Source organism: Uloborus diversus, chromosome 5 (assembly GCF_026930045.1).
Source record: "Uloborus diversus isolate 005 chromosome 5, Udiv.v.3.1, whole genome shotgun sequence".
In the NCBI taxonomy this organism is placed as follows: Eukaryota; Metazoa; Arthropoda; class Arachnida; order Araneae; family Uloboridae; genus Uloborus; species Uloborus diversus.
In genome coordinates, this window is record NC_072735.1 from 177667687 (window position 1) to 177802514 (window position 134828).

A 134828-nucleotide genomic window follows, 5' to 3' on the forward strand; every position below is an offset into this window, starting at 1 on the left:
GTCCTACCAGTAAAGCTGTTAAGTTACCGGATCGAGATCAGCCTTGTCACAATAAAGCCTTTCCCTGCATGTTAAACATTACCAAAAGATATTATCAAATTATTATCATACTGTGGCGCGAGTTTCATTGTTAAAACACGCAGCTTACTCGATCATCAGCTATTGTTTATATGAGGATGTGCAGGAATTCATTATATAGCTTTAAAAAAAAGGAAATAGCTTTAATGCAGTTGCAGACTTTTAGTTAAATTTGTTGAGCAAATTTAGCGCCTAAGCTCTCAAAAAGTTTTTTTTTTTTTTTTTAATGAGGAAAGGCGTTATGAAAAGTAAGATTGTAAACTGAGACGCAAAGCTCAAAAGTTGCCAAAAGCTGGTGACGATTAACTATAAATGGAAGTAGTTCAAAATGATTTCTAAAAGATCCAAAAGGAAATCTATCACTAACTACTTTTAGCATTCGGGGGGGGGGGGGGGTTATATACTTTGAAATTTTTAACAGTTCAACAGTTATTTTCCTTATGCCCCATTTTCTATGTTCTTTATGTGTTGTTTGAAGATACCGATAAAATTTATCGTGTTTTTGACAGAATACTTCAAAGGTTTTGCCCACTAAACCACATATAAGATGCCTTTGAACAATGAGGATGCATATACAATAGTCATTATGTCTATATATTTCTACATTATATTTTTACATTCACAGCACTCCACAATTTTTCCAATCTAACAATCACTTCCATAAGTGTGTAGTATTAGAGCAAAGAGGTCTTTGTAAATGATGCAAGAAATTCCGAGTTTCAAAAAAAAAAAAAAAGGTTTTAGTGGTGAAGAAATTTTACCATCTAGGATTTTTTTTTTTTTTTTGAAACTTGTAAACACATACAATTTTTTACACCCCATTAAATTTTTCCTGAATTTTGAAGATTATTTTTTTCATTTTCCTTGTAAAAATTGGTTTACTTGGCGGATAAGAAGGCCCTTGTCCTTTGATAAAATATAAAATTGTATTTATACACTATATCATCGTTCCTCATATAAATAGCTTTACAGTTTTACCAATATTGTTAAATTTGAACCATTATTTCTTAAGGTACTGCTATTTTTAATAGAAATGCAAAACCCAAGATGATTGAAAATTGGTAAAAACCTCTTTTCAACTGTCCAAACCTCACCCAAATGACCAAAAATGCATTGCAAATTGATTTTTGAGGGTTTCACTATATCACAAGTTTTAGTGGTAGTTTTTACTCTATCACTAGGGAAAAACCAATTTTTCCAGGATGTTTGTAGATGAAATAACCGTCGACGAAATTTCAGTTCCCAAAAGAGAGTAACACATAAAAAGTTAACCCAACAGAAACAATTGTTGTTGAAAAATATGAGACTCAAGCACAAACACACACTGGGTAGTTTGAATCACGCATTTAACATTTGCATTGCTGTTTATTTTTTAAATACACACCTAAAAATGATTTTTCTCTTACAGCAACCTTTAAGAAACATTGTCAAGAATTTCATTTATTTTTTTTTTTTTTTTTTTTTTTTGGGGGGGGGGGAGAGTACCATATGTACTTTAACAAATGTTCCTTTAAAAAATAAAGCCATATGAATTGAAACCTTTTTTTAAAACTTTTTTTAAACCTGAAAGGATCAATATTTCGCTTTGAAGAAAGAAACATATGGTCACCTGAAGTATAAATTTTAAGTTGAAAAACGTTTCTTGACAAAAATGCTACCTACTACTAGGCACTTAGGCAAACAGCTACAAAAGCAATATCTTAATGAGGACTATTGACACTGTACTTATTATAATACTTTGAGATTTAAGATATCAAACAATTACCGTAAATATCTTATACATATAAAATCTGAGTATCTATCTATCTATCTATCTATGTCCAAGCTTCTTCTCCCGAACGACAGTGAACTGACCATCGAACCAGGTATCGATGGATTCGTCATCTTCCCGTCTTCATGTTTGGCTATTTAACATAATCCTCCGATAATAATTAGCGGAGATATCAATTAAAAATTATTAATTATGACTCTTAGATTTCAAAATAAAATCCATATTTTTCGAAGGCTTTCCTCCATTCAAATTATTATTCAGTGCTTCAACTCAACTTTCCGGATGAACGCTTTTATTAAAATTTACAGCGTGAAGAAAATCATTGAGATGAAACATCTGTTGCCATTTCTTTTTCTCGAATATAAAGAAATAAAATTAGGCTTTTATTTTAAGGCTTTTCCTGTAATCAGGGTGTTTAAGTTGTTTACTTTTCGATTATTTTGCCGTAATCTGCAGCAAAATTTTGCTGTTTTTTTTTTTTTTTTGTTCAAGCCTGATTGTTAAATACGCGTCACATGACATAACTTTCATTTTCGAAGAGGACCGTGCACCTCGTAAAGTAAATGAGTGATTTACATGCAGTTTATTTTTAGTTACCTAACCTTAGTTAAACCTTGCTTTACGCGCATTTATTTATTCCTTAACGCGTTCGAAACTAGTGTCAGTGTACTACAAAAGCATCAACTGGACTGCTCTTACATTTTTTAGGTAGCCCGTGCAACGCCGGGCACGCAGCTAGTAATTTAATATCATATGAAAATTATTCTGATAACAACAAACACCAGAGCCATCATACCAGTAGCGTACATAGACTTCGGTGCCGCCCCCCCCCCCCCCATAAGAGTTTTTCTCTTTAATTTTAACTTGGTGTTACTTTTTCAGAGCGTGGAAATGCTTATGTATGCCACTGCATTATACCTATTGAACATATTTATGTACCCCAAATTTTAAAAAATGCCACAGTTAAATTAAGCAATTGACTGGAAGGTTGCTTAAAAAGCTGAAAGTCAATTGTTCTCCTCCCTTCTGCTTGGTATAAATGGTATAAGACTAGTTAAGGAAATTTGGTTTAGTTAAAAATTGACTACACCTCTTACAGCACTATTAAGCTCAAATATCTCATGTGTGTGTGTTTGTGTGAAAATATATATGCATAGTTTGTGTGAAAATATATATGTGCATACTGTATGCAGAACTATTTCTGCCTGTTATAGGATATATGAGTAAATTTACTGATGAAAGTAGAATATTTGGTTATGAAGTAGAAAAAAAGCAGACTTTTTTGTAAAAATAGTTTATTCAACAAATTCATGTGACATTGTTTAATTTGTTGTTATTTTTTTTAAACCACAAAGAAAAGTTCCACATAAAGAGATATTTTTTCAGATATGAGGACATTTTTACAATTTCAATTTTCAAGAATTAAGCAAACATAGAAAACTTTAGACACTGAAATGGAACATTTTTGTGAATATTGTAGCATAGTACTATTAATTCTTTCAACCCTCCAAATAGCAGTGTTTTTAAAAAACAAAACTTACCAGCTCATCAAATGTTATATAATTTCACATAACAATACATCACATTTTTATTTCCCTTGCCGGGCTAGAATTATGAAATTGAGTTGAATTCATGAAGAATTGCCAATAAGAATTAATTAAATTAAAAGAAATTAAGTTTTCAAATGTATCTCACATTTTAAAATTAAATTTTTTGAACAATTATTTGTTTCCTTATTTTTATCACTACATCAGTGTCATTATTTTTCTTAATGTTTAATAGTTGGAGTTCAGCTTCATTGTTTTTATACTTTGTCCTAAAAATTTAAAAAAAAAATATTTTTAAAGAGTAATTTAAATGCAAAAACTATCTTCGGCTAGTAGTTGAACTTGGAAGTAAATCATTTAGATCATCTTTATTTCTCAATCTCAAATAACATAATTCTAAAAAAGTGTAATACATATCAAATTATTTTACTGAAAAATACTGATATGTTCATTTTGCCAATATAATTCTATTTGAATATTAATTAAGAAACAAACTTTTCTTTTTTTTAATTGTTTTATTAATTTTTTATTTTATTTATATATTTTTTAAATTTATTGATATTAATTATTGTTTTATTTTTGTAGATTTTTTGATGTGATTATTCTCTTTTATTAATGTTATAAGTTTGGTTCTATACTTCAGAAATTTATGTATATTAGTATTTTATTAGTCATCAATTGCTGCAATTTAGTTTTAAATAAAAAGCAAATTTAGAAAAACATTAGCAAGTACTATTTTTAAGCTGCATGAGAATAAATCTGATAGTATGCATGCTGCACTTTGGTGAATTTTTGGACTAGATTGTTATGAAAATTATAGGTATTATTTCTATGTTCTCAACAACTTAACAAGGTTGCAACTTTACAACAATGCATTAAGTTATGTAATAGTTATGACACATTTTCAAAAATTTCCAGGGTACAATTTACATTCTATTTTTTGTACTTAATAGACAATATTTGTTTGTAAAATCTTTCTTTTACTATCAAGAGTATGCTACATATAGTTTACAAAAACATACCTGAATGATAGAAACTTAAAATATGGGAAGTCACAGTAATTCAGTTTAATTGCATGTTCTAAACTGACAATTTTCTAATCTTGTAATTAAAAATAATGAAATTCCCTCTAATATTAAAATTGCCTATTATTTTTTTTCGACAATTGTCAACAAAATGTGGTAAAATTTATCAATGGCGAGAGTGTGGAATGTCTTGAAATTGATTCCAAACATGAAAGGTAAATTAACGTCAAAAATGAATTATCAGTTATATTGCAATATGACTTTTTCATGTCACAAATAAAAGCGATTACATGAAACTTCCTTTCAACACATGATATTGATTGTAATTAAACAGTACATGATTGAGAAAACTGAAAATAAAATTATTAAAAGTATCAATTTAATAACTTTGGGAGTAAAAAGCCACAAAAATACATGGAGGGGGGAGAAAATTACAACATATCACACTAACACCACTATTTAAAATTAAAATAAATATTAGAATAAGAAGAATTTTACATTAAAAAATAATAATTTGAACCTCTGAGTCATTTCAAATGAAGAAATCCATTTTGAACAAAATGGAAACAAGGATATCAAGGTTGAAATAACAAGGATATCAAGTGCTATGTTCAATTAAAAAAAAAAACAGTAACACTCTTAAATTTGCACTAGGACCAGGCAAATCACAGATTTTAAAACCTTTTTAATTTTATTGGTCATCGATTTGTTTGCAACCTATTCTTTACAGGGAGTTAACCAGCTCCAGATACATTCGAGGACTGTTCACTTAGCGTCTGGCTTTTGTTAACAACACAGGAAAGTTTTACATCGTAAAGATAAGAAAACATCATCAGGGGGCAAAAAAGGAATTTGAACCAGTCACCTCCACACTAAGCGAGAACAGGTGCTTTTGACCTTTCAACCACTTGGACCCCTGTTTACATTTTGCAAAGTTATCATTATTATTCTAAATAATACAATTATTTAAGAAAGAAACGATTATTTATCAAAGAAAAAAGAAAGATATAACGCCTAAAAAACCCATTCTGAGAAGAAAAAAAACCTTTTTTTTCCCTTCATGAATTTTAATTCACACGTTTTTTGTTGTTTTTTGTTTACTATTTTGTAATTTTTATTTTTCTGGTGTCATTAAATCAATCTAGTTCCTGACACATGACACAGAAATGATCAGATAAAATGTAAATGGCAAAATGAGTGTTTTGAATGAGGAAAAAACAATGAGACAATCAACTTGCCGTAAAAGAGCAAAACAAAACGAGTTGGACAGCTACAGCAAAGGATGGCAGAGCAAAGAAAGATTGATTAAATTATATTAGTGCAAATTAAACCTCAAAAAATTAAAATAGCAATTATTCCTTCTTTTTAAACTTTTTTATTTATAATGAAAATTCTATCTTAAACTCCTACGCAACATTTAATAGTAAATTTCATTGTATACATATTAAATGTTGTGCAGATTTAAAACAGAATTTTAGGTTGGCGGAGTTGAGAAAATTGACTGTATCTGAATTATAATTTAACAAAAGTCAAAAAATAATAATCAATTAATATTGTAAAAATGAAGTTAATGATATCAAAAAAGCATTAAGTAGATTAGAACAAAAATATACATATGTAACATTTTACAACACAAAACATGCTTCAAATTGATTGATAACTTGTCTCATAATAGCATATGAAGCACTTAATAATAATAAAAAAACGAGCAACAATAATAAAATATTTGTATTGAATATTTTGTAACAGTAAGATAGGAATCAAGTTTCTGCAGACATTAGCAAATGCAGAAATAAGTGCTTATATTTATTCTGTTGCTCAAATTTTTAATACTCACAAATATTTCATTTGTATTAAGAATTACTATCAAAGCAATCTCTGGCAGTAATAATAGTTAATTTTATGGAGCACTGAATAATTCAATAGTTAGCTGCGATCAAAAATGCAAGGGAAAAATCTTAAAAACTTCTGAAAAAAACTTATTTTAAAAGTTTAATTTGAAAAATTATTATTACCACTTCAAAACTAAAAAATACTGAAAAGTATAGTTTTTTTATCATTTACTTCCATTTCTACACACTAAAAAGGGAGTGCTTTTTATAACACAACATATTTCTGAAATTTGCTTTATTATTACTCACACTAAACTCTATGGAAAACGTTATGATTTAAAGTATTAAAAAATATTTCATAACCTACGGACAAAAGCTACATTTTTTGAAGATAAAAAGCAGTACTGCTGTGGACATGAGGCACTTGTATTAAGACACTGAAACTATTTTATGCTGACACCAATAATAAATGGGAAAATAATGTAATCACCGGTGCATCATTCACATACACACAATACAAAATATAGCTAAGAACATGCAGCAGCTAAGCCTGAAAAATGCACAGCTGTGCCGAGGAGCGAGGAGGACAAGACCAGGGGTTGACAACTACGACTATCTTACAATTGAATCCAGTGATCCTTAAACGATTTGAGGAATAATTAGAAAATTACTACGGCAGCAATTCCTGTGAGATGAACCAAACCTTAAAACTTCCATTAAGCAATTGTTTTCTTTTCCAATACAGACATGAAAAATTATATGTCCCATATTAAAGTGCAATTTTAATTTTTAAAAAGTTTAAAATTTGAAAATATGAAGATAATTGATTTTTACATCATTACTATTTCTCAAACTAAATTTAAGAAACACTGATCTCAATCACAGTAGATGCTATTACTCTAAATATAAAATACAAAACACGTCTGATTTTAAAAAGCAAATAAGCTACGCTATTAGAATAGTCACAACTAAACTAAGGGACATCACAAATATTGCAAGGGTGTCCTTCATTTATAAAAATATACAAAACAAGCTATTGAATAATAGTCAAGTGTAGTCTACCTATTAAACTAGCTAGAGAATTAGTTAATTCTCATGTGAAAATTTTACCTTTCTGAATCTTTTTCTTTAAACATTTAATATGTGTGCTACAAAATTAAATGCTGTATTAACTATGCATGTGACAGCAAGGAATTTTTTCTTTCCTGTCACAGATTAAAATGACTTGAGAATGTTTTAAATACAGTTATTAAACATTATTACTTGATTGCCGTTATTCATTATAGGAGTTCAAATTTATTATTTCATTATAATTATATGAAGTACTATGACTTTCATATACTGCAATAGCTGGAAATGACCTTGAGTTGGTTATAGGCCCCAGACATTACCTCGGGTTAGTTGGGCCTGTATGCATCAGTAGTTACTGTACACATTTGTGCATAAAGTCAAGTAATTGAAGGTTCAATGTTTGTGGGTCGAATTTCAGAATTATTCCTGAGCAAAAGAAAAAAATAGATACTGTCTTGAATTTAGACCAACTCTATTGCATAAATGCATTTTTATTTGAAATTGTAGCTAGTTTTCAAAAAACTAATGCATTAGGCTGCAAAAATTGTTTTAACGGATAAAAATTCAGTAGAAAAGCAGCAATAGAAAAAAAACCTTAATGACAAAACTGAAGTTTGCCAAAATTATGATCATAACAAAATGTTTTCATACACAAATCTGAATCCAAAAAGCAAGGCAAAACATTTTAAATTTTTCTCTAAAAGTAGGCATAATAGTCATATTGAAGTCATTCATAAAATTAAAAAGGTTTTATTTTAAAAACCAATATTTTCTTCCGCATTAAAAGAGAGAGAGGGAGGGAGAGAGAAATATCAGTGAGGTACTGATATTTGACTAAATTTAGTTTTTTACACTTAGCGAGCCTTTTTCTTCTCTTTCTGAAAGTTGGAGGATCGACGTATACACAAGTACAGTACCGTAACTAGGGGTTGGCAGGAGTGGCTCTCGCCAGGGGTGCAGCAGCCAGGGGGGCGGCATTTCGACTAATTTTTTTAAAAAATTAAGAGTTTTTTTTTTTTTTTTTTGATCATAGAATTTAAAAAATGCTTTAAATTTTTTTTTAAAAAACTCGAAAGAAAAAAGAGCTAGAGGGGGTATATATATAATAGACAAATACATAACATCTACCGAGAATGAACATTGGGCATCATTGAAAACAATTCTAAAAAAGAAAATAAGAAAAAAAAAAATACAATGCTGCCTCCTATTTGTCAAATCAATAAATCAGAATATTCTTATTTTTTTTTTTAGGTCACAATGAACTTTGGTGACTTCTTGTGTGCGCGACCCTGGAAAGGGGGGGGGGCAATTTCTTTAGTTCACCAGGGGCGCTAGACCCCATAGTTATGCTACTGCACAAGTATATACGGCATGCACCTTGTTTCAAAAAAGCAAAATGATTATTTCATGCGAGACGTGTCAGAAGTGAATAGAAATAAAGTTGGCGATAAAGAGGACACCCTACAAGCCGACAAAGGCACGCTAACATCCCATAATGCTCCCTGAGCACAACGGGGAGAAAAAGAGATGGCCGATCAGTAGTCACCGGTTGGTATCATCCCTCCGAGGGCACCTGGAGTGCCACGGTCAACGGAAATGCCACAACACTCGGATAGACAAAAAAAAAGGTATACATCCATTTGCGCATAGTTTGAGGCTGTGAATGGCTAATGAAAAGCTGAAGATATTCATTGCATTACAAACTGAAAGAACCACTTTATTTTTAATCGTTTCTACTTTCATTTCCAAATGGGATAGGTACAAATCTAAAACATGCTCATTTACTGCAAGGGTAATTGAAATCCAATATTTGAATGCCAAAATAAGTAAACAAACGAAAGTTTTTAGTTATGGAAAACTGCCTGAATATGAATAACTTTCATGGTGAATGAAAGAGAATTTTTGTTTACCGTACAGGAGGGGAGAAATATAATTTTTGGGTTTTCATGAGAAACCTTTAAAAAAATAAAATAAATAAAGACCAGTTTTTCTTATTTTCATGTCAATGTTTGCAAAATACTTCAGACAACAAAGGGTAAAAATGAGACAGACATTTGAAAAAATAAACAAATAAATAAAAATCCAATGAAGTATGAAAAATCTATATAGAAAATAACACATATTTGATCAAAATTAATTACAAAAAAGTAATTTATGTAAGTGAAAATTAATGTTAAAAGAATTTGACTGACGGTGCTGAATACATATATGCTTTATGTATTAAGTTTCAAAAGGACCACCAGAATCATTACAAGGTGGATTTGCCTCAACTAATATTTAATTGCTCTTTTGATTTTTTAAATTTGTTTTGAAGAATTTACGCCCAGCTATGAAAATTTATTTGATCATATTGTAAAAATCTTAAAGAAGTTTTACAATCATAAATCAAAATCAATATGAAAATTTTAGATTTTTACTGAGTTATTCTCATTAAACTTTACAGGAGTTGATTTGGAGTCATTCATGTGTTACTTAGAAAAAGAAAAAAGTTTCATTTTTGAAAAATACATGATAAAGTAAAAAAAAAAAACATTGGAACAACTTGGAAGAATTCTAAAGAGAAGACTAAAAAGTTGAGGTCATTTAATTAAAACATGGGTAAAATAAGGATTAATGCCAAGTTTTTGTGTTGATTATAGAGCATGATAATCCTACACTTTAACAAAAGCACTATATAAGGGGTAAAAAATAAAAATCTTCATAAAAATTAAAGGAAGTTTTAGATACTTTTTAAGAAACAATTTTAATTTCGTTATTTTAGATCTACTGAAGCACTTGGTTTTCAAAATTTTATACTGATGAAACTTCTTTTTTGAACAAAGGAAACTGGGGTAAAAGTTTCCTTAGTTTTTGTTATTTTCAAAGCATTAACAAAATATCAGTTTAGCACATTTATGGCATAAAAATCAAAAGAAAGGGGTTTCTTTTTGGCCAAGAACTCAGTCTCACAGAAATTAAAATGACTCATAACACAAATGAGGAGGACATCTTAACAAAAATATGATAATAATTTTGAGCTATAAAAATGATTCTCAAAAGAAATTTGTACGCAAACTCCGAATATCTCCAGCTCCGGTATGAAAACCTGCCTCAACAATTTTACTTCCTTCTAAAGGCTCATACACGTTGACTCATACAATGTAGGAACTTGGAATACCGTGGATGCTTAATCAAGCGAATTCCCTTAGATTTTCTAAGAGAAATATAATCAAGTTAAAATAATTCAGTTAATAAATTCTCCCATTGTTTGATTTCCATGTGTTTCAGTTTATTTTATTTTATTTTTTATTTTTGATGACAAATGTAGAATTTAGAGTGTATGCGCTGCTAACTTGAAAGAAAACAATTTATTTGGCAGACGAAATTTCAGCCAAATGAAACTTACTAATGCATCGAAACTTTATGAATAAAATAAAAGTACCACGAAAAGACAGTTAAAACTTGTTAAGTACAAAAGAACAACCAATACATAAAAGAATAAACCTTTGATTAGTCATAGAAATATTAATGTGCCCAAAACAGTGCCACAATTTATCTTACTTAAAATGTGCTTTCACATACTTACTAAGCAGTTTAAAAAGGCCTAACAAAATAGCGATTTGCATCCAAATTATAATGTTAGTAATAATAACAAGAACAAAATCAATTTAGAGAGAGAATTGTTGTTGCAAAATTGCGACCTAATTGAATAAAATAAAAAAAAAAATCCACATAAAACAATTTAAATTTAGTTAACTTTTCAGAAATACTGTTTTACAATTTAAACAATAAGATTTGAACTAAAAGTGAGATGTGAATGATCAAACCTTACTTTTTTGATGGAATAAAATTTTAATTTGACAAAAGATATTCAGCTTTATATGCACATTATGAGACAATAATTGTAGCTAGAAAAAAATAAGATACCTCGCTTACAATTTCGTAAGTTCATTCAATATGATCCTGCTTATTTATTCCAACTTAATGCTAAAAAGGATTGCAGCTAGCAAAATACATTAGACAAACATTTTATAATTTATTTACAGCATAAAGTTTTGAATCAAACACTATAACTAATATGATCAACAATTAAAATCTAGTAACACTCAAAACTTAAGAGAAATTTTTAACATGAAAATTTAATTTTAATATGAATACATACACAAAAGGTTTTTTTTTTAAAGTTTGTTAAGTGCAATTATTCCATTCATACATTAAGCATTCAGTTTTTACGTTTTAAAATTGTGGGTGTTTTTTTTTTTTTCCACTTGCCAAAAAAAAAGGGGGGGGGGGTAGTACAAACAGTGATTGAAGAATCGAAACACATATAGGAAGTACCTAAGCGAAAAATAAAATTCATTTTATCTGGAAATATACACAATTGTTTCTATCACAGGAAAATGCTTTTGAAATGATTACTTAATTATTTTTTTGAACAACAATTGCTACAAACACAAATTTTGCAAAAATATATATTTGGCCACAGAACAAATTTTATAGAATGTATATAACTTATAATACCTTACGTTTTAAGGAAACTAATTCATGTCAAACTACTTTAAGCTTTTTTTTTTTTTTCTTGCTTCCCAAGTACCTGCATTTCAACTATCAAAAAAAAAGGAAAAGGAAAAAAAAATATTTATTTTTGCAGTTTAAATCTTGTTTCAGTGAAAATTAGAGAGAAAGCTAGGTTACAATGAATTCAAACAAGTCAAGATTGAACTCGAAAACCAGGTTAAATAATGAAAGTGAACTCTGCTACTCAAGAATTTCGAATACAGAAAATAATAAGTCTCCTTAATCTAGCATAAATACCTTTTAATTCTAAGATTTTTTTTTTCATTCTACAAACGTTTGGAAGATGTAGTTCCATTCTTAACATATATTATTGAATGTTTCTGCCTCCTGACTACACAGTAAGCCACATTACTTTTTTTTAAAATAAATAACGATAATAAAGTAATAAATAATTAGTTAATTGAAAATAGGGTATGGGAGAAATCATGAAATTTTTAATTCTTAAAATTTTCACACATGATGAATTCATTAAAATACGTAAACAAGTCATTAAATATCTCTAGCTGTGAAGTTCAAAAACATTTTCAGACATTAAAAAAAATTCAAAAACTTTCAATGTCAAAGTTACATTTAAGTCATAAAAACTCTGATTTAAAAAAAAAAAAGCAATCTTTCAAAATTCACTATGGCAAGATTAGACAGCACTGCATTTTTGGACAGAAAATTATGTTTAAAAAAAGTAATTAAAAAAAATAATAATTCCAAAACATCTATTAGGAATAATCCGAGTTTAAGCTTTAAGGCATTGAGTTCAACACTATCAATTTGAATATGAAGCATGTTTCTTTTTTTTTTCCTATTTATTTTTTTTCTGTGCATGAAGAAAAGCTTTCTCAACTTATCAGATAATAAACTTTAAAATGCATATCATGTACACAGCAAGAAGAAAAGTTTAACAAATTTTTTCAGTTACAAAAACTTGTGATTTTTCAAATAATATAACACCTCAGTTTTGTGTTTGTTCCTTCGTGGAGATGAAAGATAAGTTGATTTTTCTTGTGTAATACAAATCTAAAATAAGGAGTAAAATGTTCATAGATTATAAATGGAGTTTTTTTAATAGACATGAACAATTTTTCCAATTACATTACATTATCTTTTTTAAAAAGAATTATTCAGTTACTAAACAAAGCTAGCGCTCATGGATTTAAGTTTCAAAATATAGTTGGTTCTAAGTTTCACGACTTTCAAGGGACCACAAAAAACGTCCTTAAATAGAATGCTTTTAACACTATAGTGGACCATCTGGGACCGTGAAAAGCCGTCCTTTAATAGGGCGTCGTTAAACAGAGAGCCAACTGTATATTTTTTGAAGTATAAAACTAAAAAAGATGGAACATACACGAAACGAAGCAACAAAACAATTTTTGGAATCATGCAGTACCACATGACCAGTGTTGCAGCCAGGGTTGGCTTTCTGCCGGCAGAAACTAGTTTTTGCCGTGCCAGTGGCAGAAACTGGTTATAATCGGTAAAAACCAGCAAAAACTGAAAAGCGTCTTTAATAACTAAAGTAATTGTTAAATGATATTCGTTTAAGTTAACTAAAAAATGAAACTTCATTTCATCATTTTAAAAAATAAAATCCTATGCTAGTGCCCTTGATTTAGTTCAGAAAAGGAACTTTTCCATTGCAGATGCTCGAAAAATTTGGATTAATATTACAAAGGACGAGAAATAATATGGTTGCTCAGGAAATAGGAGTGACATACAGAATTAAACAGGCATCACTGATTGTAATTTGCTTGCTTATATGCTTCGTCTAAATTGCTTGTGATTGAAATTATTGTGTGCTTCAAGAAAGTGCCAGAATTTTACTTGCCAATATTAACGTAGATTTTGTCGCTATGTCACAGCTTTATAAAAAAAAATTGGCCCTATTTCTTAAAACTTATTTTTCCAGTCAAATTTTTACCATTACCTCAGTTACTACATGGTGGACCAGTTTAGAAAAATATGCAATAGATGAAAGTTTCACAAACATTACTTGTTCTTTGATGCATTGTCTACTAGCTCTTCTGTAGCAAGAATATTCTAAAATTTCTTGTTTGTGCACATTAAATTGAGAAACTGTTTAGAGTTTAGAAAACAACTTTTCTAAGAGGCAACTGCAGTGTTAAAACAATGTCACATTTAAGTTTTAACTGTGAAGATATTGTAATTAAAGTGTGCTTTGGGGTTAAAAACTAATTATGTTTTTCCATGCATTTTCTATTGTATGTCAGTATTTTTTTTTTTTTTTTTTTTGTCATTTTGTGAGTTTTTGCCAGTTTCTGCTGCAAATACGGCAGAAAGTGGTTTTTGCCATGCCGGTTTTAACCGGTTTCTACCAGTGGTTTTAACCGCCTCGGCAGAAACTTGCCAACCCTGGTTGCAGCAGCAAAAGGTCAAATACATCACTGTAGCACTGATGAGCATTGATTTCATGACAATGAATGTATGGGTTTATTCACTGTGCTGCTTGAATGCATGCTAAAAATTTACACCTTTAATTCTTGACAAAACATACTTCTAGTTAAACCCATTTAGACCAAAAACCTAAGTCTCAAACTTATTAATTTTTCCTTTACTTTTATCGACTAATTTAAACTACTTTACTTCTGAGTTTACTCAAAAAAAAATGTTCATTTGTCAAATTCCAGATCTGTCACTTTTTGATATGACGCTCAAAAACCAGTGGAGGGAAATCTTGAGGAATAAGGGGGCGGGGAAGGTGGAAGGACACGGACAAGAGAGAATTAGTAACTGAAATCAAACAAACAATTGAAATAAGTGTGAGAAGACGCTCAAGATAAAATTAACTCTTTCTTTGCTATTACACCACTCACTCATTGTCTTCTATTTCAGGCACATAAACTCCTTTCCGCTTTTGCAATATAACGTTAAAGATAAATGTGAAAGAGAAACAAATTTTCGATAACACAAGAGAAACAAGTTCTTCAAAAGTGAAACTTTTCAAGCTAACACAGTAAAGGAGTCTGAAGTTGGAGAAATGAGGATGAGGATCATTAAGCTTTCTGAATTTCAAGGTCAAAAGATATAAATGTCCCTTTATTGCCTTCAGTAAAAATCAGCATTTCACCAGTCTTCTGAACAAGTTGTGAATGTACTTTTCTGTATTATTGTATTCAAGGGTTCTTATCCTTTGTACCAAATTCATTTTGATGCAATGGAAATAAATTCAAAAGAAAAGAATCGGCAGTCTCATGATGGCAAAAAGAAAATTTTGTTTTAAAAATAGTTTAGGGGGGAAGGGGAGTTTAAAAGTTGCTATTAAAAATTTAGAGTAAACCAATCACTAAAAAGTATGTATTAGGAATTTTAAGCTTAGAATATAGAATTAGAAAGTGCTACTCCTTAGCTTTACAAAGTTTTCAAAATTTTCATTCTACTATAATTAGGCGAGAAGTTGCAGACATTCACAGGTATATGCTTTTCGGTGTCACACATTTCGAGTCTTTTTACAGCCCTGTACTTGAAAATTTTCAAAATAGAAATCTAAAAATTGGCAAGATTACTGATCCTGTCATATGTGTCCTTCACATCAAATTGTGTCGGAATTAGAAACAAGATTAAAAATTTACTATTTTTGATTGATTTGAAATGGAATTAAAATAAGAAATAACACCGTCAAATTGCAAATTACTGGGAACATGTGTTTTGAAGTCACAGGGAATGTCTTTTTTGATGCAAAAGAATTGAGCTTATGGATGAAAATTTTTCATGCATGAGCTCATTTCTTTTGCTTTGAAAAAGGCATACCTTGAGACGCCTAAACAAGTGTCTGCAGTAATCTGCAATTATGCTATCTAAAGTTATTTCTTATTTTACTTTTTATGCACAAAGGTTTAACTGACATGAAATTGTTCAAAAGGCATGAATTATCAAAATGTTTGTAAACATTAAAAAATATGCATCAAAAAGAAAGAGAAAAACAAACACTGATATTATAAAGCTATAAATTTATACTTTAATAAAATGAAACTTTTACAATTATCACTTACTTGAATAAACCTAAGAAAACGTTTAGAGAGTTATCTTCCATTCTTCCCCAATATTAACTCCAGGCTTGCGTATAGTTAAAAGATGTTGATTTTCATCATATTTAGAAATAAGTTCTGTTTTAGAGTCTGAAAAAGATGATTAAGTAATGTCAATACAATTCAAGAGAAATCACATTCTAAACAAAATTTCTAATAGGCATCAATAAAAAAACACTTGAGAAACAAAATGATTTTTGTAAAGAACCTAATTTTGTCCAATCTGCTTTCTTAACTTAGATTAAAATTTTAAATTCTTTAAAAAATCATTTTCTGTAGTTGAAATTATTTGGCACAAACAAAGAATTTACCACAATATCAAAATTTTCATTCATGTAACAAAGAAATATGCTTAACTAAGCAAAAACTAAATTGTAAGCTAATATCCTGGCACATGTCATCTTAGAACTACGCTTATCTTAAAATTTAAATTAATCAAAAGGAGGATTTTATTGCTTTACTTCAAATGTGAGTCAAGTTTTTAGAGATTAACAAATTTTTTGAGAACTAAATTTTCTAACTTTTTAAAATTTTTCAATAAGTCTGTGCGTGCCACGGTAAATGCTCAGTTGTATGACACTGTAGCATGTGTTTCAGGTTGGTCATGCCTGTGTTATACAGCCTCCTACCTTTAAGAGTTATAGTTATGCCAATCTATTTGGCGGAATCTAACCCCTGCTGTTACAAACTCCTTTCATTTGATGGTACATATATTTTTAACTTCATAACATAGCAATATATTTCAATATGAAAAGTAAACAAGAGAAACTTACTTTTATTAAAAAGTATAATAGATTTAGGAGCTTTTTCTAGCCCCACGATGATAATTTTTTCTAGCCAAGCACTTGTCTTGAACTTGCCTTCTAAAATTCTAGTAAAAATAAAAGTGTTTATATCCTTAATAATGTAAAAATAAAATCATTTAAACAAACTAGACTAACAAAATAAATAGAATATTTTAAAACTTTGATTAAAGCCATTAGTGTTTGCCAACATGTTAAACATGTGCTGAAGTCGATACTTTTTACACAACTCATAGTTAAAAAAAATAAAGTTTTTTTTATCTTTTTCAGAGAAAATAGACAAAAATGGATGTTTTACTGAATTTTTTTAGACAACCATATTTGAAAAGGACAATTTTTATTGTAAAAAAATCAAGTCTATTTCTAATAAATAATTTATTTTTTTTAAATCTGTCTTATCTGTCTTAATGATTTTTTTTTAAATACTTTTTCATATGATGTTCCTATTTGGGAACATTAGCACTTAAAAGATTAATGATTTGTCTTCTCTACCCATACATTATTAATTTTATTCATTATGGATAGAATTTAATGACTTACGAATAATTATGAGCACTTTGATTGTTTTTACATTTTACAATTTTGCTTCCCCAGAATTAGTTCCTGGACAAAGTCAAACTTGTAATGATGAGCAACTCATTTATCTTTTAATATTATTAAGGTTAATTCATTCACAGTTGACTCCTGCTGCAACGCGATTTCACCAACGCAAAATGGCTAGAACGTAAATTTTTCACGAGTGACGAATTTTAGAGCTAGCGCAAATTTTTCGCCCAGAATACGAATTTTTCCGGAAGGAAGCATAAGCTTCGTTATTGGCTGCTAAATATTGATTTTGTGAATGTTATAACATCCCTTTAAGCATCACTAACAGTCAAAGTTCCTACACCAAACTAGCCTACTGCATTGAAGAACCACTTAGTATCTTTCATTTATTTATTTTTTTCATTCTAAATATAAAAGTTGATGAAATATAATGGTACCTTCGTGCCACCTTCATCTCAAGTTTGTGAAGATGGGAAGAAAAAGAGAGCTTCTGATAAAAAAATTTTTAAAAAGGCTAAGATTCTAGACATGCTTGAACAACTACAAAACGTCAACGGTAGCGCAACAATTAGTGTGAGTGAATCCTCCATACGTACAATATAAGTCAAAACAAAAAGATATCCGTAAAAGTTCAGAACTTAGTTTCAATATTGAAGCTTTCAGAGCAGTCTTAGCAAAGTAACTATTAAGAAAATGGAAGCTGCTCATGTATTGTGGATTAATAAAGTGATCAGGAAGAGGAGATATTGCCACAAATTGAAACGTTATAAAAAAAAAGGCAAAGCAACCGTATTTTAAAATGTATTAGATAAGAATAACGATCTGATCATGGAACATAAATCACTATCTTCATTTTTTAACTCTTAAATATTGCTACTGTACCTACTGCTATGTATTATAGTGCATTACTTTACTTTTACTACATGCTGTGCATACCGTGTTGTTTTATTTTATGTCTTCATTCCCATTGATTACTGATTTTGTACATCTGAACAGTATTTCATGTTGAATAAGTTTTTTATTTTTTAAATACAGTAAAAGTTCAGTTCTTTATGCAAGAAACTAGTGCATGGTTAAGGAATGCTTTAGAGTAGTTTGAGGGGTGTTTATAAGTGTCTAAAAGTATTTGGTATGCTTAAAAAATTTGTATGCATGTATTTTTTCACAACGCGAAATTTCGACTTAAGCGAGAGTCTTGGAAAGAATTCCTCACGTAAGTCGGGACTCGACTGTATTTTAATATTTGTTCAACTAAAAATGTGTTACTACATTAAACTAAAGACTATAATATAATTTTTTCTTGAAACTTTACTTACTCAAACTTTTACAGAAAAAATTTTTTTGCTAAGTTTTTCCATGACTAATTCTTGTTCATAACATTTGCTCACAGAAGATGAAATTTATAAAAAAAATATCCAAAGAACAATAAGAACATTAAGAGATGATCATGCAAATCATATGTAAAATTACATGTAGGAGATTTTTTTCCACTAGTCGGTCAACCTAGCTTGTGCCTTTAATATTGTTTTTTTCCAAGAAAATAAATTATTTGAAGGTTTTAAATTATCTATGAAAATGAGCACACATGAATGATTCATTCATGTGTCATGATAACATTCTACTCAAATTTTGCGCAAAAAATAATAAGTAGTATAAAAACACACAACAAATTCAAAAAAAAAAGCACTTACTTGGAACTAATTATATTTTTTTCAAAGCTAAATTTAAGTAGTAAGAAGTTTCCTTCTCTGTATTTAAATGAATTGAAGTCATCTATATACAATGTTCCATTGGCATGAGTACCCTAAAATATAAATTGTTGAATAATGAGCTTTCAATGTTGATTAAAATAGGTTAAAACTGCTACAATCGCAAATCAGAAAAATAAAATTTAGTAACAACAATAACTTGAAAATGTTAAATGCCATCCGGTTGCATGACTAGACCTTCTCTCATGTCTCAGTGGTACATGGCCTTTAACATGAAAAAATAGATTTTTTCCACAAATGGGTTGTTTATTTTGAAAGTGAGGAAAGTCCTTTTTTTTTTTGTTACTGAGAGTTGTTAAAGGTAAGATGTTTCAAAAATCAGTTTTAACAAAATAGAACTTCCATCTTCCAAATATCGGGACTCTATATTTCCCCCCTTTTTATTTCTTTATTTAGCACTTAATTGTTACACATAGTGACTTCACTTTAAGTTTTATTTAAAACTAGTGGTGCACGCACGGCTTTGCCCGTAGTAGAAAATTAAAAGGTCTTTTGGTTCAATTTGGTTTATGTTTACAAATAATATATGGTCAATTTCTCGCCGATTGGCTTGCTCATGTTACGGTTCCACATTATGAAAACTTGGTAATTTACTCGTCCATCTTATGACAATTTTGCTTGGGAAAATGTTCTTAAAATTGGAATTGAAAAAGAGCAAAATCGAATTGTCAAAAAATCGCTTCTAGGTGCACATCTCCATGCTACAAACTAATTTTGTAGCAAATTTCATGCAAATCGGTCTAGGCGCTATGCGCATCAAAGACCCTGACAGAGACAGATCCAGACTTTTAGCTTTTTTATTAGTAAAGAAGATGAGGATACAATTCCTAAGAAAGCAATAAATGTTATGCTTGTTCCAGAGAAGCCTTGATTTAAAATTTTCATTCTGATTACTATTAGTATTGCTGTTGTTAGGCAACGAATTTTTGTAACAATGAGTTTTATATTAATTCATTTAATGGGGAAATTGCATGAAATTTACTGTTATCCATCATAACTTTTTTAAACTGAGTTTCTTAGAAATACATTATAGCCTATGTTGCTTCCTAATAATGTAGCTATCTATGGTGAAAAAATTGTTAATACCGGTCCAGTAGTTTTGAAGCTTACCCCAGACATACATACAGAAGTAGCCATTTATGTATAGATTATTATTATCTCCCTATTATTAATAAATGGATTTGTCGCACTTTAAAAAAAATGGCTCAAATCCATGTACAAATTGATAGAGTACCAATTTCTCTTTCCACCCCCCCCCCCTAAAAACTATTAAAGTTCCACTGTAAATTATTCAATCAAACTATTGTTACTTACTGACTTATCCAATGCTATGACTAATGTATATGGATCATTGTATGTGAGTGATGAACTTCTTCTTATTCTTCCCTTTTTAGGAATTATCGTTCCACCTCGTTGATAAACAGGAATCTAAAAACAGTTTTAAAAATTAGAACCTTGCAAAAGAAGCCATAAAAATTGCATAAAAACAAGAGAAATGAAATATTAAGCATGTACTAACTTTACTTAATGGAGCCGAGACTGAAACAGATTGACCTCCGTCATATTTTTCGTGGGTGATGATATCATACCAAACCTAAAACAATGTAGAAGCTTTTAATACAAAGAAACGAAAGAAAGTATTCTATGAAATATGTAATTATTTAATACATGTTTCTGTGCATAAACAAGAAATGCAGAATAAATTGGAACATTTTAGCAATACATTTTAACTAAAATTTATTACTAAATTCTTTGGATAACAAAAAAAAAAAAAATGCGGAACAATCAACATTAAAAAAAATTGCTATAAAATTTCAGCTTTACGTTAGGTGAAGATAACAGGGCTTAAAATACAAGATATTAAAATTAATAGCAGGCTTTTTCTTTTCCTTTATTCAACAGGCAAATTTAGATACTTTAAAACTAATACTAACACAATAATTTATCCCACTATACAAAACTATCTTTTAAGAATTTTTAAATTCGAAACTCAAATGTCACAGATTCAGTAATTCAAAATATGAGCAGCATAGTAACATGGGAAATTCCTTGCCAGGGGGGAAAACAATGAAAACCTACTTTATGTAATGAAGGGAAGATCCAAAGTTTTGCAACAAAAGTCTTTAGATATATTCTGTTAAAAACTTATGGATTTTGTGAAATTCGGTTTCAAGAAGAGTTTCTAATACTTACAATCTAAGCCCCAAAGAAACAAATATTGATATATTCAGCCACATTTTACACCATCTGGCTACTAAATGATTTTAATTTATTTTGATGCAGAAAAAAATTTCTTTGGAACAACATAAAATGTTAAGGGATATATATCGGAAACTTTTCATCCCTTTAATATGCAATTTAAGTGAAATTTCGGCTTAAAAAATTTATTAAGAAAAAACTAATTCAAAATTTTAAATAAAAAACCCCAGGTGCAAATCTCCGGGGTTCGATGTAATTTTGTACATGATTTCAAGGCTGTAAGTGTTATGGGATCTCCTGGACGCAGGCGTACCACAGACGTCCTTTCACAATTTATTTGATGTTACTTTTTTATATATAGAGAAACTATTTTAGCTAAACCCCAAAGAAATAAATATTGACAGATTATGCAAGAATTTTACACCATTTGACTACTAAATGATTTTAATTATAGAAAAAGCTTAACCACTGGGGAAAATACGGGAACCTCAACAGTTGGGAAGTGAATTTTCTAAAGAACTGACAGCAAGAAAATCATACAAAAACACTTATAGTGTAGTATACAAAGCAGAATGCAATCCATTTGGAATGAAAACAATAGTTAGCCAAAATTGAAATAGCAAAGTCGCAAAACTAAGATTGCAAAAAGTTTTTTTTTGAAAAAATATATAAATTGTACATTTTTCATTATTTTCAAAACTTTTAATTTCAAAAAATGTATCAAAACACTTCTAATTTTGCTCCAAAAAGAAAAATAACCTTATATGCAGGGGTTTTTTTTTCTCCTCCTGAAAATTGGAGAATTATAACTAATCTGCCTATGGGCAAAACCATTGGATATCACTACAGTTATACAGGTTTTGGCATCATATAGGTCATTTCACAAATTTTGAAACTAATGTTCAGAATATATATAAATTAGCACTTCAGAATTAGTTCTATCTGCAATGAGTATTAAAACACTAATTATACAACTAATCTTTCACAAATAAATATGTTTTACAATTAAAAGAAAGTGAATTATCCTGCACTTCTGCCAGCTTCATGGTTTGCATAACAGCTGCATTTTTAAGAGCCATCGGATATTTTCTCTTTACTGTGAATATTAATTTTCATTTTAAAGCTTTGAAGTAAGCTGGAAAGATGAAAAACTGTTTCACAATTTAATTTTCCTAACAATTTTTATGTTAGCAAGGCAAAACAAAGGGATTTTTTAAACTTAAAAACCTATTGTTTACTTCTGAAAAGTTGTGCGAGAGAATTGCATTATAAAGGTATTCTACTGTATATTCAATTTTGGACTTCAAAAATTTTTGAACGTTTCAATGTTACAACTATGAAATTTTGTGGTCGTTTTTAGAACTTCAGAGCTTAGTGAAAAGTCCACAATTGGAAACAATCTTCACTGAAATGAGCCTTTCATAACTATACTCTATGTTTGAATAAAGTAAATATATTTAAGTAGCTTTCTAATTAAACAACAAACCTCATTTGTTCCAGGGAAATAGACGTTCACATTGACAACTGATTCTTCCAAAACAGGCCTAACAAGAAGACATGATCCTGCATAAGAAAGTAGAGATTTTTTTAGTTATAGAATCAGCATATATTACCTTCGCTAGGTTCAAAGCTAACTTGACAATATTTGAAAGACTACCAAATACAGACAGCTTTAGATAAGTTGTCGACTTATAACTTGAACATTTCTTTTGAAAAGGCTTTGGGAACTTTTCATAACTCAAACTATCAATATCTCGAAGGTTTCAACCAGTTCCTTAAGACTTCAAGTTGTCAAAAGTTGACCATGTGAACTTGCATGTGGTGTTATAGTTTCAAACATAATTAAAAAAAAATTTGGGGGAAAATAACATTTTTACTTTTTTTTTTTAATCAAGAAAAATATCTGGTACATTTTCTCTACCAGTGCTGATAAGAGTTCTACTATCAGTAGTCGCCTTGAAATATTATGACACACACACATTGCCAGATGTCTCGCTATTTTTCCAGTTTACTTTCACTCATATTAATTTGTCACTCTATTTCTATCACCTCTTGTCATACACTTGATCTTTTTTAATAATTTATATTTTGCCCTTTTGATGATTAACTGAAAGTTTGGCTCTGTTGAAACTTCCACAATTGTTTTTTAAAGTTAATCTTAAAATTAAGCAGGATAACTAATGACAGTGCTGCAAAAATTACGATGAATATCATACATAAATAGTGAAAACAAAAACATAATCAAAAGTAGATATTAAAGCAACGGCAATGACAAATTTTACCAGTGCTTCAAATGCCCTCAAAATTAAAAAAAAAATGAATTTGGATTATTTTTTTTTTTTTTTGATAAATGTGTTCAAGATTTTAAAATTTCTAAAGAGAAAATTTAATTCAAGAGAAACAGCAAGTAAATATTGTATGAAATCCACCATCACATTAGTTATTAATTGACAAGCAAAGGGGGGGAAATCATAAAAATATATCACAATTAAAACAAAATTTGACATTTTTTCCCTGCAGTTATTAAAACTAGATCACCAACTGCAAACTAGTGTCGAAATTGATGCATCATTTTCGGTCACAGGAGCGTATGCTTACTAAGTTTTTACTTTCCAGAAATATTACTTCGCTTCAAAGTAAGATTTTACTTAATTGAAGTCTAAAACCTTCAAGTTCTGACAAAGAAAAGTAGTATGTTGTGGCCATCACGAAACTTCCTTCTATATTTTTCTTTTTTTTTTTCTGATCCCTCCCCACGCTTGACGAGGAAGCAATATTCCCAACAAAAACAAAATTACACATGCAAAAACTTGACGACCATCCCAATGTCTGAATTATTGCAAAAGCAAAGCAAAGAGCAAAAATTGAAAGTTATTTTAAAAGCCTTGCTTGAATTAATTACAAATATTTTATTTGTTAACAAACATAAGATGGCAACAGTTAAAAATTTTAAATCATTGAGATAATATTTCCGATCATTTCCATACAATTAAAATCACGAGAAATACGCAGACGACAATCTATTACGATTTATCTTTCTTATTGTTGCATTAATAAAACTTTTTATTCGCTAAAAAATAATGACAATAAAAATAAATCAGCACCTCTTGGCGCAATTGGCGCCAAAGTTGAACCAAAGCCTGTTTACATATAGATTCCCATATATTCCAAATTTCAACCAGAACGTAGCATTACTTCTTGAGATAGGGCACTCACAATGGAAAAAAAGAACGGGCGATTGCGCTACCCCCTTTTTAGCTGTTGACACCAAAATAAAATCAGCTCTTATACCCACTAAGGGGTACTTGCCGATAAATTTTTCTTTCATTCCGTTCATTATTTCTTGAGATACAGCAGGCACAATTGACGACGAAAAACGTTCTATAGCTCAACCCCCGTTTGAGTTATTGACACCAAAATTGAATCAGCACCTGTTCTTGTTAATGGCAACATATGGACCAAATTTTGTTTGATTCCGCCAGTTACTTCCTGAGGAATAGCAAGCACGCGTAACTCGAAAAACGTCCCATTGCTCCACCCCCCTTGGAGGAATTCGCGCCAAAAACCAATGGGCTCAAGTTCACATAGGGGCACATATGTGTACCAAATTTCGTTCGATTTCATGCGGTAGTTTTTGCTGTAGAGCGGCCACAAAAAACTGGTCACACACAGACGTGACACACACACACACATACACACACACACATACATACACACACACATACATACACACACACACACATACATACACAGACAGACAGACATTTTCCAAAAATAGTCGAAATTGACTCAGCACACCTCAAAACGTTCGAATCCGTCAAAATTTGAAATTCGAAAATTTGCACGAATCCAATACTTTCTTCTATATATTAGATATAGAAGAAAGTAAAAATAATTTTCCCAAATCAGTTTATATGAGTGATAATGCAGAAACTGTTGCTCAAAAGTATTGAATGGTATAAACAAATGTGTTCACAGTTTTAAAGAAACACAGGGGACAGTAAGTACAAAACACTATTTTTGACCTAGCACATGAAAAGCCATTTCCGTTTTCCACTTTGTATTTTTTAAATGCATTGCAAGAATTTGTAAAAATTATAACCTTTTCACTTTCCTGCATTCTCTTGGAAAGCAATCAAAAGGGAGGTATTTTTCTGAATTAGTTACCCACTGAATTTCATAGCTGAAATTATTTTCAGACACGAGAAAAAAATTGTACTGCTATTAAATTTTGCAGTATAATTGACAGAGAATTCTTCTTGAACTTATTTTTATAGCCATAAACAACATTTATAACTTTTTATTGACTTTTTTATGGGGCAGTAATTAAAAAAGGAATTATAGGCACATAGATTACAAAATTTTGCATTAGACTTAATATTCAACGAATATTGAAGATAATTAACATAGGACACTGTCGTATATTACACTATTGAAGCTTTTATTTCTATTTTACTTTGATAGGAGCAGCAAATAATATTGTGAAATGGCAAAAAGCAGGGACTGAAATAACATTTAACCACATTTTATTTTTAAAATAATTTACAGTTAATATATGATTTATATATAATTTCATAACTTGAGTAAAAAATATTAAATAAACAGGGTAAATAATTATACGGTGCAACAAAAATGATATTTGTGAAAAAAAAAAACATTAATAACAATCAGGGCATCCCGTTTTGAATGATAAACAAATGGTTTTAGTTCAAATGGAAATAATTAGTACTTCTTTCCCCAAAAAAGGGAGGAGAGGGAGGATATTTTTTTGACTAGCAAAAATGAATGCAATATTATCATAATTTTAAAAAAAATAATTTATAAAAATTAAAATTAAAAACACACCTATAATGTATTCATCATTCATATCAAAAGTGATTGTTTCTGTTGGAAATTCCATCCAAACTGGTCTCATCGGGGGTACTCCAGTTCTTTCATTTTCATAGAAAAGCGTATACCACAAGGGCAGCAATGGATACCGCGCTCGAATGGCATCTCGAATAGCAGTTCGGTATTCCCCTTCAAAGAGCCAAGGTTCTCGTCTCTTTGTTTCGTGGTGAGAATGAGCACGGAAGAAAGGTTGGTAAGCACCAGCCTAGAAATAAAATGTTTCTACATCAGATGATTTTCTGAGCTATTTCTTTCAATACAATTGTATCTTGTAGAAATCCATCAATTCGGCTCCACTGCAGTGCAAAAAAAAAAAAAAAAAAAATCCAAAATCTCAATTGAAAATGCATTAAAACAGTTACAACACTGATCAGAAAAAGTAACAGGCAGGGGTGAAAGTTACAAAAATTTGTAAAACTGACCATTTTTAAAGACAAAGACGGCTTGTCCCACATTTAGGTTTTGAGTAAATAAAAGTATCAAATATGAGTAAATAAAAAATAAAAGATTTGAGAAAAGAGTTCAAAAATAGAACACATAAACATATACAGGATGTTCCGTTTAAACCTGCAAAACCTTTATTTTTGCGACCATTAGTCCTAGTTTACTCCTAATTGCAAAAATGTTCAAAATCAGATGCAGAGTTAAGATAATGAAAGCTTGAAGCAAAAATAAAAATGAGTCAAAAAAATTCAAATTTTAACTTTTTATATGGGCTCTAGATCCACTAATATTTAGAGAAATAATCTCCACTGAAAACTATTAAGACACAAAAAACTTGACATTTGTGTGACCAAAACTCAAGCAGATATTCCGGTTCAAAGTTTTAAGGGACTATACAGAAGATGAGATTGGAACTTATCGCACTTTCAAAGAATGACAGGTCGTCAAAATAAGAAAAACAAGGCATTTGTGTTTTTCATTGCTATTCAGAAATAAATGCAAATGATATGCCCTGATAAGCAAAAACGCACAACAAAACCACAAATAATTTGAAAAACCACTCTATGCACACATATAATTTTAAACACTTTTTAAATGCTATATTTTCCCCCAGAAGGTGTTATTGACAGCTAGTGAAAAGGATACGTTTCATATCTTGGTGAATAATGATCATACTTTACTCAAACTTTTTGAGTTGGAATTATTTTTCAATGGAGATTATTTCCCTAAATATAAGTGAGGGAACCTGGGGCCCATACAGAAAGTTCAATTTTGTATTTTTTTTTATTCATTTTTATTTTACTCCAAACTTTCAATGTCTTAACTCTGCATCTGATTTTGAACATTTTTGCAATTGGAAGTATACATCTAGGACTAACGGTTGCGAAAATAAAGGTCTTGCAGTTTAAAAAGGAACATACTGTATATAGAACAATTATGAAGATTGCTAAAGCAATGAAATAGGGAAGTTGCAACCTATTAAATATTCCAATTTTGACTATTGTGTATTATTAATTGACCCTCAAAACTCAAAAAGTCCCCATCGCCAAATTTTAAAACACAATTGATTTTTAATGAATTTTTAAAAACCCACGAGTGCGCTCTTCTGAAGTGTTACGAGCTCACGTCACAGAGCTCTAGGGAGCAGCCTTCCGCGGAAGATTCCCTGTTGTCGCTATGGACATTTTGAGTGCGTCAATATTTTTATTTTTAAGAAATTTAATAATCCTCTTCAACACACTATGAAGGCCGGATTCGTTAAAGCACTGTCTAATAATCCTCCTCAAGTAACATCAATGATGGTGTTCGAATATTTCCGAGAGGATGAGAGATTTAATGTTTCAGAAACGCGATGCCAAGTGCTTATCAAACAAAGACAACTGCACTTTCGTCGGCTTCTCCTTGTCCGTTGGAGCGGATGACATCACTTCCTGAGCCATTTGACGTCACATTAGCTTGAATTTTAAAAATTATTTTCAAAAAAACTACTTATTGTATCGCAAAAATCTTTTCACTGATGATGTTCATACATGTTATTCTATCATATAAAAATAAAATTGAAAAATCGAAAACTTCCCTATTGCAACAATCTTCATCACTTCATTTAAGAACAGTTTACTTTTTGAAATTATTTAATGAGTAATCATTTTCTCTTTAATATGATAGTATAATTTAAATTAAAAGCTAACTTATACAAAAAAAAATCCAGATTAAACTCATTTACTGATTATTTCTGTTGAATTGTTACCATGTTTTGCCTTACTTCATCTCCATATGTTTTTTAAAAGACAGAAGTTTACTTAGAGAAAGAAAACTTTCACTCCTGATTACATGGAAGAAACTAAAATGCTGTAAAAAAAGGAGATTTGTCATTTCATCAGTTCAAATGAATGAATTTTCTTAATTAACATGGCTGAATGTAGTTTTGCAAGCACTTTCAGCAGGCCATATGTTCAGAAATTGAGTTGCTGAAGAGCTTTTGAGATCAATAAGGTCTTTGCAACTTTTGATAACAATAAAAGATCACTGTCAAGAACATTTTCTAAAAATAAGTTTAAACTAAGCTTTGTAAGTACCTAAATTATAATTGCAGATACAGGAATAAACAGTCTAGTCTACACTTCAAAGTCCTGATTCAGATAAAAGTTTTTACAGTTTAAACAGAAACATTTATTTTTGCCAATTTTGTTAATCAATAATTTTTCTCTTGGATTAATTTGATATATTTCAACTTCTAAAGTTACCAGTATTCTTTTGAATAACATTTAATTTTCAACAGAATAATATGATTGAAATTTTACTCTTGGGGAAAAAGGCATTTCCTTCAGAAGAAGAAAAAAAAAACAGCACTGCAGAAAAAAAAGCTATAACTTGCCAGCAACAGACAGCTTTGGAGTGCAAGTCTCCTGCATTTTATCACACTATGACAAATATTTGTTTTTGACCACAAAATATAATTATTATCTTTAATACCAAAATTAAATATCTTTGTTAATTTGTTGACATGAAATGGAAACTCTGAATATAAAACTTATGCAATGGAAAATCTGTGCGAAATGGCACAAGTTCAATACAGATGCTGGTTTTAAAATACCTAACATACCTGATACCACCGAAGCATTAGTTCAGGTGTAGGATTTCTGAAGAAACCACCAACATCAGCTCCTGAAAATGACATGCCAGCAATGCTCAGACTCAAAATCATTGGCACTGATATTTGCAGATGATTCCAGTCCGCAATATTATCTCCAGTCCAAACAGCTCCTGAAAACATTAATTTTATATGAAAGATATTTAATAACACATATCATTGGTTGAAAACTACAAGTAGGTAACTACAAGTTTAGAACAAAATAAATAAAATGTTTCACTTTTGTTGAAAATATTTGCTCAAAAGAAGACATAATAATAATTGAATACAATTTAGAAATGGTAGTTTAATAACATTCATTTGTTAAGTGTTCCTTGAAGCAACATGGGGGAAAAAAAAAACATAAATGTAGTTATCTACTTGTAGCATTCACCCCTAAGTATGTAAAAAGCAAGAAAGCTCATATATCCTTATATATATAATAATCAAAATCACTGATCAAGTAATGCTCTGATGTCACCAACAATGAAACTTGCCACATAGCGCATAGTGGCATTATTTTATTGTCAAAGCATCAAAAATTCAGTAAGTTATTTATAATTTGATAATATGTTTTGGAAATGTTTGACATACAGGGAAATGCTTCATTTTGAAAAGGCTGAACTGAATTTGGTAACTTAACTGCTTTACTGGTAAGACTGTAATTTTAGGGGAATGAAGATAAAAAAAAAGTGATCAACAATGAATGCTATGTACTAGAGTTTAGGATTAAAATTTCAACTATCAAAGCATCACCAAACAGGCAATAGCTTTGTTCAAGCGTAGAAACAATTTTCAACCATCATTAATTGACAGGCGATTTTCTAGTATATAGATAAAATAGAAATGACCAACATTTGTGAAAAATTTATCTTTTGAACAAAACCCCAGAGACAAAAGTCTTTAAAAATTATTAAACAAACTAGATATGTGTAAGTAATTGAGCAGCAAAAAGAATGTAGGAAAGAAAAATAATGACTAAGTATTAGCTGCAGTAAATTTTTCTAGTACCTATACATCTTAAATTCCCAAATCCAGTTCTTACTGCTTAATAACATACATGTAAACCTGCTACTTGAACTTAAAATTTAGTAATTACATCACTTTCAAAATCACATTAAACATTTGTGATTCTCTTAAACAGAATCTCAATAATTTTATCAATATCCTTCATGACAAAATACATGAATTTCACTAACCAGTGAATATGCCAAACAGCAATCACGACACTAAAAGCATACTAAACTTGTATTGAAAAATTACCAACATACCATATCTTTGAGATCCAGCAAACACAGATCTTGAAAGAATAAATGGCCTTTGAGCTCCACCACTTCGCATTAAATGACCTTTATATGTTGCCATTACCTGGAGAAAAATTGTAATTATATAAAACCCTATCATTAAACATAAATTAAATACTAAAATAAGAAGTGCAAAATTTCAAATGCAAAAAGCAAAAATTATAACAAAGGAATCTGAAAAAAAAAATAAAAGCAGGGAACCTTCCAGAATGAACAAAAATCTTTCTTGATTAAAAATTGGATCAGGTGTTGACATGACAGTGTACCAGCATTTTTAAAAAATTGTATAAATTAAATTCCTTTTTAAAAACAATTGTAGCTAAGTCAAAAAACAATTAGAGAAGAGTTTAGCTTTTCAAGTCAAGTTATTTTTTATTTGCGATGAGATACACTCAAATTAAAGAAATGAACTTGAATTTGAGAAAGGTCACTAACACTGATGCCAAATCAAATTTATGGCGGAAAAATTATAAAATTACTCAATAACAATTTCACTAATAAAAAAAACATACAATTGGGTAAGGCGATAAAAAAAAAGCAAGCAATATATTTTTGAAGGTGATTATCTCAGAATCACATCTATCTTGCACTAAGTTTTAAATTCTTATCAATTATTAGTCAAAACTGAAAGAAGTTTTAACATAATGCAAAATGTCAAGCTCTAAGATCTTACCATCAGAAAACCATACATGTTGTGAATATCTCTGTGCTCCCAGCCTCCAACATGCTTACAGTCCTTAGGCATTGTAACCTCAGGCTCACTGAACACTGAGGGTTCATTCATGTCATTCCAAGTATACAAGGACAGGGTAGATCCCTGGTACTGGTCCAAGGCATACTTTGATGACCACCAGTCCCTGACTTCAGGACTCAGAAAGTCTAGATATCCAGAGGCCCCAGGCCAGCACCAGCCTTCGTAATCTTGATTCTCTTTGTTTTTGACATAGAATCCTCTGTCCGTGGCTTCCTTGTGAATGTAATAGTTGTTATCTCGTTTGATGTGGGGATCAACTAGAGTGACCATCTTACGACCTTTGGCAGTCAAGTTGGTTTGCATTGCTATGGGATCAGGGAACTTGTAGGGATCCCATGTGAAATACCTATCAACATAGAAATGTTTGAAATCAAAATTGAAAGAAAAAAGTAATCTTTTCAATACAGAACACAAACCATCACACACAATGTTCTCAAATTTCATGGTTTTAATATCCACAAGTCAACAAATCATTAATACATACAAGAGGCAAATATGTGTATTTGCAAGGTACCCAGTCTTTTCATTTATTTTGTGTTCATGAGATTTAATGCAAATATTATTAATTTTCAATTTGTTATTCCATAAATACTAACTTTTTCCCGGAAATAAACCAAGCTCTTATAAAGAATGCTTTTTCTATCACATTTTCTCTATTCCCTCCAATTAGAGAATATTTCACTTTGTCAAAAATACTTTTATTACATACCAACTAGGGTGGTGCAAGATTTCAAAGGTGAAAGATTTTTTAGTCTTACCCTACGATTTGGTTCCAATACATTAGGAAATGAAGAGGGACAAAACTTTATAACATTTGAATGATATTTATATGTAGCTCAAAGCAGATAAAGTTTGCATCATTACCTAAATAAGTGTATTGACAAAGGACCAAACTAATCACAAATGTAATTGCTTTTTCCATTCACAGAAATTATTTACATTGTTCAACATTAGTTTCAACAATAGATTAGCCATGAAAAATAGTCTGTAAATAAACAAATGTTTTTTGTAAGATGTTACAAATAATACAGTTCTGCCCAATTCTTTGTAAGTTGAACTGAAGAAGCATCAATACTGGCAAAAGCAATAGCACATGTTTTACTGGTACAAAAAAAATTACAATTTAATTATTTTTGGAATGTCAACACCACATTATGGAATTGATTATTAGTGCCATTTTTAATAAATGCATAAGGTTGTCTTTCACACCAAAAGTACTTCTTTGTAACAGATTCTAGGCCTGCTGTGAGTTCATTGTCTTTACTAATAATAAAGTTGAAAATCTTTCTGTCTGGATCTCTTACTGTCAGGATCTCTGTGACACACGTAGCGCCTAGACCGTTCATCAGATTTTCATGAAATTTGGTACAAAATTAGTTTGTAGCATGGGGGTGTACACCTCGATACGATTTTTCGAAAATTCGATTTTGTTTTTTCTATTCCAATTTTAAGAAACTTTTACCAAGCAAATTATCACAATGTGGACCAATAAATTACCAAATTATCATAACGTGGAACCGTAACATGGGCAAGCAAATGAATATAGCAAATTAGCAAGAAATTCATCATCCGTTATTTGTAAATATACAGGCGAACCAAATGATCTTTTAATTTTCTACTACAGGCAAAGCCGTACGTTTACACTAGTTAAGAATAAATGCATTACAAGATTCAATATTAAGGGAAAGTGTCTGATGTAATAAAGGACTATAGAATACAATCTGTTAAAAAATTGCTGTAAGACTCCTACTTAAGAGGTGATTATCGAGACTTTTTTAAATTGATTTTAATGGTTCAGCATAAAACCCTTTCTCTTGGATTCAGATTTGTCGTACCTAGAGCTATGCAACATACTGAATGAACATTAAAAATCTTTACTCGTCACACTTGAGTAGAAGACAATTGGTAAAGCTTTTCAAGAATTGAATGAAAAATAAATGCTGCAAAGTACCTGTGATTATGCCCAAATATATCATGTAATTACTGGATTTTCAGCCCGGTTGACAGTTAATTGTATTCTTTTTTAACACACTTTTATTAGCTTCACTTGTATGTTTGTGAGTAACTCTCCTTTGGACTAAGAGCTAGTGGCTTATTTTTGTTAGTACATTCCACCACTTTATAAGCGTTCAAGGCCGAGCGGTCTAAGGCGCGGGTCTTTGCTGACGTCCACCTCCGGGAATCATTGGGCGTGCATTCTAATCCCGTCTACACCCATATTAAATTTATATAATCTTGCAACTCAATTTTCGTCCACTTTTTGAGATCGGATTCTTTTAAAATGTGGAATGCAACCTCAGACCTGATGACAATGCAATATTCTACAATCAAATTAATTTATTAATGATAAGTAATTAGTTTATTCTAATTAACACGTTTTTATTAGCTTAACTTGTATGTTTGTTGGTCCAACTTTCCTTTGGACAAATAGTGGCTTATTAGAATTACTTACAACGTACAAATCAGAGCTGCAGAGTGAAACAATGTTTGCACATGAATTTACCAGAAAGCATTCAAAATGTCTGATGCAAATAATGCAATAGAATACTAAGATACATTCCATTATAAAAATCGAACACACCCTAAAATATTTCATTTAAGAGTTACAAGTGTTAGCAATATTTAGTAAATATCTAAATCTTATTTGAGAAAAATAATAGTTTAAAAAACTTAAACATGCTTTTGTAGCAAAATGAACTAAAACGTTAAAAATAATCTTTGGATGACAAGTATATAAGGTAATTGACCAAACACTTACTTTTACTGTAATAGAAAAGAAGCGTGGGGGGAGGGAGCTTCTTATCAGTTGTCCTAAATTTCTTCCACTTGTTATCCATGCAAAAATGTAAATAGGCAGCCCAATGAGCGTTATTTTTACTACAGTAAAATTAAGTGTTTAGTCAATTACTTTATATACTTATCATCCAAAGATTTTTTTAAACTTTTTAGTTCCTTTTGCTACTAAAGCATGTTTTTTTCGTTTTTTAATCACATTGATTTTTTCTCTAAAAAAATGCTTGAACAAATTTCAAACAAACGGATCGAATGATATGATTATTATACCTGACGTTTGCGAGAATAAAAAATTAAAGAAATATTTTCCTCTTACTTTCTGTCATGGGTGTGATCTAAATCCAGCCATAGAACATCATAGGGAATATCATTTTCATCAAAACCAGCATCCACATTCCTCACATCATCTTGGTCTCTGTAGTTCCATCGACACTGGTGATAACCCAAAGAAAATAGCTGCCAAAAAATGGAGGGAGAAAATGAACTTTGTAATACAATAGCATGGAGTATGTTAAAAAAGTCAAGGGCATTTCTGAGAGTAAAATATAAAATATTTAAAACAAAAAAAAAATTTGCAGCAGAACCTCTTTTATCTGGATCTTAGATTAGTTGGATCCCTATCCAACATTTAGCTTTAAAAAAAATGTTCAGGTAGGTAACTGTAAAAAATGACAGCAAGAAATAACTAGAAGTACGCTGAACATTCGCTTTTTGTGTTAATGAAATGTACAGCTCCCGTATAGATTGTGCAGTAATCTAACAAACACCAATAGCTGACATTGACCTCACTTTATTGCTTTATTCAAAGAATCGACTGTATTATTAACAATACAATAAAGATTAAAGTTTACTAGATTATGTCTTGTTACATTTTGATTGCATTTTCTGCGTTGTGAGACATTTACTAAACAAATGTTTATAATTGTAGTAATTTTGTTAAAACCATCATGTGGCAGAAGTCAATCTGTAAATGTGAACATGTTTAAAGCTGTAAAGTTATGTTTCTGCTGTCTCCTGAGAGTCGTTTTTAAATGGCTTTTTTTTTCTGGAATTTTGGATTAACCAAGGGGGGTCTAGTCCCAACCACTTTGGTTAATTAAGGTTCTGCTGTATATACAAGGGCAGATTCAGGGGAGGGTCAATGGGTCAGCTGACCCCCCTGTGACAAGAACTTCATTATGATTATTATTTTAATTAAATTTTTTAGATCCGAAAAATAGTCCATGGAATCATTGCTAACCTTACTTTGCTTGATTCTGTAAGGAATTTTCCTCAGCACATCATAATTCAAAAGATTGACTGGGTTCTTTTACTGGGCTATTGCTTTTTTGAGCTTTTTGTTCATTTTCAACAAAACAATCATCTCTAATAAGCTTAACATTTTTTCAGAGCACTCTTCCACCTTTAACCACACGTCGTTTATGTCTGCAGGGACGCCGTTTGGGTGGGGATACTGGACCTATAGTACCCGGGCCCGGAGCTGTGAGGGGCCCGTTAGGTCATAAAACTGTTTTTCCAATAATTCGACACATCTCCTTGCACCGTCCTGGATTATTGAAAGCACTCGATCATTTGTGTACAGTCAGTGAAGATCTAGATCAGCAAATGGACAAGGCAGACTAAATTCTCTAGCTATTCTTGACATTTCGGGACGGTTCCATGGACACTTTCGACCCCGGAAAAAGCCTGCTTTTCACAGCATTCCTCTTATTTGAGGGGAATATGTGGAAAATTTCTCCTCCTGCTTCCCTTCTGGTGTGAAAGCGGATTTTTTACCTAGAATGCAATACGGGAAACAGGTTCGTCTACTTGCCGCTAAGGATGCTGTGTAAAAACCGCTTTCTCTGGTACAATGTAAAACTTCTTTTTACATAGAAACAGGGAATTTTGCAATCGTTTTTTTTTCCGGAGCCTGAGCGGAGATTTACAGGGTCGAAAAGTGTGTTGTGAATGCGGTGAGCATCAACTCGCAGCATGAGTGGATTTTCACTCAGTCATAAGTTTGCAACAAAGAAATTACGTAGGATAAAAATATGTTAGTGAATGTTACAGACAAAAGAAGAACTAAATGTGCTTTTATAATCCAGACAAGTATAACTGTATTCATTGAAGTAATGGAAATTTATGTAAATTAATCCCTGGAAACTGAATAATTCCTCCTGAACTGCTTTAATTTTTGCACATGTAACTTTTAATTTCGAAATTCAGAATTTTTTCCTTTGTCCATCCGAGTTCACCTTACTCAAAATTCATAATATAAACATATTACCTTACTAATCTCAGACATGATAAATTACCCAATTTTTACTGTACAAAGATACTGTATTTAAAAACACATTTTTATGCAAACTTCAAATTAAAGTTATTAAATTTACATTAAAAGTCAAAAATAAAAAAGCTACTAGAGACTGCAACATCACATGTGAATGCAATTTTAAATTATTTATTTTGGAGTGTGTGAGTAAGAGTAAATGAAGCGACTGTATAATAAATGCAATGGTGGGGGGTGTCATGGGGGGCTCAGAATTAAAATTGGTACCAGGCCACATTGCTGCACACCTGAGAAAGTTTCCCTCTTATTATTTTTCTTGCTTAGTCACATGAAAAACATTAAATGAGGGTACTTCTGTACGTACAAAAAAGAGGTTGTTAATAGAAATTTAAAGACTATGAGAATAAACTAGCTTCTTTAAAATTTTGTTCTACTCGCAGGTTTTCATTTTGTGTCTGAATTTTTGGATTAATAGATTGATTTTTGAAATTTTCAGAACATAAACACACAAATTACCTGAAGTTTTAGTTTAGTAAAAATGCTGGAAAATGCATTAAAATATCTAATAATATTTGTGTAACTTTAAATCATCAGTCACCAAAATATTACAAATGAGCAATGGAATTCATGATGCTGTAATATTATGATAGTACTATTAAAAATATTTCACTTAATTAACAAAACGTATTGAAATTATTAGCCCAGACAGAATTTTACTAGAGGGATCACAAGAGTCAGTACTTGGCAATATCAATTTTAAAAAAACAAGGGTTCTAGGGATGTTCAGTTCACCATTAACACTTCTTTCACTGTACTATGGATTGAAAAATCAGGGGTGATAATGGACTCAAGTAAAATTTTCTGAAGACTGAAATTTTTGAAAACTATGGGGAAGTTCAACCCTACCCCCCTCTCCGGTAAAAATTCTTCACACATGCATACAAATATCATTGGGGGGAAAAAACATTTTAAAGGTTTTTTTTTTTTTTTTTTCGTTTTTTTAACACTAGAATTATGGCGATCTTTTTATACTTAGAAATACGGTGAAAGTCATTTTGACCCCAGAGAAAAAATCTGCATAGTTTCCCATGTAATGTTAAATATTTTTAAAAATTAGTTGAAAATAAACATATTAATAAGAAATGCAGTTTAATTAAAGAACACAGAGATTTTCAGGGTACATAATAAATATTTAAAAAAGTTTAGAATGCTCTTCAAAAAACCAGCGCTGTTTCAGTTGCATTTCAGAAGCTAGCAACTTATGGTTCCTTTTATGTACAAAAACATTATAAATGCTTCAGGTTCTTAAAATGATATGCTCTAAGAGACATTGAGTTTCTGCTCTGTTTCAGCATCAGTAAATGTATTTGCAGTTCTTTTTTTCTCAAAAGGGTCAAAATGACACCTACCTGCAATTTTAGTTGTAACCCTTTAGTTTGAGTTTAAAAGAATTACAATTTTCTTGAAAACTTTTTATTATTACACAGCACGGTTATCTAGAAAAAGTCAAGGAAGGATTAGGGTTTTTATGAAAATACAGAGGAGTAGTTAGCAAAAAAAGTTTGATTGGGGTCAAAATGACCCCTCCCGTAATTCTAGTGTTAAAAAAAATTTTCAGTTTTAGAATGTGTTGTCAGCCCGAAATTTTTGGAAAGGGCAATTCAAAATTTTCGGAAATTTTAGATCAAACACCTCTGATTGAAATATACTAGCAGTAGACAAAGATGTATCAATATCTACTAAAATTGACTAGCTTTTACAGAACAAGTATCTTTCAGAAGCTATATTCAGGGTTCATACTCATTTTTAAAAGTAAAAATTAAGGACTTTTTAAGGACTCTCTCAAAAAGGACTTATCGGGAAAATGATTAGATAGCTTTACGTATACCATTTTAAAGTTTTCCGAAGGGGGGGGGGGGCCGGGGGCAAAGTACATGATACATATTATACATATACACATGCACAAATGCGTCAGTTTCCAAAAATCAGGGAGAGGCGCAATCGACCGGGATGTCCCATTATCAGTGAATAAAATTTTAAAATTTCACATCATAGGGATGAGAGTGATCAAAGAGCAAAAAGGAGGAACCCCCCCCCCCCAAACAATGAGTTCTTAAAATCAAGCAGAAAAGAGATGAGATCAAAGTGCCCTTTGAGTCCATGACATTCCAAAATTCAACAAAAAATGGCGAATTAACCAGTTTCAAACATAATACGAAAGTTTTTCCCTATTAATTAATTATGCTTGAAATGATTGGGTAGTAATTAATACAATAGATGGCACATATTGTTCTTAAAACATAGCATTTAATTCTCAAATTTCAGTCATTAAAAAAGATTAGGAAAATAGGGATAGCTGTTGAAAATTAGTTGTATATTAAAGCATTATTATTTAGCATACATGATTGGAGTAAGATGCAAATTGAAGGAAAATAACTAAAATCTCTTTTCTTCAAGATATTTAAACTATTGTTTTGTTATTATTGCTTTTGATCTGTTATTGTTACTAAAATCCTATTTCGAACAAATTTGCTATATCGTACTATTTCTCGCAAGTTTGTTTATTTCTATATAAATTTAAATTTTGAAAGACAGAAAGCAATTTCTAACTCTTGAGTCCTTGAATAAAGCGATTGATGGAGCCAGAGTTCAATCTTGGCTGTATCTCTCAATAATATCAATATTATATATATATATATATATATATATATATATATATATATATATATATATATATATATATATATATATATATATTTTTTTTTTTTTTTTTTTTTTTTTTTGAGGGGGGGTGAATATTTCTTTTACAAAAAAACATTTGAAAATAAATATATGTAATTAATTATCCTTGTTCCTTGCAATGGAACTCATAGTTTGGTTTTAAAAACTTCATAATATTATTTCACGATTTAAAAAAAAAAAAACTGAAGTTGCTTTATTTAATCTTCAAATTCCAAAAAATTTTACAGGCAGTAAAGCCTAACCAAAACCTTTAGAGAGTCACCATAAATGTATTGAAAGCTTTTTTAAATACATAAAAAATAGTAACCATGACGAGTTTAAATACAATCAGAGACTGTGGGAGTTGGACCATATTTTTTCGATAGTCTTTTGCATTTTTTCTAAAATAAATTTAAGAAATAAAAATATTATTGAAATAATGAAAAAAATAAACAGATATAAAGTAGCATATTGTAAAAAACCTTCCAACATTTAAAAAGATTGAAATATTTGCAGGATGCAAAAAGATTGCAATCTCAAACAAGGCAAGCAATTTTCGGCGAAGCACGTGTTTAACGCGGTTGGCATGTCTCCAAAACATACGTTTTCGGCAGATATCGCGGATTATAAAGATTTGAAGGGGTAAAAAAGAAAAAACTAAGAAAAAGGGGACCAAACTTGATACAGTGGTTAAAATATTAAGGAAATTTTCAGAAAATTAAGGACTTTTTAAGGGTTTTTTAAGGACCTTAATTTTGCTTGATGAAATTAAGGGTTTCTTAAGGGTTTTTTAAGGAAGTACGAACCCTGATATTGCACTGAACTCGCATATAAACTCTGAAAAGTAATCTTTCTGGAATCAAATTTTTTTCTTGCTCCAAAGAATTTACAGTTTAGGTCTGTCTCTGTACTGCATATATAGAGAGAAAGAAATATACTTACAGGAGGCAAGGGTGTAACTCCTGTTAATTTAGCATACTGGAACATGACATCTTTAGGTCCTGGGCCGAGCAGGAAGAATACATCAATTATGCCACTCTCCGAAATCCAGTGAGAATCTTGCTGCGGGATTTGGGTATTGCCCTTCACAAAGTCCACAATAGAGGATACAACACCCTCGAAGGAAAAAGGTTTTGAATTTGCGAATGATTAATTTATCACACTAATGATGTAAGTAAACAAAATTTCAAGAATATACTGTATGGGTTTTGAGCATGATCAAGTTTTAAGTAGTAATATTTCAAGGAGAAGCTTCGGTGAAGGATCTCATTGGCAATATTCTGTACTGGTGACTTTTTTCTCATCAATAAACAAAAAATATCTCCAATGAAAATATGAAGCAAAATATCTCCAATGGGGTCCTACATTAAAGCAGAAGCTATTCCTGTAGACTAGTAGAACTAATAGAAGGAGTGAAAAAACATGTCTGGCTCAACTGTTAAATTGTCTTACCTCCATTTTTGTTTAAAATTAGATTTACTTTCGAAAAAAAAATAATTAACAAACAAATGGGTTTTGCTTACTAATGTTTCATGTCATAAGCAAAGCAAATAATTTCAGGATTAAAGAGCAAAACACTTGCTTTTGTACAGAAACAAAAAATAAAACACCAGCACTAGTAACGAATTAATTTGAAAAATATTATAAAAATGAAACAGTCAAATTCCGATATAACGAAGTCTGTTGCAGGGAAAATGTCATAGAAGAATTTGGTAATACTCAACTCAAATTACAAGGTAACTTTGAAAATTGGTAAAATTGGTGCAACAAAACTTAATTACAACGATATGATTTTCCTAAACCCTTGGACTTTGTTAAAACAGAATCTGACTGTATACACAAATTATACATCCAGCATTACATACAACAGAATTAGCATGTTGCCCATGCAATCAACATTTTTTTAAAAATCTGGTTGTATAAGATTAGATTATGCTATTCAATTTCGGCAGCTTCAAGAAACTTTTAGGAAGGTATTTTTTTATTCCAAAGGGTTTCCTAGAGATCTTCAAGGTAACATACTTAAAATTAAACATATAGTGTTGAGCAAATGCGATTCAACAGGGAATTATTTAAGAAACCAAGTTTTTAACTTAATTAAAATGGTCGGAAATGTTTTAATTTTTGGACAAAAAGACAAGTTGTAGACTTTGTTTATGTTTTTTTAAAACTCAGGAAAAATAATTTCATAACCATTGTTAACAGATACAACAATTTGCTTGAAATGATTCATACTTGGTGAACGATTTCAAAAGCGCAGTTTTGAATGCACTTTACTTAAGGTATTACTACGATTTGACAGGTAACAATAGAAAAGTTTTGCTCACAGGCTTGAAAAAAAAACACTTGAGAACAGCAAAAAGATAAAAATTTTAAAAATGATAAAAACACCAGATATGAATTTTAACTTTCAAACTTTTATTTTTAGATGTCCTAATAATTGCATTTGTATCAGTTGTAGTATCAATTGAAAGCAATTTGCTTTTATACAGTAGTCAATTTTAACAGTCATATTTAAAGATTTTTAAAGACCACAAAGCCTAAAAACCAACCCTTATACCTAGAAAATATGTTACAAGAGGCTCTTTGAGAATGGAATTGCTTGCTAAATCGTAATAAGTAATTGAAAGCTTTTTTTTAATCCAGACATAACTATATTATCCATTAATCTTTACTAATAATAAAGCTCAAAGTTTCTCTTTCTGGATCTATGTGATGCGCACAGAGTCTAAGCCGTTTGGCCGATTTTCATGAAATTTGACACAAAATTAGTTTGTAGCATTAGGGTGTCACCTAAAAGCGATTTTTCGATAATTCCGATTTTGTTCTTTTTATATTCTAATTTAAAGAACATTTTACTGGGCAAATTACCATAACGTGGATGATAAAATTACCAAATTATCATAACGTGGAACCGTAACATGGGTGAGCAAATAGCCAAAGCGAATTGCTGAGAAATTCATCATCCATTATTTGTGAATATACAGGCAAACCAAATGACAATCCAAATGACAAACCAAATACATCCTTTTAGTTTTCTACTAGGGGCAAAGCTGTGCGGGTACGACAGTCATTTATGAAAAAAAGGACGTCTTGAGAATGATTGATTTTTAATCAAAGCCAATTTCATCATTTTCATTAGTTGTAGTTGCTTGAAAACTAAACTAAAATTTAAAAAGTGGTAGATTTGCTTTAGGGCTAAAATATCAAGAAATAAAATGAATGGAAAAAGTTGGAATTTTTAGGTAACTCACCTGGTTTGAAGATGCTTCAACATCAACCCAGGTTTCTGCTGCATTCAGCCATAGTAATCCCACAGTCTGAGTTTCACTGCGCAAAAAAAAAAAAAAAAAAAAAATTCATTTTAAACATAGATATAAAAGTTGAAAAGTAAAAAATGATTCAAGAGAAATTGAATGATGCCGATTTAATTTCTGACAATCAGGTATGTCTTATGAAATGGAAACTTTACAAATTAAATACCTGTGAGCCACCATAAATGGTATTGAGCCATAAATAGCCATTGGATTATTAAGATCATATTCAAATACATCCAAGTTATATAGACGATACGGGTCAGATGTTCCTCTAAAAGAAAAAAAAACTCTTATCAATGTTTTATGAATCATATATTTAGCTCACAAAAACACACTAATAAACAACTTTTATAACAGGGTGGTGACAGGAACTGGAAAAAAAGGTTCCCTGACTTTTCCCTGATTAAGTTCACCAAATTTCCCTAAATTTACGTTATCAATTATAATGTTTCCCTTTCTTTGCCCTACCTGAAAAGCATTGCATATTAAATAAAATGCAGAGTTTAGAATGGCTTAAGCTGTTAATTAAAAATATATTTTGAAAAGATGCTCTACTCTTTTTTTTCTTTTTGGGTAAAAATAGTGTATCAAACTATAGACAGAGAAATATTGCAGGAAATCCAAAACAAATATTTTACTTCCAGGAACCAGTTAACATAAGAATTCTAAGAAATTATTAAAATCACTCTTAAAGAAATATCTAATCATGATAAAACTAAAACATTTAATGGAAATAATCTTGAACTGCATTTTCAAGCAGTATAATTGTTGCTGCAAGGATAACAAGTGATAGTTAAAGTATAGAAGTAATGTAGTTTTACTTACGTAAATAATACTGCCGTGTGCAGGTAAACGGCAGTATTTGCAGAAATTAGTTTTTGAGGTATTTGAAGAAATGTGTGGTGGATTCAATACTTACAATAGGAAGATGTTGGAATTAGACGTTTTTTTCGCGCCTCTTTTTTAGAGGAAACCAAATAAGCAAGTATGTACAATAAAGATAACTTACAATAGATGACAAAAATTGGGGGGAAAAAAAGAAAAATGGGCAGTTATTGCCCTTTACTTGCACACGGCAGAATAGACATATTTATGTAAAACAAATTGAAATACTTCAACAACCAGTCATATTGAGCTATTCTCTAATCAAGAACTTAGGTTTTAATGAATGGATACAACATTTTAACTATTAAAAAATAATAAAAATATTTACTTATGTACACAACTCAATTTCAAATGATTTCATTAGTTATCAAAAAAAAAAAAAAAATCCCTTAGGTAACTTTTTAGTAACAAACAACATTGAAATTCAAAAACAATTATTAATTTCAAAATGTATATGGTTTTAAAATAAAAGAGTTTTAAAGTTTGAAAAAAAAACCCTTCCTGTAATCTGAAGTGACAGGAAATAATACCATGGATTAAAAAAGAAAAAAAACAGTCAAAATTAATTCTATTTTAGCAAATAAATTAAAAACGCCAAGTGATAACTTTTAAGATTTTTTTCAGCATCCATTTAAAAAACAAAGATTTTTTCTTGAAATCGTGATAACAGTATGCTAATTACTTCAAGACAATGAGTAAAGGCAAAGGAACAAAGTCATTAATGAAGGCTTCCTCTTTGCCTGTAGGGTTGTTTATTTTACGTAGCTTGGAAAGCTTGGAAGGAAAATTCAAGCAAGGTAAAATAAATAACTTTACAGACACAGAAGCAATCTTAGGAAGCTCATCCTAAGATTGAATACTTTGACCTTGAGTAAAAAAGATGCACAAATATGCGGCACTGTATAATTGCACCTCCTTAATTTTACTTTTTTAAGACAAATAATTGGCGGAAAATTTATAGGAAATCAAAATACTTCATTTTGCAAGGGGGAAAAAATTTTTCTTCATTTGATCAATTTTCCCTGAATTTTTGTTATTTTTACAAAATTCCCTGATATTTCCCTGATTGATAAAGTTCCCTGACTTTTCCCTGATCTGTCGCCACCCTGTAGAAGTAGTCAGTAAAACATTTATTAGAATATCTACACTCAAATACATACATGGATACAAAAATAGAATATGGCCCCTGATGGAAATTTAAAAACATGTTTTCAGTAATACAAGAAGGTTTGACAATATCATATCTTATATCTTTAAACGAGCAATTCTTGTGGGTATGTATATATTTCTTATCTCGGAAACGGCTCTAACGATTTCGGTGAAATTTTGGATTTAATTGTAGTTTAGCATTCTAAGTTCATCTACATCAGTGTTTTTTCTCTAAAAATGCGATTTTTTACAAAAAAAAGTTTTTTAATATAAAGTCTAATTAAGTTAAGCCTTGAAGTAAACTGTGAATTGACGCATCAGGCAGACGATTTGCAACCATAACAATGAAAATATGTCTCTTCTGGCTTTAAAATTTTAAACTTGCTTAGGGTTGCTAGGCTTGGCTGATATTAGCCACTTTGGCTCATTTCAATCACACTTGACTGAAAACAAATTCAAAAGCACTATGTAAGTCGATGTAAGGCTTATTATTTTTTTTTAAGCAAAACTATTGCTTGACCGTCTTATTTTATTTACTTATATCCTTTTTTACACCTCAAATAGTTTTATATGTTTTTTTTTTAATCATGCATTTAAATTATATTTCGAAAAAACATGTCTAGAGACTTGATGTTTTGTTAAGACAGTTGTTATCAATTGTTGGAATGGTTTGTGGATCATCAGTTTTGATGGATATCATGCTCTATGTAGCATTTTCTGGCATAAAGTGACCAACTACACTAAAAGTACTTATTCAAAAAGAAAATCTTGATTGGGATAAAATCTTAAAACGCATCATAGTATGAAAGGAATTATTCGGTTAAAAACCGATTTCACCATAGCAAAACTGGCTCCAAGGTGAAAATATTTTAATTACCGACAAGAAAATTGTATAGCGGAAACAAATGTAACAGATAGTTTAAAACAAAATGTTGATTTAATTACATTCAAAATCTTCTTTGTTTGATACTTAAGTGTTATAAGAAGGTCGAGTGCTTAATATTTCGTTAACGTGAAGCTTTTCAAGTATATTTGGAAAAGTATTGAACCTTAAAAAAGCACGAGTTGACAAAAAAATAATTCTTTTAAAGCCGAGCGAGGCTCGGTCGTCCAGGTACTCAAGACTTTATATGTTAATAATATGCAATCAATATAACAGTAAGCAACTCCCACAAAGTAATACATTTAAGCCACATAAAATACATAACTACTTTTGCAAACCTGAATGTATAGATTTTGATTAAGTTAGATGCTTAAAAAAAAAGTTTGTGGTTATATTTAAAAACTTTCAAATTGTTTTAAACTTCTTAAACACAATTGGGTGATTCTCCAAACTCCTAACAATATTGTGTCCCAGTAGCACATAACACAAAAATTTTTTACATCAGAAAGTGTTTTTTAATAGTTAGAAATAAATTATCTGATGTTACTCTACACTTTTGGCAAGTCTGCGTCTGTTTTTTCAAATGGACTTAAATTATTTAAAAATTTTATATCAACATTCTGCACATTCAATTTGTAGTACAAAATTAAGCATACTTAAAGGTGTGAAATAGCATTTGTTAAATAAATTAAATTATGTAAATTATCAAGGTACATAGTTTTAAACTTCGACCCTAGGTTTTGATATCATTCTCCTGTCCTAGGAATGAGTTAAATTATTATAGATAAAACAAGACTTCCTTGATGCACACACACATCAGCTTCCTTCCGACATCAACCTTCCTTCTTGTGAACCGAAGCAAAAAATGTTTTACACAGATTTATTTCCCCATTATTGGCAATTGTAATGTGATTCAGTGGTTAACTCTTTAAATATCACCAACACTGGCCAAATTAAAACCAGATACAAAAATTTAAAATAAAAAAAAATCGCCAAATTTTTTACCAAGTTGCCGACAAAACTTGGCGGCAAAAAATTTGGCGATATATCGCCAAGTGTTTGACAAATTATAACACCACTTGAGTATACATCGAAATTAACAATGATTTCCCCCAAAAAGGTGTAAAAGACCCCCTTCAGAACATCCGAATGCAACCAAACAGGAAGGCACACAACTAGACCCCACTAGGAGTGTATGTACCAAAATTCCACTGAATATATACTAGGGAGCACCCATGAGCAAATTGACCAATTACTAATCATTCTGCAAAAGATAATCAGTTGATTGCAATTAATTGTAATGTCACTTAACATACATGGTTCCAGCACAATATAAGATTTTTTTTTCAAGGAGCACTTACAGACTTTTCAAAATAGTAAAATTATAGAAGCTGATTAGTTTCAGTCCATATAAAAGTTTCCGCAATCGAAAAAATCCTTTATATCACAATATAAAAGTTTTGAAATCAATGTTTAATGGTGTGGGCAGTAAAGGTCAGATTGACTATTTATTGAGACTGACCTAAAATACACAACAAAAGCATAGTATTTATTTTAATGAAGTCTGATATAACAAATTCAAAAGTAAACTTAAATTTATTTTAAAAGTTTACGGTGCAATATGATGAAAGATATTTTAATTGGTTTGATTGCTTTATGCAGGTCATAATTTTGAGTCCTTAATGTCTACAAAATTTTGTACCTAATACATTCTTTTTCGCTGCAAGCAATTCAAGATTTCTTCAATTTAAAGCTGCAATTTCAGCAAATAATCGGGCTGTTTGCTGTGGCAAATTACATAACGAATTAAGTTTTTAAAAAATGAACAAACTCAAAATCAAAACAAATTAAGCAGATTTAAGGCTGCATATGTTAAACTACCTTCCAACTTTTAAAATAATTGAAGATTTGACAAGATGCAAAAGAAGTGAAATCATAAAAACTGCATGAAATTTTCGGAGCTCAGTGTTGGCAAAATTTTTATTGAATGAGTTATTAATTGTGAAAATTCAGTTTAGTGGAAGGTTTAAATACGTAGATTCCTTCAATGCACTAAATTTGACTCCAATTTTTCAGAAAAGAAAAGGTTTTTTTCAAATTAATCCAATTTTTCCAGAAATTATTGGACTTTTGGGGTACGCAAATAAAATCCAAGAAACTTGTTCAGTGAAAAGGGAGGCAAAAATACTTTTGGCAAAGTTTTTAAAGTGTCTTTTTCAAAATGAATATATAATTCAAGGACTAAACATGCATGTTAACGTTCTTCAGGGTTTTCAAGCACTTGAAAATGAAACTTTTTACTTCAAACAGTTTTCAAGGTTTTTTAAAAGTATATGAACTATCTACTACAATTTTCCGTCGACTTTTTTCTTTTTAGTTAATTTTAGCTCTTCAGAATTAATTTTTTATATATTTTTATTTCTGCGAGAGTTGATTTTATGTATTTTTATATTATGATGTAAATCAATCAATTCAAATTATTGGCACCTTAATTTTGACAATATTAATAGATTAACAATACACTCTAAGTCTATTCTAATCACATACGTAAAAGAACAAAAGAAAAAAATTATGCAAAAGAAAATAACTCTATACATAGAAAATTCTTCCTTACTTGGTTGTTCTTAAGGGGAAAACATCAGCATGTTCTGGTATGCCATAAACATGCTTGAATCCAACGAATGAAAAATCCATTCCAACCGAAGAAGGACCTAAATTTAAATCAGTTTTTTAAATTCAACTGCAATTTTAGGGGAAAGATGCACGCGAATACAAAAATAAAAACTTGTTAAATGTTAATTTCAGTGATTAATGAAAAAAAAAATTTACCATAAAATAAAACTAGTTTTGAAATTAATATTTTTTAATAATGTCAAAGTCTTAGAACATTTCCAGCTAAAATTTCGCATTCAAGGAATAAATAGTTTTTAGAAAAAGTTGAAGCTTAATTTATATCATACATTCTTAAACATCCTTTTAAGTAGTTTTAACACTAGTAAATTAACACAGCGGGCACAAATATTTTTAACATACATACCATATGGTTTAGAATCTGTATGCCCTTTGAATGTCTCCTCCCATAGTGTATCTTTAAACTGTTCTTCTTCAGGGGGTACTGGAGGCTGCTGCTGCTAAAACAAGGCAATGGGAAAATATCAAAAACCTGATGAAAGTTTTCATATTTCTTTTTTTACAATAACAAAAAAGAAATTGGACTAAGCATCAGCAGTCCGCAAAGTCCAGGCTCAGTATGTAACTAGCAGATCGATCTTCAGATTTCAAGTCAAAAACTGAGCCCATGCAAAAAAAATGTTGAGCTTTTATATCAAGTTGTGTTACTTAGAATAAAAACAAATTCAAAAATCTTGATTGGCACTGATAACAGAATGTTTAAAGACTAACTATCATTTAACATTCAATGAATTAAGAGCAAACAATTCTGAATTTAGCAGACATATTTGGATTTTTAAGAACATTTTAAAGTCTTGAAAAAAAAAGCACTTATTTCAAACTGTTAAGATACCTTTCAAATCACAGGTAAAATTTTAGTAACAAAACTATTACTACCTATCAATTAAACGTTGAAAGAGCTTGATAAAACGTTGAAGAACTTTATAATCTTCAAGTATTTGTTAGAAGTTTTTGTTGACTGAGTTTTTGTTAAACATCTAATCCCAGAAGCAGAATTTGTTCAGCAGTCTGCAACGTAGATTTTTAAGTCTGTGTTAAAACCAAAAAATATTGCGCAAGGTAAACCAGAAAATTTTGAGCAAGATAAATGCCTAGAAATAGTGCTAAATTTTAAAATTACTGAAAAGCTGCAATATAAAAGAGAAAACAGAGGAACAGGTAGCCAGTTGTCAGAACAAAACTTTTTAACCTCACAGCTAGTTTTCTATCTGTTTCATTTTAAAGTTCCTTTTTCTACATGGCGGTAACAAAATCTGGGAAATAAAGTTCCCTGATAACTCCCAGAATGAGCTCCAAAATTTTCCCTGATTTTGCAATCGTGATTTTCACACAGATGTAAAGAATAACAACAATTAATGCAGCACAAAATTTGCAAAAATAACTGCGGACTCATTTTTAGATTACAAAGAACCTTTTTAGCAAAGCAAAAAGAGGAAGTAATTGATAAAAAACATTCGACTAGGGGCAACAAGCAATGTTTCAATGAACTGGGGTCTTTTATCCTTAAACTCCTCTCTTAACACAGAAAAGGGATAAATCCTTGCAACCCTGAAATATGTGTCAGTTTTTTTTTTTTTTTTTTTTGCAAGTTTTATACTGTACTTAAATGGTTTCTCCTACTGTAATCCACTATAATATTAAAATCTGTTCGCGTCTGTCTGTCTGAAGATCTATCTTCTCGAGAACCACTGCAAATCGGAAGTCAAACGAGATACCGATCAATTCGAAATTTTCCAAAGAAAACAATAGGACCAATCTCATAATTGTATGACTTTAATTAGCAGAGATATTAATTAAAATGTTAATTAACATAACGCTATTCAGGAATTTTTATTTCTTTCCTGTTGCCATTTTGCATATGGTTGAGCAAATAAAATTCTAATAATTGTGTCAAAAGGGATTTTTTTTTGGCTGCTGTCCAAATCTTAAAACAACGTTTCCATCTAGAATTTCATTTTTAATTAGTTTAAAATTGGTTGCTCTATTCGGACATTTATCGTCTGTCCTTTCTTATTTTTTCACATTCAACGTTCTTAACTCTTTGCAGCATATGAAAAATGTTTTCTTTAGTAATGTTTATTGATAGAAGCGTAAGTTTATCATTCACCGGCCTCATATTTCGGTACATTTAGGATGTGCGACTAATTATGTTTATTTTGTTGGACTTTTTTCCGTCACATGGGTGAGTTTTTGAATTGTAATAAATCTCTTTTTCCTTCCTGTTTCGATTTTTGCAATACAGTTTGTATCGTTAAAAGAGCACGTTAAATTAAGATTGTTTGGATTTCTTTAAGTGAAACAGAGTTGAACAAAAAATATTGTTTTTAAGGATTTTAACTAAAGCTTAATTGGAATCTGATGGCTTGATATTAAATTAATGCTTACTGCTATTTAATAAGTCTTGGTGCTTTAGTTTCACGTAATCAACAAAAAAGTGTGTGTCATTTTATGTAAAAAGCTGATTGTAATTGTACATAAATATTTCAGATATATTCTATCAGATTTAATTCAGTTTAAAGTGAGCACATATTATAGTTGAGAATGCATATATTTTCATCTTTTGTGCTAATTGAAAATACTCATAACTTGTATTATTGATAAATATGGTTAACGTTAAAGAGGTTTTTGCCAAAAATATGCTCTACTGGTGTTTTGCAAACCTTGCATTACGCGTAATTATTTACTCCTTAGCGCTTTAGAAACTGATGTCAGAATAATACAAAAACATCAATTGAACAGCTCTTTCATTTTTTAAGTAGCCTGTGCAACGCCGGGCACGCAGGCTAGTTGAGTATTAATCTTTGAACATTTGCTAAAATTGATTGCTAAGGTTTCTCAAACAACTTACTATTTCCTGAACAGTAGATAACATAAAGTACAGCACATAAAAATACTAGGCTATTTTGTCCCATTTAGTTTTTCAATTATAGTGGTTTGTTGGGGAAAAAATTTCTTTTGTTTTGCTCAATGGAAGAAAATTTCAACAAAGAAAACTATCAAAACTAACTGATTTGGTGACAGAAAATAATAATTTTCCCTGATATAAGGAAAAGACTTATATCACCACATAATTCATTATTTAATCCAGAAATTAAAATATCCCTGAGAATACCCACCTGAGTTACCACCCTGTTTCTACTTTAAATTTAACAGATTTGTTTAGAAAGCCAAAGAAACAACAAAAAATCTTTTCAATTCAGAAGCAGACTTCATAAAGAAGCTATGAAGGGGGTCGCAGCATCGCTGTTTCTGCTAAAAGTCGTCTGAAAAAGGATATTTTAACGCCTTTACATATGTATTTCACTAATTGAAAACATGAAATAAGCATCAAAAATTTAGTCAAGCTTATTTTTATGCTTTGTATTCTAAATAAAAATTTAGCACTGCGAAAAGGGTGGGGAGAAGCAATTGGAAGGGAATGATTTTTTATAAATCGCAAATGTTCATCTTTATTTTAAGGAATTGATCACTATGGTTTTTATATATTTCACTCTTCCAAAATAAATTTCACTTCTCAAAAAAAACATCAAGTGTTTTCATGCCTTGAATAAAATCCTAGCTATATGTCTAGGTATTACCATTAGTCATGAAAAAAGTATCTAGATTTTTAAGCATGACAGCATTTTCCCCCCTCTAAAAATTTTAAGACTGCACCACAGGTTTTGTACGTAAAAATGACAGGAAATTTATGAGCAATTGTTTTGAAAGTGTAGTCGCATAATTCTGTTGAATTTAATTTTTTAAAGTAAAAAACATTCTCAAGTGAGCTAGTCTCTTTATAGTAAATAAAAGTAAGGTTTCAAAGAAATTCTAGAAGGAAGTCTGTGGCAGGCCAGCGTCTAGGAGACCCCATAGCACCTACAGCCTTGAAATTTTGTACGAAACTACTTCGAGCCCAGCGGATGTGCACTTGGGGTTTTGTTTCTTTTAATTCAAATTAGTTTTTTTTGTAATTAATTTTTCAAGCTTAAATTTTGCCTAAATTGGCTATTATTGCCCATTAAAGGGGTGAAAAATAATTTTAACATATTGATATTATATATGGTTGGAAAGAGTAGAATTTCCCCCGTGATACGCAATTTGTTTCAATGCTCTACCTTAAATACGGCGGGAGTTATTAGCGTTTTTAGCTCGAAATTTTTTAGGCTTAGCTAAAATTTAGGCGTTACTTTCTTCATTAAATCTATCAGTAAAAAGTGAATAATTGTCCCACAGTTTTCTTTTTGACTCCACTGGAAAGAGCTGATTTTTTTAACTCCAGATCTAACTCGACCTATGGTCGAAAAAACTAAGCTTCTATCTCTGAAGGAAAAAAGTTACAAGTCTTAAAAAGCAAGTTAGAATAATATCTCCATTAAAATTATTAATGTTTTATTTGGCGTTGTCATAGTTACATGTTTTCAATTTGCTTTCTTCTTCTTTCTTATTCACAAACTTTAAGCATTTCGATTTTAACCGAAAATCTTAGGTTCAACTCAATTCAAGCTCCGAGCTACAGAGCAAAATATGTTACTAGAGACCACGAATATGAATGCGACTTTTCAAATGCACAAAACCGCACTTTTGCAATGTTTAGAAGCCCCTTAGCCCTTACGGCTCTGCAAGTTGGTACAAGTTATTTTGAAACCAGGGGAAGGGGTGCTTTTCGATCCAAAGAGAGCTCATAATGTGTTTTTAAACTGTATTTTTCTTATTGACGATTTAAATCTTTGCGAATCAAATAAGATTGTGAAGCAATTTTCGGGGTTTTGTGAGCGTTAGCAGAGTTCCCTAGTGAAAAATTAGCTTTAAATTGCAGAGTAATTTTTTTTTTTTTTTTTGCTGATCAGTTGAAGACGAAACATTTAGCAGGGGTGAAATCAATCACCAGAAGTCAAATCCAATGCTAATTAGAAGCTGTTTAGTATTTTGATATCCTACTGTTCCATAAACAAGAAATATTTAATGTAAGATCAGATTTCATATACTTTATACGTACAAATATTCTCGAACCAAATAAACTAAAAAGTATCTTAATTACTTGTATTTCATTCTGCTCTTCTCCTTCTTCAGTTGGTTTCCTGTACAAAAGAGAAATGCATGATAATGTACTGAACTTGAAAATATTAAATAAACATGCAAACTTTTCAAATAATATAAGATCCCTTCAAGCACTTACATAACTAAAAAATAGTTGGAAACTTCTAAAAAAACTGAAGAAATAAAATGAAGAATCCTAAGTTAATAGAAAAAAACAATACATAAATATTTAAAATTTAGACTACTGTTCGCAAAGTAATAGCTATTCTACTTAACTACTTTATTAACTAACATAATTATTCAGCAAACAGAAACTAAATTTTCAGAAATTTCACAACATATACAATTATAAGAATTTTTTGTTTAACAGGGTTGATTCAAGTTTTCTTTCTTGTGTCTCTACTTGCCACAAGCAAAAACCAGGTTTGTGAATTTTCTTTATTTTTTCCAAAAAATTAAATCATTATATCATAAGGAGCATTTTAATTATCACAAAAATAATAATAATAATAAACCACTTGCAGAAGATCTTTTCTGCAAATGGTTTTAAAATTTTGGAAAATAAGAGAATTTATTTACATATGTTTTGTTTTTAGATGAGTTTATCAAGCTAAAAAGACGCTTAAAACAAAATTCTGTAAAAGGTACAATTTTAAGACACTAAATTTTGTGAAAGGGTCCTAAAGCGAACCCAATTTACGTCTGGCTTGAACAGTGGTTCAAAAACTTAAATCAGTAAATATCTAGGTTTTCAAAAAAAATATTATTATTATTATTATTTTAATGATTCAAAAGAATCAGTTTACAAAATAAAAAAAAATTTTAAAAACTGCTTTTTTAATATTATAAGCAACAAAATTTAGCCCCATAAAATAGATATTAATTTTTATTCTGTAATATCAGCTTAGCGTGCAAAAATTTTCATTTTAAGTTACAAAATTATAATAGTTTTTGAATAATGATATTTTTTTATCCAACTATAAAATGGCATTAAAAGATCTTTGCCTGCAAATGCTAAAAGCACATGGAAACATGAATAATGTTTTTAAATATTGATCACTTTATTTCTTTAAATATCTGAATATTTAAAAACATGTTAAAATGCACAAATGGCAATAAAAATTGCAGAAACCAAGTTTCAGGGTTACAAGTTTGCTTTTACACTTCAAAAAAAAAAAAAAAAAACCCTTATAAAATAAAAGAAAAGAATTTATGGATGTTAATTCATGCAACAAATGTTTTGCTTTATTTTCCCCACAAAACTACTTCCTTGTAATTTTTACTGCAATTTGAACTTTAAACCTTAAATGTGTCTTTCTTTTTTTTTTTTTTTTTGCATAAAGGTTAGAACTTTCATTATATCCAGAAATTTATTTTTAAAAAATCCAAAAGCAAGAAATATAAGAGGCAAAATACTCGGAACTCAAGTATTGAACAATTTAAATTCAATAAATGAGAATTGACAGGAATTAGTGCTGATTAGTTTTCTGTGTCAATCCCAAATCAAATACTATTTTGCGGCATAAATTCACTTTTAGATAAGTTTTTATTTTATTTATTTCTTTTCTCCAAATATTTTTCCTCGACACAAAATCCTGTTCCCTATCATACTGTTTCACAACCTGTTTCTATCAGTCACCACAGATGCTGAAAAACATGATTTTTTAAAGAAACTAATAACATTTTTAAAAAATATCAGCTACAAAACTAAAACCATTTTTAATGACAAATAAAATTCCACAAACATGATCCAAAAAAAGAAAAGTAATTTTCTTACGGATTAGATTTTGGACGATAATGTTCAAACTTCATTAATCCACGAGCATTTGCACTTATAACGAGTTGATCACCAGAAAAAAATATCAATTCTAAAAGGACTGCCATTAAGAATAACTTTATTAGAACCAAATGTAAGGATTATTTTCTCTGAATCTTGAGAAATTACTTCTAACCTGTAAATGAAAAAAAATAAAACATTTAGAAATATGTTGCAAACTTAGAATAATTCATAACATTTAACACCTTCTGGTAATACTTTCACACTTTCCATACATTAACTTTTCAAATCAGTTTTCGGGCAAAAAAGAGAGCAATGGTCCTATGCTTGTGATAGAATAAACTAGGAAAAAATACTTGACATTTACTACAAATTGTTAGTTACATGCAGTCATTGTGAGACACATGAAGATCAAGTAGATTCTTTATAACAGCAGCAGTGGCACAGCACCTCCATTATCGACTACCTGTAAATAAGCCATGTTTTTTCTCCCAAAGGATTGCTCAAATTAGATCTGTATAGAACCCAAAAATCAGGAAGTTTAAAAATTAGAACTTTTTAAGTTTAAAAAAAAATGTTTAAAAGCAGGCATTAGCTTTTTTAGTTTTATAATAATAAACATTTGCTGCAGCAGGTAAAAATTCAGGAAGTCCGAGAAAATTGAGAACATTTTTCTGCAACTTTGAGAGGTAGCAATTTTAAAAAGGTTACTTAAAATAAAATTGTTTCAAAAATGATCAGGCAAATACATTTTCCATATTCGTGTGTGGAAGGTTTCGTTTTCGTGTTTGTGATTGTTTAATGTAGGGATTTTGATTTTTTCCAAAATTCTAATCACTGAAAAAACCCTATTTTGTGGAATCTGGTTGACTTGATAAAAACTCAGGAGATAGTTACTTCATTCAGGGAGAAGGCATAAACATTCGAGAGTCTCCTCGACAAATCAGGAGAGTTGGCAATTTTGTGATGTGACCAACTTGTTCACTATTTCTAATCAACAACATCGAAGTTTCTTAATTTGTCAGATCATTTTGACAACAAATATCAACTCAAATTTAGAAGTCATTCAGTATAAATTCCGGCCAACAATTTTTATTTGCCAACTAAATAGCCTGAAGTGGGTGCTATTTTTCATACCTGACTTAAACTAGCAAAGATACAAAATTTTATAAAAATCCGAACCTAGGTGTCAAACGACGTTTTTTACATAAGACAGACCCAAAACAATATTAATATAATTTGAAACATTACACAAAATCATTGCCTGGAAACCTCAATTATCTTCTTTATACAATACTAGCTGCATTGCCCGGCTTTGCTCGGTACACCTTGAAAATAAAAATCGTGCGTTCCACAGACCTAAATAAATAAAATAATTAAAAAAAACACCGTGCAAAATTTCCCTCCCAAACAATGATGACAGATATTAAAATACTTTTAAGAAATTAAATCGAAAAAGATGGATTTAAAAAACGTAACCATGAAAACTCAAAATAAAATAAGTTTAAGGAATTAAAATGCGAAAGAAAATGATTAACAATTTGAATGGACATGAGATGTTTTTTTTTTAATTTAATTTAAAAAGGCTTGTAACTTTTTTTCCTTTTGAGACAGAAGCGTAATTTTTCGACCTTAGGTCGAAATAGATCTGGAGTAAAAAATGTCGCATTTTCCAATGGTGTCAAAAAGAAAACTGTGGGACAATTCCTTTACTTTTTATTGATAGATGGAATGAAGTAAATAGTGCCTAAATTTCAGCTAAGCCTTAAAAAATTCGAGTTAAAAATGCGAATAATTCCCGCCGTAATTAAGTTACAGCATTGGAATAAATTGCGTAGAACATGGAAAATTCTAAACTTCCCAACGATACATAATATTAATGTGTGTGCAAGTAATTTTTCACCCCCATATTCAGGAATTCGAGCCTAAATTGGAATTTAAATAATACCTACTCATCGTTTTTTTTTTTTTTTTTTTTTTTTTTGAACTAGTCTGTAAACCTTTTCAGGACTTCCAGTGAATTCTGCCGGGTAGTTCTCGAGTTTTGCGAGTTCAAACACACAGACGCTTTTTTGGACACTTCATTTTATACTATGCAGAGAAACGTTAAAAATACATTGAGATGAACAATATTTCTACTCTTTAGCAATGTGGATAAAGTCACATTCATTTTAATCCAATTCTGAAGTGACAAAAAGCCATGAAGTTGCTTAAATGCTCCTAATCTATAGACACTTCCTGGGAAGTATGAATGACAGAAGTAGCATGTCCCTATGCAATATATACAGGTGTGATAGGAATATTATATCCTCATCCCAGATCACTAATTGATCTAAAAACATACAGATTTCTTTTCATTTCTTTTTTGGAAAAAATATCTAAACTAGACCCTCTTATGGAAGCCAAGAGGGCAAAACAAACTGGTAGCTAATGTAGAATCAGCACAGACCAGCCGAGTGACCGAAGCAATGGTTCGGTTCAACTCAAAAATTGATGGCAAGGCATTGTATATTCAGTAAATTACTGCCCATTAGCCAGGGCTAAAGCAGAAATACATGAAATACACCGCCAGCTCAGTCATTTCCAGCCGAGGACTGCAGTTTCGTGCTTATTAGCACTCATCAGCCTGGCATAGGAAAGTGACTGAGCTTCAGATGGAAAACCTCTTATGGAAGCCAAGAGGGCCAAACAAACTGGTAGCTAATGTAGAATTAGCACAGACCAGCCGAGTGACCGAAGCAATGGTTCGGTTCAACTCGAAAATTGATGGCAAAGCATGGTATATTCAGTAAATTACCGCCCATTAGCCAGGGCTATTCTACATTAGCTACCAGTTTGTTTGGCCCTCTTGGCTTCCATAAGAGGTTTTCCATCTGAAGCTCAGTCACTTTCCTATGCCAGGCTGATGAGTTTTAATAAGCACGAAACTGCAGTCCTTGGCTGGAAATGACTGAGCTGGCGGTGTATTTCATGTATCTCTGCTTTAGCCCTGGCTAATGGACAGTAATTTACTGAATATACCATGCCTTGCCATCAATTTTCGAGTTCAACGGAACAATTGCTTCGGCCACTCGGCTGGTCTGTGCTAATTCTTCATTAGCTACCAGTTTGTTTGGCCCTCTTGGCTTCCATAAGAGATTTTCCATCTCCAGCTCAGTCACTTTCCTATGCCGGGCTGATGAGTGCTAATAAGCACAAAACTGCAGTCCTCGGCTGGAAATGACTGAGCTGGCGGTGTATTTCATGTATTTCTGCTTTAGCCCTGGCTAATAGTGATGGGCATAATCGAGATCTTTTGATAATCGAGATCTCGGGAATCGAGTACTTCTGATAATCGAGTGATTGATAATCGAGATCTTTTCAAGTCGATCACTCGAGTGATTGATAATCGAGATCTTTTGAATTCGAGAACTCAAGCGATTTACTTCTCGAGATCTTTGGAATCGAGTACTCGAGCGATTGACTTCTCGAGATCTTTGGAATCGAGTACTCGAGCGATTGACTTCTCGAGATCTTTGGAATCGAGTACTCGAGCGATTGACTTCTCGAGATCTTTTGAATCGAGTACTCGAGCAATGGACTTCTCGAGATCTTTTAAATCGAGATCTCGAGATGTTTTAAATCGAGATCTCGAGACGTTTTTAATCGAGATCTCGAGATGTTTGAATCGAGTACTCAAGTAGTTCATTTTCTGAGCTTTTCCAGAATTGAGTAGACTGCTACAGGGGCGCCCCACTATAAGGGGGGGGGGGGGCATGATGCGGCCTGCGCCATTGGCCGGTTTTTTCAGAGTGTTTTTTATCTAATTTTCGGGTGGGGTGGGGGCATGGCGCAGCCTGTGCCATTAAAATTTTTAGGGCTGGGTTTTTGAGAGGGTTCTTTAAATCTCATTTTCGGGAGGGGGTGGGGGGTCCATGGCGCTGCCTGCGAAACCGAAATTTCTATAAAAGTGGTTTTTTAAATCGCATTTTGGGAGGGGGGGGGGAGCTCTTTCTAGGACGGATGCTCCGTAACATTTGAGAGGGTGCACCATCGCCCTGCGAAGGGGGGGTACCAAAGAAGGGGGGGCAAAGGTGGATACCTTTGACTTTTGGAACAGTTGAATTCCCGAGTTGTATTGGCAGGGGTGCGCACGAAATAGGAATGGGCCATCAAGCCTATCATTTAGGGGTATAATAAGGGGCGAACCCTCCTGGCTTTTAGAAGTTATTGTACTCATATAAATGAAATTCTTACTCTTATTCGGCATAATATGCAACTCGTAGGATACTCTTTAATCCCTCCTCCTCTCTTGTAAAGTTCGAAATAACGGCCTGCCCCCCTCCCCCAATTCCTTGAAAAAGTCTAGTTTTTACGTTTCAGTGGGTCTAGTTTTTTTGTTGTTTTCCGATAAAATGAGCAGATACACCCTTGCCCCCCTACCCTCCGGAAAAGTTCGAAACGCAGTTTTAGGGGGTCAATTTGATAGATTTTAGTCTTCATTTAGGGGTCGCAATCTTTGGGGGATGCTGGTTCGACGAGATTCCCTGTTAGCTTGTCAGAAACTAGGAGTTCGGCATTTGGGCGACCCGGCTCGGACTAGTTTAAACTTTTATAGGTTTACTGGTAGCGGCTAGAAAACTGGCAATGTGCCCTTGACTGTTGGTAGCCCTCAGGGGGCGCCCCGTAGCGATTGAAATGGTATCACCCCCCTCCCCCTTTCATTTCAATTTCTGTAACGGATTGATTTCTCAATTTTTTTTTTTTTTTTTTTTTTTTACATTCATTTTGAGTGATTTATTCGAACGGTCATGTATTTAAACTAATGATTCTCAGATATCACGTGGTTATTTCAAATGGTTTCGGGCACTCAAACACAAAGTTAATATTGTAAACAAGTAGGGGAATCGTTGCTCTCTCTGCGCAAAAGGACTCATTTATTCTTATTTATTGCTTTGCTTTTTTTTATGTTCTTGTTAATAGTGGAATTATATTTATCTGACTGATACATGTGGAGGGCGGGTAAAATATTTCTGGCTGCTTTTTCCAGCAGATTGGGATTCCCGGCACATTGAAAGTTATAAGTGTGGCTTGAATTGCATTGAAGTTCATGATTATTTTTTTTCTTTCTTGATTCGCTCTTTGTTATTTTTCTTTTTCATTCGCTGACTTGGGAAATATGTAATAACAGTATAAAAGTGTAGGGAGTAAAGTTGAAATATTTCTGAGAGCATTAAAAAGAAATATGGAAGTTTGTCGTGTGGAATTAATATTAGCTTCCACGCTTTGGCCCATATTTTTATAAATAAAAATAACATTTTATACAGATTTTTTTTTTCTTTCAAATTCCATACGTAAGATATTTATGACTTTTGTGCGTAGCATTTATTTTCGCGTGCGTAGTTGAATTTAAATGTTTTTCTTGTTTTACTCGCTTCTGTTTAAGTCATATTCCTTATATTTTCAATATATTTTCATAAATGTTGATTAGTATATTATTCACTCAACTTAAAAATTTGGAGTCAATTGATGTGCTGATTTTATGAGATTTATTTATTTATTTATTTATTGTAAAGTTGAGGCAAAACTGCTGAAAATGCTTTGGCTCGCGACGGTCCATTTCGGAACTTAGTTTCACAGCTGCGCTTGATTTTCCGTGCGTTGGTCCTCAAAAAGGTTTAAATTGATTACCAACTTTCTCTAAAAAGCAGATTACGTATCCGGTTTTCAAATCATCCGAGACGCTCGATAACCGAACATTCGACAACAAGCAATATATTAAACAAGGATCCCCCACGATTGAGAGGGCAGAGGGGGAGGGGGGGGTTCATGGTGCAGACCATGCCATTGAAGTTTTGAAGAGGAGAGGGTAACTTATAAGAGGGCATTTAGTCTTATTTTATGGGGCTCTCGTTCTGGGGGTTCTCCGTCGCATTTGACAGATGAATGTCATCGCCAGGGGGGGGGGGGAATGGGCACCACTGCATTTTAAACACATTGCGTTTAAACGTTCCACAAACGTTTTAACATGACTGTCACAGCGTTAACAATCGTTTTAAAACCTTTATCTCAACAAAGTGTGCTCTCTGAGTAACCCCATTCGAAAAAAAGCACTTGAGAAGCTATTATTTGATTCTGAAACTTTAGAGAATGAGAGGGGTGTCCGTCCGTCCCTGTGAGCAATGGCACGCATCTTATGAAAATTTCTCCCTCCCCCCTCCCCCTAAGAAACAATAATCCGAAAAAGACCTAAGACCACCTTAAATTTTCAATTACACAACTGGTTACTTACTGGTTCAATATATTTTTAAGTTTAACAATTCTCAAGTTTAAACCTGCTAGTGTCGCCCAAAGACCCGCCCATATTATCGTTATCCCTCACTTTTTAATAAAATTTGTACATATTTGATCTTAATAATTGTCAAGTTCAAAACAGTATGGAAAGCGTTTCTCTACCCTTTGTTTCAAGATTTCACTACCGGATCACTAAAGGGCCGGATACAGAAAACCATTTTTTGGGGGGAGAGGGGGCTCATGTTGAAGAAAGCCCCCACCCCCACGCCCATGAACGAAATTCCCGTTTTTGGTACGAAAAATGTCTGAATCTGTTTGGGAGTCAATAAAAAGCACCAAATCGGTCAGGAATAAGGCACCTGATTGGGAATAAACGTTGCGAATTAATTTCATGAGCAATGAAACGAAGTAGTAGTTCAAATATTTACTTTGAAAAATAATTAATGAGATGAAAAGATACTGTCATCGTTGACATTTTATGCATGAAGTGTTTGAACACAATGTGTACGGATACTGTTGTCGACGGTTTAGGGTGGCGGGACATGACCCCCATGATTTTCCCGTTGTATCCGCCACTCACACAACACATACCCCTCCATAAATCCGCTCATATGATAATAAACAATTTTCGTTCGAAAAATATCGTTTGATTATTAAGGAATCTCTCAATTATCGAAAATTCGACGCCAAACATTCAACTATATCCCCATTCGAATAAAGCAAGCGAAAAGCATTCATTGTATTTTAAAATCATTCCAAATCTATCCATCCCAAGAGCGAAGGCGCACCACCTATGAAGCTCTTCCCCAAGAGCAATACCACCAAATGAGACAAAATCCCCTAAAAATTACAATCCCGCAGTTTGCGTCAAAACTCCCCCCCCCCTCCCTCCCCTCTTATTTGCACCCATAGGAAGGAATTACACAAGTAAATCACTTGTTTTACTAAGGAATAAGTAAATACTTTAGTGCCGAGAAGTAACATGAAATAACAAACGTTTTGTGTCCCAGAGTACTGCTGAAACGTGCTTTGGAGTTTTTAAGGTACCCTTTTTTGAACAAAATAGTAAGCTTTTGCGTGCAAGGAGCCATTCATTAGTTACGTAAGGATGATTTTGGCATTTTTTTGACCCCCCTCCCACCATGTAAAAGTATGTAAGATTTTTCAAACCGCTCCCCCTATTCTTAGGTAAGATTGATTCCATTCCGTTTTTCAAAACAATAAAATAACGAATCTAACATCACTGGGAATCGAAATTAAATTCACTATCATTAAATTAATCCTTTTTGTGTAATGAAATATATACTAAAAAATTGGAATCTAGACTGAATGTTTTTTCGACATTTTTTTTTTTTGTGTATGATGCGATAATTATTAAAAATAAAACATGCTATGCATAGTGCGATTCTTTTATCATGTTTTACACGATTCATTCTTCGTAAAACAAATAAAAAACAGCTCATCCTAATAAGTTTTTTTATTTTCCAAACGCAAATAAAATATATAATTCCCGTCAAACTACTTGACTGCACAATTTCAAATGTAAAACATCAACTTGGAAAATATTGCGTGAGAATGGGTTTGAAGTCCCCCTCCCTCTGGGGACCCTTACGTAATTAATGAATGGTCCCTAAAGACATCCAGTAATGTTCTTACATCCACAATCTCACTATTTTGCGTTGAAAAAAGGGTTCCTTGAAACCCCGAAACACGTGTCTGCAGTAATCTGTATAGTTGGGCTCTAAAACGTTTGTTGTTGCCTGTTACATCTGTATCATTACCTAATGGTATAGTCGAAGGTGGACGTAAGCGGAAAGACTTCCCTCAGGTTTTCAACTTAAGTATTCCACCTTTTTACCTGAAATATAATTTTAATTTTAATGCCTCTCAAGTTGGAACCTTATTAGCGCGCCCACTTCCACCAAACATATCATTAGACTACCAAAGCATCCCAAATAATCATTTGATAATCAAGCATTCGACAGCATACATTCAATTATAACACTAGTCGAATGAAACATCATTAACTTTTCAAAGCTAGCCCTCTGACCCCCCTAAATGACGGATCCGCCCCTGCAACTGAAACTCTTCAGAAGCAGAGGTGCCCACCCGCCCTGAGGACAAGGGCACCCCCTCAATATCGCATAGACCACCCCACCGCCAAAAAAAAGCGAAAAATATCCCTCAAAACACTTCCCCCCCCCTCAAAAAGGACATTCCCTAAAAAAGATTAACGTCCATTGAGAATTTCAATGGCGCAGTCTGCGCTATGACCCACCTCCCCTGTGGGCACCTCAGCTCAACCCGTCACTCCAAATTTTTCTGGGGGAAGGGTTAAAGAGTCTCAATGCATATCTTTTCGGAAGGCAACAAAAACCATGACCATTCATAAATAAAATCATTAACTTTTCAAAGCCAGCCCTCTGACCCCCTAAATGACGGATCCACCCCTGCAATTGAATCACTTCAGAAGCAGGGGTGCCCCCTGACGACAAGGGCGCACCCCCTCAATATCACAGAGCCCCCCGAAAAATAAGAAAAATACCCCTTAAAACACCCCTTCTCCCTAAAAATGTCAATGGCGCAGTCTGCGCCACGATCCCCACCTTCCAAGGTGGGTACCCCTGTCAGAAGTCAACTATATTGAGAGGTTCATTCAATTCTCAAATCGATCAAAAATTACACTGCTCGAGTGATTGAGATCTCGAGAACTCAATATCTCGAGAGCTTAACATCTCGAGAACTCAACATCTCGAGAAGTTCAAAGCGAGAACTCGAGCAGTTGATCGCTCGAGCACTCGGAAAGGACAAACGAGAACTCGAGCAGTTGATCGCTCGAGAACTCGGAAAGTGATAATCGAGAACTCGAGAAGTTCATCGCTCGAGAACTCGAAAAGTGATAATCGAGAACTCGAGATACGATAATCGAGAACTCATGATAATCGAGCTCTCGAATGATTTTGAATAATCGAGTGATTCGATTATGAGTACTCGATTATGCCCATCACTACTGGCTAATGGGCGGTAATTTACTGAATACACATAAGGGGTTTTTTTGTTTGTTTTTTTGTAATAAAATACAAATTGTATCTCTTAATGAGTTCTGCCAGGGGTGAAATGAAAAAACTTTTCAAAGGATAGAAGTTAAAATATTTTTCGGTAACTATCTAAAAACATTAGCAAAAATAATATTCAATAACTAAGGTGGGAGAACTCAAGTTGAGCATTATTTAAATACAGTGAATACCTGCCACCATGAATACCTAAACAGTGAAATATCGGCTTCAATAAAATCAATTTTTAGCATTTTTTAAATTTGAATTACATTGCACGAATTCTCTTACAGCAGACAAAATGTGTGCTCAGTTGAAGTTTGTTGTAATGGGATTTCACTGTAACTCTTAAACATTTAACAAATTGCTAAATTTATTACAATCAACAACCATCATATACTAAGACTTCAAATGAAACCATATCAAAAACAATTATAACATTTAAGTAGCTATTAGAAGTTCTAAGTTCAGCGTATTAAAATAAAAATGAAGATATTTGTAGAAGATTGGAGAAGAGGATCACATTTTTCTGTCTTTTATTATCTAAAATTTGTAAAAGACAGAAATCCATCTATGGATGGAAAACTTTCACGCATGCAACACAATATGATTTCCATCCATAGACAGATAATTTCAATCCTGAAAATATGCCTTAAAATAAATGTTTGTAATCTACAACTGTAAAAGAAATTTCACAAAAACTAAGATTAACAGTATGAGATACAATTAAAAAAGAAAAAATATATATTTACTTTGATTCTTCAATCCTGTCAACGAGAGCTTCCCGCGCTTCAAATCTGTGTCGAATAGTATTCAGTTCCTTGATCTTGAAGCGCATCGAGTTGTCTTTCAGAACTATTAAGTCAAATTTAAGCTGGATACCATTTTGGGAATTAACAATAATACCTTCAAGACTAGTTTCATAGATTTTGAAGCTGCTCATCTCCAAGTAATAGGGGGAGTGACCAGGAGTGATACTGCGATGGCGCCTGGAAATAAAGTTGGAAACTATTTTTACAAATTCAACAAATAGATATAAAACATTGAACATAAAATACTGATACTTTGAGTTTATACAGTACATAGAAAGTTGCCCTATTTTTACGAATCAAAGAGTCTGCATAAAAGTTGCAGTTTGGCTATCTTTTGGTATATTTATTATATTTTCCTTAAAAAATGCAATCGAGTTAAACTCATTGTTTTCCCTTTTTTAAAGAAGTTAATGAATTAGTATAAAATGAAAAAATCAATTATTACTTCAGAATAGGCAGTGTAGTAAAAATTATACATAAAAAATAGGACCCTGAAGGAAATTGCTTCTACTAATGAGTGTTTTTGCTACTACTAAGTGAATATCAGACCCAAATACATAGAAAGCGATGCAAATGCCATATGCACAAAGTTTTCCAGAGTGTTTTACATTTTATCTGGGTCTGATAAGACTAATAATGAGGTTTTTTTATTTGATTTTTTTTTAAGAGTCTGTTCTTGTAAAAATGAATTTTTTAAGTCTGTTTCTCTAATGGGGAATGGTTTTGTAAATACAGTAAACTCCCGATTATCCGTGGAATAGGGTGGCACGCTATCCGTTAATAATCTGAAAATTAGGTTAGGAGAGATCGCAATCCTCAAAGTGAAGGCATCAAAAGTATAAAAACGGCTTGTAAAAGAAATATTTTTGATAAAATTATTTTGGGCCTATGATAGGAATATCATTAATTTCTTAAATCTTTAAAATTAAATCATCGATTCAGCATTTTAATTTATGACTCGTACTAGAAAATGGAATTTTGCTTTAAATATTTCAAATCAGCGTTGCAACAAAAATAAGAGACTTTTCATTTATTTGTATTTTAATAAAGCAAAGTTAGCTTGAAACAAGAACAGAGATGCCACTCTCTTATTCAAGCTTTCAGTAGAAGTTTAAAAAATTTTCAGTAGTTTTCAGTGCTTATCAGTAGTTAACAATGCCCGACAAACGCTAACACAAAAGTCGAAAGTCAAACATATAGCGACGTCGAAAATTAAAAGGTTATATGTATTATACCAAGTAAACTTGTTCATCAAGATTATAAGAGGAAATATGGAATTAAATACACACTGGATAATAATTTGAATTTCTTCACTGCTTAATGCAAGTATGATTTCCTTTTTGTATCAAGAGCATTCATGAATCTAATATTAAATACTATGAATCCACTTAAATAATTTTGTGTGCTATGGCAGAAAAGCTTAAAGCAATTTTCAAAATATTTATTCATATGTACAGAACTAATAACAAAAGTTAATATAAATTTTTTAAATGACATTCCTTTTTCACATGAGGATGACTGTTACTTATATACAGCTTATTTTAAAACACATTTAAAGTAAAGTCTTTAAAGGAAAAAAAAAAGATGAAATAATTGAACTTTTTAATCTGAGTCCATGAATTCTAGAAATCTGTTGCAAGCCAAACAGAAGATAGTTAAACATGCTGTGCTGACTAATTCCTCCTTCGGTTTTTTTTTTTTTTTTTCCAACAAAAATCCTTCTTAAAAATTTAAACAACTTGAAGAAAAAAGAAAAAAAAGTCTGGGAACATTTCCTTAAACAGCTGTTTAGAATGGTCTGCAGTAGCAATGGGCAAATTATGCTCAATCAAAAAACGAGTGAAAAGACACTCTGCTTTGATGACTTCCAAGTTTTCATCTTTTTTTCTGAAGAAAGTGGAGACTTCTTTAGTGTTCTGCACCGCCTTGGAGTTTTCAACATGCGACTTCGCTGAAACGTGCCGCCGACAATCGTCGCGGCCGCCGTGCGCCAAACTGAAGTTTTTTGTACAAATCGTACAAAACGCCATATTTTCCGATATTATAGATTTTTCCAAGCAAGGAAACTCATTGGTATAAACGTCTGTGAATTTCTGACAACTTTTTTTTTTAGCCTGACTCTCGGGAAGAGGGGACGTCGATCGAGTGTTTCCATCCATTAAAGAAAATAAACAAATCAGAGAAAAGAAACACCAAAGACTAAAAACACACGTGCGAAGCAAGGAGCAAGCGAACGAACAGGGTTGCTGCAAATATCACCCAACGTGGTGGGGAGAATTTCCGGTTAGAACCGGATTCTTTTGCTTTCTACCGTCGCCATTTCTCCATCTCCCATTGTCTGCGACTGCAGACTTCCATAATCGTCAGTACTCGCTCACTTTGGCGATCGCCATTTTTTTTTTTTTTTTCATCGCACTTAGCGTTTGTTGATGTCACAAAAATTTTCCGTAGAAAAAAGGGCCTTTTCCGTAATTCGTAGTTAACTTACTTTTTAAAATTTTTTCCGTAGTAACTACGGATAATCCGTAGCGATCGGCATGTCTGCAAGAATAAAATATGATTCTCATATTAGATGTAAAAACATTGCTGTGAATAAAAGAGTTAAAGTTAAATCATCCTTATGAACATCGAAAAATCAAATACATATAATTTTCTCCCAAAATAAGTTGCACATTGCAACCAACGTAGAAACGAAAATATTGCAAAGCTGGCAAAATGATGAAAACATTTTCTAAGTCACTATTAACACCAGATACTAAATGGTGATAATTTTGAAGTTGGTATATTTATTGCTTGCAGGAGTGCAGATTTTTTTTTTTTTTTTTTTGCAAAATTAGCAGATTTTGTATAAGTTAAATTTACTACTCTCTAATTTAACTTTAAAAAAGGTTCCAAAATATATTGGTTTTATACACGAGAAACATGCATTATTTTGATTTCAGATTTTCTCTTTCAATAAACAATTTGCAAGATCCGTTTTTGTTTATCAGAATTTTGTGAAGGGTCCGTTTTGGTTGAACGGAATTTTGTGAAAGGTCCGTTTGGGTTGATTGGATTTTTGAGAAGGGTCTGTTAACGGACCCAAATTTCCTCTGGCCAGACCCCTGAGATTGTCAGGCATTTCTACACGATTATTTATTGATAACATTACATGTTACTATAATTATCAATCTGATAATTATAGTAACATGTAATATAATAAAATATAACATATATCAAGAAGAGAATTTATCAATTTATGTAAAATTACAGATAAATAAAAACCAAATAAATTATTTAATATATTAAATTGCTCATAGAATGAATTTTTATTTTTTATTAATTTTAAATTAATAATTACTTTTAATGGAAATAAATTTAGAATATTAAAAAAATGAATTAACATTTTACAAAAGGCAAAACAGATAAACATTTTCTGTTTTTAATTGGCATAAAGTAAAAATATAGCCAGTAAAAAAATTTTTTAACCAGGTATTCAGTATTCGTCTGAATATGCAGTTAGAATTCTGACCACCTATTCGGTAAAATATTGTATTTGATGCATCTTTAGTGAAACTGTCAAAAACCTGCCAACCCTGAAAAAAGGTCATACAATTTATTATGAAATTAATCAACTGCATTGACAAAGCAAATATCATATTTTACTTTTTCCCCCTTTAATAGTACAGTAGAAGACCGTTATAACGCCGACCTGTATAACGCAATTCTCTATAAACCGCACTACTTTTCAGAAGTAAACAATAGGTTTTAAAGTTTAAAAAATCCCTCTGTTTTGCTTTGCAAACATAAAAATGGTTAGGCAAATTAAATTTTGAAAGTTTTTCATCTTTCCATCTTATTTCAAAGCTTTTAAATTGAAAATCAGTACTCATAGTAAACAGAAAATACCAGATGGCTCTTGAAAATGCAACTGTTATGCAAACCATGAAGCTAGCAGAAGTGCAGGATTTTGATTGTGAAACATGTTTATTTGTAAATAACTAATTGTAATATTGGTGCTTTAATACTCATTGCACATAAAACTCATTCTGAAGTGCTAATGTATAGATATATTCTGAATATTAGTTTCAAAATTTATGAAATGATCTATATAACGCAAAAACATGTATAACGCAAAAGCTCTGATCCCAAGGTGCGCGTTATAACGGTCTTCTACTGTATTCACATACTTGAATGTTATATTTGAAATAATATTCTGAATCCTGATATCATACCAAAAACAAATAATATATTTTAAAGATTTTGTAAAGCATTTGGTACTAATGTATAGTCACAACAAGGTTCAAAAGTATCCATCGTGTTTATCTGACACTCTCCCTCACATTCTAAACATAAAACATCGCAACTATGTTTTGCTCAAATAGCATTTTCTCTTAATAAATAAAAAATTCTTTGAAAAAATATCAGCAGAAGTCAACCTTGTTGCAATAATATAAAATAGTCAACAAATTAGTTATAGGTACCTAATATTACATAATTTAATTCAAATAATTATATTAAAATGAACATAAGTGATCCAGTAAGAAATGAATTTTTTTTAAAGTGATAATTAAACAAAAGCTTACTTGCAAAAACCACTTTGATCGCATGTTTTGAAGTTTCCTCTGTCTACACAATTTACTAAGGCTTGAATGTTCAATATGATAAAAAGTTGAATAATCCAAATATACCTGAAATAAACATTTTCTATTTAATAAGGATTGTAAGTCCATACAAATGCTTTATGTTTTTGAATTATAAAATTAAAAAAACTACAAAGTTACTCAACATTTAAACGTTCTTTAATGTACGGAATAACATAAGTCATGGAGCCAGGGTAGTTCAGTGGTTAACATAAGTCATACTTGTCAACCTTAAGAAATATAAAAACTTTTTAGCATTTAACTTCCTCAATTTTTAATTTGTGTACCACAGAAAACGATAGTTATTTGAATGATTATTGCATTGAGCGACCATGTAGTTTCTTTCATTCAAACCTGTTTATTAAATCAAATTATTTACTACATTTACATTATATACGAACATTTTTTTTTCCACCCCCTTAAAATTTAAGAACATTTTACATCTATGTCCACCATTGTTTTTTTGACACAAAAAGAGAATGAATGTAAATTTGTTTCAAACCTTTTCTTTTAATGACTATCACTAAACCCAAAGCTGAGCTTCCTTATTCTCCAAACATTTTTTTTTTTTTTTTTCAACTACAACATTGCATGTAGAATACAAAATAAATACAATTGCCCTTTTAGCAACAAAACTTTCTGTAAGCACTCTTTAAATGGAAAGGGACCTTCATCAGGAAGCAATGAGCTAGGAAACACTATATGTATGCAAAATTTAAACTATACAATTGTAAGTAGCAGCGAAACAACCACTTAACATGATTTCACAGCAAGTATTTTTCTCTTTACAATGTTTCCAACAGAAATTCAACCAATTCCTTTTCGAGAGCATAAGAAAATGTTAAATGCACAATAGCAACATTTTTTCCACCAATTTATAGTACAGTCGGATCCTGCTACAACGCGATCCGACTTACGCAAAATGGCTATAACGCGAGTTTTTCATGAGTAATGAATTTTTTTAATGCGGACACAAATTACTCGCCTGCAACATGAAATTTTTCAGAAAAAAGCAGCAGAGAGTTAGAATGGGTTTCGTTGACACTAAATATTGGTTTTGTGAATGGACTTTCATCCCTTTAGCATCAATGAAAGCGGAATTTCACCCACTGTATTAGTCTAAACCATGCTTTGCTTTAGTTTATACAAATAACCGCTCCGATTCTTAACTTTTCTTTTTTTTTTCATTTTACATATGATTGTTGATAAAATAAATTCTGATAACATTCTGATCGCGCTGCATAAACCTTCATTTTTTAAATTACAAATATATTTACTATATCTATAGTGTTAAGTGCTATAATAATGCTGTAGTGTACATACTGTAAGTACCCATACTGCTTTAATTTAAGTTTCTCTCACCCATTAATCATTGATTTTGTGCTAAATTACAGAATTTTATGTCAAATAATAACGCTTTTTCTAAAATACAGAAAAAGTCGATTCTTTGTAAAAGATACTGCAATATATAGATAATAAATGGTTTAAAACAATATGAGGGGTTTTTACAAAGTCTGAAACAATTGGGTATGCTTATAAAAAAAATTACTAAACATACCTTGTTCCACAACGCGAAATTCCGACTTACGCGAAGTGTCATGGAACGCATCCCTCGCGTAAGTCGGGACTCGACTGTATACATTATATGAGAATTTTAAATGAGACCTATAACAACAATCACGAAGACCTTCAGAAGTTTAAATAACCTGTAACAAAAAGCATCTAAGTCTTTTCATAAACCTCTTGGTTAAAATAAACCGTAATAAACGCAAGGTAAGCATGCGAGCAATTTAAATCAAGTATGAATCAGAGATATAACGAGAAGCATCGTGTATGAATAATGAAAACACAAAAAAGCTACGCACGATCGATGTTTGATGGCGAAAAGTAATATTAAACAAAATGAATTTTCTTTTCCACTTTAAAGTAATACATTCTTTTCTGAACGAAATGTTACAATTTTATCACACGCAGAAGCAAACAAAAGAGTTTTAAGGTTATAAAACTTAACGCTAAAACGCAATTTCGAAGTCTCTCGCGAACATAAAAAGCAAAGAAATAATGTATTACATCATTTAACAAGTATCAATGAACCATGTTTCTCTGGTAAAATAACTACAAACCATTTATACGTGGCCATGGGGACATAAATTTAAGGTGAAAGGCAAAGTCTGCCGCCGAAGGAACAAGCACCACCGAATAACCGTATCTATAAACAAAAGAGTTGAGATGTCACAACTTTTGGTTCTGATGGAGTTTGGCGACATGAAAATTTAAAATAATAGGCGAACTACATCTTAAAATGGCATCAAACAACTTTAAAACCTGACAAAAATGTCGAATACTACTACATTTTTTTATTTTCAATCTCGCCAAAGCAACCACGTTATCGTAACCCCGCCGAAAATTCGCCAGGAAGGGGGAGAAACGAGGATAGGATAATGAATTGTTTTTGAACGTTGATCGTATTAAAGAGGTATGAGTTTTCGAAAATATTGCTTCAAAATCTTTTTTTTTTTCAAAGGAAAGGAAAGTCTTGAGCGAGACTGCAGCGACTCTTGCAGTTTGGTGACAGCCCCGTTTTCTACCTGCGCTTTAGCACCCCCCCCCCCCCCCCCCACACACACACACACATTTTGTTAAAGCGCAGGTGAAAAGTTATTCGGCCTTCGATCGCCAAACAACTATTTTTCTCAACTGACCGGCAAATGGAAAACCCTTCGTAGGGTTGCATTGAAACTGTGCTAAGCTAAGCATATTCACGACTTTTAACGTTGCTTCAGTGTGATTGTTTACGTTTAGTGTAAACAACTCTATTTTGACTCGTGTAGTGCAATTATGAATTCAGTTCAAATGACAATTGTACAAAAAAGGAAGTGATTGTTCATGAATTTGAATTACTGTTTGGTTTTCAGTGGATGATTTCGGCGGTCAAGTTTTAAAATTAATTTGTTGAGTTTAATAAGTACTCTTGTCGGAGAGTTTTGCTTGAAAATTTCGTATCTTTCTCCTAACTATCTGTATTATTGGCATACGAGATGAACTGCTCAGATGTAAAAAAGTTTGGAGTGTGAACTTCCTCAATATAAAGCATTACTCATGTGAACAAGTAAGTTTTAAATTTTCTCATTGCCCGTTAAAGAACGATCCCATTCCTCATTCAGTAACTTTCACGCTGTGAATTGGTGACCGGAAAGAGCTTAATAACATATTTTATATTAGGAATACAGTGAAACCTGTGTAAGTTGACCACTTGCGGTGCAATACTTTGTTGGTCAACTTAGACAGGTGGTCAACTTATAGAGGGTAGTAATGGAAGCTTTTTTTTTGCCATTTCTTGTCCCATGCATTTATTTTTTTAACTAACTGGAATACTTTAAACTCACTTTCATTGTTTAACATTTTAAAACAATAAGGAAAAATGTTGTTTAAATATTTTTAGAGATTATTTACCAGACTGACTCGTAAAGTCAGTTTTCGTATCATACAAATTTAAAATTTCTGTGAATTGATTTTTAAAAAAAATGCTTCATTGCTTATGAAAAACTACTTACTGATATTAACAATTCTTAAAAATTCATAACAAATCAAAAGTGACTCAAATTCCAGGGTTCGTACGCTCCTTCAAAACACCTCCAATACTCCTTCATTTAGGAAATTTTTTTGAAGGGCCCTTCAAACTCCTTCATTTTGGTTTTAACTCCTTCTTTTTTGGTTCAAGACTACATAATTGTCCTTTATGACAGTAATTTAAAATACTTCGATCGACAACTTAACTTTGTCACAGGGGCGAAGGTATAAGAGCGATTTTAATGTAGTAATTTGATATATTTTTTCATAAAGATGTGATTTACAAATTGGTTATAGAAGTCATAAAAGCTGAATGTGAAAATATTATTAGATGATGACTAAGACATTTCATAAGTGAATTAAATCATGCTTAAATGGTACTTGACTATTTTGACAAATATTATGATTATTGCTTTTTACTCCGCCACACTCTCAGTAGCAAAAGTCAGTTTGTTCAATACTTAAGTATTAAAAAATACATTAGTAGATGTACTATATTAAGTGATTTTGTTAAAAAAAAGCAATTGTTTTGTGAATTGCAGTTTTTACATTGTAAAAAGAGTCATCCACAAAGGATGTCATGCCTTGAGAGGAGACAGGCTCAAGAAATTGTGACAAGGGAAAGAGAGGGTGCCAAAAAAGTGACATCACAGTTATTATAACAATATGTTTATGAAAGATAAGACATGTGACAAGGGAAGGAGAAAGGTAAAGTGTGACGAATGGGAAAGGGGTTCAAATCTGTTGAAAAAAAGTGACAAAATTTATAAGGATAGCTCAAAATTACTCCTTCAAAATATCATTTTACTCCTTCAAAACTCCTCCAAAACTCCTTCATTTAATTTCTGAAATTGAGTACGAACCCTGAATTCTTCATTTGATTTTTTCTTGCACATTTGTAACCATACTAATCTATTTTTCAACAAAATAACTCCTTATTGAAGTTTGGCTCATTTTCTGGGACTTAACATTAGCCCAATGTTTTTCGATTGCAACATAAATATTCATAGGTTTTTCCAAAATGGTCTGGTTGCTTATTTGAGGCATAACTGATGAAACTTTTAGCACATTTAATGCTTTTGCCTAGTGGTCGACTTACAAAAGGTTTTTTACAATACTCCAAACCAAAGCTGGTGTATATTAGTGGTCAAGATAGACAGGTGGTCAAGATAGAGAGGTGGTCAAGTTACAGAGGTTTTCCTTCATTACATAAGATAAGACTAATTCCGTTCCTGACAAAAGCGGTCAACTTAGACAGGTGGTCAACTTACAAAGGTGGTCAACTTTACAGGTTTTACTGTACTTCTTTTCTGTAGATCACAGTGTGAGAAGTTTTTAAAATATAAACATAGTTTCGTTTGAAATGTCCTGTTTTCTGAAGTGACGGAACAAAACACTGCATGCTTCCACCAGAAATCACTGAGTGAAGTTGTTGAAGAATTCTGATGTTACTGAATTAAATCATACATAACTATTTAATATGTACCTACCGCGTACGGTAGCTATTTAAGGGCACACATTCTAGAAGCCACTTTTTTCTGTGTTTTACAGAAACATAGATTTTTTAGTTGGAGATAGACATGGCGGACCCTATTCTTACTTTCTTACTCGGGAAATGAAGGGACATTCTGTTATTGTCTTCTTGGCTGCAGTGCAGAACGATTCAAAAATTGCTGCATTCTTGAAGGTTGCCCGATTATTTGTATACGAAGTTTGTAGAGAATTGGGAACTGCAAGGGGGGATGTGGTAACAGTTAAGGAAACGACAGTGTCGGAACACCAGAATTTGTCAACTGTTCCATGCTGCTAGCAATGAGGACCCTGGGAAATCGATGAGGGCAGTCACTAATGAGCTGCAGTTTGATGAGACTACTATCGGACGTGCAGTTCGTAAGGACCTCCGTTACAAAACAAAAATGATGCGGAGAATACAATTTATCTCTGACAGGACCAAGGTTAACTGCTTGACTAGAGCCAAAACCCTTCTGAAAAAGCTCAAACATCCGAGGAGGTAGGACTGCTCTAGTTTTTCTCAGATGAGAAGAACTTTGCTTAGGGGCAAAAGGTAAACTCCAAAAATGATTATTGGCTACGTGTAAAAGCCCTGATGAGTTACCAACAATTATGCATACTAGAGATGAGTTCAGTCTCCTTTTTGAGAGCCTGGGCCTGCCCGAACCCGAAATTTTATAACTGAGCCCACCCGAGTCTGGGTGATATTGTCTCGGACCAAAATCCGAGTCCGGCCGATCCCAAAAGAAATTTTCTTATATCAAAAACCGAGCCTTCTACAGTCTGACATGATCTAACCTAAGGCCTACGGCTAAGAGGTGGGGTGTGTGCGGAGAAAAGTCTGACATGATCTCTCGGTTAATGAAAAATGTTATGTCAAATGTTCTTCATTAACAGAAGTTTCTAAATTTTCTCAAAATGCTCCACTTCAAATGCATTACTGTATGGCATATTGCAATGGTAATTGCAAAAAAACACTATAAATAAGTATTAATTTATTTTCTGTTTTTTTTCTTTTTTTCTTTTTTTTCGTTAAATTTTCACATTGATTGAACCAATTTAAACATTCCTTTTATTTTCTCACAGTAGGAAAATGTTTATTTGCTTTGAATTTGTTTGGAGATTGACGATTGAATACCTTAGCTTGAGTCTGAGCCCGCCTGAGCCCGAAACTTATTTTCGGTTCTAGAGCTCGAGCCCACCTCAGGCCCGGCTGAGCCCGTCTCATCTCTAATGCATACCAAATTTTCAGCATCTGAAAGTTCTTGGTGTTATTAGTAGTGAAGGAGATGTGATGCAGCTTACACATTTTTTTTTTTTTTTTTGATAAGGTGCCAGAGTTAACACCCTTGCTTACACCAAGATATTAGTTGTCAAGCCCTAGAACCAGTTTTGGACTGTCCAAAACTGGTTTAGGACAGAACAGGTGGTTTTTACCGTCCAAAAGTGTCTTAAACTGTCCAAAACTGCTAAAGCTAGAAGGGTATAATCTAATTAAATTAGTTTTTACTGTAATATTCATAATGCATGAATATAGATGTTAATGAGTATTTGATGATATTTTTCTCAAAAATGTTCATTTAAAAATATTTTACTTTAAAAACAGTCAATAACCATATTGCATAAAAACTTCCTTATGTAACAGTTGGTAGAGTTATGAAAGGCAGGGTTAGAAAATATCTGGATATTTTCGAAAATGTCGAAAATATCCTATGTTTTGGTATATATCGGATATTTTGATATGTATATCCTATATTTTCAATTGGCACAAATTAACGTCTTCAAAATAGTAAATGCATTCTCAAATCACTCTTTCTTTTCTTATATTGTTATTACAATATTTAGATTTAAAATATAAGGTTTCTTTCATTATCGATATCTAATATTTCATTTAACATTTCTATCAATTTTAATGAAGTCAGTTTAGCATTAGCTGCTATACTCATTTTTTCTTTTGTTAGCTAGTTTTACATAGTTACATAATTCAGAAATAAAAAATATGCTTTGGTCGGTGCACAGTCAAAAGGCATTTTCTTTTTTTTCTGACCAACATTTAATATTTAACTAGGCACTTTTAATATGAATTACAATTGTTACATTATTAATATTTCCATGAATATAAAATTTAAAAAGGGATTATATTACTTTGTTATATTAATGATGTATTAATACATCATAAAAATATAGTACATCACTTTTTGGTTATTGTTAATAATAAATAAACATATTACTATGATCAATATAATTTTATATTGAAAATACTGTAGTTGAAAAAATAAATATCAAAATATCATGATTTTTTCAAAATAAACATCAGATATACAGGGTGTCAAAAAAGTCCTTGACACATTTGAAAAATTCATAGAAAACCAACAAATTGTCTTATGAATTTGCGGTTTGCACATCAATACTTCACAGGTTGAAGATTTTTTATGACATTGCAAAAAATAAAAATAAAAAAGGGAAAAAAGAAGAAAACTTTTAAATTGTTTTTGTTGACATGGGAAAACCCAAAACTAATGAAAATTACTAAACGAAAAATTACAAGCATAGCATATACTGACACCCTGGTTGCGAAATGCCTTTTTTCTTCTTTTTTCCCTTTTTTCATTTTTTTTTTTTCTATGTGATAAAACAAAAGCTCTTGAACCTGTGAAGTATTATGGTGCAAATGGCAAATTCATACGACAATTTGTTGGTTTTCTATGAATTTTTTAAATGTGTCAAGGACTTTTCGAACACCCTGTATATTGTGATATATATCATGATATACACTCTGGAACATTGAAAATAGCTCCCCAAGAAGGAAACATTGGATTGAAGTCAAATTTAATATACAGACTAATATAGGTGAGGTACATTTGATCCCAAAATCTGGACAATTAAACAAATACAGGGTAAGGAATGAGATAAATACAGTGCTACTTGAATAGCGCATTGGACCCCCTTTTGCTGCAATACAAGCCACTACACGGTCCGGCATTGAGCTAATTAAACGTTTGGTGTTGTCCTGAGGCAGATGGACCCGAAAACTTTGAACAGCCACTTCTAAATCTTCCACAGAGTAGCACGGCGGCATCGGCTTTTCAGGTGATCCCATACATGCTTTATAGGGGACAAGTCGGGGGAGCGGGCTGGCCATGGAAGAGTCTCAAAAGGACGTAAGAAGTCTTGAGCAACTCTAGCTGTATGCGACCAAGCATTATCTTGCTGGAAAATTGCCTCTGAGAGACCACTTAGGAACGGTCCTACACGTTGTTGCAGAATTTCATTAACATAACGCTGACCCGTTAACGTTCCAAGTACCCCCAACTAGAGTGGATCGACTATCATAGGTTATGCCCCCCTCCCCCCAGACCATTATACCAACCGTGCGGGCAGTGTGTCGTACGATAAAATGGGTGGAATGGTACTTTTCTCCAGGGCGCTTCCACACCCGTGCACGGTTATCATCTAACCCCAAAACAAACCAGGATTCATCACTGAACACCACCTTTTGCCAGTCAAGGACATCTCACATCGCTCTGGCTTTGCACCATTGTAGATGGAGTAACCTATGTTTTGGTGTTAAAGGGAGAACACGAAAAGGACGCTTGGACTGCAGATTCACTTCCGCTAGATGTCTAGAAATGGTTCCAAGAACAACTGCTACCCCTAGGTCTGCTTGAATGGTCGAACGAGTCTCTGTGGGATCCAGGAGTGTTTGCCAGACCATCCTTCAATTCTCTCTCCTCGTCATCTTTCTGATCGCTCCAGACCTGGTTTTTCGCTCGTAAGTACTGTTTTGTGTCTACTTCTTCCAACAGTTTCTAACGGAACACTCTGAATGATCCACCTAGGCAGCAACACGACTCGTCGACCAACCCGCTATGTTCATGCCGATGATCAAACCTTTCTCAAACTCACTTACCTGGGAGAAACGTTTTCTAACTCGCCTTCATGGCATCCTTCAATCATTATTGTTTTCCGACAAACAGGATGTAATTGTAACATTTATTAATCTTAAATTATGCTCTGGTTTATATAGCACCTTTTTCCCGATTGCACCGATACTGTGGGTAAACGATCATGCACACTGACACCAAACTAGGATCATTTGCATATCAGATGTCACTCTTCTTATATGCAATGTTTTGCGATTGTACCTTTGTTCTTTCTTGGGGTGCTATTTTCAATGTTCCTGAGCATATATCGACTGATATATATTGGCCAATCCTGGTGAAAGGAAATTCGCAACACTATCAAGACAACTAATTTCAGTTACATTTATAACTCAAAGGAATGTTATTAAATTCAATATTTAGGTGCAAAAAAAAAGCTCAATTTTTTAAAATGGTTTTTGCAAATAAGTTTTACTTGATGTTTTAACAAAAATTACTTTTTAAATCATAGATTAGAGAACAAGAAATTGATGTTTTCAGTAAGTTACCACCCTATAGCCTGGGCTAAGGCAGGAATACATGAAATACACCGCCAGCTCAGTCATTTCAGCTGAGGACTGCAGTTTTGTGCTTATTAGCACTCATCAGCCCGGCATAGGGAGTGACTGAGCTGGATGTAGAAAATCTCTTAAGGAAGCCAAAAGTACCAAACAAACTGGTAGCTAATATAGAATTAGCTCTGACCAGACAAGTGACCGAAACAATGGTTCGGTTCAACTCGAAGATTGAAGGCAAGGCATGGTATTTTCGTTGTGAAAAATCCAAATTAAAAAAATCCAAATCAATGTAGATGGTAGTTGATAGGAGGGATGTTATAGAACACAAAAGGATCGCCAGAAAAATGACAAAAAGTATTTTTAGAAATAATTTTGGCTTCAGAAGGCGTGAGAACGATTTTATCAGATGCGTGGACAGGAGGTGGAAAGTCCAAATATTTTGTTAGTAGCCCAAAAAAGTTACACAAAACATTACTAATGGATACATTGGAAAATTACAACTGAACAGCAACAGTTAAAGAAAAATGATGAATAAAGCAGAAAGTAAAAAGGTTCAAAATGAATACATTGTACTGCTCTGAGAAAAAAGAACTTTGAGATTGATTAAGAGTTAAAAATTTGAAGATGAATATAATTCGAAAAAAAAAATGCGATTTTATCACAAGCGCATCAATGCAATGTTCCATACTAGTCACCATTCAAAAGACTGATGCATTGGATGCAATGTAGGGGAGCACACTATGTCTGGTTATGACCCAGATGCCTTCTCAGGTGGGTCTCTTGTACAGTCCCATTGGAAACAAACAACAAAAAAAAAAAAATCACACTTATGATTCACTTGTAGGTACTAAAAAATACTTTCCATGTTTAAGAATGCATGATTTAATATTACTTTTTTATTTATAGTAGATAGCTATAATTATGAGGAATTAATTTACAAGAATTTGTTCTTGGTTATTTGTAAATATCAGTTGTATTTTTTATAATAGTTAAAGATTTTCAAACAATATTCTTCTATAGAAATTTCTAAGTACTATGAGGAAATGAAATTACGAGGTTTTACTCTTAGTTAAATTATTACGAAGGTATTAGGTGCAAATATGAATATTAAACATTCCTTAACAATTAATGCATAAAATCTTCATGATTTTCCTAATATAAAATTGTTTTTCGTTACCAAAAGTAATAAAAACTAAAAATACCTGGTTTAAACCAAAAAAAACGGATTTTTTTACGGAGGGGGGGGGGGCAAAAAAATCGATTTTTATACCAACCTTGGCCAGGATTCCCATTAGAGGGAGGAAGCTTAAGTGCAAAAAATATACCCATTTTTAGTTGTCCCCCCTCCCCAGTCTAGACCATAGAAATTGCTTGAAACTATAGTCGTCCTCTCCCCCTAAAAAATCGTTTTATGTTTTTTTTTTTTTTTTTTGGTCAGATGAGGGCTGAATTTTTTATGGATCTTCCCAGAAATTTTTCAAAATTGAAGTCCTAAAATTACATTTTTAAATTATTTTTGATGACATTTGGAAAGAGCGTGGGAGTCTGAGGTTCTCTTCTAGGAAAGGGCAATTGCCCCTCCGTAGAAGACGCCCTCGTTAGATTTATGCAGAGATAGATTAAAATTCGAATAAACTAATAATTAATAGTCAATTAATTAATTTGATCATAGAACATTGCATTGTCATCGGGTCTGAGGCTGCATGGCAAATTTCAAAAGAATCCGACCGCCGTAAGTGATCGAAATTTGAGTTGCAAGATTCCGTTACAAGATACATACGTACATGCAGGTGAAGCTAATTAAAGCTTTTTAATTTAAAAAAAAAGTTATTTCAATAAGAAAGATGTAGTTTATATTTTGTATTAAACTTCAAATAGCTGTTTCTTACCAAGTTAGAACAATAGTGTAAAATTATGCAACCAAGTACTAAAATGTTGGAGACTGAAAAGTGCAAATGAAGTGCCTTAAATAATTTCAATTGATGCAGTGAGAAGCAAAGGGATGTAAGTGGCAAAATTAAAAAATTGGAGATAACCAGTACACATGGTAGGTGAACCTCTCTGTTTTAGGGCAAGAGATGGTACTAGTAGCCCTGGTATTTGCTGCTATACAGCATGATTTAGCAAAAAATTTCAATGAAAGCCTACCTAGGAAGTTATTTTAAACGCATTTTACTCAAAACTTGAAGATATCCACTTAACATCCCTTTGCTTCTCACTGCCTCAATTGTTCTAGGGTCTTTGAAAATAATTAGATAAGCCTTTGAAACTCCTAAGCAAAATGTGATTCAATTTTATTTCTTATCAAGTATGTAAATTACGAATTATCCAAATGGGCAGTATGTTACTCTGTTGTTACCTATTTTCTAAATATGTACATTATTTTTATTAGAGCATTTTTTACTATTTATCATTTAATGTTTAATTAATTGTTCTGTTTGGCGGTGGATTGGAGGGGTGATCAAAAACTAACTGTACCGAAAGCCGATGTCAGCAAGTAACAATTTTCACCTCCCTCGCTCTTTTTTTTTGTCGACTGCTGTCATTGATTTGTTGACACAAAAACATTTTTTACTGTCTATTATCTTAATTGGCAAAAGAGTATATAACTTTTAAAATGTTTTGTTTGCCTATTTTATTCCGATATTTTTGTAGTTCCAATTACCTCTTACAATGGCTTTAAATGCAGAATTTTATGCCTATTTTTCAAGTTTTCTTCCGTGCGAGAAACCCCTCCGAGCCCCCTACAATTATGGATATTCTGTACCTTACTGAAAAGGGAGCCCTCTTGATGACATTTCAACTCTGAAGTTCAATCCAAAGAGGAGAACGGGAAAAACACTTTAAAGCACGAAAATAAATAATAAAAAAGGAACAAAGAGATAGGAAAAAGGATCCTAGTGAGATAAAAAAAAACCATTCACAAATGGCTTCCTTCGCCACCGACAGAAAAGTTGTCTGGACAATTAAAGAGGCCCAATACCTGAAGTAGCTTAGAGCCCCGTTCAGATGAAATCCGGCCCTGGATTTATATTTCTGTGGCAAAACCACCTTATTATTTATCACTGTAATCAAGAAGTGATAAACAATTAAAAGCCATTTTGTATTTGTTAATTTTTGCATCATTTTATAATTTTTATTGATAGTTAATTTTCTCTTAATAAGTATCAGCTGGCTTGTCAACTACTAGTACTGGTGTCAGTTACTAGTAGTTTTACCTTCCTTTTATGTATTTTTAGGTTTTTTTTTTTTTTTTTAATGCTGTAAATCTTTTAATTTTTTTTCAGCATCATTCAAGACTGCACAATATTAGATTGTAACAAGAATAATGTCCAGTTTACATCTGTAACAATGCAAAACCTAACATATAAATTTATCTGAGAAATTAGATTAAAGTAGCAACCGTAAAACATTTTTAAATAGTTAGTTCACGATACTAATAATACTTAGTTCACGAATTAAAGTGGCAAAACAACAAAGACATAAAATCGTAGTGAGTCTTCAAAAATAGACTTCAACAAGCTCAGATTCTCTCTTTTTGTAACATTTCTAATGATTATGTCTGCCATTGCTATAAATCACCGATGAACCAGCTGATCATTGGAGACGAATGGTGTCATTTGAATGTTGTTGAGATAATGCTTTCGGTTTACCTGAAAACTGATACTGGTAAAATGAGCGTGGATTACAAAAAGCGTTAGTATTTACAAAACATTGTAACGAACATTGCTTTTTTGTCCGTCTACGACATTCGACCTATGCCTACTTATTGAAATTTAGATCACAGACAAAAGTAACGATTCCAGAGAAACGCGTTCTGCGTCAAATCTTATCTCAGCTGTCTGCCAGGAAAATCAGGCATTTATCAAGACACCGCTAAGCAGAAAAAGTATGACTTTCGTGGCCAGCTGCTTCTAAACTAAAGAAAATAAAAGTGCTGCCAAACTTGGTACTTCTTTGATTTCCGTAAAGTATTTTACCAAGTTTTGGTTGATCAGCATGAACATGACTGTGAAATATAGATAAAGATATATATAAAAAGTTAGTCATTCTTTTTTTCATGTTTCGTTTAGATGATCACTTGGACGCAACACTTCGGGATTTGAGAGAAAACTATTTTTGTACTTTTTCTTTTCAAACATTGTTACTGAAAGGTTTTCTTGAGTATTTCGAAAATATCCTCAGCTAGTTTTGATTACTAAATGCTGATTGACGCACTCAGAAACAAACTAAAAATCGCTAGGTTTTGGAGGTACATCCGTTGAGAGTTCACTCTTGTTTCAGATTCTTCATAGGCTGTTTGATAAGTTTCTCTGCCAGCAATCCAAGGATGCCAGAACCATTTAATAACTTTGTTGATAAGTATTTCCTATCCCAACAAGCATGAGAATATTCTCCAGAAAAATACTATGTCCTTGTTGTTTCGTATGGTAGGCATCTTCACTCTGCGTGACAGAGAAAACAATTGACAATCCTCCGGTGCAAATATCCGTAAGTTTGTAATTAGTACCAACAAGTATTCATGCTCTGCAACAATGGCGTCTTGTTCAGAGATCCTTAGCTGTGAAAAACAGCATGTGTGTCAGCATTGTTCAAATGCATTTTCTAATCATTCACAGTTAAAGACTCATATGAAAATCCATACGGGCGAAAAAATCGATTCAGGCAGCGACTGTTCAAATACATTCTCCCATTCTTCAACTTTGAAGAGGTGTCATACTGGTAAGAAACCCGATTCAGGCAACGACTGTTCATATGAATTTTCCCATTCTTCAAATTTGAAGACACATCCTGGATGTCATACTGGTGAAAAATCCTATTCAGGCAGCGGCTGTTCAGATGAATTCTCCCTCTCTTCAACGTTGAAGACACATCCTGGATGTCATACTGGTGAAAAAATCCTATTCGTGTAAACGCTGTTCAAAAGCATTTTCTGACCCATACAAATTAAAGACACATTCAAGAATCCATACAGGTGAAAAACCCTATTCGTGTGAACACTGTTCAAAAGCATTTTCTGACCCATACAAGTTAAAGACACATTCAAGAATCCATACTGGTGAAAAACCCTATTCATGTGAATATTGTTTAAAGACATTTTCTGTACTGTTCAATTTTCAGAGACATTTAAGAGTTCATACAGGCGAAAAACCCTATTCGTGTGATTGTTGTTCAAAGACATTTTCTGAAGCTTTATATTTAAAGAAACATATGAGGTGCCATACTGGTGATGAAAAACCATTTTCGTGTGAATACTGTTCAAAGGTATTTTCCTACTCATTCAGTTTAAAGAGACATTTGAAGGTTCATACAAACGTAAAAATCTTTACTTGTGATTGCTGTTCAAAGACGTTCCATAAAGGCTCACTGTTAAGAAAACATATTTCGAGAGTGCATAAAGGGGAAAAACCATTCTCATGTGATTGTTGTTTGAAGACATTTTCTCAAAGCACAAATTTGGAAATACATATGAGAGTTCATACTGGCGAGAAACCCTATTCGTGTGATAGTTGTTCAAAGACGTTTTCTCAAGGCTCACACTTAAAAGATCATTTGAGATTACATACTGGTGAAAAACCATTTTCGTGTTATTGTTGTTCAAAGACATTTTCTCAAAGGTCACATTTAAAAAAACACATGAGAACACATACGGGCGAGAAACCCTATTCGTGTGAGTTTTGTTTAAAAGCATTTTCTAGGTCTGAAAATTTAAAGGTACATATGAAAATCCACGCCAGGGAAAAAAAACACTTAGAGTAGTTCTATTGTCGTGGCTAGAAAAACAGTGAAGATTGAAGGGGGTGAGTTTGTGGGAGGGGGGCTCGGTGCTAAAACTGACATGGTGCCTGCCTATGTTACTGCTATTACCTATAATGTATGTAATATTTGAATGCCTCACTTGCCAAATCGATTAACTCCATTAAACAAAAAGTAGAGAAAAGTTATGAAGAAGATGGTGGCTACATGCGAGTAGAGCCCCTATAATTGGAGAGGCCGACGCATCCGCCATTTTGGAGCAAGCGTAAAACAGGGAAAGCTACCTTAATTGGCAATCATTCGCCAAACAGGGAACGAGAGAGTGGGAGAGCGAAGGTGAAGATTGGCGAAATTTTGGAAACAGTTGGCGTCGTTTCTAGGCTGCCAGTCACTTCGCGGGCTATTATTTATCCATTTCTTTTTTCTTTCTGCATCTGCTGGAAATCTGAAAGGCTGAAATCCTTTTTTCGAGCTGTTTACACCATAGACTAATAATAAGAGTAGACCGAGCTTTCTCATTCTTGCTGATGAAGAAAATTGGTTCATAGATGTATCATGTGACTAGTGGAAGGGCTTGGCGAAGACTTTGGCAGCATGGTTGCTAGATGGCAGCATTATCTATAGTTTGGCACTCGACATGTATTTTAAGACAATGTGTTTTCATTAAAAAAAACATCCAGGTGCAGAGATTGAACTGTTTTTCTTTTAGTTATGCATTATTTTGACATTAGTAATAGTTTTTGATCAGTTTTCGGTAACTTTTATTTCATTTGGAGCTATCAGCGTTGGCGTGAACGAAATGGCGTAAACGTTTTGCGCTAACGCAAAAATGTGCTAATCGGTATCTTAAATTGAAACTGTAGGTAAAAATCTTACCGTTTGCTGATTCTTCTTGGTCGCTTGCATCTTTTATTGTTTAGAGAGTTATTGAAATTGACTAAAGAAAATGCACAATACTATCTAAACGAAAAACTCACTATATTAACAAAATATTTACAACTTAGAATAACAAATTTACAAATCGGACTCCATAAAAGATCATTCTTCCGTGTTCCATCAATTCTATTTATTTTATTTCGCGCTGGCGTTGATCGTCTGCTACGATTAACGCCCGCTGTTGCTAGGATATCCACCAGTCACATGGTTTGGTTTATGAGCAGCAAAAGGGTTGCCATAGCTCGGTCTACTCTTATTATTAGTCTATGGTTTACACAATTAACAGCCGAACAACTACCCATTTGACAGCAATGCTATCGCTACGAAGCACTGGATCAAGTTTGCTCCAAAATGGCGGATGCGTCGGCTCCTCCCCTATAGGGGCCTTACATGCGAGTAAATAGGACTTTGCGTTACATTTTCTGCCATCACATGGTCAGAAATGTACTGAACCAAAACTTTAATACACATTCACATGAAAAGCATTAATAAAGCACTTTTAAAGCAGCAATGAAGATTCTTTTTTGTAAGTGGAGTTAATCGATTTGGCAATTGAAGCATCCATTTAATACTAGTATTCGATATTTTGAAATTATCGTAGCTAGTAGCAGCTATGGCGAATAGATGGTCCTGCGGAGACACGCATAGTGATGGCGTCATATCCGTTGGGCGAGAAATTAGAAAAATATTGCCAAGTTGTTTTTGGCACCAAATTTAGCGAGAAATTGCCAAGTGTTGTCTTTTTAATTTTTTGCTAATATGCATTTCTAATGTACTTTTGTAATTATTCAGTATTATGTATTACATATTTGTTTTTGCTGCATAAAAAGTGTTCTATTCAACATGACAGTTACTAGAATTGACACGCTTTAACTCACAAAACACAGATATACTGCGAAGAAGTATTAAAGTAATAATATGAAAATATGAAAACAATTAGACATTACAGCTGCTTGGGCCACCGCACTTGCCTGTGGTATGTGTGCCAAATGTGTCGGAAAAGTTAACCTATAAGAATACAGGACGTGGGACAAAACTCAACCAATCAAGAAATTACAAGTCTGTCAAGAACGTGCAACCAAGAAAGAAGGCAACTAGGTCAGATGCTAAGTAGCAAAAAGTGTGAGAGAAAGAAACAACCAGAAAAAAAAATTAAAACAATTTATAAAAATTGTTTCTACATATCAGAAAAAATGGCAGGGGCGTAGCTAACGGGGGGGTTGGGGACAAACCCCCCCCCCCCCCCGAAAAGTTAGTCTCAAAAAAAAAGAGAAAAAGAAGAGAGAAGAGAAAGAAAAAAAAAGAAGAAAACGAAAAAATTCCAAGCAATTATACATATATATATACATTATATATATATATATATATATATATATATATATATATATATATATATATATATATATATATATATATATATATATATATATATATATATAGAGCCATTCCATTTCAGATCAGGCAGGGTCTGTCACATGACCATCACCGATTTTTTTGAAAAAAATACAGTAGTTACAACTAAGGGACATATGAAATATCCCAAAAGGATTTTGTAAGAAAATTTTTTTTTCTTCAGTTACAGCCTATTAAAATTCTGCACAAAATCCGCCATTTTGGAAAAAACCGGCAAAACACTCCATTTCAAATGGACATTATTTCAAAAGTATTTAACCTATTTGAATAATTCTTTTTTCTAAAAATAAATAAGGACCCATATATCCTCTAGACATCGTTTTTGAAAGTTTAGTTAGGTTTTTTGATAAAGAAAAAAAATCATTTTTGTCGCGAAAAAACTGCATTTTTACCGATTTTATGATTTTTTTTCTCCATGAAAAAAAAGTTTTTTTTACTAAACGAAGATGGCAGCCCTTATATGATAGTTTCATAACATATTTTATTATAATCCTTGGATGCATACAGCCTCGGAAATAAAATTTGAAAATTTGAAAATTTTCAAAAATTAGCGATTTTTGAAGTGATTTTACTTAAAAAACCCACTTTTTAAAAATCTAAAAATTGGCTCATTTGAACCCCATATAATGCTTAACGAGTGGGTAGACACCGCATCCCGTATTTTTTCCCATAAAATGTTTTATGATTTTTTGAAAGTGACCTTATCGCCCATGGCATGCATGTAAAATAAAAATTTCTAATAATTTCAGTAACTGAAATTCTGGTTATATTAATGCCTAATAACTACAATAAAGGTGCCCTTTATCAGGAACAAATAAAATCTTACTAACTTTTAATAATGTAGCAGTATCAAACCGCTTCTGATGACCCAGTCAATTCGTCTTTTTGTACTTTGTTAAATGAATATATTTTTCTGCTGATCAGCGCCTAATTGTTATGGGAGCTGAGATCCCATACTTCCTTATTTGTTTCACTCAAATTTTTGTATTTTTGACCGAATTCAGGCCACTTAGGCATTAAAATAAGTTCTGAAGACTATAGGGATCCTGACCTTCTTTTGTTAGAAATTGGATCCCTGGCTATAATAGCTACCTTTGGTGAGATCTGTTTGGTTACCTCAGTTTACAACCATGTTCAATTAATTATTTCTCTCATAAAACAGTGGGCTTTTTAAATTCTTAAACTACAAGTGAGTTTTGCGGTATGAATTTAGTATACATATTCTTACGTATTGCTGGGCCGAAACCCCATAGTGGAGTTCGTACAATGCGTTGTGTTATGATTTGGTGGACTTTTGGACTGTAGGAAAAATAGTTGGATTCATTTTTGCACCTTGAAAGTTTATTAAATAAAATAGTACATATACAGTTCTAAACTAAGCTTAGATATTTAGTTAGGAGTTAAATATTTATATTCAAAACATTAAAGATTTCAATAATTAAGTACATCATGATTCTGCTCTCCAAAGGAATTAAACTTTAATCTACTGGTTTAAATTAAGTTGTGGGAAGTGGGAGCTAGTATTGTACGTACCAAGATTTCGGTCCTTTCTCCATTAAGTCATCCAAAGGCACAGCGCGTTTCTATCATGACTCCGGACAAACGTCTCGGAGAAACGCCGAGCTCTCGAAAGATCTTCTCCCCTCAAAACTCTGTCTCCTCTACCTTCCAAAACTATCTCTTCTCCTCTCGAAAAATCTTAACTCCTTGTTTTATACTGGGGGATAAAGTTCCCTGATCGAGGCACATTCTCTGGGGATCATAGTTCAACATCTGGAGATCCAGCTTCCAGGAAAACCCTATGCTTTATGGGGTACGGAGTGTCGCAAAGTGTCAGAATGGAATTTTGTTATTCCCAAGTCTTCTATTTTATGGGCTCGAAAATGTCAGAACTTCAGAAGTTATATCCTACAGCTATGACTCGGAAAGGGGGAAAATGTTTGAAATGTCCGAAAGAAGCTAACCCCTTTTAACCCACTGCGGGTGTCACAGAAAATTCCAAGTGTCGCTTACTCAAAACAAGCGGAGGGAAACTTTCCCGCCAAAATGTGTTTATTTCTAACTCTCTATTTTATGAGATGCAACTGCTCGGGGGTCTGAACTTATTTCCTGCACGGGAAAAATGTACCGCCGCGCCGCGACAAAAAGGTCAACTCTTCTTAACCTAAAAGACGTTTAAAAATGCGAGGGAGGCTATTTGTAGCGGAATGAAGGTTCAGGGGATAGATATCCCTTTCCAGGCATGTGGGGCAGAAGGTCAAAATCGGCCCCACAGTATGAAAGTAATCATACTAAGTAGGATCCAAAAATTATGTGACAACATTCGCCAATGTCAACCAAAGCACGAAATTAAAATTAATCGTTTTAAATGCATTGTATTGTTCTTCCCTTTGATGGTTTCCCCTGTCGCGTAATTGAGTTGAAGAGAAAGAGAATTGAAAGAGAAAAAATATGATTCGTTGCTGCATATGAAAGTAACGGTGAATGCATAGTTTTGGAGAAAAAATAAACTAATATTTATTAAAAAAAATATAGATTTTTACTGTTTCTGATAAAGTACATCATTATCGTAGCTATTAGTCATTAATATAATCACCAAAGGCTCTTCTATCTAAAGGCTACACACAGTCTTAAAAAAAGACGAATTGACTAGGTCATCAACAGAGGTTTGTTACTGATATATTATTAAAAGTTAGTAAGATTTTAGTTGTTCCTGATAAAGGGCACCTTTATTGTAGTTATTAGGCATTAATATAACCAGAATTTCAGTTACTGAAATTATTAGAAATTTTTATTTTACATGCATGCCATGGGCGATAAGGTCACTTTCAAAAAATCATGAAACATTTTATGGGAAAAAATACGGGATGCGGTGTCTACCCACTTGTTAAGCATTATATGGGGTTCAAATGAGCCAATTTTTAGATTTTTAAAAAATGGGTTTTTTGAGTAAAATCACTTCAAAAATCGCTAATTTTTGAAAATTTTCAAAATTTCAAATTTTATTTCCGAGGCTGTATGCATCCAAGGATTATAATAAAATATGTTATGAAACTATCATATAAGGGCTTTAGACTGCCATCTCCGTTTAGTAAAAAAAAACTTTTTTTTTCATAGAGAAAAAAAAATCATAAAATCGGTAAAAATGCAGTTTTTTCGCGACAAAAATGATTTTTTTTCTTTATCAAAAAACCTAACTAAACTTTCAAAAACGATGTCTAGAGGATATATGGGTCCTTATTTATTTTTAGAAAAAAGAATTATTCAAATAGGTTAAATACTTTTGAAATAATGTCCATTTGAAATGGAGTGTTTTGCCGGTTTTTTCCAAAATGGCGGATTTTGTGCAGAATTTTAATAGGCTGTAACTGAAGAAAAAAAATTTTTCTTGCAAAATCCTTTTGGGATATTTCATATGTCCCTTAGTTGTAACTACTGTATTTTTTTCAAAAAAATCGGTGATGGTCATATGACACTTTTCATACCTGTCTGCCTGATTTGAAATGGAATGACTCTATATAAGTAACCCCCCCCCCCCCCCCGAAAGTCGGGTCTAGCTACGCCACTGAAAAATGGAGTACGTGAAAAACATTGACTAGAAAATGAGCATTTTTCCAAGTATAACTAGCTTTCCAAAAATCGAGTTCATAGACCAAAAAGCGTTTATTAAAATTCCAGCAGAAGAAAAATCAAAACTGATGAAAAGTGCTGAGCAATAGAAGAACGCGCAAGTTCTTCCTAATTCTCGTGTTCTTTCAGACGGTGCTTGAGAGCATGTTTAGTTTGACAAACGTAACAAAGTCCACATTTGCGAAAAAAAAATGATATAAATACCCCAGTTGCTAAGGTAATCAAGGGGTTGCTTCAAGCTAGAAAACTTGTTTTTCTAACTTATGGCCTGCCGTTAAACGCCACATTTCTGTGACTATGGTTTAGACCCCTTTTCCTTGAAAAATTTATTTAAAACCGCATGTGAAAGCCATAATCACACACTCATAGCACAACTTGTTTAGTTATAACTGCCGTAAAAATAAATTGAATGTTTTCTCACTTTTGTCTTCAATTTTTTTTATGACAATACTTTAAGAACAAATTTGATAAAGTGATTAAGTATTAAAGATGCAACCTTTATAAGTAAAGCAATATGACAATTTATAGACTAAGTGTGTCCTATTTTTACTTGTTGTAATTTACGGGAACTGTATACTGTGTAATATTAATGTGAGTAGCTAATTTAAAATAAATAATCTTGTATTATCGTCGTATGTTTCTTTTTTTGTTACATATTTATTCATATTTATAACTCTACCTATGAAATACCCTTCACGGCAATGAAAAACGAAATCCAACATTTATTATATAATGTTTATGAGCAGGTAAGGGAAGATGGGGTACCTTGGACCCATTTTTACTTCTCACTCTTTAACTTTTTCATATACAATATTATGGTTCTTTTTTTTTTTTTTTTTGAAAAGTAGTTCAGTACATAGGGGATAAGAGGCAGGCAAGCACATATAATCAACTCAATTTCTCCAAAATTAAAAAAATGATCCACTTCCCAGGATAATTTTGAAGTGATTGATAGTAAAATTTTCTGTGCTTTTTTTTTCCCCCAGTTGATACAGTATTCTAAAATTGACTTTCAGAAATTTAGTTTCGTAATAATTCCGGGAGAATGTTTTGAAACCCCTCTCCTAACATCATGGAAGGTATCTATCCAAGGGCGCCCATATAAAAAAGCGAGTGGGGGCTCAAGATTGCTTATTGTTCTCATTTGACCGTTTTTGGTGTCCGTGCCTTTTTCAGCTTGGACCAGGTTGTCTCAGCAGCACCACGGCCCATCGTCCTCTGCAAGCGCGGCTCCGAGCACTGCCTCCTGGAATCCGTTTCTCCTTGTCGATGGCGTCCATGTCCTACACACACACATACGCACGCTCATACACAAGCCTTTACACACATACACAACTGCCTACGTACATACACACATGCCTACGAGCGTACAAACAGTTCTACGCACACACACAAGCCAACACATGCACGCACGCGCGCTTTCACACACACACACAACTATACACACGTAACCGCCCAGGAGGAGGGGCAGACAGGAGCCGTTTCTAGAAACAATAACCCCCAATGGGCGGGATCCTCTCACAACTCGTGATTGCGAAAAACATAATTTGAATTCAAAATTTCAGAATTCAAGTTTTTTTTTTTTTTTTTGAGCAATCACGATTGCTTATTGTTTTTATTTGACCGTTTTTGGTGTCCGTGCCTTTTTCAACTTGGATCAGAAGCCTCTGCAGCAGCACCGCCCACCGTTCTCTGTTGGCGGCGCGGCGCGGCTGCTCCGGTTTTGAGCTATCCGCTTCTCCTGGTCGGAGGCGTCCATGTCCTACACACACGCACGTTCACACACATACACACACATACACTCACACACGTGCATACTCACAGGTCTACGCATACACACAACTATGCACACGTAACCGCCCAGGAAGAGAGGCAGGCTTGGGGGGGAGGGGGACAGGAGCCGTTTCTAGAAACAATAACTCCAATGAGTAGGGTCCTGTCTCAGTTCGTGATTGCGAAAAACATAATTTGAATTCAAAATTTCAGAATTCAAATTATTTTTTTTATTTATTTATTTATTTTTTTTTTTTTCTTGAAAAACTTTATCGTTTTCTCCCAAATGTTTTCATAAATTGTACATATTATTGCAAAGAGAAAAATTTAATTGAAGCAAAGTAACTAGCAAAGTTTTATAGATAAATTACAGTTTCAATAAATTTAGAAACTTATATTTTTTAAGGTAATGCAAGTTTGCTTAATTGTTTTTTGAGCCAATCACGATTGCTTATTGTTCTCATTTGACCGTTTTTGGTGTCCGTGCCTTTTTCATCTTGGACCAGAAGCCTATGCAGCACCACCGCCCACCGTCCTCTGCTGGCGGCGCGGCGCGGCTACTCCAGTTTTGAGCTATCTGCTTCTCCTGGTCGGAGGCGTCCATGTCATACACACACGCACGTTCACACACACGACTTCGCACACATACCCTCACACACGCCTACGTGCATACACTCAGGTCTACGCACACACACAACTATACACACGTAACCGCCTATGAGGAGAGGCAGGCTTGGGGGGGACAGGAGCCGTTTCTAGAAACAATAACTCCAATGAGTAGGGTCCTGTCTCAGTTCGTGATTGCGAAAAACATAATTTGAATTCAAAATTTCAGAATTCAAATTAATTTTCTTTTATCTTCTCTTTTTTTTTCTTTTTTAAAATCAATACAGCTTTCCTATTAGGTACATGAAGATACAAAGCATACCAACTAAGTTTTTCTAAAATTACATGGAGAAAAAATCCAAGTAGCTCTTTTTTTTATTTATTCAATTATTATAATTTTTCTTTCTTTTGAATTTCAAAGTAGTCCAAAAAGCATATTTCAACCAAGATTTCATTTACTACATAAATTGCTTGATTACTTAAGATTTATTGAGATAGATTATGTACCTTTTTGAAGCGATGCATGGTGTATATAAATTTTAATGCTAGAATATTTAATTGACAAGAGAAAAAAAAAGTCCAAGACATAGAGTAGGCATACAATTGTGCTTATACCTGCACATCTTTTGCATCCCCGATAAACGATGCAAGAAAAAGTAACTCAGTGCTCTTATAAAAAAAAATTTTACTGCCAAATTTTCTCCTTTCAAAACACTTTTTTTTATCCCAATATTATAAAAGAAGTGTCTTGTATGAATGGTGGAAGAATCAATAAACATTAATTTTTATGAGTCTTCATTAATAAAATATGTTAAAAGAATATTTTCATACTGAGGCTTTTTTGACAAAAAAAAAATATATTCTTAAATGTGTTAAACCGGAGAATTAATGACTACAACGGAAAACATAATGATTTTCCCAAACCTACTTGTCTTGCTTCTATAATTGTTGTCACTGATACTTGTAAATAAATTACATGATTCGTAACTTTTTTAAAATCTTTAAACGAAATATGCGTTGATCTTTTGATTTTTAAAGTTCTGTAATGTACATCAGATTTGTGATTTATTTGTAGATATTGCAAAATCCTTTCTGTGTTTTAGAAGGCGTGATTTTAATTTTACTTTTATTTTTTCATTTATCGTAGATAGCTATGGTTATGAGGAAATTAATTTACAAGAATTTATTCTTGGTTATTTATAATTACTAATGTCTGAACTACCACAGTAAATTATTTCTTTGATTATTTATACCAAGGCCCATTTACACATTGTACTTTTTATAGTAAAGATTTTCAAACAGTATTCTCCTATAGAAATCTCTACGTATGAGGAGTTGAAATTACAAGATTTTGCCTTTAATTATTTAATTAGTTACGAAGGATTTAGGTACAAGTATAAATATTAAACATTCTTTAACAATTAATTGATAAAATCTTCATGATTTTCCTGAAATAAAATTGTTTTTCTTACAAATAGTGTTTAAACTAAACAAACCCGGTTTAAACCAAAAAAACTGGTTTAAACATTTTTTTTTTTTTTTTGGAGGAGGGTTTAAAAAAAACCAACCCTGTTTTTAACCTTGTTTGTCTAATTGTGTTTTGGGGACTAATTTCTCTGCTCTCATTCGATTCAAAAGTTTAAAGTCATTTGCATCCGAGTTGATTCAAGAGAAGCATAAAAATTATCATTGATTTTCAGCAGTGTCTTAAGTTAATGAACATTTTAGAAAATTAAAGGAGGTCTAGGACATCGATACAATACAGAAATCAGGGAATTTTCAATCAGGAATTTTTTTTCAATATTTAGCCTATCCTGAAACTTTGGCGGTAGTATATCTGGTAATGTCTGGTAAGTTAATTTTTAAGTACTGTAATTTTTTTTCTGATTATTTGTTTATTTTATTTCTTGTAAACATAACTTTAGTATTGACTAAATTATTGCTGGTCACAGATTTTTTTAGAAAACTTCTAGCTTAAGAAAATAATAAGTTTTAGATTCATCATTTGTTTACAAAATAAAATATTTATTTTTAAAACTTCAAAAAAAAAAAAAAAATCTAGCTTAAATGCTTCGCTGTTCACCAGTAGTTTTACATCATTTTTTTCTGCATTCTTGAAGCTTATTTTATGTTGAAAAATCATTTTGCAACTAAAACTTTCTTTTTTCGGTATTTTTTGTGATTGAAACGTTTTTGTGTGTCACATCAGATTCTCCTGAGAAAAAATAATAAATTTGTTTTTATGTAAATTCTTACCAATAAAAAATTTTGTATGATTGATTGAAATCCAAAAAATATTTCAAGAAATTGTATTTATAAATGTGTGTCTTTGGTAGCAAAATAATTTATTATTCGAATTATTTCCTGTGTATCGCTAGTCATTGTTGCATAATGTTTTTTAGTTATAATAGTATAGCTGAGCTAGAGTTACAATTCACTTTAATTTGAATTTTTATAAATATATCTCCAGAGCAGAGATCAGATGGTTGCAATTTAATTTTTACAAAACACAAATTTAGATATTCATGTGAAAAATCAATGTTTCTTCTAGAAAAATTGCAGCCCATGAGTCATGGAATGTTGCGAGCAAAAGTCATGGAAAGTCATGGATGATTTCAAAACTTGAAATGTAGCAGATACCCTATATTTTGCTTTTACCTATATTTGTCGTTCTTAAATGACATTAAATTCTATTCATTTCTTTTCAGCGATAGTCTGGACTGCTCGATTTCGGATTTCAACAAGCGAGATGTCCGACTTATAACTTGTATCAACTCAATCCTCTGAGTGAGGACTTTCATCGAAGTAAATGTTGGAAGAAATGCAACCCAAGGGAATTTTCCCATTTTTAATTTAAACTGACAACGAAGAACTGTATATGTTCCTCATCATACCCAAACATCTGCAACATAAGCTCATATTTGATATCGGACATGCAAAAAAGTGTAATGCCACAATCTGACTCTTTTTTAACATAATGTCCCCAACAACCGTGTCGAACATTTGCAGAGGTTGCTCTTGCTTGGAGATGGATGCATTCGTTTGAATATTATTGAAATTCTTTTTGTAATTCACAGATTTACTTATAGAAGACGATTGTGAGAAACTAACTTCTATTGTTAAATTATACTCGTTTAACAAACGGTTGATTCTTTAGTCACTAATGTCTTTTATATTGCTATTTAGTTATTAGGCAGTGAGATTGTGGACGGAAATAACTATCTGAAGTAGTCGTTTTGTTCTTCAACATTTTTTTTCCCTCTGTCCCTGCTATATCAGGTTTATAGGTAATCAATACACCTATATTCATTTCGTGAGTAGCTGTATCGAATCGAAAGCAGACCAAAGTCGTCCTAGCAAGAAATGTTTCGTTGGATCTCTGTAAGACGGTAAATTTTGAGTAATCCACTATGCCATTAATTTCAAAGCCAAGTCCCGTTATTGCCTTTTTCTTCCATTATATTAGATGATTGTACGCGTTATCAAATTTATTGAAAGCGTGATCATTTTCCAGCTATAAGGAATAAATTTTTAAAAAATAAAAGTTTTGTAATCTGTTAAAAATCAGTACGTATGTACCGGATATTTTCCGCGAAACCAATTTTCATGCTTGGATATGAAATCACAGCTTTGAAAAATTGAACTCAAGTTGGATTTGTGACAGGATCTTCATAACAGCTTTATCATTAAGGTTAAGTATGATAACCAAAAGTCACACAAACTAAAAAAATATTCATATTTTGATTGTGACCGAAAGACGTTTTCTGAAGCTGGAAGTTTAAGGAAACATTTCAGAATAAGTACTTTTTGACTGTGGAATCATATTACTTTTAAGGTTTCTTACCGAACAAACAGTAATTACCATACTCACGCCTTTGAATGACGTTCTCTTTGCGAAAAATGAAAATTCTTGTTACAGAAACGCTATATCCTTCTTGTTTCTAATTGAATGTATTTTCAAGGAATTGATGACAAAAAAAAAACTAGTGAATCCATCTTTGCAAAAATCTCTTACGTCTGAATTTTGTAGAAGCGAGCTTTTTACTATTCACTAATGGCATATCATTTTAAAGTCCATGCTGGTAAAAAACAGTATCTCTGTCAGTATTGCTCAAAGCCATGTAATGCTGTTGCAATATTAAAAGAACATATTAGGGTCCATACAGGCGAGAAGCCGTATTCCTGTGTAATCTGTTCAAAAGCATTTAGTACAGCTGCAAACTTAAAAACACACATGAGATTGCATACAGGAGAAAAACCTTTTTCGTGTGAGTATTGTTCAAAGACATTTTCTCATGCTTCAAGTTTAAAAACCCATGTGAGATTGCATACTGGCGAAAAGCCGTTTTCATGTGATTGTTGTTCAAAAGCATTTTCTGACCCTTCACAGTTAAAAACACATAAAAGAGTCCATACTAGCGAAGAAATTGTTTCTGGGTGACTGTTATCCGAAGACATTTTCTCATGCTTCAAGTTTTGAAACTCGTGTGAGATTGCATACTGGCGAAAAGCCGTTTTCAGGTGATTGTTGTTCAAAAGCATTTTCTGACCTTTCACAGTTAAAAACACATAAAAGAGTCCATACTAGCGAAAAAATTGTTTCTGGGTGACAGAAGACATTTTCTCATGCTTCAAGTTTAAAATCTCATGTGAGATTGCATACTGGCGAAAAACGGTTTTCATGCGATTGTTGTTCTAAAGCATTTTCTGACCCTCCACAGTTGAAAACACATAAAAGAGTCCATACTAGCGAAAAAATTGATTCTGGGCGACAGAAGACATTTTCTCATGCTTCAAGTTTAAAAACTCATGTGAGATTGCATACTGGCGAAAAACGGTTTTCATGTGATTGTTGTTCTAAAGCATTTTCTGACCCTTCACAGTTAAAAACACATAAAAGAGTTCATACTAGTGAAAAAATTGTTTCTGTGTGACTGTTATCCGAAGACATTTTCTCATACTTCAAGTTAAAAAACCCATGTGAGATTGCATACTGGCGAAAAGCCGTTTTCATGTGATTGTTGTTCAAAAGCATTTTCTGACCCTTCTCAGTTAAAAACACATAAAAGAATCCATACTAGCGAAAAAATTGTTCCTGTGTGACTGTTATCCAAAGACATTTTGTACCACTTAACAATTAAAAGCCGTATTTAAAAAATCCATTCTGGCAAAAAATTATTTCTGAGGGACTGTTGTCCAAGGACATTTTGGATGGCTCTTAGAATAAAAACACTAATTTTCAAACAGTTCACACTGACAGAAACAATTGGGTGATTTCCCAAAATTCTTACAATATTATGTCCCAGTAGCCTAACACAAAAATTGTTTAACTCAGAAAGTGTTTTCATTTTTCAATAGTTAAAAATAACTTATCTGATGTTATTCTACTCTTATTAAAACAACAACTCATTTAGATTTTCTACAAAAATTTTTAAATAGCCAGAAAGTCACATTTTCAAATAAACTTAAATTATTTAAAAATTTTACATCAACATTCCACAAATTCAATTTGTAGTACAAAATTAAGGTTACTTAAAGGTGTAAAATAGCAGTATTTAAATAAGTTAAATTATTTATCATCAACGTACATCGTTTTAAACTTTGTCCCCAGGTTTCAGTCATTCTCCTGTCCAAGAAATGAGTTCAATTATTATAGATTAAAAAAGGGAATTTTTGATTTGCTGTGCTACAACACTTTAATTATCACCATTTTGTTAGATTCCTTGAGTATTAAGTTCATTTGATTTCCCTGCTGTTCTTACTAAAACTTTGAAGTTCAAAAATGGGTATGAATCATTTTTGCTGTCATTCTCCTGGACAAAATTTATGCTTTAAATAAAAGAAAAATAATAATTCTACTCATAGTGTGTAGTTGAATTAAGAGGTTAGAACCTAAATATAACATAAGTTACCTTAATTATAATTCTGGGTTTACGCAACAGGCAGTTGTATGGAAAATGTCATACTCCTGTCCTAAAAAAATGTCATAACCCTGTCCTAAAAAAGTGTCATACTTCTGGTGCAAAAAATTCACTCTCCTAGTACTATTTCTCAAGTACTGGTAATTTATCCCGCAGATTAGAAAGATTTATTTCCAATATATTAATTGGAAAATAAGATTGATTGAAAAAAAGAACGTTAAGTTTGGAAAACAATGTATAAAAAAATGTATGAGTAGAATAATTCTATTTATTTTATATTTTTTATTGTTGTTCAGACGAATCGTTCCAAAAGAGATTTATTGATTAGACATTTGTTAATCTAAATATTGCTCGAATAGGTTAGTGAAGTTGCAAGAAACTTCCTAGTTGCTTTAAATTAAAAGTAAAATATATGTTATTAATATTGCTGATTCCCTTTTTGTTTTTTATGTTTGTATTTCCTGAACCATAAAACCATTCCCAGGAAATGAGAAGGTGACTTTTCTTTTTGTAAATTTTATATTACTGTGTATGGCGAACTTAAAGAAAGTTTTAATGTAGCAATCGATTTTTTTTTCGTTGAAATGAATGTCCGTTATTCGAAGTGTAAGCTATTCAGAGTGAATAATATGGAAAAACCTATGTGGGCCTTGTACTCGAAGAAATTGGGGGTGTCCGTTAAGGGAGGTTTTACATAAATTTTATTTTGTCATTTAATAGCTATACTTTTTAATTTAGTTTTCAGTTAGTTCTTTATTACTGTAGTTACATTTTAGATAACCCAAGAAGAAATTCATTTTGTAACTCTCCTGGTGCTGCTTGTCAGTCTCCTGCTGTATGAAAATTTGACCCCCCCCCCCCTTTGAGTGTGTAACATAGTTAAAAAGAGTTCCCCTTATTTTTCTTTTAGTAGAATTTGGCATGCAGAAAGGTGATTAGCGCCGAGAAGTTGGGTGACCGCACAAGTAGTTTTTTTTAAGTATTCCAACTCGAATTTGCACTAACAGCACGACTCCTTTTCGCTGAACTTGCCAAAAAGCAGACATTGTAAAAGTCAAGTTTCAACTTAGGAAAGCCATTCAATATGTAACTGATGCTAACAAAATAAGTAAATAAACAAAAAGATTTAGTAAAAGGAAAGAAAAGAAATCTTGCAATACTGCAGTATAATTCCTGTGCAGTATATTTATTTTAAAATTTCAAACATGAAAAAATTACTTCGACACATGAAAAAAATAATGTGCTTCGTAAGCAATAACGATTTTGACTTTCTACATTTATACTCGGAGATTTAACAAAAATATGCAAGAGTTTGTGTTTTCCTTCCTATTAATTTTTTAATTTTTTTGTGTTAGCGGGGGGTGGGGAGCAATTGCAGAAACAGAAACCTCTAATTATGCAAAGAGGCAAATCGCGTACTTTTTTTTCTGAAATGTACACCAACAATTTATTCACCATCATACCTCGCTTAACACGTCCCGTTATTCCATTCAATAACATGAGACGAGCAGAAATAAAAGACTTTCAGAAGTATGATGTAAATTACTTCATTTTCACCATCATAAAAGAGAGTAGAATGATTTTTAACCAACATTTTTTTTTCTTTTTCTTTAGTGTCTTGAAATATAGAAAAGAAAATCGTAGTTAATATACGTTAATAAAATGTTAGTCAGCCTCTAAAAAGTTTATCGCACATCAGTGCTCGAATCCTGATTCGATTCAACAATACCGGGTCGTGGGGAAACTTCTGGCAGACCGCAAATACACCCTCCTGTGTTTTTTTTTTTCCTTTCGTTGAAACTTAATTTTAAAAAATTGAAGCAAATGGGCTTAGGGCGGCATTTTCAAGTTTTTCTCCGGTTCAGAAAAATCGATTTGACGACACTGCGAGTTTTCAATTCTTCGACAACCATTACTATGCGTATTTTGGAGGTTCTTAATTTCTTTTTTTAGTACTACTTACGTATTATCTTGTACACCAAACCAGAATTGTCGCCAAATGAAAATCGAGACTCAAAAAAAGAAAAAAAAAACATTTTATTTAGCACAAAAATCTTTCGTTTAAATCGTTTTTTGAGATTGGTTTCTCATGAGAAAACTGGTCGAAACTCGCTTTTTTTTTTTTTTTTTTTTTTGTAGCTTTTCTCAGCGTTCTTCACACGATAGTTAAGTCTGTATAAAACTAAATGTTCAGAACAATTACGGATATACAGGGGACAGGGAGGGATGATCGCCCCTCCCTTGAGGGTCCCTGCTACAGTTGAAGTTCTAAAACGCAAATGTAGGCTATCTTTCATGACGTTAAGGAAAGGACTGGTTTTCGAATCTCCCTCCCGAAAACTTTTCAGAATTGAAGTTTCAAAAAGGCAATTTTAGACTATCATTGGTGATGTCAGGATGAGACCTCCCATGGGTACTTTTGAAAAATTTAAGTCTTAAAGACGCGATTGTAGACAGCTCAGGTAGTGTTAATATGGGAAGGAACGAGTTCAGTGACTTTCCTCCGGTAAACTTTTGAAACTGAAGTTCCAAAAAAGCGCAATTTTAAACGACTTTCCATCATGTTAGGGGGGGGGAAGGGTCTGGAATAATTCCACGAAATTACTATGAAATTGAAAATCTAAAACACAATTTTACTCCTTCCAACGGAAAAGGAAAGGAATAGGTTCGGGAACCTGCTCGGGTATAACTTTAATTTTTAGTTGTATTGGATAAAAATGTTGTGCACCAGAACCTATCCTCCTAAAGTATGTGCAAATCAGATACATAGTAAGAGGCAAGTTTCTCTACTTTAATCATTTCTGGATCCTAGTTACGAATCTATGCAAAGCTTATTGATTTTTTTCAAAACGCATTTCTTTAACTCAGTTAAACATTATATGAACGATATAGTCATACGATAGTTCAGAACAAATTGACCGCATTGTTATTATACGAATAATAGGGTTGCTGCTGATGTGTTTCTAGCGCAGAGGCGAGGGGGGGGGGGTCATGAATCCCCTTAAGTGACCAAAAATAGCCCAATGCTGCTTTTGAGCATCAAGTGTGGTAGTGGTTAGAGGGGTTTCGCCCCAGACCAACAATCAGTGCCCCCAAGTTAATATTTAGCACACTTTCCCCCTTTTAGAAATGAACCTACACCTCCTTCCAAAAATAAAATCAAAAGCTGGATTCACCTTTGAGTGCACCAAACACCAAAAAATTGAATACGAGGACGCGACACAAAAAAAATGCCTGTTTGCGTCGTGCGGGAATTATCGCGCATGTTGCACTCCAGTTAGTGATATAACTCCATACCTTGGTTGCGTTCGACAACCTCAACTGGTACACCGGTAACTAACCAGTTACTAACCGCAGCGTTCGATGATCTACCCAGGATCTACCGGTTACCGTTTTAAGCTGTTGATTGGTTGATTGAAGCTCGTGATCATTAGCTATCACGTGATCAACCAACCGGTCGAGGTCGTCGAACGTAAGCCTTGAAAAAAAAAAAATACGATTTAAGAAATCAAAATCCTTAACTGTAACCAATTGTGTTGTTTATTAAATAGGTGACTCTCGTTGCTGTTGCATTGTTGTTTTAATGTTATTTTCTTGCCGTGTTTTAATTGGAATGTATTTTACATAGTGTTATTTTTGATTTTTCCCTTTTGTTGCATTGATCATATTTGAGTGTGAAAAGCTCATCGTTCAAAATTTTACCCATCTTAAAATACACACTGGACAGCGCATCGGAAATTGCCACTCCGAATATTTAAAACGGAATCTTCGAACCCCCATCTATGTCATAGTTTTTAAGGTGACGAAGGAACTTTTATGAGTATGTTGTCTCTTAAAAAGTAAGAGGTGTTCCTATAGCTCTAAATATATCAACCCCCTTTTTCTTTAATCACAAACTACATGTTCTACAAATAAATACCATTGTCATACGAATCTAACTTTTGAAAAATCTCCTTGAACTTTATGTAAATGGACTGAAATGCATACACATATGGGTTGCTGTGCAGTCATTACTTTTATACATTATAATTGTTGTTAAAACTTTTGTTGCAAGGGTAGGTTGAATGGTTGCATCTTAAGTTCCATGGGGAGATATTTTTAACGCTCTGGGCCATTTCACTGTATTTTCTACAAATGTAGAGTCCGTAGCATGACATTTTTTTTTTTTTTTGGCCATAACTATTTGATTTACTGTTTGATGAGCACATCATTTTAATTTGAGTTTGTGTGATGGTAGAACAAACTCAAAATAAAAAATTGTGCCAATCGAAAGGTAAATTAAATACTTATGGCTAAAAAAGTCATGTTACAGACTCTACATTTGTCCAAAATACCGTGAAATGACCCCACTACAAGCTTGTGTTATGTAGGCAAACAAATTTTCATACTTTTCATTTTAATAAAAGTTCAGCATTGTAGAGGATTGAGGCACAGTTGGAAATTTTGAATACAATTAACTCCTGATTATTTGCAGAATAGGTAACCGCTGATAATCCCCAAAATAGGTAAAAAATGATACATGTGTTCATGCAATAGCTTTTAAAATCAATGACATTTGCATACATTAAAACTATAACTAAAAATAAACAACTTGGGATGTAAAACTTTTGCATGTAGAAGTTATATAGTATACAAGGATTGCTCACTATTGCAATTAGATCGCAGAAATATTTTAGCAAACAGATCAATTGAAACAGATCAGACTATGAAACACTAAAAATATAAAGGGGAAGTTTTTGGAACTAAACTTCTCGGGTCACTCATTTACACTCTCATCTTAAAGTTAGGTTCATCTAGTCAGGTTTCAATGATTTTAAAAAGCTTTAAGTTATTGGATGGTGGAGGGAAGAAAGAACTAGGATTGTCTAAATAGTGTTTCCCCTAGATCTAAAAAGGGGAAGGGAAGGGCAGTTCCTGATAAAAGGGCACTCTCTTAAAAGAATTTCATTATGAAAAAGTATCAAGCTCTATGCAATATAATCTTACTTTTTTCCTGTAGTGGACAAGGGGAACGAGAGAGTTAAATTTCAAAGCTATGTTGGTGTGAATTTTTACCTTTCAAGTAAGAAAATTTGCTTTTGTTGTAAAATGGCAGGGGTGCTCACCTAGAGAAGGGGGGTCATCTTGTTATTAGGGGGGGCACTCCTGTAAATGTTGATGCATTTTGAAGAGGCAAGAAGGGTGTATTGAGAAATGCAAAAAATAAATAAATAAAATAAGGGACAAGGTGCATCGAAAGTTGCCTGAAAGGGGTTCGGGCACAGCTCCCCCTGAAAATGTATGGGGGAAATAATAATCTAAAAGTTGATTTTTCAGTTGTTAAGTTAAAATAGTTAACAGTTCAGTTTTTAAGTGCATTTATCTACATTCACTTGATCATTGCTGAGTTTTTTTTTTTTTTTCGAATGTGTGAAAGACCATGGATACGTCCCCCGATAATCTGCACGCATATAATCGAGACCTTACTGTATTGTAGGACTCGACCGATGGCATTTTTTGGCCGATGGCTGATGGCCGATTTTTCTCCTCCAAATGGCCGATGGCCGATGCCGTTGGCCGATGGTAAAAAAAAATCTAAAAGAAATAAATTGATAAGATTATCAGGGATTTAAAGGATCATTGATTCATTTCACTTTACTTCCTTTCTACGAATAAGAAATCGTAATCACAAAAAAAAAAAAAAACTGATTTCAACCTAAATTTTGTACTTTACGATCACCCAATTTAAACTTCACAAATTTTTTCGGCACATCTAAGAACATATAGATGACCGAAATATCCATTTTGAACGCCTCCTCAGTTAATTATCTCAAATTCTCTTGTGATGTCTTCATGCGCGTAAACTTTCGTTACTTAAAAACGTTATGAAATAGTTAGTTGAAAACTTATACGTACGTAGTATGATCTAAAAGTTCGAGGACAAGTTGTATAAAACCTTACCCTGAATAGTTCACATTACCGAAGCACATATATCTACAAAATAGTCACCTTGGACGACTATGCACTTCTGCCAACGTTCGTATAACTTTTAGAAGCACTCATGGAAGACATTTTTCGCAACCTCCTGTAAGGCCTCTTGCGCTGCTGCTTTAAATTCATCGTGGGGAAGAAGGCGACTTTCATGTTGAGGATGCATGGTTCGATTGGTCAATACTCTGATATGACAAACAAGTATCATAAGGTTTCGTCGGACTTAGCTCCCTATGACTTTTACCTGTTTCCAGCAAAAAAAAAAAAACATTTGCATGGACGCCGCTTTCTTCCGTCAGGAGAAGATAAAGTTGCATCATAGAAGGTAGCGAAAAATAGCTTCTAGAAGTGATTCCAAAGTTATATGAACACTGCATTCAGCTCCTGGCCTGGTTCTAAATTCTCGAACTGTCGAATAGATGGCACCACCATCTAAGATTTCAGTAATATTGTAATAAAGTGGATTTAGGTACACTAAACACAGTTAAAAAACATTAAATTATGTTGTTTAATTATTTTAAAAAATAAAGAATAAAACTATGAAACCGTCAACAAATTACGCAATTAAAGTGGAAAGATTGCACGTACACATTTTTTAGTCATCAAATTAAACAAGAAAGGTAACAGATAAATTAGAATATTAAATCATAATAGGAATATTTTTGTACTTATTTAAAATTTATGAATAGAAAATTTTTCATAAAAGCTATAACAGTGACATAAATTTTGCTGAAGAAAGAAATAGCCATAATAAGAGCGAGGTTCTTAAAACGCAGCTGCAATAAACAAACTTAATATGTACCAAGTTAATAACTGAATACATATACTACTTGATCTGATGTTTGCACACATAATATTGAACAATTTGATTGTTTAATCTTTTATGAAGCTTTACAAATACTTCAAAGTAATTTGTTCAATTTAACAATAATTTTATGAAATTTAAAAAATTGCATAATAGAAAATCCTTGAAATGTTTCTATAAAAAACGAAAATAAGTTATTAATTGATTTTATATAAATACATAAAAATAGTTACTTACAATAGAAAAAAAATCGATCGCTATTAATGATGCAAAAAAGATGGCACATTACGAAATGGGGGGGGGGAGAAGTCACCCTCTGATTTTGCAGTAACTCGGTTACCTACTTCGGCCTAATTTTTTTAGTACAGAACCGCTAAAACCAACGCCTCGGAAGAGTTTCTGAATCTATTTCAGCACGTCAGAAGGAAAAATTCAAAAGTCCCTTCGGTTTCCGAATTATGTCACCATTCAAAACGTCTTTAATCAATTTCTTACATTAATGCTCTAAATTCTTTCTAAACGACAGATAAAGTTTGAAAAAAAAAATTCTAATTTTATGAATTTTGTTAATTTTAAACAACTCAGAAGTACAATTAGAGTTTAATTTCAGAAATTGAGGGAGGGGGAGGAGGGGCACGCAAGTGTTCTCGGAAATTCAAAAAAAAAGTCGTAGAAAATAGAGTTCAAAATAATCATAAACATGGAACAGAAAAACCTTTTAAAACTTGCACCCGAGTTTGTTTTGACTTGCAGTTGCGGATTTAAAATATAGCAAATGTTGCAATTGCGCGAGAGGCCCCATAACCATAGGGGTACCGTAAGAGATACAAAAATGCTTATGATAAATGTTTTACAACTTCTGTGATAGAGAAATAGCGCCCCAAAATGTATTTCGACGAGCCCCAAACTTGTTACTCCGCCGAAGCGATACAGAAAAGACTGCATTACTGTGATTCATATTACAAATGTCGAAAAATTAAAAATTACTGTCGGCTCAACGGGAATCTAACAAAATGACACAAAAACCGGTTTTGCCATCTCATGGTCTCCAATTCGGCAATATATCACCAAATGATCGTCAGTCTGAGACGCTATATTAGTTTTGCATTGAAGTAAGTAATTAATAGCCACAAAAAATGAGTAAACAGGCTTTTCAGAACACCACATCGAAAACAAAAAGGGAAGTGCACAACTGGAACGTGTACACACCCCACATGCAAAAATTTAACCTTCTACAGCTTACCATTTTTGAGTTATGACTTATAAGAGATATAAGTCACAATACCTGTATGTAGTATTGAAAAACTCTTTCAGGAGTGACTAAAATACAAATTCATACTGAAATTTGAGTAAATTTTATATGAAAACAATAATTCTCTTTACTTTGTATCAAAAAGTAAAAAACAGCAAAGGTCCTTTTTTTAAAAAAACATCGGCCAATTCCATCGGCTTTTCGATGTATTTTAAGGCCGATGGACCGATGTTTCCTGCAAGTTAGCATCGGCTGCCGATGGCTAAATTGTTGAACCATCGGCGCCGATGCATCGGTCGAGTCCTACTGTATTGCATCCAGTGGTGCATCACAGAGGGGGCTAAGAAACAGGGCCAGATTTGGAAGTGTGGGGGCCCCGGGGCAATGAAGGAGTGAAAGCCCCTAATCAGGGTTCGAAAAGATCATATTTTAGAAAATATCTGATACTTCGATATACATCCGAATATTTTGATATATATATATATATATATGTATATATCCAATATTTTCAACTCGTGAAAATTAGGATATTTTGTTAAAATGTTATTGTGGGAGCCCCTTTTTGTTGTGGAGGCCCCGGGGCATTAGCCCCGCCTGCCCTCTCCTTAATCCGGCCCTGCTAAGATGCTTGAGCCCATTTGGTCGACAAGAAGTAATTCAGAAAGGGCAATTACCCCTTTGACTAGACTAAAGAGCAGGCCTAAAATTACATTTTTTGGCCCTTAATTTTGGAAATTTTACAAAATGGTTGAAAATTACTTCTCTTGAAATGCGACTGCTGCAAAAACCTTTTTTCAATATAGGCTTATCCATCACTGAGATTTCTCTTTTTCAAACATTTGCTGCAGCTTCCTTTATTTATTCCAGCCCCCTCCCCCCTCTCCCTAGTTTGAGCATAATTAGGTTGCTGTGTGTGTTTTATTATTTACAAATTTCAACTGATTTCGTAGCTCAATAGAAGGAGAGAAAGTACTGAGAACAGGAATGGGCACTCTTTCATTCTTCTCTGAAATTTTGTAAAACGTTAACATATAATTAAAATAAAACTGTGTAATGAAACTACTATTAAGAATTTATCTCAAAAAATCTATAGATACATCTAGGAGGGGGTGAGGTTGTTGAAATTTCACTGATTTAGTTTCTCATTTCACCTATCAGAGTTCTTTAAAAAAAAATTCTAGCCTCTCCCAGGAAAATTCCCTGATCCTGAGTGAGGCACTGATTACATTTAAATACATTTTTTAACATTCTATATTGTCCAGTCATATTATACAAATAAAGGAGCCAAAATCACAAAGCACGATGTAGTTCTGATTTTTTAAATTTGTTGCTTGGATCAGTTAGGGTAGTGTAAATCTAAGTTTGCAGTTTTCAAAAACCCGTGCTCACTGCCTAATTCGCAAAAAATTGCAAAATTTTCGGACTTTTTTTGTTTTTCCCCATCTAACTCCTAAACTATCCAACTTTTGATACTGAATCTGAACACCCATTTTAAAACACATTAAATTTTCAACAATATAAGCTCAAGTGGCATTCTGTACGACTAATAGTTTAGGAGATATCGTACTTTAAAAATTTCTCCATTTTTCGCAAAAAATTATGCTTTGATCACATTTTAGGTGAAATATCGAAAAAAAATTCCTAATCTAAAAGAAAAAAAACTGGATATATGTTGCAGTAAATTTAATTGGCTTTTATTTAATCCAAAAACGAAATCTGTAGATTCAATAGTTCTTTCACAATTGTAAAACAGACAAATAATCTGAAAATTTGATTTTTGAAGAAATGAAACAAAGCACTTCAAGGCAATATAAAAGATCCTATTCTAAAAAAAAGTGCAAAGAATAATATAATAAGACTCAAATATGTGTTTATATTAGTTATCTTTGCTGGAAAACATGCTGGTTATGAAGGGGGAAAAAATCCAATAGTTGACAGCCCTATGCATGTAACGCAAACATTCCTTTCCCTACGTATCTATACATTTCGCATTGATGAATTTTCGGCCACATTTGGTTTTGCGACAGAAAACTTACCTACCGAGTTTTATTTTGAACAGAAAATATTTTTGATCTCAGACGATTTTGTAATGAGATTCAAGTATCCGAAGACGGACGAGCAGAGAAACAAGGAAAATGTTAAATGAATATATATATGAGAGTTTACTCATTATTTTTGCAAAAGAAAATGAAACTCTCCAGGTTCATCATATCAAATTTAAAGCTTCAACGAGAAACCTAGAATGAAAAGGGCCTTCCTGTACACTTTGGGTGCAATATTATTGAAAGACTACTTATTGAAAAGTCATTCAAGCTGAAAGAATGGAAAATAGGGATACACCTGGAAACATTAAAAAAAGTGCTTCCATTTTTTTCACTTAGCAGCTCTAGTTTCTAACGCAAGAAATGCTAGCCTATATTTACCTGAGATCTGAAAAAGGGTATGGGTTCCAAAGATATTTTATGTACTCTGAAAGAAAAACGTCATGGTTTTTGCGAATCAATAAATTTTCGCATAGTTTGTGAACATACTTATATAATGAATAGATTCTAATGAAACTAATGAAGAGCCTGAAAGAACTAATTCAAAGTTGTAATATATTCAAAAATTCAACTGTGTGCTTTTTTGGTGAGTTTAATGAATTGTGTTCATTTTAAACTTTATTGTAGAACTGGAATGGCTCTAGGACATTTGTCTCTGTTTTAGATTGCACCAGAACGACTACGCGCTAGATTTTTCAAACGAACTGGTGTTAGGTTGACCTGGCTACCATGACTTTGCATCCTGAAGTGAGTCACGAAGCCCTAGCCAAAGCTGTAAAGATGGAGCTGGATGCTCTGTATAAAAATGAGGTATCAACAATTTATTCCTCTTAAAGTCTTTCTCCAAAAGTGTTTTAAAGCACATGTGTAAAAAAATAATGGTTTTGTCAGTTTTCTTCAGTTGGTGAAAATAAGCAAACTATTTGTTATTGCAAAAAAAATTAAATGATTTAAAGCACTTTTTTTTGTCTCTTTCATATTTGAATATAAGTTTATTTTTTTATTCAAGGGTGAGTTAGGCAAAATAATTATTTGCAGAAAATTTTCCAGTTACGATTTATGTTCGTACAAAGCTTTTCATTTTATCTAAGTCTGTTCTTCACTAATCACAAAAGTAAGAGAAGCAGCCTCCATCCGTTCTTCTCTGATTTCTCTCTTGTTAGTGCAGAAAGGGATGTATGGGAGCATGCTCTTGTTGCAGAGCCGGTCGTAGCTGCACAGCTTGGTGCAATCTGCCGTTTGGAAAAACCCCTGCATTATCTTTGCAAATTCAATCAATAAAAATGTGAGGGGAGGGAATAATAAAATCAGTATATCACTACGTTCGGGAGTACAATCATACTCATCAAGGAAACCCTAAAAGCCACGACATTTAGTGCAGTTAATTTTAAAAATATGTTTTAATGATAAAACTAAAATGTACAGTTTCACCCTTTTGAAATCATTCTGCTTTCTTTCTTTTGTCCAGATGTCTCTCATTCTAAAGGGAAGTATTTTGTTTTGAAAGTTTTGTTTAAAAATATTCTGTATTCAAAATGAGACTTGGTAGGTAACTTTCAAGTCGTAAAACGAAATGTGGCAGTAAATTTATTAATGTGACAGGTATAGATACGTAGGGAAAGGAACGTTTGCGTTACCTGCATAGGGCAGTCAATTAGTGGTCTATTTTTTAATTTTTTTTCATAACCACCGTGTTTTGCCAACACACATAACTTATATAAACACACATTAGAGTCTTATTATATCACTTTGCCTTTTTGTATAGAATAGGATCTTCAGTTTTGTCTTGAGAAGTGTTATGTCTCATTTCTTCAAAACTTGAATTTTCTGATTATTTGTTTGTTCTGCAATTGTAGAAGAACTATTGAATCTACAGACTTCATTTTTGGCTTAAATAAAAGCCAATTACATTTACTGCAACAGTATCCAGTTTTTTTCTTGTAGAGTAGAATTGATTTCGATATTTCACCTAAAATGTGATCAAAGCGTATTTTTTTCATTTTTCGCAAAAAATGGCCAAATTTTGAAGTATGATATTTCCAAAACTATTGTTCATACAGAGCGCTACTTTATCTTAAATTGTTCACAATTTAGTGTACTTTAAAAGTTGTATTCACATTTAGTATCACAAGTTGAATAGTTTAAAAGTTAGAAAGGAAAAACTAAAAAAAGTTCAAAAATTTCGCAGTTTTTCGCGAATTATGCAGCAAGCACAAGTTTTTAAAAACTGCAAACTTAGGTTTACAGTACTCTAACTGACCCAAACAACACATTAAAAAATCAGAACTACATCACACTTTGATTTTAATGTCTAATATGACTCTACTAACATGTTTAAAATCAAAATAGTATGCTTCTCTACCTACCCGACCATCTTCAATTTCAACCTTAAAAATTTAGTTTTTATGGAATTGATCTCTATTATGGTCATCACTGTTTTCGTATAATTAATTCCATTTGAATAAGTCTCTCTTCTCTAAAAATATTTTAAGGAGAATTTTAAAGCCTTGGAAAAAATCCTAGCAATATCTCTAGGCTGCCAAGCTGCCATGTATATTTCAATAACCCTATGTGTATTGGGTACACCGTACATACAGATGGAAAAGTTAAATTCACGTTTAACATTTGTATAGATTTCATGCTGTCATAAATTCTGGGTCAACAGTATAAAATTAATCATATCATTATTTTTTTATAGAAGATCCACAAAGTTGACCCTTACTTCATTTTAATTTCCTTGTGAATGAAACAATCTGCAGAAATTGCTCGTCAAGGTTAGTAAAACTAGTTATTTTATTGTATGTTTCATATTATGTATTCAATTGACGGAAACTCATACTGTTGCTGTTTACCTTTGAACGGAAAACGGTCTATCTTTTCATTTGGGTATTTATACCTGTCCCTTTCCCTGCTCCATTATCACCTTTCTTCAAATAGGTTCTATACTCTTCAGTTATCGCTAATACTATTTAACGCCTGTCCCACACATTCCCCTCTAGAATGTCATTAAGGCAGGTTTTTTCGCGTTGTAACTTAGCTTATCTTTTCTGTTTCATGAAAGAGAAACAAGCTGATGTGTGTATAACATGACTTCCTTTTATGCCAATTTAATGATACCAGCGCCTTGGAGCAAGCAAGGAAACACTAAATATTTTCACCCCTAGTTTCTTGCGAACCGAAGCAAAAAAAAGTTTTACGCAGATTTATTTCCTCCTTATTGGCAATTTTAATGTGGTTCAGTGGTTACCTCTTTAAATATCACCAACATTGGCCAAATTAAAATCAGACTTTAAAGTTTTTTTTTTTAAAAATCGCCAAATTTTTGCCAAGTTGGCGACAAAACTTGGCAGCCAAAAGCTTGGCGATATATCACCAAGTGCTTGACAAATTATAACACCACTTGAGTTAGCATTGAAATTAACAATGATTTAACTCCAAAAAGGTGTAAAAGACCCCCTTTAGAACATTCGAATGCAACCAAAAGGGAAGGTGCACAACTAGACCCTATTTTAGTACCAAATTGCACCTTTCTAGGACATACTGTTTTTGAGCTATGCGAGATACATACACACATACGCATATACATACATGCATATGGACGCCACGAGAAAACTCCCCCGAGTTAATTATAATGAAAACTTGTTATAATTAACTCGGGGGTCGTCAAAATGGATATTTCGGGTGTCTGTATGTTCCTAGGCATATATCCATGTGTGGTCGGGTCGAAAAAAAATCTCAACATTCATTCAAAGGTGAACGAAATGGAAATTAAGGCCGATTTTTGAGAGAATTTTTCGCGAATACAGTACTTCCTTTTTTTGTAAAATCCTGACAGTCTATGTTTCTTAAAATTAAGTGCTGCTTTTTCTGGTAATCCTTTTCAAATCAATGGTGGGTGGCATAAAAAGAAAAGCACTATCAGCTCATGAAACATTCGACATATAAATGCCTGGCAATGTATTATGTTATATAACAAATACATACATTACATAGTAAATTATACATATGTATTTTGCTCTTTTCCATTTTACATATTCACGGTTGTTACAAATAACGGTTAATACGAACAAATTCATGGATTTTTAACATTTCGTAATAACAGAGTTCAACTGTATGTGGTCATGGTAGGTAATGTGTAAATAGACATATAAAACAATGATATGGAGTCCACGTCCATTTTTATGTATTTATTTATTTATTTTTCAAGCCAATGTTTTTCTCACAAATATTTTTCCTGAAAATGAGCTTATAAATAAAGTGAAAAGTAATATTAATCTATTGCGTGAAAAGAATCAGTGAGCTCTTTTTTTAATGTTGATAAACTTCAGTAGTTGTAAATTAAAGTTTTTGAACATTTTTAGCCTCTTTTCTTAAAGATTTTAAAAATCTTCAAAGGGTTACGTGCTGAAAAAGGGAGCCCTGCATGGGTGCCCATATGCAAAATTGTAAGGGGGCTGGGTTACTCAGATATTTTAACTATGGTTTAGCAGGATATTTTTCCCATAGAAGTAGATTTCAGGACAGAATACAGTCTTTAAAATTTGACATTTTGAATAACTTATTCATTAATGACTGGAAAAGAAATGTTTTTACATTTTTGCAAAGAAAAAAATACTAAAAGCAAGGAAGTTCTAATTTTTAAGGGGGTCTCGAGCCCCCCCCCCCCCTTCCTGCCCCAAAATGGGCGCCTTTGGAGCCCTGCGTCACTCTTGACACACAAAAAGGTAAAGCATAGCCTTATGCATCACAGGAAAGAGACAAAAACATTAGGGATGAGGGGCGTTTGAAAATGTTGCCAAAAAAGCTCCCCCCCCTTCCTTGTAACTCAGTCTAAATCTGCCTATATCCTGTGCCCATCAGTTACTTCACACATTTCCTGTACTGTTAATATATAAACTCAAAATGAGACTTTGAATGACTCAAAATGAGACAGATGGAATCTATGCTCCAACCACGTTGAAATGGAAGTTAAGTCTTTGATCAATGTCTTTTTTTGTTGCAATATCATGTGTATTTCAAGAAGGTGTAAAATAAAAAAAAAAGTAAATTAAGTCAACACTTCTTAAAAGAAAGTTAAATAAATATGTAATTAATCTTTCTTGTGCTTTATTTTATGATAAACTTCTAATTAATAACTTGAAATTTATTCTTTCACTTTTGTATTTTTACAGATGATTGTTGTCATTTAGCTCTACAAATCTCATCTCTACTGTGTTTCTGCATGCAAGATCGGATCACTCTGCTATAAGAGTTAACTCTGCTAATGTGGAAGACCATGTGATTTTCGTCGCCAGTTGCAACTAACAAAAGAAAGTAAAGTTAGTACCTGACCTAAAGCTTTACTTTTGATCTCCATGAAGTGTTAAATCAAGTTTTGGCAGTTCTCGTTGTTACCATTACCTTAAAAGATTCATTAGTTAGTAGTCACATTTTTTAAGTTTTGTTTCGATGATCTTATATACCTTTATATTTGTGGAACACTATTGCAATTCAAGTTAGACAGACAAAGTAAGTTTTAGTCAAAATAAATACATTCACAGACATTAAAAACTGAAGTCTCAGTACATAGAGAATATTTTAGAGGAAAGTAATTATTTTATTCATTTCTTTTCAAACCTGAAAGAACTTTTCAAAGTACACTGATAAAATCTTCAGCTTATTCTGGTTATTGAAGACAGTATGGCAACTGGATTGATCGCGAACGAGAAGTTAAGCAGAAAATTTTTGTGACTTGGTTTTTAAAGACTACTTTCAAAGCTTCACATCTTTGTTAATACCTGGGAAGTACATCTAGCCAGAATTCATACTCATGTTTTTTTTTTCTTTCAAGACTGTTTCGTAAGTTTCTCAACCAGCTATCCAAAAATGCCAGAACATTTCTTTTTAAACCTTGTTCCTGAAAGAACTTTTCACAGTACACTGATAAAATCTTCAGCTTATTCTGGTTATTAAAGACTGTAGCAACTGGATTAATGGCGAACGAGAAGCTAAGCAGAAAATTTTTGTGACTTGGTTTTTAAAGACTACTTTCAAAGCTTCACAGCTGTGTTAATACCTGGGAAGTATGACTAGCCAGAATTCATACTCATGTTTTTTTTTCTTTCAAGACTGTTTGGTAAGTTTCTCAACCAGCTATCCAAAAATGCCAGAACCATGTGATACCTTTGTTCATAAACATTTTCTGTCGCAACAAATATGAGAATTTTCTATTGCAAAAGCAGTACGTCGTCATGGTAGGCATTTTCTCTGCATAGCTAAGAAATCAATTGAAAAATCTTCTGTACAAATATTCGTGATCTCGTAATTTAGTGCCGAGGAATATTCATGCTCTGCAGCGATGGCATCTCAGTTAAAGCTCCTTGATCCCGAAAAACAGCATGTGTGCCAGCACTGTTCAAAGTCATTTTGTAGGAAAGACGTCTTGGAGAGACATATTAGAACTCATACTGGCGAGAAGCCCTATTCATGCAGCTACTGCTCAAGAGCATTTTCCCAATCTTCACAAGTAAAGAGACACATGATGTGTCATACTGGCGAGAAGCCCTACTCGTGTGAACACTGTTCGAAAGCGTTTTCCGACTCAACGCAGCTAAAGAGTCACATGACGAAACATACTGGTGAGGGACAATTTTTGTGCGCATACTGCTCAAAGGCATTTTCCCAGCCAAATGACCTTGAGGCGCATTTAAGGGTCCATACAGGCGAAAAACCCTTCTCGTGCGAACATTGTTCGAAGACATTTACTCGCAAATCATGTTTGAAAGATCACATGAGGCTACATACTGGTGAAAAATTATTTTCGTGTGAGTTTTGTTCAAAGGCATTTCCTCAAGTCTCGCAGTTGAAAAGGCATTCGGCGAAAATACACGCCGGCGAAAACCCCTATTCGTGTGAATACTGTTCAAAGACCTTTTATGAAGCTTATACTTTAAAAGTACATTTAAGGGTCCATACTGGGGAGAAACCCTTCTCGTGTAAACATTGTTCAAAGACATTTTCTTATGCTGCACGTCTAAATGAGCATGTGAGATTGCATACTGGTGAAAAGCCCTTCGCGTGTGAATACTGCCCGAGGACATTTGCTCAAAAATCACATTTCAAATATCACGTGAAAACGCATACTGGTGAAAAACCCCATTCGTGCGAGTGTTGTTCAAAATCATTCGCTACATCTGAGTCTTTAAAGAGCCACATGAGATCACACACTGGTGAAAAACCGTTTTCGTGTGATTATTGTTCGAAGACGTTTTCTCATAGTTCAAATTTAAAAGAGCATGTGAGGGTTCATACTGGGGAGAAACCCTTCTCGTGTGAGTTCTGCTCAAAGGCGTTTGCTCAATGTTCGCAGTTAAGGTGCCATAAGAGAACGCATACTGGTGAAAAACCGTATTCGTGCGAAATTTGTTTTAAGACGTTTTCTACCACTAAATCTTTAAAGAGCCATATGAGAGAACATACTGAGGAAAACCCCTCATCATGTGAGTAGTGCTCAAACGCCTTTTCTTATGCTGCACGTCTAAATGAGCATGTGAGATTGCATACTGGTGAAAAGCCCTTCGCGTGTGAATACTGCCCGAGGACATTTGCTCAAAAATCACATTTCAAATATCACGTGAAAACGCATACTGGTGAAAAACCCCATTCGTGCGAGTGTTGTTCAAAATCATTCGCTACATCTGAGTCTTTAAAGAGCCACATGAGATCACACACTGGTGAAAAACCGTTTTCGTGTGATTATTGTTCGAAGACGTTTTCTCACAGTTCAAATTTAAAAGAGCATGTGAGGGTTCATACTGGGGAGAAACCCTTCTCGTGTGAGTTCTGCTCAAAGGCGTTTGCTCAATGTTCACAGCTAAGATGCCATAAGAGAACACATACGGGTGAAAAACCGTATTCATGCGAAATTTGTTTTAAGACATTTTCTACCACTAAATCTTTAAAGAGCCATATGAGAGAACATACTGAGGAAAACCCCTCATCATGTGAGTAGTGCTCAAAGGCATTCTCGGTCCTTATCAATTAAAGCAGTGGTTCTCACCCTGGGGGGGGGGTATTAAAGACCTACCCCCCTGAGGGGCATAGAAGAATTTCGAGGGGGCCTAAATATTTGAAAATAAAATGCACAAAGCTGTCTAGAACTTGCTCTTCCTTGGTTATTTATTTCCACATTTGAGGCAGTGAGAAGCAAAGGGATACTGTCTGAACATCGATTACATGGAGAGGCTAATATCCGGTTTGTAGGCGGAAATGGACGTATCTATTAGTTTATAAGAATGTTAGTTGGTTTGTTTCATATGTGCACTCTCTATTATTTAGCCTTAGTTTTGTAAAAATGAAAATTTGCTCCCAGCAACATTTTTTAAATCTAAAGTACATTCAATCTATATTCTCACGGCAAAAATTAATTGATTTATATATTCACAACAAAGTTTTTGAGCTTAATATTTTGCTTTTACATTCCTCAATGAAATGAAAATATTTTATTTTCTTTTTGTTGTTTCCATGGTAAATATTTTTGTTTCCTCTTATTTTATTTTTGACAATGCAATAAATGAATAAGGCACTAATGACATTATAAAACACGTGCATCAAAGTCCCATCGTTATTTTCCCTTCTCCCCTGCTAGATTCATTCAGATGGAATCATCGTTACTTGGCAGATTGCCAAATTACATACAATCCGTGGTCAAACAGTATATGTGAACATTTTCAGGTTTTGAGTAAAACACATTTAAAGATAACGTCTTAGGTAGGCTTTCATTGAAATTTTTTTCTAAATCATGCTTTCCAGCAGCACCTATCAGGACTACTAGTACTATCTCTTGCCCAAAGACAGGTTCCCCTATTATTGGTACTGGTTGGTTACCTCCAAATTTTTAATTTTTCCACTTACATCCCTTGCTTCTCACTGCCTCATTTTAGGGTTTTTTCTTTCAGATTTTTAGTTTAATTTTAATTTATGTATCAGTATTAGTCTCAAGGGTGCCCATATAGGGGGGCAAGGGGGGCTCGCCCCCCCCCCCTAAAAATTAGAACTCCCTTGCTTTTAGTACTTTTTTCCGCAAAAATGTAAAAACATTTCTTCTCCAGCCATTAGATGAATAAGTTATTAAAAATGTCAAATCTTAATGACTCTAATCTGCCCTGAAATCTGCTTCCATGGAGGAAATACCCTGCTAAACCATGGTTAAAATATCTGAGACCCCCCTTACAATTTTGCATATGGGTGCCCATGATTAGTCTGAATTTTCAGTATTAGCAAACAATAAGTCAAAATATTGCGCAACGCATTGAAAGAAAGCTGAGATGAGCTTTGCCACATCCCAATCCAATATTTTAAAACTTGCTCAGGCCAGACAGTTGCAACCTTCCCATCAGTACTGTGAACGTGATTGGCCTTATAAAGCCATCTTCTCCTGATCCTAGCTTACCTTAAATCATTTCATATTTAGTTTTTTGATTCTTTGATCTCTATTCAAATAATAAGATGTTCAAAATAAAATGATACATAGTGATAGTAAGTTTTGTATTCTCACTTATCTATATTTTCATTTAATAATCAGCTTTAGTTTCAAATTTTGACTTTTGATTATATTGTTTGCATGGACAGCATATGGGGGAGAGAGGTGGTGGCGTGACCTCACATCAGTGCTAAAAGGAGGAAGCAGAGCTTGAAAGGTTGAGAACCCCTGAATTAAGCTAGCATACTGGCAAAAAATATGTTTGTGAGGTTTTTGTTTCATGATGTTTCTTATTTTTCATGCTGAAAGAAACATTTAAGAGTCGATACAAGTGAAAATTTAATTCGTGTGAATGTTGCTTGCTCTATGAATGGTAAAACAAATATTTGACACTGCACACTCACAACAAGACATTATTTGTGTGAAAATAATTTAAATGTATTTTTCTATTCTTCACTTGCCAAATGTATTTTTGACTTTATTCATTGATTTAATTCAACTGGGTGCTGGTGACTACAGAAAGCAGTGTGAAGGTACTCGATCATAGATTAACAGGATACCTTTGACAGTAGCATAACTATAGGGTCTAGAACCTCTGGCAAACTAAAGAAATTGCACCCCCCCCCCCCCCGCCCCAAGGTCGCCCACATGGAAGGTGTGTGGTCTCCCCAAAACAATTTTTTTTGGAACATTTTGATTAGTTGATTTGACAAATAGGAGGCAGCAGGAGGTAATAAGGATAAATTTTTTAAGTTTAATGTTTTTTTTGGTTTTGTTATTATTATTTTTTTTTAAATCGGAGTAATTTTTTTCCATATTTTCTTTTTTAGAGTTGTTTTCACTGATGCCCAATGGTCCTTATCAGTAGATGTTATGTGTGTGTCTCTTGCTCTTTTTCTTGTGAGGTTTTTTTTTTTTTTTTCATTTTTTAACGCAATTTTCAAATTCTATGATTAAAAAAAAAAAACTCTCAAATTTTTTTTTTTAATCAGTTGAAATGCCGCCCCCATAGCTGCTGCGCCACCTGGCGAGAGCCACTCCTGCCAACCCCTGGTTATGCTACTGACCTTTGAACAAGGATCCTCAACCAGTAGTTGATGTTCCAAAATTAGCAAGTAAAAATTAATCTGTATCATTTTTATAGTCGTAATTAAATTTATTAAAGAAATTTTGAATTTGTCTCATTTTATCTAATATAACTCTTGTGAAAATATTGCTGCTATCATATGTTGTCGGCTCAGGATTCAGAAGGTCACCAAGTGGTCCTCTGTAGTGAAAAGCTAAGGAACCATTGCCTCAGAAAAAAACAGGGTTCTTTGAAAATGTCCGCTATCTTGATGTATGTATGTTCGATATTTTGATATATCGTATACTTTCAATCAGCACAAACTAACTTCTTTAAATCATAACTGTATCCTTAAATCACTGTTTATTTTCTTATATTATTGTTATAATATATTGGTAGATTTAAAAATATATTTTTTTTTCATTTTATAGTATACCATAAATATACATTTTATGTAAAAAATTATGTACCATAAGACGGGGCTACTGGAGCCTCCAGGGACTACTTGAACCACAGAGAAAAAAGTGTTTAAAATCCAGGGTTGGCAGGTTTCTGCCGAGGCGGTAAAAACCACTGGTAGAAACTGGTTAAAACCGGCATGGCAAAAACCCTTTTCTGCCACATTTATGGCAGAAACTCAAAAAATGACATAAATGCAGATTCTGACATACAATAGAAAATGTATAAGAAAAATAATTAAATATTAACCCAAATACAATTTATTTACAACACTATCACTATTTAAATCAAATTTTACATTGTTTTCACACTGCAGCAACCTTAACAAAATACAAGTTTTGACCAAGTTTCTAAACCTAAACAATTTCTCAATTTGTTGTGCACAAAGGAGAAATTTGCGAAGATTCTTTCAATCCCAGCAGACCTAGCTGGCAGTATCATCAAAAAACAAGCAAGATTCACAAAACTTTCATCTATATCACATTTTTTCGAATTGAACCACCATGCGATAGCTGGAGTAGTTGTTACAACTTGATTGGAAAAATAGGTTTCGGGAAAAGGGGTCAATTTGTTTTATAAAGCTATAGTATAAGGTACATAATCAGGGTTAATATTTGCGACTAAAGTTCGGGCACTTTCTTCTTGATTACGTGATAAATTTACTCCCAAATACTTTGGATGGAGCATTGCGACGAGTAAATGGTTATCAGTAACTGCTTGAATAAATCTGTGCATCACTTCCTTCTCAAAAGCACACATAAGAGCGTCTTTTGTTAAACAAATACAAGCATCGCAAGCCTCTGCAATTGAGCAGTTCTCTTCCAGAGCAATAGCAACAGGTTTTATCTGCAGCAGCAAGTGTTTAACTTCTTTGTGAATCATCTGATTATTTATAATCTGAACAATACCTTTGTCATGAATATCAACTTCATGTTCTTCTAGTATTTGTAAATAATATGGGCGATTCTTCATAAACAACTCTAAGCGGTCCACCTAGCTATTCCACCGTCTATTACAAGGTATATGTGGTTTCACAGCTTTTGGATACTCTTTAGCCAAGCTCCTTGCCTGTGATGGTTTCTGAAATATTTCTGGACTGAAACCACATGTTTAATGAGAGAATCTGGTGTGATATCCAGTCCAAGAAGATTTAAGTAACGCGCTGAACACCCATAAGTTGTAACAGATGGCATTTCTTCTTCAATAATTTTCGTCATTAACTCCATCTTGAGTTCATAATCAGTTACTGGAGATAATACTTTGCAGTCATATTTCGTTTCAAGCTCTATTATTGCATTGTTTGCTAAATCAGCACAGTAAGTTGCAGCAGCAGGAGCTCTTTGAGAATGGCTTTATTCTGTTATATTAGTGTAAAATGAGAAGTTCCTGAATTTTAGAGTTTAATGAAATAAAAAAAATCTGTATTTGTTTAAATATTTGATATATAACACTTTATATTGAATGCAAACAAAATAATTATAAACAAACTGAAAAAATTGTTACTTACAACATTACAAGGCTAAAATTTCTAACGCATAGCAATTTCAAGTATGATACATTTTACTTTGCTTTGGAAATGTCAGTCTTGTTATTTAACATATTTTTACACTAATTATTAAATAACTATTATATTAAGTTTTTGCAATGACGAAATGGAGTTACATGTTTTATTTTACTTAATTGCCTGTCATTAAGTAATTACTAGAGCTATTAAAAACATTTTCTAGTTTTTGCCAGTTTCTACCAGTTTCTGCCGGTTTTTACCAGTTATAACCAGTTTCTGCCACTGGCAGGGCAAAAACTAGTATCTGCCGGCAAAAAGCCAACCCTGTTAAAATCTGTCTTGGTCCTATAAAACTCAATGTGTAGTCTCAGTTGACCTTCTTCCTGACAGGTAGCAGTACTACGCAGAGGCTGGTGCATGAAACAAAGTTTCTGCTATTTTCGCCTTTTTCTAATTGAGGGTAGGATTGTAGTTGTCTAAACAGTTGTTTCTAGTGTCTGCAAACCTCCACATGTAAGTTCATGGAAACATCTGATATAATCAAGGTAAAAATAGTTTTATGTTTGCATTCTACACTAACTACCAATAAGTATTTGGACACCTATGCAAACGTCGATATCTGCGGTCCTAAGGTACATCACGGCCTCTGCCGATATATATCGTCTAGGAAACAGCATTGGCTTTAGTCGCAAGATGCCTCGCAGTTCGGAGCTCTCTGATTTCGAGAAAGGTATAATTATCGGGTATCACAAATGTGGCGATCCTTAAGGGACATTACTTGTAATCTGAAGTACCCAAAATCGACAGTGGCCTATGTGATTAAGAAGTGGAAAGTGAGCCGTCATTGTCGGAATGTGCCCCGAGTCGGCAGACCAACGAAACTGGGAGATAGAGACCGACGAGTGCGGTCGAGAGAAATTTGGAAGAACCGCACCCAACCGATGGCCCTCATCCGCCAGGAGTTTCAACAAGGCATCCGGAAGTATTGTTTCATATAATACCATCCATAAGGAAGCACATCTGCTTGGTTTTCATAGTCATGCTGCTGCCCGTAAGCCTTTGATCACAAAGTCTAACTCGGTTAATGTGGTGCAAAGCACATTGAAATTGGACCATAGATCAGTGGAAACAGGTTCTTTGGAATGACGAATCAAGGTTCACCCTTTACCGTTCGGATGGCAGAGTCTGGGTCTGGCGTCTACCTGGAGAATGTCTCCTGCCAGAATGCATTGTGCCAACAGTCAAGTTCAGCGGAGGTGGAATTATGGTCTGGGGGTGTTTCTCATAGTATGGGAAACCACTATGAATGGGGGCCTTTGATGGGGGCCTTTGAACTATGAATGGGGGACCCTTGGTCCCCATTCATGGTAAGTTCAACTCCGATGCCTACTGTACTATTTTGGATGACAATGTGCTTCCTACGTTGTGGCAGTTTTACGGGTTGGACCCCTGTTACTTTCAGGACGACAATGCCAGTTGTCATGTTTCGACGTTAACCAAAGCTTGGTATGGTGCCAATGGACAGGGGCGGATCTAGAGGGGGGCCTTAGGGGCCATGGCCCCTCCCAAAACTTAGTGAGCGTAGGATTTTTTTAAGAAGAAAAAAAAGCAAAAAAATTGAATGAGAAAGTAACAAAATTTAACACATGAGTTTAACTTTAAAAGAAAGGTTTTGATTGGGAGCGAAATTATGTCCTCTGCTCGAAATAAAACTATTTATCTCTAGAAATTTGTGTACATCATTTATTGATGCCAACTTTAGACACTTGAACGATCTATAAATGCTGCTGTCCTCTAAATACACGTATTGCTCACGAGATCAAAGAGAGCCTAAATTTGAGTTATATGGCTTTAATTTCGAATTTTTTCAGGAGAAGAGCCCCTTATTCTCATGATCCTCCACAAATGCCACGAAAGGTAACTAAACATTGATATCTTTCTCTTCAAAGCAATGAATCACACATAAAGAATTTTTAGGTATTCACCTTATCTTAATTTTTATAAATTCATCCTATTTCTATTGTTATTTTAATGTTCGAACTTAGCATAAAAACTTAAAGATGGGAAGAGGCGATGATTTTTCGGAAAAATCGATGATCCGGCACTGTTTGAGAGGCGACCATTAGGACGAACATCCAAAGAAAGTTTGTTAAAAAAATTCGAATGACCCTTTCCAAAATAATTGGCTAGATCCGCCACTGCCAATGGAGTTCATCGAATGGACTAACCTGCCCAGAGCCCAGACCTGAACCCTATCGAGAACCTCTGGGACGAGTTGCATCACCGAATTCATGGGTGCACTCCCCGTGCAAAATCGGTGAAGCAACTTCTATGTCTTCTCCAAGCTGAGTGGAAGAAAATACCACTAGCTGTCATGCAAAGACATGTGGAAAGTATGCCCCGGAGGGTTGACGCTGTAATTGCCTCTCGTGAAGGTTCTACCAACAATTGATTTTGAATGAAGTTAGTTTTTCTTTTCTATCACAGGTGTCCAAATACTTATTGGTAGTCAGTGTATTTCCCTATAAAATAACAGTGTTTTAAAGTATATAGCCAGTGGCGCACACAAGGGAGGGGTCCAGGGGGTCCGGACCCCTCCCATAAGTCTTGTTTTTCCCCGATTGATTACGATTCTATGTATTTTGTACGTAAAATATTTCCAAACAAAGCGAACAATAATTTCAGTTTTAATGAATGGAAAAATAAAATCCTTATGCTAAAAGATTTTTAAAAAATATTATGCACTTTTTGTATAACAAATGACCTAAAAGAAGCAGAAAGGTGATTATAAATGAACAATAACGATGTTTTCAGTTTTGTATTTATAGATTAAAATGAGATTCTATGAACTTCTGGTGCTTCTACAACGATGAATTTGCTTTGCTGCATCCATTTCTTAATTATAAGAAAAGTAAAAGCGTAAAATTATTTTACTTTCTGGTAATTTGTTTAAGTATATTTCATTACAAAATGCTAATTATTTATTCAATAGTTTATTTTTTACTGTTTTCCGTTCTCACGAATCGACAAAATCAAGTCAATATGTTTGGCGATGTATTGGGGTATAATATAAAAATGAGGCTTTTGATCTCGGACCCTCCCCTAGCAAAATTCCTGTGTGCGCCACTGTATATAGCTATATAATTAACACAGTAACTAACAGGGCTCGAAAATGGGGTTGTTTTCTTCAGTCAAAAGTAGTACTTTTAGTCACCGAAATTGATAGAATAAGCAAAGAAAAAATGGACCAAGAAAATTCTTTCATTTTCCCAACAGTTATTTTTGAATTAATTTTTAAACTGTTCGATTTTTTAAACAAGGCGTGGTCTTTATGACGTCACAAATGTTGCAATTTGGCGCATCTTTCTACTACGTTTCCACGTGATGATAATCAAGCAGCCAATTAAAATTGTGCTCTACGCTTGCTACCAACCATATCGTTGCCAATACACATGAGTAAAGATGTGAATTAAATATTTTGTTCTGTGAATGGCATTTCATCATTTGTGATGTCACACGACAGATGTGTAAACAATGAAAGCGCACCGACTTAAGTAATTTTTTTAAAATATTAAACTTAAATAAACTATTTAAAAAATGTCAGATCCTATGTTTTTAAGCTTGCTCTTTCAGAAAAACATACTTTTAAAATTTTGGAAACGACTCCATTGATTTACTTTTTGTTTTTGCGTCAACTTCAAGAATTATGTTTGTATCAATGGTGTTCAAAAAATAAATTAATTTTCACTTTTTAGAGCAATTTTGAAGTTGGTTCTTTTTTTTTTTTTTTTTCGAGATTATTTTATTAGTCATTGAGGTTAAGTTCAAAGTAAATGGCTGAGTACAATGTTTTTCAAAAACACTCTTTAATTATTAAAAAGAAGAGATCGCGCTTGAGTAAACGAAGTATTTTCAATAATAATTAAAAAGAAAACGAATGTTGGGAAAGAATCTGAATGTCTTTTTTAAAAAAAACCTTAAAATTAAAAAAATTCAATTGTTGCAGATTATTGATTAGTAAATGACTTTACACACAACCTATTTCGTTCATTCCCCCCCCCCCTTTTCTTTTTTTATCTTTCCTTTTCGGGCTAAAAATAGGAGAGTCTTCAAAATGCTACGCTTCGGAAGTCCCCTCACCTCGCCTAAACCATTAAAGAGTGCCTCTAATCTCATTTCCAAGGCTTCAATTTTCAATATATCCAGGGGAGAACTCTACTAAGCTCCTCGCTTTCTAACATGGGCGGATTTATGGGGGGTCAGAGGGGGCAATGCCCCCCCCCCCAGTTTTGGAAGGACTTCACGTAGTAACAACACATCTTCCAAAAATTAAAAAAAATATATTATTTTTTTTGTTTTTTAATAGTTCAGAAGAGCATGGGTGGATTTATAGGGAGGGGGGGCAAAGGGCACAATGCCCCCCAATTTTGCGAGGAATTTATATAGTAACAACTTATCTTCCAAAATCTTATAACAAAAAAAATCATGATTTTTTCTTTTTTGAATAGGAAATTAAAGTTTATTTTTTCTTTTAAACTTAAAATAGCCGTTTCTTACAAAGTTTGAACAATACTGTACAACTGTATAATCTAATACTCAATTTCAGAGACTGGAAAGTGCAAATTATTAATAGGTTCTAAAATCCCTGAAAAGAATTGGCGCAGTATAGCCTACAAGGGCTCTTGAGCCAAAAACCCAATCTAACCAACCAAACCTTGAAAATAATTAGACAAGTCTTTGAAACTCCTAAGCAAAGTGTGCTTCAATTTTATTTCTTATCAAGTGTATAAATTAAGAATTAACTTGCATCACAAAAGCACTTTTAAAGCGTAATAAAAATATATATATATATTTGCCTATTATTTCCAATTAACCCTTATAAGACTTCAAAATGCAGAATTTTATATCCATTTTAGATAATTTCCTCCGGGGGAGTAACCCCCGGGCCCCCCTAAAACTGGAGATATTCTATATCCCACTTAAAAGGGAGCACTGCGTCACTCTCTTAATACCAGCCCCCTCTCTTTTAAGGTCAATTTAAAAAGGACAGCATGATTACACACAGTAATGAAAACGACATATAAAAAAGTAAAGAATGGCCTTACGCATCACAGAAAACAGACAAAAACATGGAAGGGGGAGGGCAATTAAAAATGTTGCTCCAAAAAAAAAATCCTGCCCCCCCCCCCCCCCCAGGAACTCAGTCCTAAATCCGCCTATGCTTTCTAACAACGAAACTCGTTAAGGACTGATTTTTCGGAACTTCAATTTTGAAAAATTGCTAAGCTCTTAACGTTACCAAATATGGTCTACAGTTAAGTTTTTAAGATTTCTATTTCGAAAAAATTTTGGACAAGAGTTCCCCAAACTAGTATCATCCAAATCGTAAAAAAACCACAATTGGATGAGGTGTTTAGCACGCAGCCCTCTTTAAATGGAGTGAGCTGATGCTCCCGTATGAAATTGAAAAACCTACAATTTTGAAAAATTCAAGTTGGAGAGCGTTTAAGTGAAGCTTAAAAACTTGCGAAGAACTTCAGTTTCGAAATGTTTTTTACGGTAAACATCAGAACCTTTTTTTCGTAATATCATCAGCTTGTCTGTAATTGCGTTTTTTGGTCCTTCAGTTTCGAAAAATTGGAGGGAGAGATGATCGATTTCGCTCGGCGAACACTTGGCGATATATTGCCAATTTGGCGATCAAAAGCTTGGAAACATTGCCAGGTGTTAACCAAATTATAAAGTTTGCATTGAAATTAACTGATTTTCCCCCAAAAAGGTGTAAAAAACCCCCTTTGGAACATCCGAATGCAACCAAAAGGGAAGGTGCACAACTAGACCCCACTAGGAGTGTACACACCAAATTTCAACTTTCTACAACATAGCATACCGTTTTTAGTTATGCGAGATACGTGCATACATACTCCCACACAGACGTCACGAGAAAAATCATGCATCGGTCAAATCATAGAGTCAAGAAATTACATAGAGAGGCCCCCCACCATGGGTGCAAGTTTGGGGATGTGTTCAAGATGGAAAATATTTTGAGTCCCCCCCCTCCCCATACACACATGCGTGCTTAAGGAAAAATTTACGATCATAAATGTTGTAGATTTTGAGTATGGCAGTTTTGGAATCTGTATTTACTTTGAATTTTTCACTTTTGACTTTTCTAACAATATGAACCTAGTAGTTTTAATTGTAATATTTAAGAGTTTTGATATCGTAGTTCCAAAAAACACCAATAATTGGGGGTCTGGGGGCTCTCCCCGAATTCAAAAACTTCAATTTTTTTAAATTGAAGTCTAAAAAGCGCAATGATAGGCCATTTTGGTAAAGTTCAGGGAAAGGGGAGGTTCAGGGTACCAAAATCACAATATTGGGTGATCTTCAAAAATATTATATTGTAGCTGGCTCTCCCCGAAATTGAAGCTTTAAAAACGAAACATTCATAACATTTACACGCTTTTTGAATGCATTATCGAAGGGACGGAGTTCAAGAACTCTCCTTCGGCAATATTTCGAAATTGAAGTTCCAAAAACGCAATTTTAGGCGTAAAAGCAATCGGGGCTCCAAGCCATTAGTTTTTCTGCCAATCTTAAATCTTTTTATTGCAGCAATAAAATCGCATTTGACATAAGATTTTCACTTTTGCAACATAAACCAGTTTTGATCGGAAAGTCTCCCCAAGATAGCGCGAACAAACCAGAAAAGAATGAAAGGTGGGGGAAGGGTATGGGCGATTAATGCACTAGCAAATGAGAAAAAAAAACCGAAAGGACACACACCTCCAAAAGCACGTTGTAAACAAAACAAGCTCATGGCGGAAAATCAAGAGAATGTCCATGTAAATTCGTGGTTATGGAAAGATCCTGCAATTAAAGCATATTTTTCGAACACTCAATTTTTCTTTTTTTAGTAAAAACTGAAGGAAAGTAATAGAATTTCTTTCCGTCCCGATCTCCCGTCTGGGAAATTTTGTCCAAGACGGAAATCCGTCCTGAGACGGAAGGTCTTGCACCCATGCCCCCCACACTAAGAAATTGAAGCCGGGAGTTGCACCCTGTACCCCATGATCCTTAGCTTCTTGCTAAATATCTTGAAATGCATTTTGATTCAAACACTACTGGATTTTAATTGGTAGTTAATTTAAACTTAGATGTTGATTTAAGTTTATTAGAGACGTACCGAGTACTCGGCCTTTGAGTAATAAGCAAAGTGTACTATTTTTACTTACTATTGTTTCTGGTTTCTGGCAACTGTAATGTGCAACAGTCATGTGACTAGCTTGAAGTTTATAATCTTGTGCAACCGTAATTGCATTTGATTTCTTTAAGAGACTTGATTTTTCATTTTTACTTCCTTTTACAAAAAAGGAATTATTGTATTCGCAAAAAAAATTTCACTCAAAAATCGGCCTTAATTGCCATTTTTCTCACCCCGAATGAATGTTGTTTTTTTTTTTTTTTTTTTTTGACCCGACCACACGTGGATATATGCATAGGAACCTACAGACACCCGAAATATCCATTTTGACGACCCCCGAGTTAATTACAACGAATTTTCTCGTGACGTCCGTATGTATGTTTCTGGCATAACTCAAAAGCTGCATGTCCTAGAAAGTTGAAATTTGGTACATAGACTCCTAGTGGGGCCTAGTTGTGCACCTTCCCTTTTGGTTGCATTCGGATGTTCCTAAAGGGGTCTTTGCCCCTTTTTGGGGGGAAATCATTGTTAATTTCGATGTAAAATCAAGTGGTGTTATAATTTGGCGGACACTTGGCGAGATATCGCCAGTCTTTTGGTTGCCAAGTTCTGTCACCAACTTGGCGATGTTTTTTTTTTTTAATTTTAAATTTGGTTTCAATTTGGCTACTGTTGGTGATGTTTAGAGAATAAACAATTGAATCACATTAAAATTGCCAGTAATGGGGAAATGACATTAAATTGGAGTAAAAGAAAGTCATGTGATGCCCACAACAGCTCATTTATTTTACCTTTGAAAACAACCTTTGTTATATTTATAGCAGTACTAAAAGCGACTATTTTGAAGCAAAGGTGACTATTTTAGCCAAAATGACTATTTTGCAAATTATTCTGAAAAAACCGCGACTCTTTTCTTGGTGATACTCATCTTTGCAACAAAAGTTTCGCTTTTGCTATCACAATTTTTGAGATCCGTTAGTTCGGCATGGTTAGTTTTTGCGATCGCGAGTTTTGCAAAAAGTTATTAGATTCTGCTATTGCTATTTATTCCCCGTTTGCAATCTGAATGAATGTTAGTAAAATCTTTATTTTTAACTAGCATTCCCGTACCCGGCATTGCTCGGGTAATGGAATTAGCAGGGATTAACAATGCTTAGTGCACTTAGTTTCGAAAATCCCCTATAATAATTACTTATTACCTATAACTTTTTCTAATTTGGGGAGGATCCCGGGGACCCTGAACTCCTTATATATATATATGCCCTTGTCCTTAACCGATCTTTAACTGTTATTAATGATCCTTTTAAAGTATTGATTATCTTTGCAAACACAGGTCATCCACATTTTATTGTTATACCTATGTTTAAGCTAGAACTTCTTTGTATACAACATTTTTAGTTTTTCTTTTTTTCTGGTGCTAAAATTATTAAACTGCTTGATGAACTGGCTTTGGAGCAAGCTACATAACATTGATCGTGTGAAAAAAAGTCTTCTCTTAAATCGATCCCTGCTACTTTAAATGTCTGTCCTTGTGACTTACTAATGGTTATTGCAAAGCAAACTTTAACAGGAAACTGCACTCTTCTAAATTCAAAATCTCAGGACATTGATTTTTATATATTAAGATTTCTTGTAGTCTCATTACATTCATTTTTAGAAAACGAGCTCCTATTTTCACGATCGGAAACGTCACGAATGCGGATTTCTATTTGATTTTATGCGGAATTTTACTTTCGTTTTTAATTTATAATTAGACAATAGAAAGTGTCGGTATTTCTTTCTTTAGTGTTACTTTAAGGGGTTCTAAGGACACTTAACCTTCAAAATTTTTGACTTTCCGGAAAAAATGTATATATTATGCATGATTCAATTCTGAACAATTTGATACCTTAATTTTACCATAAGCAAAAAACTTTTCAATTTATCGTAAAAATACGTAAACTTTATTTATGTTAACTAACAACTGCTGTTTAAGCTTATTTTTCTCAGGTGCAGGTTTCTCGTTTTGTGTGCCTGATATCTCAGAAAGTTTTGTATCTATTTCCGTAAAACTTTTCATGCACGTTTGTCTGGTTTATTTTTATGATCTGAAACTAAACTTTAACTAAAAATGAAAGTTAATATTTAAAAAAAAAATATTTTTTCAAGCAAAATTTTGGTATTAACCTATACAATTTCAAAAAAAAAATAAATCAATAATTTAAAAAAAATAAATAAATAAATTTAGGTTCAGATCATAAAAATAAACTAGACAAACATGCATTTCAAGTTTTACAGAAATATAAAAGAAACTTTCTGAGATATCACACACGCAAAACGAGAAACCGGCACCTGAGAAAAAGAGGCTTAAACGGCTGCTGCTATCATAAATCTCTGGGGGGGGGGGAGTTTAAGCATTTTTACGATAACTTGAAAAGTGTTTTGCGTATAGTAATAAATAAGGTATCAAAATGTTCAGAATTAAAAAAAGCATAGCATATTTTTTCCAGAAAGTCGAAAATTTTGAAGGTTAAAGGTCCTTAGACCCCTTAAAAGAATTACACTGAAGTGTGGAAAAGGTTTGTTTAAGTCCCTTTATTTCAAGGGCCTTCTTATTTTAGGAAAACTTTGCCTCCTGCTTACATACCAATAGCCAAAATATGGCAATTTATTGCAGTGACATTGCATGAATACATTGGTGCTCAACGTACAACCATGGTGCACATGTGGCCCGATATTTTGTTCAGTGTTACTAATCGAAAAACAAATTTCAGATGTTCAGAAATTGGTTTCTGGAATAATAAAATAAGCATCCAAGCAATGATAAATAGTACAATTCTTAGTTCGCCTTGTTTTAACGTGACGCTATGAAAAAATTGGAAACTTTTTGTATGTGTTCTATTCTGGCCCAGGAGAATTATTTTAATACTACGTGTGGATTTCGGGTAGAAAGTGGTTGGGCACCATCGCATTAATTTTTATACATCAATGGCTACTTCTGTATGTATGTCCGGGGTAATCTATATATATAAAAATGGACTTTGGTAAATTTGTTCCCTAAGATCTCAGAAACTACCCGGCAGATTTGGCTGAAACTTTCACCGTTTGTTCTTTTTGGTACTGGGGAGGTTTGTAGACCAGTCAGATAAAAATCCGATTGATAGTTCCTTTTTTATTCTAATTTGTCCATATTTTTGCATAAATGCCCCAATATGACGGTTAAAAAATACGTGCACACATTAAAATTATGTGTCCATCGAAAGCGTTTATTTTTCTGCTGAAGATGGCATCTGTTAGAAAGTTCTAAGTTGTATGAAAAACGAGTTATGGGCTTTTTTTGTTCCATGTTCGAAGGCTTTCCTCAACCCAATTCATTATTTAGTGAATCATCTCAACTCCCAGTTGATAGTTAGAATTGTTGTACTGTTCAATATTTTTGAGTTTCGTGTGACTGTTCGAGGCTTTTCTCAAGTCAAATCTTACAGTAACGTTTTTTCACAAGATTGGCTGATAATAAATGGATTTGGCTGACTATTTTCCATTTAAATGGAACTTTAATGAAATTATTGTTCTGTTTTTATTATTTGTGCTGATCAGACAATCACTCATTATCCAATCTACCAATAAAAATCTCGCCAAACTCTTTGCAAAGATTTCAGTAGTTTATGCGAATACATTTGGCAATTTTTTCAACTGTCGCTGTTTTTTCCCCGCTTTCACCATGTAAACGAAATATCGCCATTAAAAGAATCTTTAAAACGTTTTTCAAGATGTAAAATAATCCACCATAAACTAAATTAGACAAAGCCATTAAAGAGCACAAAAACTTCCATAAATTTTTCTTTTTGCACATTTTCAAACAATCGCCAAATTTTACGACTCATTTTGGAAACATTTTGGATGAAAATGTTTAGTTCCATGTCATGGTGACTATTAGTATCTCGGGATTTGGCGACAATATCTTTTTGACGAAAATTATCAACAGATCGTTTTACAATTTTTGTAAGCCGGCCGAAGACATGGATTTTAGCTGTATTAATGAAGATTTTTACTATTAATTTTATTCTAATGGAGTTTTTTAGATGAACCGTTATCGTTATTTCAGAATGGTTGATGCTGATTTTGAGAGACTGACGTCGATATTCTAAAAATGACGTTTCGAGAATTTATTAAAAAGGGAATTTTTTGGAGCTATTCTGCAAATTTTGTAGGTATTAAAAAAGGGTGTCAGATGAAAACGCGCATTCTATTGGGGGTGTGTGTGTCAACATTCTATTGGGGGTATATTGGGGTCAACATTTCGTCCCCCTCCCCCCGTTTTCAGATTTAATCATACATTTGATATATTAAAATATTATAGGGGGGAGGAAGTTTGAGGTTTCGGCAAAACTGAGGATAAACCAAAAACAGAATGTTGATGTTGTATTGAATTTTTTTTCTTATTCCGAAGAGAGGGGGGGGGACTACTTTCCTCATTCGGATAGATAATTTTAGAGCGACTGTTAACGATATTTTACAACTGAAATCCTCATTCTAACTCAAATCTGAACGTTTTTTCCACTTCATAAGTATCCAGGCTTTAAACGTTTTATGTGTTTAAAAAGTACAATAGCTTAGTCTTATTCGAAAATACTTCATATACGTATTATTTTTCATAATATGCTGCAGTATTGAAAATTATTTTAATGCCTTCCGGAATGGTATAAATTTAGCGCTGAATGGGGCACTCAAATCGATTTCAGCCTTGCCAAAAAAGTAATTATTGTCTCGCCCGTTCTGTTGGTGATATTTTCAAAATTTAAGGAACTCGCTTCTTCGTAAGAGGTATGTTGTTAGTAAATTTTCTGATGGTTATACGTAATAACGTTACGTTATAATACGTTATAACGTTTTAATGCCATCACACTCACCATATGGGGATAAAATATGTATAAGGCAGGACAACATCTGCCGGGTTCTGCTAGTATGATATAAATGCTACAGTTAACTTCCGATTATACACAGGTATTTTCGCAGCGAAAAGCAAAGAAAGTCTCCCGTCAAGGTATGACGGGTGAAAATTGCTTCTACATTTGAACGAAGCCATTGCCTGTTTGGTGATATTTTGATAGTTGAAATTTTAAACCCAACTCCAGTGGATGAACCCTGAACTCCAGTAGATAGCGTTCATTGTTGATTATTTTTTCGTTTCCTAGCTTTCATTGTTGACACTTGTTCTTGATCGAGTTCTGTTGTGCAAAAATGCAATTTTTCTTGTTCTGTTGTATATTTTCACTGTTTGAGGAAAAAAGTTATGCATCACACAACCAAGATTTTGAAGAACTTTTTTTATCTTATTAGTCATTCCTTTTAGTCTTTTTGTGATTTATCCGAATTTTTTTTTTTTTATCCGCGGCACTTCTGCCACCCAAATCCACGAATAATCGGGAGTCGACTGCATTTTGTTTTAAAATGAGAGACTATTTTCTGTATCCGGCGATTATTTTGAAGGCCAAATTTCATATTTCATGCTACTAAAGCTATTACTTTTAGTAGCGGAACTCAGTTGCAGCCTTGTTCATAATTTTTTCCAATAAGGAATAAAGCATCAAACTTGATTACAATTAGTGATGTGGATAGGGTAAATACCCAGTGGGTAGGTAAATATTTTTTGGGTATTTACCCAAGGCCTGGGTAAATACCCAAAAACTGGGTATTATGCAAAAAAGTGAAAGGGATTTTTTTTTTAAATCTAAATTTGAAATAATTGGTAAAACTGATATATACATATGTATTACACAGTTTATAATATTTTTTATTGAAAGACTTGATGAAATCATGAAAGAAACATACTGTGAACCAAAGAATCTTTCTTTTCAATGTCATAATTGGAGAAGTATAAGCAATTCATTAAGAACTTCAGGATTTCAAAATCACAATCTAGGTTAGTCATATCCAAAATGAAAAAAAAAAAGAAGCATGAGGGATGTTTGGAAGAATAAACTGAGAAGTTATTAAGGCTA

At 32.8% G+C, this 134828-nt stretch overlaps 1 protein-coding gene across 1 annotated transcript; it reads right to left on the reverse strand.

Moving 5' to 3' along the window:
• Positions 1 to 12487: 12487 nt before the first annotated feature.
• On the reverse strand, positions 12488 to 71731 carry LOC129223391 (neutral alpha-glucosidase AB-like). The gene is given in 23 exon segments (XM_054857982.1): positions 12488 to 12892; positions 15886 to 16011; positions 16695 to 16792; positions 18962 to 19074; positions 20354 to 20467; positions 20559 to 20633; positions 22725 to 22801; positions 26084 to 26333; positions 29175 to 29335; positions 30473 to 30569; positions 31179 to 31605; positions 34369 to 34508; positions 39988 to 40161; positions 42300 to 42375; positions 42529 to 42633; positions 47894 to 47990; positions 48317 to 48410; positions 52991 to 53030; positions 54767 to 54846; positions 54848 to 54941; positions 64845 to 65081; positions 69470 to 69574; positions 71650 to 71731. Coding segments are annotated over 22 exon segments (2775 nt in total). The 5' UTR covers positions 71667 to 71731; the 3' UTR covers positions 12488 to 12892; positions 15886 to 15907.
• Positions 71732 to 134828: the final 63097 nt, after the last annotated feature.